The sequence below is a fragment of the Nuphar pumila genome, chromosome 15 (genome assembly GCF_984573655.1).
Source record: "Nuphar pumila chromosome 15, dmNupPumi1.hap1.1, whole genome shotgun sequence".
Lineage (NCBI taxonomy): Eukaryota > Viridiplantae > Streptophyta > Magnoliopsida > Nymphaeales > Nymphaeaceae > Nuphar > Nuphar pumila.
This window is the reverse complement of record NC_143263.1, coordinates 82,807,490-82,951,668: the sequence shown is the minus strand read 5'-3', so window position 1 is coordinate 82,951,668 and position 144,179 is coordinate 82,807,490. Positions and strand designations below refer to the sequence as shown.

At 37.8% G+C, this 144,179-nt stretch overlaps 4 protein-coding genes, 1 long non-coding RNA gene and 1 pseudogene across 6 annotated transcripts; 1 reads left to right on the top strand and 5 right to left on the bottom strand.

Moving 5' to 3' along the window:
* Window positions 1-8,842: 8,842 nt before the first annotated feature.
* Window positions 8,843-10,424, bottom strand: LOC149815804 (UPF0496 protein At3g19330-like). The gene has a single exon (XM_089988915.1). It carries the CDS (start codon window positions 10,320-10,322, stop codon window positions 9,093-9,095), a length of 1,230 nt encoding a protein of 409 aa, XP_089845041.1. The 5' UTR covers window positions 10,323-10,424; the 3' UTR covers window positions 8,843-9,092.
* Window positions 10,425-11,601: 1,177 nt separating this feature from the next.
* Window positions 11,602-12,957, bottom strand: LOC149815803 (uncharacterized). The gene is made up of 3 exons (XR_016427827.1): window positions 12,559-12,957; window positions 12,179-12,454; window positions 11,602-12,087 (listed from the first exon to the last, which is right to left on the bottom strand). It is a non-coding gene; the product is annotated as an uncharacterized LOC149815803 (long non-coding RNA).
* Window positions 12,958-39,952: 26,995 nt separating this feature from the next.
* On the bottom strand, window positions 39,953-44,332 carry LOC149815802 (biotin carboxyl carrier protein of acetyl-CoA carboxylase 1, chloroplastic-like; annotated as a pseudogene).
* A 6,130-nt stretch (window positions 44,333-50,462) lies between these two features.
* On the top strand, window positions 50,463-51,991 carry LOC149815801 (putative F-box protein At1g32420). The gene has a single exon (XM_089988836.1). The coding sequence runs from the start codon at window positions 50,500-50,502 to the stop codon at window positions 51,775-51,777; it is 1,278 nt and encodes a 425-aa protein (XP_089844962.1). The 5' UTR covers window positions 50,463-50,499; the 3' UTR covers window positions 51,778-51,991.
* An 8,014-nt stretch (window positions 51,992-60,005) lies between these two features.
* On the bottom strand, window positions 60,006-95,740 carry LOC149815800 (Golgi transport complex protein-like protein). 2 transcript variants are annotated; one of them, XR_016428055.1, is made up of 4 exons: window positions 94,490-95,740; window positions 93,677-94,150; window positions 60,447-61,556; window positions 60,006-60,328 (listed from the first exon to the last, which is right to left on the bottom strand). XR_016428055.1 is itself a non-coding variant. In XM_089989977.1 (4 exons), exons 1-4 carry the CDS (start codon window positions 95,558-95,560, stop codon window positions 60,318-60,320), a joined length of 2,343 nt encoding a protein of 780 aa, XP_089846103.1. In that variant the 5' UTR covers window positions 95,561-95,635; the 3' UTR covers window positions 60,006-60,317. The 2 variants fall into 2 exon arrangements, 1 of the variants encoding a protein (XP_089846103.1); XM_089989977.1 differs by having other exon boundaries at window positions 60,770-61,556; window positions 94,490-95,635.
* A 28,798-nt stretch (window positions 95,741-124,538) lies between these two features.
* LOC149815799 (squamosa promoter-binding-like protein 1) lies at window positions 124,539-134,591 on the bottom strand. The gene is made up of 10 exons (XM_089988451.1): window positions 133,377-134,591; window positions 132,122-132,303; window positions 128,689-129,380; window positions 126,888-126,962; window positions 126,658-126,765; window positions 126,411-126,528; window positions 126,186-126,327; window positions 125,916-126,081; window positions 125,207-125,809; window positions 124,539-125,111 (listed from the first exon to the last, which is right to left on the bottom strand). The coding sequence occupies exons 1-10, from the start codon at window positions 133,949-133,951 to the stop codon at window positions 124,656-124,658; spliced, it is 3,117 nt and encodes a 1,038-aa protein (XP_089844577.1). The 5' UTR covers window positions 133,952-134,591; the 3' UTR covers window positions 124,539-124,655.
* Window positions 134,592-144,179: the final 9,588 nt, after the last annotated feature.

Genomic DNA, 144,179 nt, shown 5'->3' with positions numbered 1-144,179 from the left:
AAATGACATGTTATTGCATAAATAATTTATGATTTTATGTTATTTTTATGTGTCTTGTGATTCTTGCATAGATAAAATCGTATTTGAGATATTCCATGAAGGTTTTGTGATTTTTGGATTATGTTTGTTAATGTTTTAGCAAGATTAGCCTAAATATGATAAAAAATGTGAGTATAATGTTGTAAATGTGTTTAGAGCATAAAAAAGTCATGATTGTATAAGTTTTACCATATTTTTTGTTCTTGCTTAATAGATCTTTCATGAGTTTGGATTTTGATTATTTTGTCCCCATTTTTTGTTCTGACCAGTCTAAGAAAAAATTGATATCTCTATGAAAACAAAGTCAATAAATAAAAATAAAAATATTAAAGTGTTCTAAACATCCAAGGCTTGAATTTAGAATCTTGTTTTGTCCCGTTTGGTTTTGTTTTGAGGCCAAAATATTTATTTCAATAGAGTATATATTTTCTGCCCTATTAACAGAATTGTTTTGACCAAAGATTTTGAAAGCTCAAAAACCTTAATAAAACTTATCAAAATAAAATTTAAAATTTTAGGTGAAAAATAACATGTAGAACAAGATTCTGCAAAAAATATTTTGTTAAAAGATGTTTTTGTACAACAACAACAACAACTATGCCTTCATCCCAAAACAATTGGGGTCGGCGATATGAACTAAAAAAGAAAATCATTCTGGGTCCTCCACATGAATCCTTCTCCTCCAATCATTTTTATCCAATGTCATGTCCTCGGTGAGGTTCAAAGCATTCATATCCTTTCTTATCATCTCTATCCAAGTCTTCTTAGGCCTACCTCGACCTCTTTTGACTAATATATTTTTCCATTTGTCCATCCTTCTAACTGGAGCATCATTAGGCATTCGCCGAATATGTCCAAACCACCGTAAACGATTTCCTCTCATCTTATTTTCAATGGATGCAACACCTGCCTTCTTACGTATCTCCTCTTTTCAAACTTATCTTTTATTGTATTTCCACACATCCATCAAAGCATACGCATCTCAGCTACACTCATTTTTTGAATATGATGTCTCTTGGCCGCCCAGCATTCTGTATCATATAATAAAGCGGGCCTAATTGTTGTCCTATAAAACTTTCCATTCAACCACAATGGCATTCTACGATCGCACAACACTCTAGTTGTACTTTTTCATTTCATTCACCCAACCTTTATCCTATGGTTTACATCTCCATCAATTTCTCCATCATTTCGAATGATAGATCCCAAATATTTGAAACAGTCATCCACCAATATTTCTTGCTCGCCAAGCTTCACTACACTCTCATCACTACTGCGTTGCTTACTAAACCGACATTCCATATATTATGTCTTACTCTTACTCAACGTAAAACCTCTTTCTTCCAATGTTTGTCTCCATAATTCTAACTTAGCATTAACCCCAACTCTAGACTAATCAATCAAAACAATATCATCAGCAAACAACATACACCACGGAACATTTTCTTGAATTGATTTCGTAAGCTCATCCATCACTATAGCAAATAGGAAAGGGCTTAATGTAGATCCTTGATGTAACCCAATTGTTATAGGAAAATTGTTTGTCACCTTTCCACAAGTGCAGACATTGTTTACTACTCCTGCGTACATATCTTTAATTATACTAATGTACTTGAGAAAAACACCTTTCTTCATCATTGTCCACCAGAGAACATCCCTAGGTACTCTATTGTATGCCTTCTCTAAGTCAATAAAAACCATATGCAAATCTTTGTTTCTCTCTCTATATCTCTCAATAATTTGTCTAAGATGTATAGCTTTCATAGTTGATCTTTCAGGCATAAAACCAAATTGATTCTCCGATATCATGACAATCTTCCTCAACCTATGCTCAATCACCCTCTCCCAAAGTTTCATAGTATGACTCATGAGTTTTATACCACGATAGTTTGTGCAATCTTGTATGTCACCCTTATTCTTATATAGAGGCACCAAAATACTCTTTCTCCACTCCTTAGGCATCTTATTTGTCTGCCAAATCTTGTTAAAAAGATTTGTCAACCATTCTAAACCATTCTCACTCAAGAATTTTCAAGCCTCAATAGGTATTCCATCTAGTCCAACTGACTTTCTTGATTTCATTTTCTTTAAAGCCTCTGTAATTTCTTTCTTTTGAATCTTGCGCATGAAGTCACGATTCATCTCATGAGAAGGAATGGAAAAGTCTCCAAGATCCTAAGCATGACTTCCATTAAATAGCTTATCAAAATAATCTTTCCATCTCTCCTTAATCTCCTCATTTTTGACTAAAACCCTTTGAGTTTCATCTTTGATGCATCTAACCATACACAGATCCCTCGATTTCCTATCTCTCATCTTTGCAAGCCTATAAATATCTTTCTCTCCCTCTTTGGTATCCAAGTTGTCATAAACCTCCTTATATACCTTATCCATCGCGTTTCGAACTACTTTCTTAGCTTCCTTCTTTGCTATCATATACTTTTCCAAATTCTCATTATCACGACTCTTACTTAGATTTCTATAACACTCTTTTTTAACCTTAATAGCTAATTTGACATCCTCGTTTTACCATGATGTATCCTTACCTAGCGGTGCGCCGCCTTTAGACTCACCCAATACCTCCTTAGCCACCTTTCTCATGCAACCCGCTATCTTATTTCACATTGATTCTGAATCCTCCTCGAGACACCAATCAGCTTCCTTAACTACCTACTCTACAAACAATCCTTGTTTAGCTCCTTTCAGTGCCTACCACTTAATTCTAGGATCTATCTTATGTCTATCTCTTTTGTGACATTTTCTAATTCTAAGATCTAAAATTAAGACTCTATGTTGTGTAGCTACACTTTCTCCTGGTATAACCTTGCAATCGATGCAACAACCCCTATCTCTCTTTTTAAGTAGGAAAAAATCTATCTGACTCGTATTAACCCCACTTTTAAATGTTACTAGGTGAGACTCCCTCTTCCTAAACCAAGATGTTTTTGTAAATCTTGAGAAAATCCTCAAACCGAGATAATTTTTTGCAGTTGATAGAAATTATCTCATATTTATTTTGAACATGGTTCAGTCCCAATTTTTTTTTGATTTTTTTACAAGTTTTGCAATTCTATTTCTTGGACTGTGTTCCTAAGATGATGGGGCAATCCCAATAAACTTTTGAAAGTTAAATTTAGTTTTTATGATTTTTGATGGGTTTTTCAAATTCAGGTTAACAGGGATCTAAACGGCACCATATGGAATATGTTAACGCCAGGTTGTATTTTATTTTGTGCAGTATGTTTATTGATATTTAAATGAGATATTGGACTGATATGCATGTTAACTAAATGCATTTCATTATTGATTGTATTGGGCATGTCTAAATATCAATGATTAGCCTACCTTAGTTGTGTACATGCATATTGATTGCATTGTTGTATTGATTTTATGGTAGAGGCTAATCAAAAGCATACATTGAGTGCCATGAATATTGTTGCATATGAACCTTGAAGGTGATTGCATGTTTGTATTAACACAATTAACAAGGAAGTTAATTAAGAAATTAAAAATAAAATTAATTCTCTTGTAGCTTATTGAGAGAGTAAGCTTACTATTGACATTTCTGTGGAATATTGGCTTAACACAAAAGGTTGCTTTTGTGCCTCATCCACAAGACCCATAACCAGGGAAACTACCATGATTTGTTCACGGTGTGGTAAATAAAACTCAAAGAAAATATGATATATTGGGTTGTAGGAGTTGAAAACTCTCTCTATAAAATTATATTCCCTCTCTAGAGTAGTCACAGTTGGGGCGTCACGTAGGTTAATAAGACATGATTGTTTGAAAATACAAACCTGTGTCGTACCTCCATTTGGGCAAGTCTGTACTGTACCCATAGACAAATATTAGCAAGTGAAATAAGATTATAAATTACATATAAATAGAACATGGCATGCATCATTTAAACAAGAAAACAATAAGTGAAGATAAGAAGCTATTCATGCATGAAGGACTCACAACACTAGAATGGTAAGTTCATGCATATTGTATATATTCATGCATTTTGTAAATGTTCATGCATTTTGTAAATGTTCATGAATATTGTATATGTTTATGCACGTTGTATTCATGCATATGAATAATTTATTGTATTGATGTGAATCTTAGCATGAGTGGATGTGCATTAAATTGACCTATTATTTTAATTATGAGCATGATTTTTATATTATAGCCTCCTAAGATATGTATTGCATAATTGATATATCTAAGGTTATGCTTGGATGTATTCTGATATTGTACATTATGCAAGTATGTTATTGCCCACTCAGACTTGGGTTGTCTGACCCTTTTACTTGAATAATTTTTAGGTTCTAAGGTGGTCGAGTGATCCTATGTTGTTCAGCCATTCACGGACTTTGCACACTGCCTGTCGAGGTGGTGGTTTTGGTTTCTTGTGTTTTGAGGGTTTGATTGGCTTGAACATTGGATTTCAAGAATGGTTTCGTAACTAGACAAATGAATAATATGAACTTTATTTTAATTCAATTCAATTAATATAGATGTACTCTGATTTCTGCAATTTAGTTAAGTGTATAGTTTGATGCAGCAATTGTGACAATCCTAATTTATATATTCTGTTGTTTTAAAAAAAATATGAGAAAAAATGACTTATATATCAGGGTTGTTACAGATCCAGCTTAAGAAATTTCTCGTATATAATGTCTCTTGGGTTACCATTAGCATTTTTGGGCACCTCTTAAGGGTTTTCATAACGAACCCTCATTGCTCTTCCCATTAGTTATGTGGTTCGCTCCTCCTTTGTCAAGACATGTTTAAGTCCACAAATTTGCAATAAAAAAGCATAAATCATGTTATGACTCATTGCATCAGGGCTATAAGTGATCACAAATTGAGAAAAGTGACATATACATATTCACATATATACAAAAAGTCTTCAGCATCACTGGTAGAATAAGAAGTCAGCAGAAAACTTGTTTAAACCCTAGGTTTCTTCCATGGGATGACTGAGAACTATTTTAGATAATTTTCTTATATTCCCCATGCACCTTGGTTTGCGCAAAGTATGGTTAGATGGAGGTGAGTTATCAGCATGCAAAGCTTGAGTATGAGTTAGTGAAGTTGGGGTGTAGATGGATGATGTCGAGGTATAGATCGATAAAACACTAGTTAGGTGATACCAGAGTGGGATCTCCATTGTCTGACATGTCTATTGATGATTTAGAAGAAAAGATTTCAATAGGTGATTCTTCGAGATTGTTGAAGTGTGAGTCTGCATCGACAAGGGTTTGTGTTGCTTGTTGCCTTCAGTCATATCCTTCCCTTAGATGACACTCATAGAGGGTATGCCCTACTTCTCCACAAAACTTGCAGTCTATTTGCTCCAAAAGGCAAATATGCTTAGGATGCATTATTTGGCATCAATAACATTCACCCGATCGCTTGAGGATGGTGGTTCTGTGAACCAATCATTGGACATGATGTTCCATGTTATACAGGTTGTTGGATGCCGCTTGAAGAACCGCTTGACTTCTTCGATCAGAGCATTCAGAGTCTCAATCATGTCAATATAAGACATCTACTCAACAAAGTTATTATTATGTCTAGATTATATTAAGTCAAACACTATCAGTATAAACAATAATAATAATTTATAAAATACTTACAATGTGATGTCAGAGGCAAGGCAGATCTTGAACCAAAGCTTCTAGATCTAGGCTTGGATACCATGACTATGATGCCTCTGAATTTCTAACCCAAAATTTTATCAAAAAAATTGATTTTTTTTTAAACCTTTAAACAACAGAAAATGATATTTTAATCTTGGGGTTAAACAAACTCCGGGTGGGTCAAAAGTGAGAATCATCCATGAAAAATTGATGAGTCTAAAAGCCAAAATACTTGTAATTATATGAGAGTTCACGATACAAAATTTTAGGGTCAAAACAATGTATAAACAAAACACTCTAAGTTAACCCCTGATCTATGGAACTCGGGTTCAAGATGATGTTACTGTCTCATGCCATCCACTATTAGTAAGCTAATCACCTAAAATCCCCTTTAAATGGTCAGACTTATGAAAGCCTGATATGTCATTATACCAATTCCAGGTAAATGCACGATAACAGACAACATAATTACATAACTCATAGGTAAGCTTGATTATACAAAACCAGATATTTTAATTATAGCATGAATGTACAAGACTAGATGTCACAGTTAAACTATGAATCTGCAATTTAGGTTTCATAGTTCATCAAGTAGAAAATCATAAATTATTCAGTAGAAAATACATGCTTCCATATATAAAAAGATTATATGGTGTTATTAGGGCATCTCTTCATACAATCAATGTGAGCAAGAAGATCTTTGTTTCGATATTTAATCACGTTATGGGTACTTACAGGGGCAACTTCGAGATAGGACTGAATTGTACGAGGTTTATTATTCTATGTATTTAGCCTATATGACTATCCTACCACAAAAGCCATCAAACGATGGTTTAATGACCGTGAGAGTTTTCCCCAGGGCATTTTTAGTAAGGATGCACCTTCTCTTTCTGCAGAAGTGTGAAAACTGCCAACCTAGGATAAATTTGTGATAGATTCGGTCTCCTACCTTCGATGACCATAGACATCGAGTTATTGCTACTTGATGAGGATGTTTCATCAACAATAATATTCATCGAAGGTGTACCACTTACCCTCTCCAAAGTAAGCATAGTTCTAAATGGATAACATGGATTTTCTTTATTAAGGAGGATTTATCATTATATGTTCCTCTTGTAGGCATTCAGGGCTCGATTGCCCATGTACCCCCCTTCTGGGTAGCCAAAAGTTCCATGATATATATACCCACCCATTCAGTAATTACTTTGGCACTTACAAGCACTTTGTTTGTGTAACCGAATTCCTTTAAGTGTGTGTGTATACATGCATTGTTCATCATTCAGAATTGCTCTAGCCTTATTAACCTTTACGAGTGCTTTGCATATGAAGGTGGATTCAAGTATCACATATGTCATGCATACGAGTGAATATCATAAAATATCGATCACATGCTACACACAATATGATATTCAATTTACATCATTGTGGTTCCTTGAACCTTGGCACTATCTTGAGGTGAACTTATGCATGCACATCCAAATTCTTGGGCTTTACATGTTTACTATCCATATGGCCCTAACTTTATGGTTGATCTAATCATTCATGCGAGCATGAAATAATACTTGTGAAAAATGATTGCCTGCAAGCATAAGATATTATATATGAATTCATGATTTTATGTAAGCTATTGCATGCATGCATGAAATAAGGCATACTAGCCATTATACTTGATTTTTAGAAAAAGAACATGTATTAACATTTTATTCACATAGCTTTTTTTAGAAATGAGGTCAAATAGGTATGGGTCGACTCTTATAAGACATGAGTTGGCCCTTACTAAACAAAATCACTTACCTCAGGTAGGAGTCGACTCTTGCAGCATAGGAGTCAACTTTAAGGCCACCACACAAGTCAAGAGTCATCTCTAGCATGACAAGAGTCAACCCTATCCATAATCCAAACTCAACCATATGAGCAGGGGTCGACTCAACTAACCAAGGGTCTACCCTTGCTATGCATAAAAAATAAAAAGAGTAGACTCTTTTTTCCAAGAGTCAACCCTTACAACAAACTGAATAAGCTAGGAATCAATAAAGCTTCAAAAGCACAAGAGTCAACTCAAGTATAGCATGAATCGACCTTTATGAAAACATGAGTGGACTCATTGCAAAGTATGAGTTGAACTCTAATGGATCAGAAATTTATGGTAGGGGTCGACTCTTGCAAGTGTGCAAGTCAACGACTATTTATTCAAATCGCAAATATAAATTAGAAACACTTCGTAAAATAACATGAGAATTTATGAGCATTTGATATAAAATTCTACCTTAGATTTTTGTGTAGTGTATACGAGATAAGCAAGGAGTTGTGAACGCCCCGGGTCTCCCACTAACGTGTGGCTCGTGAACCGAGGAAGTGTGGAGTGGTATGGGCAGTGGTGAAATGCAACAAGGTGTGGGCTAGTGGCATAGAGTTCAACAAGGAGGAAGGGTGACAGGTTGGGCAACACCACCCGCAGTAGTAGCGGTGGTGGAGCTGGGCTGAAAGAGCAAGAGGGACTTGGCTGGGGTCCTTGTGAACATGGGGTAAGAAAATGTGAGGGTCTTACCATGAAAAAGTGAATCAATGCGAGGAGAGAGAGGTAAAAGCCATGAGTGAGAGCAAGGAGGAAAGGGGGAGTATTTATAGTGTACATAGGTAATTAAGAAGGTGACAAATGTGGGTTGTTATTCAACAAATGGTTAAGGAGGAAGAATACATGCGAGGGCTTATGTGACAAATGGTGAGTTTAAAGGCAAGTGAAGGGTTAGGTTATAAGTGTAATGTTTAAAGAAAAAATGGGTTTTGAATCTGATTTGAATTATGTGTGATCCAATTCAGATTCAAATTAGGGCTTTAGTTAATGTAACTAAGTTCAATTTACCTCTTTTGTTTAATTAAAATTCTACCAAAATAAAAAAAATACCAATATGCCCATAAATAAAAAAGGTAATAACATGCATGACCCTAAGTTGGTAAATTCAGATTGGGTGACTATGACCCTCAGGTCATAATTGTTCTCGTAACCTTTCTTAAAATGAATATTTTACCCCTAAAACATGTTAGGCATGCTCAAAGATAGATTTAACTCTGTTTTTTATGAAATAAAGACTGTTTTCGAAATTTCGATTTGAATGTAATTGAGAATCTTAAAAATAGACCTTGAAATTATTATTTTGCCCTTAACCATCTTTTTATCATCGTAAGAGATTATTGTTTTCAAAAAATCACAATAAATATTCTCATACATAAAAATTTAACTAGGGTGTCCACATTATTTTGAAAAAGATAAAATTATTATGATTGTTATGTTGTAGAGCGTTAGCACTGCAACATTTCATAGAGTAGGTTCAGATAACACTAAACCTGATAGAAAAAAAAATCTCTGTTTTTTCTCCATTCCTCCTCCGCAGAGCATCCGAACAGTAGTTTTGAAAAACTTTATGCGAAGAGGTTAGAGGATGTGGCGGTTGGTCGTCTCTGTTGTTGATGGATCTTCCGGAGCAGATCAGACCTGGTTCTGTTGAGGGATGCTAAACAGATGCAGACGTGTTGTTCCAAGTCGTTGAGTTGCTCTAGGAGCCTCGAGTGGTTTTTGCTCATCATTTTCACCACTTCCTGGATGAGGCTGAGATAGTACTTGACGTCACTGGCGGTCTTGTCCAGAGCCCCCCTGATGAGATCCTTGTCGCTCTGGAACATGGCGCTCAGGCGGATGACCAGGCGGTCTATGGTGATGAGGTAGTTGTTGAGCACGAACGTGCCCTTTGCAGCTGTATCGAGCTGAGCGATCCGGGGGGTTAGCAGCCTCATCGATTCCAGCTGGTTCCTGGCGAAATTGAAGGGAGGCAGGGACGGGAGCAGCAGCAGAGGGGCCGCAACAATGGCAACGAGGGCGTGCGTCGCCACCACCACAGCTGAGGCGGCAACCGCAGTAGTCGCCCCTATCAGGCAAACGCCGGATCCTTTCTTGAGCAGCTTCAGCAAGCGTCGCTTCCGCTGGGTTCGCCTGAGGCCGAGTTCCAGTTGCCTCCCGAGTCGGGAGAAACAGCGGCGCATCCCTTGGAAGCTGTCGGATTGCGGCGGAGAGGGGAAGGGGTTCTGGTTCTCGACGAAGGTGAGGAGGCTTCCGGTGATGTAGTCGCACTGCTGCGGGGCGGTGAGCTCGGAATCCCAATCGCTGGGGAAGAGATCGAGGACGTCGAAGAGGGAGGCGTAAATGGCTCTGGCGTTGTTGACGCTGTCGAGTAGGAGGATGCAGAGATGGGAGGCCTGCTCGCTGCTGTCGAAGAAGGAGGAGATGAGTGAGAGCGTGGTGGTGGTCGCGGCCGTGGAGTTGTGGGCTGCGCGTAAGGCCTCGTCGATGGCGTCTCCGTCGGGTTCGAGGATGTGGGCGGCGGAGATCCTGGTGGAGTCGGCTTGGTGTCGATGCTGCTGGAACTTGGACCAGATCTCGTTGTAGGACTCGGTCTGGAGCGCCTGTACGTACTCTCGGCCGAGGTTGAGAGTGGGAGAGATGACGCTCTGGGCCCCGCTCGTTGAGGTTGATCTTGGCGTCTGGTCTTCGCCGGAGTTCGCAGGTGAAGCTTCTGCCGGTGCCGACCCTGATGGGTGGTGTCGCCGGTGGTCCTCCTGCCGGGGAAACAAGCCTTTGAGCTTTAAGAAGCTCATCAGCTGCTGCTGCCGTCGCCGATGGTTCTCTCTCTCTCTCTCTCTCTCTCTCTCTCTCTCTCTCTCTCTTCTCGAGTGTTCTCGCCTTCACTTATGAGGTGGTATTTCTGGAAGGAGGGAGAGGAAGCATCATCCTTTGTAAAGGTTGACTTGGTTTGGGATCTTGTTGGTTTTGTTTTGATTCCTGCACAAGAAAGAAGCTAAACAGAACCACAGGATAAAAGAACATGTGCAAAAGAAACAAGCGTTACAAAGGCTAAAACGCCTCTTACAACCCCAAGGGTTAGATTAGAAAAAGCAAGGGAAGATAAGGACAGGACAAAACGTTTGTGGGTTTTTTTTTTTTTAAAGTCTAACTGGGTTAAGCGGACCCCTACCAGAACAACAGCCGCCCCATGTGGCAGAGGGATTCCATCCTGGGCCTTCAGCTTGACACAGGACGCTTACAACGTTCGTCTTATTCATACACAATATGATCCTAACAGCATCATTCAGTAAGCCTAGATTGCTCAACCACAAAGTCCTTAATCCTAAATCTTTGATGATGGTTCATCAGATGACATGGAGTATGATCGAAGCAGAACCACTCCCCCGCCTGGAAAAGGACCACCTAACTGCAGTGTATCTCCTGCTGTTCATAACCAGGACAATCACCGAATAGAAGATGTGCAGTATCAAAAGACAGTCATAGGCTGATATTGTTGAAGATTCCACCTAAGACTTTTGAAGGGCTTTTGAAACCATTGGAAGTGCTTGTTATCGACAATGAGCGTTGTTATGGTTCCAAACCAGAGGTATCAAGAGTTGTTGAAACCTCTTTATTGGATTCTTTTGCTGCCCTTATGGGTGGTAATCATCATAAACGAATGGAATTTCAGTTTATTTATGATCACCTTCAAAAATTATGATCTAATGTGCACCATTTACGATTTTGTTCCTGTAAGAATGGTTTTCTTCTCATGTCTGTTGGGTGTGCAGAGGACATGCAAATGATTATGACGCCAGGCGCATGGAAGGTCACTAGAAGGACCTCAGTGGTTAACAAGTGTAGCCCAGAGATGGCTTGGTGGTTACAGCTTCCGCAGATGATTCTAATATGGATCCATTTACTGAATCTTTCCCCTGAGCCATGGTCTATGGATGTATTTCGTGGTATAGCCGAGTATTTAAAAGCCAAACTTATGGAGATTGATCATTGTACAAAGAGTAAAAGCAGAGTTCTCCCAAGTTGCAATCTGTTCAGATTCAAACTGAAGCAGAAGAATTTCCCAACAAGTTATTTATGAATCTACCTTCACTTTTTGTGATACGTATGGTTTTACGTACCATCAAGGAGTTTGCCTATACATGCATGTTTCTAGAACTAATCATCACAAGCCATTCAAAGCTTAAAAACAGTTAATTATACCAGCAATTGAACATAATTATCGGTAGGATTCTGACTGTCAAAGTCAGGTACATCAAGCATCGACCACAGAAGGTCCTGCAGAATGTCACCACAACCTTGGTCTTCAGGAGAGACGCCATTTGATGAATTTTGTTGTCTTGCTACAGGGCACAAATTTTCAGCACCACAACCACGACCACCAGCAGCAGTAACAATAGGAGAATTGTACTCAAGCACGCCCAATTGCTCAACAGTGTCATTGATGTTGTCACCCGACTCTTCTGGCCATTCTTCCTCTTTGAACGGCGGCCCATATTATTCCCCATTTTTAGGTCCAGGACCGCTCTTCCTCTAAATCTTATAGAGAGCAAAAGAATGCTGCAACAGTTAAGGAGAAGGCACTAGTCAGATTCACATTGAGATGCTAAAGAACACTGCCAGGTGAATCCCAAGCAAAGAAAGAAACTACCTGCACGTCCTTGCAGTGATTGAGCTCCTCCTCGTCCATGGTGTACTCATGCATTACCCAGTCGGTGTGCTCGCCCTTGGGAGCACGACCAATGTAGTAAATCAGTCTTCTTCATACCCACCGTTCGAGAGTTGACAGAGATGACCCGATCTTTCCCTGTGGCCTTCCAGTAGCCAGATTTTGTGGCCCGGTTTGATCTCGCACCATTCGGGTGCTTCCTATCCCTAGGGCTAAAGAAATAACACTGCCTGTCGCCATTCTTTATCAGAGATTTATCTATGTGATCGAGAAGCGGGAAACGATTCACAACAAAGAAACAATAGCATTCAAAACAAAGGGCATATGGAAGGAAGAAGGGGACAGTTGGTGGGAGATGTTACCAGGCAGGTCCCAAGGTTCAGATTTGTAGACATCGATCTCGGCGATGACGTCGAGCTTGAGTCTCCGGTTGCAGATCTTTCTCTTGAGGTAGTACTGGACGATTCAGATAACCGATGGAAGCAAAACAGCAACCAACCACGACTTACAGAGGGATAAAGGCAACTCTGTTCCCTCCATCCACTTTCCCCGAGAAGATCAATCAAGTGAGAAAGGTGATCGATGTCGAGCGTTGCTCCAAATCGGAAGATTAAACCTGGCTGATTGCTCTACCCCAGAGAGAAGATCGCCTCCGCTTTAAAAATTCCTCCCTATTTTTCCTTCGCCAGTTCCCCTCCCCCCCCCCCAACAACAAGAAAGGTGTGGGGAAGGAAATAGAAACCAACCAAGTAACCCAACCCCTGCACACAAAACACCAAAGAACAACTCCAATCAGGCGACAACTTATTTGCTGTAATCAAAGAAGAAAAAGAGAACATACGACTTATTTGCTGTAACCAAAGCGGAAAAAGAGAACCATGCTCTGTCTGACTCCCGATTACAAAGACAACCCAAAGAAAAAAAAACAAAGGATGAAGGAGACATATGCACCTTTCCTGACGGCCCGAGCGGTCGGGAGAACGCTTTCCCCGTCCCACCCTATGCAAAACCCAACAGCCACAGCGACGGCCACCAGCAGCAGCACCTCGCTCGGGCCCCCTCATGTTCTCTGCATGGCTGTGCCTCCCTCCCATTATGCCCTTCCTTGAGGACCAAGCCGTCTCTTAACCATGGTTAACAGGACAAAGGCTCAAAGTGTAAGGCCCCTAGACCCTAACCCCAAGTCTCACCAAACCTCCACAAGAAGTTTTGAGGTAGCTTCTCTGACTTTCCCTTCGTGGTTGTTGAGCTGATTTCTTTTTTACTTTTTATGAGAGGAACCTCACCGAGAACAGGGCTGCTTAATGGGCCCGCCGCCGCATGCGAGGTAGGGTCACCAACACCCAAACCCTTACCAAGCTAGTTAGTTGAGCTGCCTTAATTTTTATTTACTTAGGTCATTTTTGATGTCCCACAGTGTGGATGAACTTTCGCATTAGGTCAGTTTTGGGTTATGTCACATGGGTGCGGGTGCGACATAGGTGCAACTGAATTTTAAATTTTTGGACACGGGGACACGGATATATATATATAATGTTCAGTCTTTAGCGGTAAAGACTCTGCACAGTCTTTCTCTCTAAAGATAGAAGTATACAAAAATATATGAAAGATATATTTTTTTTAGTTTTTATACATTTTTTGTCCTAAAAAATGAACAAAATAGACTCGGTCAACGTTGACCGAGTCCAAAACAAGGACGGACTCGGCCTCGACTTGTTGACCGAGTCTGACTCGACGTTGACCGAGTCTGGGCCATGTTTGAAGCCGCACTTGTGTCGACTCGGGTGCGGCGCCTCCTTAGCCGAGTTCGTGTGACATAGGTTTTGGGATGACAGTTTAAAAGTTCAGAAGTTGTTTGAAAAGGACTTTTAAACATTAATAGTGTGTTTGGCACATTAGTTAAGAAAGCCTTATAAAATATTGTTTTTGTAGTAAAGGACCAACTTACCCTCAGCCTTCTAAACTGGGCACAATTTGGGTTGGGTATAAGTTAAATCCACCTAGCCCAACCTGAACTCAACTCAAGGTGGGTCGGGTTTAGTCATGGGTCAGGACAACCTGAACCCAACTCGAGGTGGGTCTGGTCTAGGTCCATTTTACATCCATAAAATTGTGCCAATCTTATTCATATGTTAAAAAATATTAAAGTTATTAGCAAAACACATGACATGAATACAAGAGCATGCATGCATTGGTTACATAATTGTACCTTCTAAAAATAAACTATATGCCCTCTTTGTACACTTTCCTGTACCACCCACTAAGATTTTAACATCCCTTGTTTTCCATAAAAAGTGAACTATGAGGAGAAAATAAGTGTTTGAGTGGATTTTTGAAAGTTATAGGCCTAAAAGCACTTAATTATATCACTTCTCACCTATGTCACACGGACTCGGCTAAGGAGGCGCCGCACCCGAGTTGACACGCTCCGACACGGGTGCGGACACAGACACGGACACGGCCCGGACTCGATCAATGCCGAGTCAAACTCGGTCAACGAGTCGAGGCCGAGTTCGTCCTTGTTTTGGACTCGGTCAACGTTGACCGAGTCTATTTTTGTCCATTTTTTAGGACAAAAAATGTATAAAAACTAAAAATATATATCTTTTATATATTTTTTATATACTTCTATCTTTATAGAGAAAGACTGTGCTGAGCACAGTCTTTACCGCTAAAGCTTGTGCATTAGATATAAATTTTTAAATATATATATATATATATATATATATATATATATATATATATGCGTGTCCCCGTGTCCAAAAATTTTGAAATTCAGTCGCACCCATGTGATATAGCTTCTCACTGAGACAATCCAACCAAAAAAGCAACCCCAGTAGATGGAATACAGGATGACCCATAAATGAATTGTGCTACTGTGAACTCGCTCGCTTCTTCTAAATTTGTGATAACCTTGTGTCCTGGCCATTGCATCCTTTTCCCAACAGCAGCCCCATTAAGGATAACGAGAAAAATTGATAAGCAAGATCTGTTACAGTGATTCAGGGAGAAAAATAACGAGTATGCACTATGAAGTAATAAGAAGACCATCAAGTGGGATATAAAAAAAGGGTCTTGATTTGCATGTGAAATATAAGAGTATTCAATTGGATGTTTGATGGCTGTAACAGAATAAAGTGGACCGCAAATCCAAATGAGAAATGTTGCAAAAATTTAAGCATATGAAGTGGGTGCATTATTCGAGCATTTCTACAGTGATGGACAATGAAATCTAGATGAGAACAGCATATACTATGACTGCAATAAGAACATCAGAATGTACTATGATATAACATGTACTATGAGTGCAGTAAGAACATTCCTGTAGCAGTGAAGATATCACAAATGATACAACATATACTATCTACTTTTCATAATAGTTAGCAGAAAAATTTCATAGATATCCAAGAGAAAAAATATATTCTTGCTTCCTATAAATGAGAAGAACCTTCTTCGGTCCTAAAAGGAGCCAGTGAGAGCCTAATCCTAGTGTAACATACATGATCTTTACAAACTACATCAGAAGTGAACATATTATGCAAGCTACTATAATAGCTAATGGCTTTTTGTGTGAAGGAATAAATAGCTCATGAATTTATTAAAGTAAGCATTGGTAGTTTTTGTTAATTGTGGTTATAGATCACAAAAAGGAGAAACTCAGAGTCTACCTGGCCAGGAACAAAATCAATGTAACAATACAACTTGTACACCCAAACTTGCTAGCATAATAATACACTTGGGAAAGAAGCCAAAGGCTTGTTGGAAACCTCAATTAATTTATGAAAAATAATCAGAAGAAAATATGGAGGCAACCCCAGCTTGACTCTTCCAAGTATATGCTAATAGAGTGGACAGATATGGCATGCATAATCATATGGTCAATAGTTTCCCCTCCTTTTTATACGCTGGGGGACTAACATTGGTCGATATGCCAATGGCAAGTTAAAAACTTCTTTTTTATAATTTTATAGCAGTTCATAATAAGATATGAAATGAAAAGTGATCAACTAATACAAATGCAATCCTACAAATACAAATGCTTCAATGATGCAAAACGAGTATGAAATACATTCACTAATGAGAAGCATTGTACAAAAAGTGACAAATTTTCAGATCTGGCATAGTTTGAAAAACATAACAAAATATGTAGCAGGGTTTGATAATAGAGCCAAGAAAGAAAAAAAGGATACATTCATTAGAAGCATTTCCCCTTAAAAGTGACAAATTACCACCACAACATTAAGCACTGCACTTAGTAAGTTAGATAAGCTCGTGTGGCACTAGGCTAGATAGGCTTATGTTAACAAATCCCTAAAATACCAAGATGTACAACTTCAAATAAGACCATGTTTTTCCTTCAACAGGTTTCATGTCTAAAAAGGAAAAGAAAAATACCACAGGTGTAAAATCAGGTCATTTCTTAGTTTCTTCTTCACCTAAATCAAGGTAGTATGCATGAAAGCATTTTTAATGCTCTTGAACTCTAATAGAAAGAATCATGCAGAAAACAGTACATAACATTCACTTCTCAATTGTCCATGACTTTCACCAACTTGGCATTCTTAAAATTAAGATCAAGAAAAAAAGTCACAAATATGTACCATAAATACAGAATACTGGAGATACTTTGATATCCATGTCACATGAGTGAAGTTGTTGCATTACCTACTATCTCTTTGCAGTAATTAGCCCGAACTCTTGTCTCCTCAAAAGATAACTATGCATCTCAGGCCATGGTCCAAGATTAAAACTTGAGTAGATTCACACCAATAATGTGCCCCAAATGTAGTCCCAACTTATGTTCCTACAGTGCAACTGAAGAGCCCCTTAAACCAATGATGATGCATTCTATATGTCAGCCAAAATTGTAGCTTGAAAAATTGAAATTAAGCAAAAGGTTATAGGGATCAAATACCAAAACAATCCAAGCACTAGGTCGAGAAAGGATTTTATCTGGGCTTCCATATTAGACTTTCCCTAGAATCTTCTACGAATACACCCCAATTTATAGCAGAACAAAGAAGATCGATGGTCACCACTCAAACCAACAACCTGTTTGATCGTTGCCAAAATAACCTAGCATAAAACGCAAGCAAAACACAATCGAGAATAAATGGAAAACCTTAAAATAACTCAACATAAAAAGCAAGCAAAACACAATCTAGAATGAATGGAAAACCCTAAAATAACTCGACATAAAACACAACATAACATAAAAATTTTCATATAAAATACAAGCAAAACTAGGCATTTGTTATTTTCTACAATGAATAATTCAAATACAACATCAACAAGCAAATCACATATAAAACCTCAATTTTTTTCACATAAAATTCAAGTAATCAGTCAAAACACGATGTATCCACATCTGAAACCCTAAAAAAACATAAATAATCTCAAATAAATGGAAAACCCTAAAATAACTCCATTCTTGTGCAAATTTTTTTTTGAGAAAAACATCAACCACAACCGTGAATTACACCATCAGTCAAAATAGAGAGAGAGAGAGAGAGAGAGCCTGAGCATCTGCACCAGCAGCCAATGATAAATCGGTCGAGAGAGTACCTGAGTGTCTGGCACTCTGAATTGAAATCGAGAGAGAGAGGGAGATGACCTACGTTGTGTTTTTATAGTGATGGCATACCGAATTTTTTAGGTATTGCAGGGCTATTGATGATGATGGCATAGCGTAATCTCCTTCCCGCTCTTTCCCACACGTGAAGAACTGTTCCTTGCCATGGGAAGGAGCCCTAACAAGGGGTCTTTCTGGAATATAATGGGACCCACGCCTGGAAGGGCTTCAGCCTTAATAAGGGGCGCCAAACGCGGCCTTAATCAATGGGATAATTACAAAAAGTGTCGCCAACTTATCGAAAGTGTGCTCAATTTTTTCGTTTTTATATTCAATTTCTTTTCTTTTGTTTAAAGCATTTCAAAAATTAAAAGCCTATAAAAAAACACTTGTAATTTTTTTTATTTCAAAGAAAATTTTATTGAAGGGTCTAGTTAATTTCTTTTGGCTAAATAGTGGGCCAATGATTTATTTTAGGACCAAGCATGTAATTAAGGAAGTGCCAAGTAACATGTTTAGGTAAACAACTTAAAAGTTATGGGCCTTTAGCAATTTACTCTTAATCAATTTATTTATTCATTCCAAGGGTGAGTGGGTTGAGGGTTGAGAAGTCTAAAATATGTCAAACAGGGCTTGGGAGAAAATTTGGTTCTCCCCAATGGTGAAACAAAAAATTCTAAAATTTTGTGGGTTGGTTCTAGACACCTAAAGGTAAGGTTGGTTCAAATTCCAGGGTTAGGGGATATGAAAATAAGAAATTACAAATTTTTTAAGTGGTTGGATTATTCAGGTAAGGACAGGGGTAAGCAGGTACAGTTCAGAATGTCAAAATTAGTTATGTGCACCGAAGACTCGGTTAGCTTTGAAATTTGGAAGGTTGGCTAAAGACACTCTAAAGTACCTTAGGTTAAAGAATCAGGAGCAAGATTTTTTTCAAGTCTGGTGGGTTTTATAGAGACTGCAAGATTTAGGTAAACTTAACTGTGTTACCACAGGTTCAAACTAGGTTGGGTGATAAGGGAAAGGGATTCAGACCTATTTAGACTACATAGACCAAGAGATCAAACTAGGTTGGGTGATGAGGTTAACTTTACCATAAGAGGCTTGGGACATCTGGATCACACTAGCACTATGAGTTTGGCCATGCATAGACTTGGTTGGACCTTGAGCAGTACCCGAAGACCCAGTCAAGGCTTCACACAACTTATGAAAGGTCAAAAAAACAAAGAGGAAAATAGAGAAGGTGAGAATTAGAGAGCTAGAGAGAGAACTTCAAATTTTTAATCATGCTAAAACAGAGAATTACATGGCCTTTATATAGGCATAGACCTCATGAGTTTTTTACACAAGTTTAATAAAATATTAGAATTCTTTTAAATTTGGTTAAACCTCTTTGGACTCCAAGTTGACTAAGCTATTTCTAGAATCATGACCTCCAAAAATAGCCCAGCTCTATATCACCACTTTCTCTTTCTTAGTACCCTCATAATCATCCTTCAAGAGGGTTTCATGGCCCTCTAACTTGGCTTAAAATAGGGGGATGTCCCTTGGGTGGGTTCTACAAAGCCCAATTGTCCTAGGCAGCTAGAATTTTAGATTCAGGTCTACCTGATCTGTAACTTTTCCTCTCCCTTGGGTTTTGCCTAGTCCACTATGCAAGAATTTGGGATAATGCTTTCGAAGGTTATAGTTGAACTCTTAAGTTGGTACTCCTTTATGACAAGTTACAACAGAAAGAACATTCAATTTTGCTTCCTCTATTCACTAAGATAAGGCATCAGTGACACAAATTTTTGAACCCTTCTTATATTAGAGTTCAAAACCGTACCCCATCATTTTGGTGACCCATTTTTATTGAAGCAAGGTTGAGACACGTTGTTTCATGAGATACTTAAGACTCTTACGGTCAGTGTGGTATGGTTTTCATTTCAAAAACACCAATATGATGGTAAGCATTTTCTTCTCGTACGTCGACAAGGTCTTGACATGGTTGGTGAGGCTTTTACTTATGAAAGCCAATGGGTGGCCTTCTTGGATTAAGATTACACCAATTCCGTTGGAAAATTCTGTTAAGGCCAACATGAGGGCCTTGCACATGATTTGCTTGAGCTTCTTAAAAGCAAGTTCGGACCCTTCTGACCATGTAAATACATTCTTTTTAACATTACTGTTAAGGGGGAGCAATAATGCCATAATTTCGTATAAACCTTTGATAATACCTGGTGAGTCCAAGGAATCTTCTCAATACTTTGATGAATGCAGGCTTAGGCCAAGAGTGCATGGCCTCGATCTTTTCAGGATCTGAGCTTATATTTTGTTCGTCCACAATATGGTCCCAGTAGAAGAATCTAGGGTGTCCAAAGTTAAATTTGGACCTCTTGGCTATAATTTGGGCTCTCTTAAGATGTCTAGAACCGCCCTCACATGCTCTAAGTGATCTTCCCAAGTTCGGCTATAAATCAAGATGACATCGAAAAATATGAGAACAAACTTATAGAGCATTGGCTGAAATACATCATTTATGACTATTTGGAATATAGCTGAGACATTTGTTAATCCAAAGGACATTACTATACACTCAATTTATCCAACATGAGTCCTAAATATCATCTTGTATAGTGAATATAAAATCATCATATATGGTCCTTCTTTCGCACCAATAACACTGGTAAAGAATAGAGGTTCAAACTTGGCCAGATCACCCTACTAACAAGCATCTCCCAGATAAGTCTTTCGATTTTATCTTTTTGGAAATGCACGTATCTGTATGGTCTAACACCCATTTGTCAAACACTCAAAATAAGGGCAATGTGATGGTCCTAAAATCTTTGGGGAGGTAGGGAGGTTGGTTCAATAAACACATACTCAAATTTGACAAGAAACCTCTTCATTTCGGGAAAAACCTCCTTCACTTCTTCATCACCCATTTGATCCTTCACATTAATCCTATAAGGACATCTTAAGTAGCTCTATATATTTTGAGAGCTTTATCCAAGCATATTTTATCTCCTCCCTTAGGTCTATGGACCTTTAGACATATCATTTTTTTGACCTTGCCAACATATATTTTCATCTTGCTAAAATTTCACTTAACTTTTTCAATGTTACAAAGCCAATTCATTCCTAACACTACATCGACACCTTTCATGCGAAATACATAAATATCCAATTTGACTTGGATGTTTGAAGATCCAACTCTACATTGGGGCTCACACTAGCACATTTGAGATGATTGTCATCCCCAACCATAAAATCGAAAAGTGATTGCTCCTTAGAATGGCCACCCATAGCTTGCATGAGGTCTTCCCGCACAAAGTTATGGGTTGATCCGGTGTCGATGAGCGCTTCTACAATTTATCCTGACACTGTTTTGCCATCATGGGTTTGGGATATATACACCAGCAAATGCATGGTAAGATCTTTCATGTCCTTATTAAAAATCCTTGCATGTTTCATGATTGTTACACACTTGTTCTTCGCTTTTGCCCTCGCTTTCACACACAATGTACATTCTTGTGATCGTTGCAAAAAAATTTTTTTCCTTTTTTTCTCTCTTTCTTTTTTTTTCTGTTATTTTTCCCTTTTTGAAGGGAAAAAAGAAAGAAAGAAGAGAGAAGAGAAAGAAAGAAAGAAAGAAAAGAAACTCATTTGCAAGGTCTCACTTGACCTTTATTTGAAAAAAAGAATTGAAAATTTACTCACCTCCATTTTTGAAAATTTGTGGGAAAAATGGAGAGATAGGATTCGCTCATCGGTACGAGGTTCAACCGTTCCTGGCATCTTTACCAGGGGTAATTGAACCATGGATCGAATTAATGCCTTTTGCTTTGCCTAAATTTGTCTAAATGATTATTCTGAAATCCTAAAATGCATATCGAATCATGCTTGTGTTTATGAGAATGCAAAAATGTATGCACTTGAGAAATGCTTCAGAAATCTTGGGTTTTTCCCAAGTGATTTTGAAATTGAATTTAAACTTGGAAATGAATTTGGAAATTAGAAATAGAATTTGAAATCAGAATGGAATTTCAAAGTTGAATTAAACTTTGAAATTGGGATATTGAATTAATTTTGAAATTGAATTTTAAACTTGGAAATGAATTTGGAAATTGAAATTGAATTTAGACTTCGAAATTAAGATTGAAATTGGATTGAGAATAGAATTTTGAATTTGAAATTAGGAGTGAATTTGAAAGTTGGAATTTGAAATAAGTGGTAATTTGAGAATAAAAGGATAAATCTGAATTTTCAGATGAAAGTTGAAAATGTTTTTGAATTTAGAAAATAACAACTGAGTTTTTGAAAGTTTGTTTCAAAATCACTTGAATTTTTGGAATATTTGAAATAATATGAAAAAGAATGCAATTCTATCCTAAATGATGAATGCTTTGAAATTTATTTGAAGATTGAAATTTAAAAACATATTTTATTCTTTAGAAGAATTGAAATAAGATTAGAATTATAATATATTCATGACTATAGTCACAAATATATTATAATACAATCTATATTTAAATTCTAATAAAGAATAAAATAAATTTTGATGCCTTTATAGGATTTAAAATGAAATTAACTTTTAATATATCCATGACTATAGCTACAAATATATCTCAAATTAATTCACATGTTAAATTCTGATAAAGGAAAGAATATTTCAGAAAAATATAATGATTTTCAAAAGAGACCCAAGTGAAGGTCAAATGTTATTCCATAAAAGATAAAAATCCTAAGTATTGTTCACATTTTGACTATGGTCATAAATGTGAATCCTTTACTTAGAATTATTTATCTCTTATTAGAAAGGTGCATGTGTCATTCATGTTTCACCATTGTGGATTTTTTAAATAAAAATGAGATAGAACAGGTAATTATGAGAATTATATGTTCATACATTCTATTCTAAGTTGAAGATGTAAATTCTCATTAATGTCTAACTATTACAATCTTGAATTGAATTTGAAATCATGAAACTCCTTTAAAAAAAAGAAATTGACATTTCTACATCTTTCCTGCAAAACAGAGTTAGCACAAAGCAAGATTGCAAAATATGGAGGATGATGGAGTATATTAGACAAAGTCTAAATGTTATGCTTATACTAAATGAAAAATGCATATATGAATGCATTCATCTAAATGCATACTGAAATGTGTTTATCTAAATGGAAATGCATTTTATCTCAATGCATATGAGGGTGTAACAGTGAAAGTAAAGGGGTTATGCAAATGATACATGCAATGAAGGTGTAACAGTAGATAAAGACCAATGAGAGGGTGTGGTTGTGAAGGAGTGATAGGCAACAATGTGTGATGAAGTGTATACAAGTGCAGGTGATTAGTGCAGGGGATAGGTATAAATGTAGTGAGGATGCTACTGTGTTGCAGGAGGTAAGTATGAATGCTATGTAATGTTGTGCACAGGTGCTGCTGTGGAGATCACAGTAGGTGGTGTACTTGTGATAAGGGGTGCAAGTGTACAACAGGTGAGAAATGTGCTAAAGATGAGTGCAGGGGATATATTAGTGATATGGTAGTGATGGTACACAATTGTAGCAGATGTAGGTATGTGGAAAGGTGACAGGTGCTAATCTGCTACAAGGAGTAAGTGGGTGCAGCAGGCATGTGATAACAAGGGGTGCAGTTGAGTTGAGTGGAGGTTACACAGGGTGCCGCAGGTGGAGCATAATGGAGGTATAGCTGGAATGTGGTGATAGCTATGAGTACTATGGTTGTGGGTGTTATGTGAGTGAAGTATAAGTGATGGGAAAATACTGACAGCAAATATGTTGTGTTGTGAAAGTGGTGTAAATAAGTGTGGTAAGTAGCAGTAAGTGATGGGCAGCGAGGAAGGCAGGTAAGTTGAGAGGCAATTGAGACAAATGACATAGAAGGTGTAACAGGAAAAAATTCAGCAAGTGGTGGTGTGAGGTGTTGTAAAAAGTGAGTGTAAATGTAGTGATGCAACAGGTAATACAGGAAGTTAGTGTATGTACGTGATTAGTGAAGGTGTACAGGGGGGTTGTAATAGTGTGGAGATGGGTATTGGAATGTGAAGGCGTGTTGTAGCAGCAATATGTAACAAAGGGCCTGCCACCTCTAGCCTTGACCTGATATACATGCTTGTTGGTAACACCACAATTACATTAATATATGCACACAAAAAGAAAATCCAACTGATCTGAGACACTTTTCGTGCCACTTTTTCTCAAGGGAACTTTGATCCATCTTTCCTTATGCAGAGGGAAACCAAAGTCAGTTTGTAACTTGTAAGGCTTCTTTACAAATTTTGGAGGTTGTCACACATGCACCAACAATGCTCCCAACACAAGAGTCCATGAAATCGTTAACGTGATAGAAGATGAAGTTGGAGATGGTGAAGAAGAAAAATTTGATGACAAGACCGAATAGGCACCATCTCGAGTAGCTACAGGTGCAGAACCTTCAACACTCTTGTCTGGAGCTATTGCAGACTTTCTTGGAGGACGAATATGAGCAAAATAACCAACCTGCAAAGCTGATCCTGCAGGCAAGCCGAATAATGGGGCAGGAGGATCCTCTGGCAGCTGCTTCGATGTAGAGGGAGAAATTCTTGGGGCCACATGGGCATTTGTTTTATGACCCAAAGTAGATCCAGTATGGCACTAGGATGGAGGTGGTGCCCGGTGGAATTGGTGGTGAACAAAATTAATTGTGGGGTGTTGATTATCTCATGAATGCAACTGATGAACATGGAATGCAGGAATATAATGAATGAAGATAATGCTACGGTGTAAATGCTATTAAATACAATGCTGCACTGGAAAAAAAACATTCAAAATGCAGAGAATCCAATTGCTGCAATGCCTATCAAAATAAAGAGGATATAGAAAATACAAGTCGATGAATATGCAGTCAAAGAAGAACAAAAATAAAACGATATAGCTTGAAAAATATGATGGAATACGAAATGTGATGATCAACAAGAAAAAGAAAAAGGGAAAAACGTGTGTAATGCAGAAGATTAGATGGACATGAGGTTGATGTTGTGAACCCAACAATAATGCGACATGAATGGGAAAAATAAATCGACACCAATGTTCATGAAAAACATGAAATGCAAGGGATACTACAAGGACGAACCCAATGATCATGTACACAGTGCGTGTGTGCATACTATGGGATGCGAGAGATAAGGATGGTGCCACAGTATGAATATAAATTAACATTCAGAAACACTATCAACGAAGACAGGAAATGGGATATAACATGAACAAATACAATCATAGATGAGGATGATATGCTGTAAGGGGTTGGGCTTAAGAAACAAAATCAGGGGAATGAACGCTCTTCTTTGATCAGCTAGAGCAAATATGCTAACAACTTTCCAAAATGACAGAAAACAAGAAATGAAATTTTGCAGGTTCAAAACGTGAAATCACTAATGCCAATAAAATTTGATGAGTAATAATACAATGGGATTTTTGAATATCATGCGGGGATTTGAGATGCAGATGAACCACACGACAATATGATGTGGATTTATTGGTCCATTATGCAGAATACACATATGATGGTTGAGAGCAAGAGGATAATGTGTCAGTACAATGAAATTGCAATAACAATGCAAGAAAAGGAACAAGATGATGCATGGCACGATGAATGTGAAACGGAAAGTATCAAGTGAGTGGATGGTGCTAATCGCAATTGATCAGTAAACACAGATGGGAATCTGATTATGCATACGGTGTTGAGAATAAACACTGCAGTGCTGCTTCAAACAAAATAAAAAGTAAAAAGAAAAAGGAAAGGGAAGAACATATAGATCGTTGAATGAGATGTTGGATGATAGCATGATTAGATCAAACACAGGGGAGATTAATGTTGTTGTACAAGAGAATGAACAGAAATGCAAGTCTCGAACTGAATTAAGAATGCAAAAAAAAAAATTTGAAAAATCAAAGTATGGAAATCATATAAAATTGCAAAGATAATAGAAAATATCGGAATCTGAGGATTCCATTGATGTTGCACAGAGGTAGATCAATGTTGCTATAAGCAACTCAATGCTACCAAAGGTGCTTTAGTGGAGTAGGGGCAAGGAACAGGAAAAGAATAAAAAAAAAAGATAAAAGAGAGAAGAAAGGGGGGGGGGGCTTACCATAATTATGTTGGAGCTCTGGAGGTTGAAGATGAATCCGACTTCTTCAGTCGACCAGAAGGAAAAAACTAGAAAAAAAGAGAAGAAGAAACAGGGGAAAGAGGAAGAAGGTAGAGAAAAAAAATGGGGAAGAAGAAGAGGGATCGATAGGGAGAAGAGGCAATGCCTTGATCGAAGGTGGAGGGGTGAAGAAGCGATCGATCGAGAGGAAGAAGAAGGCAATGGGGAGGTGAAGAGGCGATCATCGAGAGGGAGAGGTGAGAAACGGATTTACAGTGGAGAGGTGAAAGGCGAATCCAGAATGCGCAAAAGAGGGAGGGGTGAAGACGATGGAGATCATCGACTCCTTCGACTTTGTTTTATAACAGAAGGTCGTTAGGCTTATTTCAAAAATGGTCCTTTAGGTTTTTAATTTTTTTTGAAAAGAGGGTCCTTTTACAAGAATTTTCAGAAAAAGAGGCTTAGGCCAATTTTTGAAATTCTTTTTTTCTTTTTATATATTTTTTTTAAAGGAAAAACCTAGAAGGACACACGAGGAAAATATGAGGATTTTTAGGAAATGGGATTCTAACGAGTTTTTTAGAAGTTTTTATAAAATATTTGTTTTAAAAATTGAGGTTTTTGCAAAAGAAGATTTTATGAAAATATAGGGTTAAATTTCAGAATTTGGGTTTCAAAACAAGCCTGGATCTGAGATTTTGAGAGAAAATTGAGATTGGATCCAGATAAATTATCTGAGAAAATACAAAGAATTTGATTTTTTTTTATTCTTTTTTGAAAAATAAAAGATTCAGAATCAGAATCGGATTCAGATATCAGATCTGGATCCGAGATTGGGTCAAATATGGAATTTGAGCTTGAATTTCGGATCTTCAATCAGTGAAACCGAGAAATGAATGGAATTTTAATCAGAAGTTGACTCGATTATTCAAAAGATGGAGGTCAGGGGATTTTTTGAAAAAATTGGGGTGTTCACAATTCTAAATGATTTACATTTGTACTTAAGATCCTATTTTTTATCACAATTATAGCACAAACCCTTATTGTTCTTATCTGCCATTTGAGTCTTACAAATGAATTTGGTCTTCACCTTATAACCAAATTTTATTTTGGCTACCTCTTCCTTACTTGGTTTGTGGTTTTTAGACCAGTCGAAGGGTCGACTAGGCCTTTTTATAAAGGTTGACTTTCTTAATCTCACATTCACCACCATAGCTTTTATGAAATATTATTCGAGGATCTGGAAGTTCAGAGCCATGAGCTTGACCAATATGTCATCCCTAAGTTCTCCCACAAATGCGCCTATCAAGGCAGTTTCAGACAAATTCTTACACATGATACATAGATCTTTAAATTCTGCTTGATATTCTTGGACAAACGTCTTGTGATTGATGTCTTTCATTTCAACATTATAGTTCGCATAGGATGAGGGTCTAGTTCTCTTTCAAACTCGAACTAGATAGGCATCCCATGGCATTGCTCACGCTATCAGAATCTTCTTAAAGCTTCACCATCGAGATGAGTCATGACACATCCTAATTGTTTTTCAAGCGAAATTGTTTGGCTTATAAAGTATTGTTTGGCCTTATGCATCCAGTCTTGTGGGTTTTTTTTTGTGAAAGCGAAAAACATAATTTTTATTGGATGCGAAAGAGAAACACCAAAAAATTGCATTCTAAGGATCGTTCTCCACTTTCCTAGATGTGCATCCTCATCTTTCGAATCGACATGCTCATTGCAGAACCCGCTACCATGTTTATCTGATAAAAATTATTATTGAGCAACTTGAAAGCTCTCTTGGAGTTGTTACATCATGTTCGTTATTTGTTGGAGGTTAGCTTCAAGACCGATCATGCGATTTTCAACACCACCAAACTTGGTGTTGATCTCTTTAGTGAATTTGTTGATAAACTCAAGATTTTTATCTCCAGTGTTTAGTCCTGAGTTTTCTTAGGTGGCATGGGGGATTTTCTCTTATACCAGTTGACATGTGTATGGGTTGAGGGTTTGGATATGGGAATGGGCAAGTCTAAAATGAGTTAACTCATGTGGACAAGATGGCTGGGTTCATATAGGGTTGGGAAGAAAATTTGATTATTATCAATGGTATAATAAAAAAATTTGAAAATTTGTGGGTTGGTTCTAGACACCTTAAGTTAGGTTTAGTTCAAATTTCATGGTCATAGGATGCAAAAATAAAGAGTTACTATTTTTTTAAGTGGTCGGATTATTCGGGTCAAGATAAGGGTAAGCATGTTATGGGTCAGGCAGTCTGGATTGTAAAAATTAGTTTTTTGCATTAGAGACTCAATTAACTCTAAAACTTGGAGGGTTGACTAAGAACACTTTAAAGTACCTTAAGTCCAAAAAACAGAACCACTCTTCATAATTTGGGCTAGGGGATTTTTTGAAGTCTGATAGGTTTTATAGGGACTACAGGATTTAGGTAAACTTAACTAGGTTACTACAGGTTCAAACTAAGTTGAGTGACAAGGGAAAGGGATTCAAGCCTAATCAGACCACAAACCAAGTGAGGAATGTTTCAAGAAGGTTGAATCTGCCGGATTAGGTCAACTTTCTCAAAGGAGGCTTCGGATGGCTGGATCACACTGTCACTATGAGCTTTGCGGCAGGTAGACTTGGCTGGACCTTAGGAAGCACCTGAATACCCTTCACATGACCTACAGAAAGTCAAGTAACCAAAGAGAGAATGATGTGATTGAGAGAGAGAGAGGAACATGTGAGACAGAGAGAGCTTTAAATTTTCATTCATGCTGGAAAAAAAATTACACGGCCTTTATATAGGCATTCTTTACCCAAGTTTCATGAAATATTAAACTTCTCTTAAATTTGGTTAAGCCTCTTTGAACTCCAAGTTTACTCAAGAAATAACTCAACTTCTTATCATCACTTTCCTATTCTTAGTACCCTCCTAACCATCCTTCAAGAGGGATTCCTGCCCCTCTAGCTGGCTAAAAATAGGACGACGCCTCCTGTGTGAGCCTCACCATGTCCAGATGCCCTAACCGTAGATTTCGAATCAGGGTCTACCTGAAGACAGACGCCACCATCCCGCAGTCTGCTCCTTTAGTGATTCTGCAACACCCGCAGGCACTGAAGCATCCACACTGCCCATGTCCTGCTAAGCTAACGGCCCTAAGGAGATGTGGGGAACTACCAACTCTACATAGATAGGGGAGGACGTCTGACCAGTGAAGAGCGCCGGTCTCCACGCATCTAACAAACGGTGGGACCAGTTTCCTCAAAGTTACAAGCGTGATAACCCCTTGTCTGGCAGGAACAGTTAGTTTGCAACTTCGAATTCCATACGGTACGTGGTTGTATAACTAGTAGGGGTCTGCCTAACCCCAGCCTGGTTTTCCTCTTTGGTCAAGAAGTCGGAGCCCTCCAACGATATGGGTAGAAACACAGAGAGCAAGGCTGGGGAGTTGCAGAGTAGGAGGAATAAGACGAAGAAGAAGAGAAAGGCTGGTGAAGCAGCTGAAGTGACAGCAGAGGACACGCCCAGAGAAATAGACGGCAGCATCCTCATCATAAATACGCAGCAGCAGGAGGAGCATACGCACCCAGACCATGCTCTTCCGATCCTTCCTCGCGAGATCGTGGACGACATCCTTTCTCGCCTTAGGCCGAGGCCACTGCTGAGGTTCAGGTCGGCCTGCAAGTCCTGGCACGCCCTGATCGACGGCCACGACTTCACCTTCCGCCTCCACCTCCCTCGCTCCAGGACGACGTCTCCCACCCGCTTCATCTTTGAAGAGAAAAACATGTTCTTCTATTTCCACTACAAGGCCTCCTGGGATATTGTAGAGGAGATACACATCCCTTTGCCCACCTTCAAAAAGGGGGGATACATCAGGTTAGAAACCTCCCGCAACGGCTTGCTCTGTTTCGTGAAACAAAACGCAAAGAACAATACGCTCTGCTTCTACGTCGTCAATCCTGCCACCAGGGAAACCATCTGCTTTCCTCGCCTGCCCTGCCGTGCTCACATGATCCACTTCTGCCAGCTCCTTTGGGACCCTGCAGGCCGCAGAGGAGGAGGAGGAGAGCGAGAGGGAGACGGAGATGGAGTGCATAAGTTGCTTTTCATCTACACGAACGACTGGACCACCCACTCTCTCATATTCACGCTCGGGATCGACGACTCATGGAGAACCCTTGCGAATCCTTACAGTTACTGCAGGACGAGTTGGCAGCACATGATGGAGCTTCCCTGTGTCAATGGAGCCATCCACTATATATACGACGATTGCCCGAATCATGATCTCAGGAGAAGCAACTGTGCACCGACGCGCTTCGTGGTTGCCTTTCACGTAACTGACGAACGATTCAGAGCTATAGAATTTCCCCCTGGTTGTTGCTTCCCCGATAAGGGCTGCGAGAGCAGCCATTCTCCACACGTTTTGGAGCTCAGAGGGCTTCTTTCCTTGCTCCACCTCAATGGCTCCAAGTCCCTCATCGAAACGTGGTTGTTGAAGGATTATTCCAAGGTGGTGTGGATCAAAGATCATGCCATCAGCCTTGATTTCATATATAAGGAACTTGGTATCGATGTCAATTATTGTGAACCGTCGTACGATTTTCACACCATCTATCCCATTGTCAAGGTCAGTGACGATGAGATTATAATGAAGATGAGCATTTGCTTAACAAGATTTTCCGGCCTCAGTGTCTTTTTTCTTTCCTATAATCCCAAACTGAGAACGATTCGAAGGGTAAAGTTGCTACCGGAAGCAAAAGATTACCTGGGATATGCCGTCTGTTGTGCTTACGTGGAGAGCTTGGCTTCTATTTAAACACCAATGGACGTGCATGGGAGCAAAACGGTACATCTTTTTCTCTTACTAGCAACATGCAATATAAAACCTGTAGGTTTTGGAACTGAGCACAAAAAGACCCAGTTTCTAGGCTCCTATTGGACTAAGCTCAAGTTAATTAATGCTTCAGGCTTAGACTGAGTTTGGCATAAATGAGGGACTCATCCTTAATCCCTCATATGATGGATTTGCAGGGTTATAATATAGATTGCTTCATTGTTCTGCATATAAACTAGCTAGTTGTTCATTCTGTATATTCCTTTTTGTTGATAATAACTATGGAAGAAACAAGTCTAAAGAGATAAACAAATAATGGCACTCAAAAAGAAATAAAAGAGGTCTATCATAGTGTGGGTTTAGGATCATGGTCACAGAATATATACCACAAAATTTTCCTTCAACTTTTCTTTATCAAGTATTTGCTGTGAACTACTAATTAGTTCGTTTTCAATCTACTTCATCTGAAATAAATTCTTGTCTGAACTGGCTTCCAGATCTTCATCTTCTGGTGTTTTGGTTATTTGCGTCAATGCCTTTTTCTGCATTTTTAGTTAGAATTGATTTCTAGAGTGTCTTTCAAATTTTTTTTTTTTAAATTGTTTTCGATTGACCTATTCAAGCAGATTCGGTTCAATTTGATTCAGACCAATTCGGGCTTTTATGTGAATTGTTGATATGCTTCAAAGCCCGATTCTGACAACATTGGCCCTGATTTTCTTTAAATGAAATTGATTGTCTTAGGCATGTCTGTAGAATTTTGGAACCCATCTATCAAGATTCCTTGAAATTGATATGCGTCAAATCTAGTGATTGGACTGACTACCTTTCAAGATAGTTTGTTAGCCTCTCTCAGTTATCAGTTGACCTAGCTTCATCTATTTTGAATTTGCTTCCTGTATTATTTGTGACCATTATATATGTTTATCATGCAGGATTTTATTACCGACAGCTCCTGCAGCAACACCTTCTCATATAGTTGCAACTTAATTTTTTACCAAGACTGTATTGGTTGGAGATCCATTGCCATATGATTTTTATTAAGATTCTTTTCTAATTAACTTTGCAATTTTTTGAATATAGAGGGAGGGTTTCCATTTTAAAACTGACTATATTTTTTAAAGTGAAGTGAGAATTAAGCAAGGAAGCGGAGGAGATGAATATGGAGTAGTAGTAGGTTTTAAGAGAATCCGTGAAGAATTCAATTGATTGAGATAGAATAGGAAGCGACCCTCAACCCTAAAAAGTATGCCCTTCTAGCAGGCACCTCTAGGGTTTGCTCAGTTTTGGGTCTTGCAATTCATAACTCTAATCAAGTGGTTAATAAGTCCTAGTTTCCTTGCTTAAGTCGATGATTTGATTCCAATCCACATCCCAAGTTTCTCATCCACAATTAGAGTTTTTTTTTTTAATTGGAGAAACCACCTCAGGATCATAAACCTAGTCGCGCTGGCTCTACCTGCCGTACTTATGATCGCCGTGGCTTACACCCTCGCACCTCGGGAATCGCCACAATTAGAGTTTTCATCTAGTCTATTAAAACATTAAAAGAAAACTAAAATTTAATGTGGGCATGGTACACTAAAAGGCAAACATCCCCCACAAATTAGGTTTTATTAGGATAATTAGCTAAAAATAAAGGTTTTGATTATGGTGTTAAAAGAAAATCAACTGTCTAAATTTTTACAACAACAACAACAACAACTACGCCTTCATCCCAAAACAATTGGGGTCAGCGATATGGACCAAAAAAGAAATTCATTTTGGGTCTTCCACATGAATCCTTTTCCTCCAATCATTTCTATCCAACGCCATGTCCTCGGTGAGGTTCAAAGCATTCATATCCTTTCCTATCATCTCCATCCAAGTCTTCCTAGGCCTACCCCGACCTCTTTTAACTAATATATTTTCCCATTTCTCCAACCTTCTAACTGGAGCATCATTAGATTCAATAGCTAAATTTTTATTGAATTTAAATTTAGAATAGCTAAATGATGTGCCATAACATATTAGATTCAATAGATATTTCTTTAATTAAGGAACTCTTTGTATTTATTTTAAATGTACATTGACTTTTGAGGTCGTTTTAAAATTTCCTATTAAGCAACACCTGCATCAACTTTTGATACATGTGCTTGTGCCGACCTGGATGGCCGATTCAGCCTGTTGTGGGCAAATCGATTTGACTAAGACAGGATTGGGTGTAACCTTCTAAAGGGTAATATGGTAAGTTTAGTACGAGAGAAAAAGAAATAAATCTTACTCTGAACAAATTGCAGTATTTAATGTTTAATCTGCTTTTGGAATTTAAATAAAGTAAACGGCAAGTTTCTTACACGGGAAATTTTCCTTTCCAATTGGTAAAAAGAAAGCTTCAGGTGGAATGTTAAGCTCCGATGTCATGACTAAGAACCCTTGTCGGGCCCCCACCATAGTGACAAATATCGCGAGATTTATGAAAATCTCGCGATAATATCATGAGAAATTGCCTGAAAGTTTAAAACAGCAATTTCTCTCAAGATTTTCAAAATATCGTGAGATTTATGAAAAAACATAAATATCATGATTTAAATGTGAATATTTACGTTTTAAATGGATATTTATCATGAAAAAAATGTATTTTTATTTTTAAATAATTTTTATTAATATTTTCTTATAAAAAATAAAATTTATTTTTTTATTGCTGAAAAAAATGCAAGATTTTTGAAAAAATTTCAATTTCTCTTGAGTTTTTGAAAAACGAAAAATTGCTTTGTCACTATGGCCCCCACGACCACTCGGCCCACCTCTGAAAGCTAAGACATACCCTTGCACCAGTAGAGTTTGATCCGGTGCTTTCATCTTAGCATCCTCACTACAAGGGGATCAACGTGTCAGGACCCGACCCGTACCAAACCCTATAGGGTCCGGATATGGATATGGTGATAAATAAGAAGACCCAATTAGCCCGAATAATACATGAATCCGGGTATAGTTTATGAAATTTTATACCAGACTAGAGCTCGATGAGTTCCGATCAAGATCCGCAATTTTTCAATGTAAAAATGATAAAAGTATTATTTTACTGGGTATGGCCTGGGTCTAGATCGTGTAGTTCTTATTGGTTCCGGGTATGATTTCTCTTATGATGGGTTTGATTAGACCCTGCTCTAGATCTGATACCGTACTCGAAAATCAGGGCCAGGTATGGTACCACCTGGGTCCAAACCAAACCCGACCTATTTTCACCCCTACTCACAACCACCCCGATGGCCACATGAATGACCCCGGCTGCGCTGACATGATGCGCCTGCCAGCTCCTTTGGGAACCTCGTAGAGGAGGAGAGGGAGAGGAAGTATAAAAGGTACTTTCATCTACACGAACGAGGAGACAATTCACTCTCTCATATTCATGCTCTGGCTCGATGTCTCATGGAGAACCCTGGCAAACCCTAACAGTTACTGGACAGGCTGGTCGCACATGATGGAGCTTCCATGTCTCGATGGAGCCATCTACTATATATATATATATATATATATATATATATATATATATATATATATATATATTATCGCATGTGCACCGATGTGCTTCGCCACTGCCTTCATGTGATCGGCGGCGAGCGATTTCGAGTTATGGAATTTGAAAATGGATCTCATCATTTGAAATAGGATGGGTTTCGTCATACATTCAATCTGACCATTGATTGGATGGCTAGGATTTAATGTATGATGAAACTCATCCTATTTCAAATGATGAGATCCCTGTTCATGAAAATCCCGCCTGGTTGTTGCTCCTCTGAATCTCTGATAATTGTTCTGTCAGAGCAATGACTAGAGCCATTATTCACAAGTGGTGAAGCTTAGAGGGCTTGGTCTACCTCAATGGCTCCAAGACGGGCATCGAAACATGGTTGTTGACGGATTATTCCAATGTGGTGTGGATCAAAGATCATGCCATCAGCCTTGATTTCATATATAAGGAACTTCACATCGAACATAAATTGTCGAGTGATTTTCACACCATCCTTCCCATTGTCAAGGTCAGTGACGAAGAGATCATAATGAACACTACATGAAAACATGTCATTGCCTCCCTTATATATGATTTATGGTAGTTAATAATATAAACAATAATAAATATTATCACCCAATGGGACATTTTTTTACGGTTGTTTATAATAATATTTTCGATAATATTTATATATCATTGTTTTAAAAAAAATAAATTTGCCGATAAATATCATCAACTTTATTTAACATAAACGATAATATTTATCATTGGTTTTAGATTAAACATGATCATAATTAACATTGGTGATAGTAATTAAATTTGATGATAAATATCATCGACTTTTATTTAACATTAGTGACGATATTTATAGTTGGTTCTTTATTAAAGGTGATGATAATTATCTTCATAATGATATTGAAAATCATATATGTTGAAATAGCTGCCGACAAATATCAGTCGGCTATGTTAGTTGAAACCGACGGTAAATATCATTGGCTTTATTATTTTAAGCCGACAATAAATATAGTTTGTTATATATTAAAGTTGACAATAATTATCATAGTATAAATATTAAAAAAGCATATGTTTGAATAGCCGACCATAAATATCATCAGTTATGTTAAAAAAATGACGATATATATAGTCGCCATTGACTGTTTTTTTTTTAATAGCCGATGACAAATATCGTTGGCAAAAGTTCCTTTTTTAAAATATATATTTTTACTGGTGCAGTTTTTGTGCTAGTAAAAACATTATTATTTTTTAAATATATTTTTACTACCTAGATAAGATTCCATATATGCACCAAAAATCCATACTACAATCAAAGGGAACTAAAGTGCAACAAAATCTAACATTTCAGAAGAATATCCAAGAGTTATTTTTATTTATAATGCCATTAGCGTGTTGGTATGTCACTATCCACAGATAGCCAATACATAGAATAGGCATGTGTAAGTAGCACCATTACCCCTTCATGCGTATGAGATTCAGAAAAGCAATACAAAGTGCTTGAAATTGATAATTACTGTGTACCTGATGTAATATAAGGGTATGTTTGATGCACTGTTCTCAGTGTTATTCGGACGAAAATTACTCTAAAAATGGCGATTTTCAACAAACATTGGACGCAGCGGACGACGTTCTGCACGTCCGCCGCGTTCTTATATGCATGTTATTTTCGTTCCACCCTCCCCCCTGTTACAAAAATAACAGGAACGAAAAGAACGAAATTTTCTCGATGGGCGTGTCGAATAGTCTCGCACGCCCGACACTCTCTCTCGGAGCTCTCTCCCTCTTCTGTGTAGCGGCCAGAGGGGCAACGGTGGAGGGCGGCAGTGATGTTTTGGGCGGATATCGGTCGGCCCCGGTGATGGTGCCGATCGCCGATTCGTCCAGCACCGCTCTCTGCCATCCCACTGCTCGCAGGCCGGCCCTCCGCCGATTGTCGAGAGATCCACTGTGGAGCCCCAATCGCCCTCCCCGATCCCGCCTGCCACCGACACCCTCCCCCACTGGAAACCCTGGGGCAGAAGATCGAAAAGTCCGTCCGACGGCCCGACGCCACTTCCAAAGCTAGGGTTTACGCTTGAGACACCCCTTTTGGAAAGGGGTTGCTATTGTCTTGGCTATTGCTGTTCGAGAATCCTCCCCTGTGTCGAAGCCAATGAGAAAGCATTGGAAGCTGGAAGGAGACACCTTCTCCCTCTCTCTCCTTGGTGCCTTGTGTGGTCGCGGCATCCTTCATGGATGCCACCGTTAGGAAGACGACCAAACATGTTCCCTGTTGAACCGTCTGAGTGTTGTGTTGGTGCTGTCGAAGTAGGCTAACTATTGGGCGAACACTGACCAACGTTGTAACACCAGAGCTAAGAACATTTCTCCCTTTTCCTATGCTTCTGGAAATTTAATTACGTGTGACTGATTTTGTTTTTTGGATAACTTTTGTGTTTGTTCTTTGTTTAGACGTTTAATTAGGATCTATTGTTTTGGACATATGTTCTTATTTCGTATTGAACTTGATTAAGCATTGAATCTGATATATATTTGTTGTTGTTAAGAAACCCCCTTTTCTGATTTTTTATGGTTTTGCTGTTCACAAATGTATAGCTGAATGAACCAATTGCGTATTCTGTTTGGGTTGAATCAACCCATTTATTTTATGCATGAAATTCAGCTTCTTAGCAATTCCTGTCTAGGAAAGAACTACATTCAGTTTTGATTTGTATTGCTGAGGCATATGCTAATAAACTGAATTTTTTGATGATTTAAATATGAAATTTTGGCTTGCTCAATGTTCTTTAAGAAGGATAGAGGTGGACTATGGGATGCTCAGAATACTATAATTCACCAATAGGCATGATAGGTGATACAACGAACCCTTTGTTTTTAAGGGTGTAACAACTAACAAGTATCAATTTGCATCGGATACTATGTACATGAAATTGATTTGCCTCAAATTACATCTCCATGTCAGTCGAGCATCAGTTCCTTCTGTGAATCAGCTTTTCTACTTTGTTTTCTTCTACAAGTGTTAAGTTTTATCAAGCACGCCAAATACCGTTGTTGTTCATATATTTTATGGCCTTGCTATGATTCTTTTTGTTACTTTTTTTTTACTTAGCATTTTCTCATATCTCTCTGGTTAATCTTGTGGATGCAGATAAAGAGGGAGATAAAGATTTTGCAGAACCTTTGTGGTATATTGTTAGAGTTCATCACTCAAAGAACCCCAGTCTAATATTTGAATATGTCAACAATGCTGACTTCAAAGTTCTTTATCCAACATTATCTGACTATGATACACGATATTGTATTTTTGAGCTGTTGAAGGCAAGTCTATGTTTTTCCGTATATTTGTTGCAGTGTTTATGAGAAAATGTCAATTGATAATTTCTTTTTTTGTTCCTGTGCTTCGCATGGGGATATTCTTCAAAAAATGCACGTTCCTTTGATCATGACAATCAAGTTTTGAGTTACTGCAATTCAGCCACTGAATAAACACCACGCGTACATCTGTTTTTCATAAAGCTCTGCAATCGTTCTTGGTGACGACACTACGATCCAGATGAAGTATCCTCTTGTGTATCTACCTTATGTAGATTAACATTTGCCAAATTTTTGAACAAGTTTTTACCTTTTCAACGAGCAGGAGCCTCAGTGTCAATATGAATGTGCCTGCAATGATCATGTCTGCTTCAAATGCATTTGCAGGTTACTTCACTCCTTACCAGTCAAGGTGACTTGGAAAACGCGATACCAAGAGAACTTAATGCTTGCTTATTTGTCTCAAATTTTGAAAGTATCTCATATTCACTTAGCTTAATCTGCTGCAGCTTTTGATTAGAGAGCTCATTGAACAGTTCTAAGGTTAGAGTTAAGGTTCTGGTTTGTGCGACATGTTGATAGTTCTCTAGAAATAAAAAGTTTACTTGTTCATTATCAATTGTTAAAATGTACCAAGCTTTTGATAGAGATAATTTTCATTTGACTGATTTTCAGCTTATCTGATGATTAATAAAACTTATTATTTCTAGCCTTGGGGGGCAAAAGGTTCAATTTGAGATTCATATTCGAGGCAAAAATATATATTTAGGGCAAATATCCAATTCGAAAACCATATTCGAGGCAAAAATCCATATGTGGGGCAAAATTCTAATTCAAGATCCATATTCGGGGCAAAAATTCAATTTGAGATCCCTATTTGGAGCAAAAATCCCATTCAAGATCCATATTTTGGGGCAAAAATTCAATTTTAAATCCATATTCAGTGCAAAAATTTATGATTTTAGATATAATTTCATAATTGGATACATATCTCGGCAAAAAATCATAATAAACTTGTTAAAACATGTAAAATAGTGGACGGATCGGGTCATACAATCCAAAATGAAGTAATTCGACCCATTATCCATGACTGTCCAAGTTGTTCGCATATCGTCATCAAACAACGGACATTTGAAACAGAGCATTTGAGTACAGTCCAAACAAACGTTGGACTTGGAACAATTGTTACAGAACGAACAGAACCAATGTTATGTTCTGTTCTTTTTGTTCATTTCGTCCAACCCTGAACAATCCTTCAAACATACCCAAATGACTGGCCATCAACATCAGTTGTTATCCCCAGCAATATCTGAAAAGATCCTGCATTTAAGTGTCAAATTTTTTAAACTGCAGGATGTTCTTCCGGTAATTAAGAAATGAATAGACCATATATAACAGTGTAACAAAGTGAAACTGTGTAACCTTACAAATTAGAATGAGTTAAAGCACATGCAAGTTTCTGCTGGACAATCTACTACCATTACCAGTTTATACCAGTTTGTGCTTAACATAACCAGATGAAGTTAAATCTTTCAGGTTACAGCTTAGCAGAGAATAATGCAAGAGCAACAGCTCCATTTGACTCATAGGACCAGCAGGCCATTTAAAACAGATCTATCGACTTACTAATTAGTTGATCATCAAATCCGCACCCACATAAGTTGACAAGGAGATGAATGAAGGCTATGTCAACGTGTGCATGAAAGCAACACAAGTCTTGCTATTTGATCTTATTTTATTGGCATCCACAATACAAGTGAATGAATTTTACCCCAAGTTCATGTCTTATGGAATCTCATCGACATGTATTCTGGTTTCACACACCTACTTCTTATCTGAAGCCATCCAACAGGAAGAGGAAGTTGGGGTTCCAAAAGGAAAAGGGGGTTAAAATACCTCATCCTACCCCCACCCCTCAACCCAACAGATGCATGCACTCGAAAAAAATAGAAGAAAAAAAAACTCACTCAATTTCCTAACTGACCTCATTCAGCTCTCTTTGTCTGAGAACATTGTTATTGTTCTATGAAGGCTTAGCTCCTCTCTTAAGAGTTGTAAGTTTCACCACACAAAAACCACAGTCAATTATATACAGTAAACAATGTGTGTTTTCCCCAGTTGGATTGTACCTTTTACCACATTTTCATAATTTATGCTATTACAATGGCTTGATTTGGTTCATACATGCAAGTCATAACTCAAATATAATGGTGAAGTCAATAAGGCTCATTCTAAAAATTGTCTACTCAATATGGAATAAATTCATTCATACAAACCAAATTATGATAAACTTACACTGAAGATTCCAAAAGGCATAATGGATATTACACCTATCTCTGGAAAACAACTTAGGACTTCAAATGAATATTTTGTTTGATGAAGAATGAAATCTAAAACTAAAATGCAATTATGAAGTGCAGTGGATTTAGGCTATAGAGCTTACTTCAATCTCATTCATCAGTTTCATTGCTTCAATGATGCATTGAACCTGTCCTTTCTTAACCTTATCTCCAACCTACAGAAAACAAATACCTCCATAATCACAGATAAAGTTACACGCAAACATAAACAAACTTATAAAAAGAAGTCAGATGAAGCCACCTTCAGAAATGGTGGCTCCCCAGGTCCTGGGCTAGGGTAAAATGTTCCAGCCATTGGGCATTTCAGTGGTGGATGAGATGAGTGGCTTGACTTGGCAGCAAGAGGTGGAAGGGCAGGTGCTGAGGGGACAGGAGCTGGGGCAGCCACCGGTACAGGAGGTAACTGCAATGGAGCCACAGACTGCGAGGATGGTGGCTGCATCATAACCACTGGAGCTGGAGATGGTGGCTGAGGCAAAGCTTGCTTTTTTCTGATAATAAGCTCAGTCAAGTTGCTTCAACTGCAGCTCCACAATATCTCTGGAGTCAACCAGCCTAAAAACATGGCATTGCCTCCTTAGTTGAGTTTTCAACCATCCTAGAGATTCTTCGGAAGTAAAGGAAGAAAAAATAGAAAATACAGATGCTTGTACTTTATTAAAAAATTCACATATAATATCAAAAGAAGTGATTGACATAAAACATCAAAAAAGTGCAGTGTTGCTCTTAGTTCATCTTCCTCCCCATCAACAATCTAACAGTAGGGGAAGATGATTACCGCAAGAAGAGGATTTTGGAGCCACATCGTCTTTTTTTCTTTCCTATGATCCCAAACTGAAAACGATTCACAGGAGGGTACATCTTCTGTTAATAGGATTATGCAGTACAAAATTAACCTGTAGGCTTTGCAACTGAGCAGAAAATTCCCACTTTCTATGTTTGTATGGACTAAGCTCAAGTTATAATGTAGATTGGTTCAATATTGTTCAGTATATAAACTTCTAGCTGTTCATCCTGTATATTCCTTTTTGTTGATAATAACTATGGAAGAAACAAGTCTAAAGCGACTACAAATAATAGTACTGAGAAGAAATAATAATTCCGTTTCGATTCGATTTAATGATCAGACAGATTCGGGGTTCGTTTGCAAATCGATTCGGTTCAAAACCCAATTGCAAATAATAATTCCACCCCAACCGGTCAGCTTGGTTCCTGGTGGGTCTGGGCTGACCCAACTGAACCAGGTCTGCACCGGCCTGCTGGTTCAGAGCTGACCAGTCTGTGGCATGGTCCAAACCTGGTCTGGACTGTAACTGGGTCCGGACTGGGTCTGTCCAGCCAAATACATTTTTTTTGTTCTTTCATTCAATAAGACATGTATCGTGGTGGTATTTGACACTTGAGAATAATTTGGTGTGTCAAACTTTGAAAAGAGTTAAGTCTCAAGAATTTAAGAAAAATAGCAAGATTATGCTATATATATATATATGCAATTTTCCTTTTTGAAATAAAACCTTGTTTCACTATTATGTGAAACCAATTTTTCTTTCTTTCTTTGTAAGCTTATTCCTAAAAATTCAAATATGACATATGAGATACCTTAGGATTATGGATGGGTTTGCAAAATAGCTATTAATTGAGGTGTTTTATGATTTTTACCCATAAGTCATTTTGAACAATATGATCTAACCATGAAGATTGTTTTTTTCTCTTTGTGAAATACACCTCTTAATTGTGACTCTCTCATGTTCACACGTGAGGATTTCATAAGTATGTGTTAAAAGAAAGAAACATATTACTTCAAGAATGATAAATAACTCAATCATAAAAATGTAAATCACTATTTTTTATTGAAACATGGTTTTGAAGTCATGAAACACCATTAGAGTTGGTGAACATTATTTTCTATTATGGTTTTTGTCAAAATCGTGTGAGTCAAGAGAGTATATACATAAGTGCAAGATCATGGTTCAAACCATGAGAATTCCTTCTCTATAGATAGAGAGAGAAGAGTTTTAACAAAATCAAAATGCATAAAATGTAAATCAACTTACCTTTCTTGAAAGAAGCTTGAACCGATTCACTTCCTTGATGTTCAACCTATAAGTAGTTTAGGATAGAGTTCCTCAAGGGCACCCTACACTACACTCAAATGAAAGAAGATAGAAAAACCCTAAAATCATGGGAGAGGCAGAGAGAGAAAGATCTTGGATGCCTCTCTTCTTCTTTTTGAGTGGTATTTATAAGCAAAAACTCATGATTATAATGAGATGTGTGATTTATATCACATGTGAGAAGATGGAGGGTTGAGATTGGTGTAACCCTCTTCTCAAAAATAAATTCTCAAATATGACCCTTGACTTTCATAATCATGTGAAGACTTTTACCAATTTGGAAATCTACAAAAATGTTATGGTTTCTAGCCTTTCCACTTTTGTTTTTCCTAAAATTTGTAGAGATTCTATTTTGGGATCCTTGTAGAATTTTATTGGCTATAAGTACTAAAGTAGTAACTAGGCCAAAATCGCCCCCTGGTTAACTTCTAGTTGGTTTCATTCCAACTATTTCTATCTACTTAGTTACCTTTTTGACATATTTTATTATTTTTTAGTTTCACTATTTATTGATATTACTTTTAAGAACTTCAATTTATGAAATTTTCATATTGGTCCTTATTTTATTTTTATAAATTCTAATTCATAAAATTTTTACTTTGGATATCTTAGTTGGATCCAGTCCAAATCCAAATTAGATCCAAAATCTACAATAACACTTTAGATTTTTTCTTAATTTAAATTCATAGTTTATGAAATAATTAAAAAATATTTTTACACTTAAGGTTAATTAGATATAGTTTCTAATTAATTATAATTAATTAATAGTTAAACACTAGTTTAATTATTTTGGCAAATTAATACTTTAATTTCTAGTTCTAAAAACATGAATAATCTTAATTAGCTAAGATAAACATTAAATTAATATTTTCATAACCTAGATTTTTCACATTAAAATTCTTCTTTATTTTGATTGAAATATCAAAAAAAATGTGGGTCTTACATTTATAGCCCCTCACCTCCTTTCTCCTAATTGAATTGGGCTCTCTCCCTCCCAAAACCGTGTGGGTGGGGGAGAGAGTCCCATATATTTCAATTTTTTTTTGTTTATCTCATTTTTAGCTTCTTTTCTTATTTAATAATCTTACTTGTTTTAAAACTCTTAAAATTTTGACTTTTCTTAATTGCCTAACCAACTAACTTAGTTAAACAAAAGGGCTAGAGAGGTGGGGACGTCCCACCCTCTTTCCATATTTAATTAATTAATTAGTTCCAAATGGGTGCCACCTAGGGTTGTCCCACCCTATGAATCTGATCTATTTGAGATTGGATAAAATGACCAAATTAAGTTCAGTCCAAACTTCTTAATTAAGAGTCCAAACCCACAAAGTTAATCAAAACTCACATTAGATCCAATTAATAAGGTCTAGATCCATATCCAATATATCTAAAATTCATTATTAAAATATTTAGAATTTGATTTTAAATTAAATTTAAACTTTGCACACATAAATTAGACATAAAATGCATCTTTATTTATTTTAATATTAGGGAAAGATTGTAAGTGTTATATAATGTGTATATAGAGAATGAACATGTGTTTGCAATTGGTGACTTTTTGCACCAGAAAAAAATTTTGCACGTACCTTGCGAAATTTCTTTCTGATTTAAAAAGAATAAACAAAAATTCTCATGTACCTTAAAAAATTCTTTTTTGATTTAAAAAAAATGAAGAAAAGTTTGCGTGTACCTTGTTGGAGGTGATCATTCTTTTGTTGGAAATTCACAGATACCTTGTGAAATCCAACCATGATTGGGTTACAATATTATTTATTGCATGGATGAATGGCATGAAATCCAACCATGATTGGGTTATAATGTCGTTCATTGTATGGATGAATAACATTAGAGTGACCCCTAAAAATAATCCATCAGTACCCTTGACCTTAACTGGTACATGGCTGACAAACAATAAAATTAAATTAAAAAGCCCTAACCAACTACAAAAACACAAAAAAGATAGTCATTGACGCATTGATTCATTATATATACAATTCATTCTCATAAACAAATCAATCACCTATTACAAATAGGTAAATACATAATACCTTGTCTACATTCATAGTTAATACATAGTATCATGTTCACATTAATAATCTAAAATATGCATAGACACCCACAAGGTTCTTATTATATAGACAATCATCAACAAACAATACCCATGATTGCCTAGAGCTTTTGTAATCTCTCATCGCTATCTAGCACCTCATTGTCTGATGTTATCTCTACATCATCAAGCGTAAGGGCATCCTCCGACTTAGACTCTTTATCAGCTTTTATTGTCCTAAGTTCAACCATCTTTTAGTTTCACTCCTTGTGAACGATCTTCCTTTCACGTTTATAGACCTTTATCAATCGATGCCTAACTGCAGTTACATTAGCCTGAAAAACTATCACTCGGTAAACGTGCGATAAATATCATAGAGAAAACAAAATAAAACATGAGCATAGTATACCTATGTGAAATTTAATGGTTCGCCTAATCTTAAGTATTGCATATACAAAAGGATATATATTCCACAACCATAAATGTTACATTCATATACCAAGTGAACAAACATATACAAAAGAATTATCAAACATGTATAAAAGTAATTACCACTTTGATTGCACTTTGATTGCTTAGGCAATACATCCATTAAAAAAATGAACATGTGACACAACATTAAATCGAATGAGTACTTGAATAAAAGAAGCACAATATCAAATAGGTAATAGCATTACATACCATATCTACAGTGTTACTATTAGCAAGTTCTGTATTCCTCATCGAATTGTACAACCTTAACTCATTTGCTTCCATATTTATTTTTTAAAGAACCCAATGATAATTGCCTCAGTTGACAAGAATCAAGATCTAGAACATAAATCACTTTTAAGGTAGTTGTGTAGTTCAAATTTTATACTATGTAAGTGTATACCTTGTCACATTTATAGAATGGATACGACACACAGTCAAGATCTAAGTATGCACGTGCCCTGCCTCAATATAGGATATTCTCGAGCATTTATTGTGAATTTTAATGTTTACTTATTAGTTTTTATTAGAATGAAGAAAAAAAGGTAAACATTGCTTTATAGGCTCATAGAGAAGTATGAGGTTATGTAAATGGTCTTCGACAGATCGCGTCCTACGAAATTACTAAGTCTAAGTGTGAATCTTTCTAGGTGTTGCATCAAATAGGCAAATACACACATCTTATTTTAAAAAAAATCCATATATGATTAAAACAAACAAACACACCCAAAAAAACTTATAATATACTTCATTGACCAAAAAAGTTTCTTCAAAAAATAGTAGCACTTCACTATATTTTGGCTTCATCGAATCCTCTTCAGTCTCAACTACCACAATTGTGTCAGGTGACTGGTCATTTACTCCTTTGCTTGCACTGCATTTAGACATCGCGAGCTACCTATGATTTAAATAGTAGACATTATACTTTGCAGACAATAGAAAAATGAAACATTTAATTAAAAAAATATTATATAAACTATAAAGGTTTTCTCGGGTAACCAATATTTGAAAAATAAAATTCAATAAATGCATTCGGCAGATAAAAAGTTCAACCTTTCCATGAAAATTTGTAAAATGAACAACAAAATAAACTTATATACAACTAGCTTTGTGTGAAAGCAAAAAGTAAGTTGATCAAATACATATATTCTAATGGACTTTGTATTTCATTAGGCACATAAATATTAAGATCATTTTTCTCTTTGCTAGAGAGAAGTCAATTCTCCCATGAACTTTGTATTCCATTATATAATCACAATTTGATCAAATGCATGTGTTCTAATGACTAGAAGACTTACATGTTCTTTAGAAATGATGTACTAACTGAAGAAAGGATCACATAATCATGCAATATTTCATTCATAAGAAAGTTTCATGGTCAAACCTTAAACAATAAATCGGATGATAAATATTACATGTTTATATAGAGTAATATCTATAATAGTGAAACATACATAATAAGTCAACAATAATGACCAAACAAAATGAAGAGGAAACTATGTTGTAAAGGAAAAAAATAACAAAATATTAGATATATTGTATGGAACTCACCTTAATAGCTAACTGGAGATGTGAAGGAGAAGGATACCACAAACTTACATAAGGTGAAGCGAACAACTTTCAAGGGAATCACCAAAAGGGTTGAGGTTTTATAGGGAAGAGGAGGAGGATTGGGGTTACCACTCTTTTCATATACAAGCAAGAAAAAAATGAAAAACTTAAACGTGCATTTATATGTGATGGAATTCTCAATATAGGTGCGATGTAAATAAGAAATTTTGCAAAATCTAACTTTCACAATTTTTTGGAATTTCACAATACTTCATGTGATACTTGTCCGCAATTTTGCAATTATTGAACTTCCACAAAATTTATGATTTTTGCAAGTGATTGTGCGAAACACATCACGAGTTTCACAAATTCTTTTTAAAATTTTGCAATCTTTTTTGAAAATTCACAACCTCATGTGATTTTGTTAAAGAGTTCCATGGGTGTATTATTTTACTGTTATGACATACGAAAATTGAAAATTCACACATACAAGAGGTAAAAGCATTTTAAAAAATTATAAACCTACAGAATTGGCCATTTGGTGAATTTTGTAACTTGCAGGGCATTTTTGAAAACACATCATTTTGTCGTACAATACGATCATTTTTTAAATTTAAATAGTATTGCAACACTATGAAGTCATGCATATGGTGTAGGGGATAAGAAGACATGTTGCAACCTATTGCCTCAAGTACCCCATGCGAGTCAATCTCCAAGAATGCTCTAGCTATCCATGAACAACCCAATATATCTACAAACCTTTTATCCCATATACACAACACTATGCTAATTTCTTTCACCTAGGTGGTGTTTACAATGACTTTGTAATTAGAAAATCATTTTTGGATTTGCATAACATGATCCTTTGTGAGCATACTATCTAGCACAAAGGTGATAGTTGGCTTGAATGCCGACAATAAGTCTTTAAGATCCCTTTGCCAAATCTCTCTCACCAATTCTCTCACATTCCAATACAACACTTTCATTTTCTAGGCATGGAAGTAGCACCATTATATGCAACTCGCCCAATAACTGCTCTTGTTTAACTTTGAAAGCAACTTCTTTAACTTTGCGAGCAACTAAATAACATTGATTATACACCATCATCATTCATGACATCTATCTATATATGTTTGCCATCTAATTTTGGAGAACAACTATAGCGAAGTATCATTGACTCTTCTGTATATCCAGTTTTACGAGACATCAAAACTATAAATTTCTTATAGTTATTATTTTTGAAAACCACTATAGATCTCCGAGTAGGGTGATCAATGTTTTGTTAATATATTTTAACTCTTTTAAAGGTCATCATTAATTGTCTACATCAATCACACAATTTCATATATATATATATATAAAAAGGTCATCCATATATACTTCATACATTCAATTAACATAACTACTTATAATAACCAATCTAAACACCAACTACCGATAATAACCTTTTAACCCTTATTTAATACTTGTATTATGCACGGTCAACCATAGCCTCATTACACAAACACAAAATATTGAATATTAATTAAAGAACAAGCAAACAAATATAAATCATCTACAACACAAACAAATATATATTTACGAAAAAAGCACCAAACATAGTAAATCCAGACAAAAAATTCGGTGACTATTAAATAAAACACATGAAAATAGAGAAACATACAAAAAACATTCATGACAACAACAGCCAAACATAAATATGCATGATGCTCATATCTAAAAGATAAATAAATAAGTTCAGAATAAAACAAAACAATATACATATATAGTATTTATATGAAACTCACATTTTGACCTAACCGATGAAGTTGACGCGAAGGATACTGCAACCTCATCGAAATACAGCAAAAAAAATCACAAGAATCACTGCAAGAAGAGAGGGAAAATGTTGAGAGTTCAAGAGGAAAAATGGTTAGGGTTCTTTTTAGAAACAAATAAAAAAATGAATAAGAAAGACTATATATGATTCAACAAAAATATGAATATATAAAAATTTGGCAAAAACCAGGTTTACAAGGAAACCAAGTTTTTAAAGAACTTATTTTTTGCTTCTTGTCATCCAAACGAGATGAGATCAGAGTGTTGCAATGTGTGTTTGTTCTTCTTCTTGAAATTGACAATGAGCCAGACTTGGAAGAGACCTAGGTGGATTTGCACCCACTTTGAGGTGTTGGTACCGGATGTGGGCCCTAGTCCAAATGGACCTTGAAGCAGAACAAGAACCCAGTCCTTGGCATGATGAAGACCCACTGAGATATTATTTATATCTTTTATTTTTAAAAAAATGGATCTTGATCAGAACTCAGATCTAGGTCGCTCTGTAATGAAATTCTACAAGTATTGCTAGGGTTCATATGTGAACTTGACCTGGTGGATCCAACCACAATAACCTAGGTAGTATAGGATCCAATTCGTGTCTGAATCGAGTCCCATCCAACCACTTGCAAGTCTAGTTGTGATCTTTCTTCAAGTCTAGTTGTGATCTTTGGACCAAATCTGTCAATGGGTCGGGTTCATATCAAGTACCCAACCATCTCGAACCTGCATACCATGATATGGGCATAAAAAATGTTGACTTGAAATGTCGACACAAAGGTCGAGCTTAGGACATGGTTTTCATCAGATATGAGACCTTACTTGATTTGAGTCGAATTATATATATATATATATATATATATATATATATATATATATATATATATATATATATATATATATATATATATAAGAGAGAGAGATGTGTAGCAGCTCACTTGTTAGGTGCTCAAATGAAGGTCACTCATGTTGATTACGCAAAAAAAACTTTTATTGGAGCTATTTTAGCACTAATAAAAGTCAAAAAGTATCCGCTAAGACTTTTACTGAAGCTAAAATAGTGTTAGTAAACATTTTTTTTAGCAAAATGATGTTGAGTGTCCATCACGCCATGTGATGGATGCTCAACGCGAGTGACCTCTGTTTGAGCACCTAACGAGTGAGCAACTATCATTTTTTGTATATATAAATATATGGAAATGAAAACCTTTCCAATGGAAAACCCTCCCAATGGACATTTTATTGGATTTGTGGTGTTTTTTTCAAAATTTTGATCATACATCAATGTGCATGTTTTTATAGGAATCAATTCTTGGAGCATTTGATTTCGATGCAATGCATGAATAGGTTTTTATAAGTTTCAAAATCAATGGTGTACAATTTTCATAAATTTTTGAGGCTTTAAATACCAATTTTTTTATCCAAAATTCATGATCCAAGTGTCGATTTATATTAAATCAATCATGTTGAACACATCTATATGGTCAGAATTTTGAAAAAAAAAATCATTGAGAGGTTTGAAATGGTTTCAATTGGGGAGGTTTTCATTCTCTTATATATATATATATATATATATATATATATATATATATATATATATATATATATATATATATATATAAGAGAGAGAGAGAAATGGGTAGGTGAGAAATTGATATGTGCTAAATGAGTTTTTCTGCCCTTCCAGTGTTTTTCTCGGAGTTTTGACCCTATAAATGTATTGGGCATGGTTGATTTAAAAAAAATCCACTCCTGGATCATGTGTTTTTTATGAAAAAAATGATAGTTGGAGCCTCAAAAATTTACAAAGATTTTGAACCATTGATTTTTCAAACCTTATAAAAAACCACCAATGTGTCGGAATCACACACCTCAAGAGTTGATCCCTATAAAATCAAGTACATAGATCACATCTATACGGTCAAAATTTAAAAATAAAATGAAAAACCCTGAAAAAATCATTTAGCACCTATCATTTTGCACCTACCCACTATTATATATATATATATATATATATATATATATATATATATATATATATATATATAGTAAAGGCATATGCTCTTTAAATTTTATGGATTTGGGTTTGAAATTTCATTTTCTTGACCTGACAAACTCCAAGAGCCTCCATCTTATCTGTTGATAGAAGGAAAGTAGGGCTGTAAACTGATTGATATTATACTTTCTGATATGGGTCCTTTAACTAGAATCCAAATGTGCATTTTCATCAGATTCAGATTCGTATTTTAAGTGGGATCTGGAGCTGATCTGAATCAAAGTCCTATCGGATTGATTTTTCTTTGTTTTATTCTATTTTTTGGAGATCCAGTATTACCATATGCATTTCCGATTGGAACTCAACCTTGCCTCTTTGGATCTGATTTGCATCCGAATTCGACCCGTTTGCGCCCTAGTAAAAAGTAGAGACAAAAGCACGTCCTGTCCTGTCTCTGTTTGGGGGGAGGCAGAGACGAGGTGGGGACGGCTTCTTAACAAGAGAGTAAGTAAATAGATGAGAAAGCTGGACGATGGAGGGTCTATTTAGCAGAAAAGGAATCAGAAGAAGGGAAAGCAGAAGAAGATGAAGAACGAAGGGCAGGGGGAGGCCGGCGTCGAACCCTCAACGATGGATAGGGAGCAGAAGGACGAGGAGCTTGTGATCCTTCCTTTTGACATCGTAACAGAGATCCTATCTCGCCTGCGGCCGAAGCAACTGTTGAGGTTCAGGTGCGTTTGCAAGTCATGGCGCAACCTGATCGACAGCCACCACTTCGTCCTCCGAACGCACCTCCCTCGCTCCAAGACGTCTCATACCCGCATCATGTTCCAAGAAGAGAACAGGTTCTTCCATTTCGACCGCGAGTCCCCTTGCGATACCGTGGAGGAGATACACCTCCCCTTCCCCACCTTCCGAGGGGAATACACCAGCTTGTTCTCCTTCTGCAACGGCTTGCTCTGTTTCGTGCAACGCCAACGAAAGAAGAAGGCGTTCGCCTTCCACATCGTCAATGCTTCCACGAGGGAAACCATCAGCCTCCCTCGCGTCCGCTGCGACGGCCCCAGGGACACCATCGACATATGCCAGCTCCTTTGGGACCCTCTCAGGGGAGTGTACAAGGTGCTTCTTATCTACCGCAACGACGGAACTACTCAATCTCTCATCTTTACTATCGATCTCGATGTCTCGTGGCGAACTGTTGCCAACCCTTACCCTTACTTGATGGGTAGCTGGGACTTGATGGAGCGTCCCTGCGTCAATGGAGCCGTGCACTATGTGTATGATGACGGGCTGGATTATAGGCGGCGGTTTATGGTGTCTGCGCCGATGCTCTTCGTAGCGGCCTTTCACGTAATTGATGAACAATTCAAGGCTATAGAATTTCCTCTTGGTTGTTGCTCCCCTCAGAATTGCTGCGAAGGCGATTACAAGGCCTACCATGTTGCAAAAGTGGTGGAGCTCAGAGGGCTTCTTTCCTTGCTCCACATCAATGCCTCCAAGACGGTCATGGAGATGTGGTTGTTGATTGATTATTTCAATGAAGTGTGGATTAAAGAACATACCATCAGTCTTGATTTAATACATAGGGAACTTCTGATTGGCATCCAACCGGTCAATTATCTCATCCTCTTTCCTGTTATCAAGGTCAATGACAGGGAGATCCTAATGAAGATGCGTTACTTAGCAACGGGATTTCCGCTTGATTACTCTGTTGTCTTGTTTTTTTCCTATGATCCCCAACAGAAAAAGATTAAAAGGATAAAGTTGCTAGAGGGAGCAAACGATGAACTGGAATGCAGGGTTGGTCGTGCACAGTGTGGTGCTTATGTGGAGAGCTTGGTTTCTCTTGAACACCATTAAATGTGGGAAGGAAAAGGTACTCAATGCGTTTTCATATTAGTACAATAGGAACGACTTTCAGTGCAAACCTTTAGGTATAGCCTTTGCTTAGTATTAGAATTGGCAATTGAAGCCTCTAAGGTTGCATTAACTGTTGAGAGCATTATGTGTGGTCATTGCAAAAGTCTTGTTTATTTATATATCTAAGAGAACTGGATTTTCCGACTTTCTTGCTTCATTCTTCTTTTCGTGGTAACAATGAAAATTTAATTATCTTGCTAGCTTATTATTTTCTCTGTTTTTTGAGTGTGGCTGTATCTCATTTACTTTATCATTGACAGTACTTGTAAATCTATTGTTGCTTAATGGTTTGTTTTCCTGTACATTTATGAAATCGTTGTTGAGCTTGGTGGTATCTGAATCGGCTGCCTCACTTTTGATGGGCATATTTGGATTGCAGTATTACCTCTGAGCGATGGTACCTTTTCTTGAAATTCTTGGTCCCAAAGATGTCAGAGAAATCAGGTTCTAAGGCAAGGTTTCATGTTACTTACCTGAACCTCATATTCTTCAGCTCTTTCAAGAGTTTGAAATATTTGGTGTAAGTAGCGTACTTTCCTATGAACTTGGAGATCTTTACAAAGACAATTAACAATATAAGAGGTTCTTCTAGCGGGAGCGGTTCTGTCTTGTCTCCTTCGATCCAAAGAAAACAAATTAGAGATCCATCTACTAATGCTTCCGTCTTGGTTTCTACCGCAGAGCCAGGAATGACGAAAGTGAGTGGAGACCCACCACAATCCAACCTAACATACTGATTTGAATCCTGTCCAAATCTTCCAAATCCATAAATAACATGTCAAGTTTGGATTGAATATCCGGTTACATCCAATCCATTTGCATCAAACCACAAGCCTCTTGATAGCAAATTCTCATTAATAACAAGCTTTCAACCGGACTAAACATAGTGGGCAGCCTACGGGATGGGGCCATAGGGTTTAGCGCGCAACCTAGTCCTACCTGTTGGAAAAACTGGCTTTCTCACAAGTGTGAATCGATGGAGGCAATACAACAATGACAGTGAAAGAAAATACAAAAATAAAAACCAACAGCGGAAACAAAAATACACAAAGATTTACGTGGTTCCCTCAAAATGAGGCACGTCCACGACGATCGATAGGTCAACACCTTTCACTATCTTCAAACAAAGATTACAAAGTGGCCAAAAGACATAAGCCTTACAAACACATAAAGGTGTATTGAAATGAACAAAGAGGATATACCTCACTGAAGAACAAAGAACGAATGATATGAAGAACCAACTCTACGAAGCTATCCTGAAAGAAGTGCAGTAACACTTCTTGCTTTGTTCTCTTCACACCCTTTCGGTGCCCTAAAAGAGTTTTTCTCTCTCTTTTACTTTTTGCTCTGTTGCGCTACTCTGATCTATCTCTCATCCATCTCTTAAATAAAGGACGAGACCCACATTTAATGCAGAAGACTAAACATCTTGCACAACTTATGATATGCCTGAAAAGCCTTATCACAAATCGCTATCCAACGATAACCATAAATCGCTATCCAACAATACCACAAATCGCTATTCGGCTGAAGCACATAATGCTAACCACAAATCGCTATGCAGCTAAAGGCACTCACCACAAATCGTCATTGGCAAATCGCTGAACCTCAAACTCTGAACAACTGAATCGTCATTCAGCTGAGAGGACTTCTACAAATCGTTATCCACGGAATACTACAAATCGTTCTCGAGAAGTTCAAGCGGCGTGCTTGGAATTCTGCAACGATACTGAATGTACATCGAACCAATGGAACCCACAAAAGAGGGAAACCCAACAATTCTCCCCCTTCTCGACTTATGTGGAAGCTTCTTCCATTCCTGCTAGGAATCAACACTTCTCATACTTGTCCTTGGGAAATGACTTGGTCAACATATCTGATGTATTGTCATCAGTATGCACTTTCTTCAGTTGCAACAATTTTTCATTCAAGACATCCCGAATCCAATGATATCGAACATCGATATGTTTTGATCTTGAATGAAACGAGAAATTCTTACTCAAGTGAATCACACTCTGGCTATCACAGTGAAGAACATACTCTTCTTGCTTCAAGCCCAACTCTTGCAAGAATTTCTTCACCCACAACAATTTCTTATTGGCTTCTGTAATGGCTATGAACTCGGTTTCTGTAGTAGAGAGAGCTATATATTTCTGTAATTTTGACTGCCATGCAACTGCTCCCCCTGCAAAAGTAATCAAATACTCAGAAGTAGACTTTTTGCTGTCTACATCACCAGCCATATTAGAATCTGTGAACCCATCAAGAATAGGTTCACCCTTTCCAAAGCACAAACTCAATTTCGAAGTGCCTTGAAGATACCTCATAATCCATTTCATTGCTGCTCAGTGTTCCTTTCCTGGATTTGACAGAAATCGACTAACAACTCCAACAGCATGAGCTATGTCTGGTCGAGTACAGACCATAGCATAGGGAATTTTTTGCATCTTGATTTCTTCTTCATCATTTGCAGAACATTGACTTGAGCTAAGTTTGAGATGACCTGCAAGTGAACAATTAGCATGCTTTGCTTTGTCCATGTTGAACCTCTCAAGAACCTTTCTGATATACTTCTCTTGAGATAATCAGATCAGCCCATGTGATATGTCACAAACGATTTTCATCCCAAGAATCTGTTTTGTTGGACCTAAATCCTTCATGGCAAAGGTCTCACTTAGCTTCAACTTTAACTTGATTATTATGCTGATGTCTTGGCTCACAATCAGCATATCATCCACATAAAACAAGAGAATGGTGAAATTATCATCTGAAAATTTCTTCACAAATACACAATGGTTTGTGAAAGTTCTTGAATATCCATGTTCAGTCATGAAAGAATCAAACTTCTTGTACCACTGCCTTGGTGCTTGCTTCAATCCATACAAGCTCTTATTCAGCTTGCAAACTAGGTGCTCTTTACCCTTGTCAATGAAGCCCTTAGGTTGCTCCATATAAATTTCTTCTTCCAAGTCACCATGCAGAAATGTAGTTTTTACATCAAGTTGCTCAACTTTCAAATTCATACTTGCAGCTATACCGAGTACAGTTCGGATGGAAGACATCTTCACAACTGGTGAGAAGATCTCATCAAAGTCAACTCCCTTCTTTTGAGCAAAACCTTTCACTACAAGTCGTGTCTTGTATCTAAGTTGAGAGTTGTTCCCATCAGTCTTTTGCTTGAAGACCCACTTGTTCTTCAACACCTTCTTCCCTTTAGGTGTCTTTACTAGATCAAAGGTGTGATTTTCATGCAATAAATCAATTTCCTCTTTCATTGTTTTAAACCACTCAGACTTGTTTTCATCCTCCAAAACTTCTTTAAAAGTTTATGGCTCACCTTGATTTGTAATCATCACATACTCATTTGATGAGTATTTTTTGGATAATTGTTTCTCACTAGTGGATCTCCTTATCGGAGTATGAGGAAGTGGCTCTTGGGGTGTGTGCTCCCTCTCAATTTTTGACTCAGCACTTCCTTCCTCTGCATCATTATGAGGAGGTGGCATCTCCTCCACGAAATCCTGAATAGCCGGTGCATCAAAAGGATCTATGTCAACAAGATCACCTTTACTGAACTCTAATAGCTCTGACTCACCAATATCTTCAATGGTCTGATCTTCCAAGAAGACATCTCGACTTTTAACCACCTTCTTATCAACAGGGTCATACAGTCTGTAGCCAAATTCTTCATGTTCATAGCCAAGGAATATGCATTGCTTGGTTTTTGAATCAAACTTGAACCTCTTTTCCTTCAGAATATGAATAAATGTTCTACAGTCGAACACTCTTAAGTATCCATAGGAAGGTTCTTTCTTTGTCCAAACTTTCTCTAGAACATCTCCCTTTAAGGGAATAGAAGGAGACTAGTTGATAAGATCAACTGTTGTCCTCATTGCCTCACCCCAAAAAGATCTTGGCAATTTTGAGTGTGACAGCAAACATCTGACTCTCTCAAGAATGATGTGATTCATTCTCTCTGCAACCCCATTCTGTTGAGGTGTCATCCTCACAGTTCTTTCATGCTTGATGCCATGATTGGTGCAATACTGATCAAATGACCCAATGTATTCACCACCATTATCCGAACGAACACAATTCAACTGTCTGCCAGTTTCTCTTCCAGCTATGGTCTGAAAATGCTTGAATACATCTAGAACTTGGTCTTTAATTCTCAGTGTATAAGCTCAAACTTTTCTAGAGTGATCATCTATGAAAGTCACAAAATACAATGCACTACCAAGTGTCTTAACCTTCAAAGGTCCACACACATCAGAATGTACAAGATCTAGAACATGAGATTTTCTAGATGCAATGCTTTTATGGAAGAAAACTTTGTTTTGTTTACCATGGAAGCAATGAACACAAGGTTCCAAAGATGTACCTGCTATACCCGCCAAGAGCTCTTTCTTAACTAGGACTTGCAGTCCCTTCTCGCTTATATGTCCGAGCCTTCTATGCCATAACTCTGTGGATGAGTCATTCTCCACAGTATTCACAACACTCTTGTAGATCTTCACTTGCAAAGTATAAATGGAACATGTCTTTGTTCCTCTAGCTACCACCAAGGAGCATTTAACTAACTTCCACCTTCCATCATTAAAGGTGTTGTTGTAGCCCTCTTTGTCCAACTTTCCGGCAGAGATCAGATTCAGTCGGATGTCTGGTACATGCCTCACATCTTTCAGCAACAATTTGCAGCCAACGCTTGTTTCCAAACAAATATCGCCTATGCCAACAATTTTTGACACATCTTCATTTTTTATTCGGATATTACCGAAATCACTTTGCGAGTAGGAAGTGAAGAAATCAGCCCGTGAGGTAACATGAAATGAAGCTCCAGAGTCAATTATGTAATCAGACTCTTGACCGATCAAATTGATGCTAGTGTCATCATAGATAACCATGAGCTCTTCATCTGTGATTGCAGTTGTGGCACTCTGCTTTTCTTCTGAGCTTTTCTCTTTGCCTTGCTCCTTGAACTTGAGCTTTCTGCACTCCCGCTTTATATGCCCCTTCTTGTGGCAATAATAACACTCGACGTCTTTCTTTGAGCTCGAGTGTGAGTGACTTCTGGATTTGCCACAATAGTGTAGTTTTGTTCTTACTTCTGCTTCTCCCCCTGCTTTCAATCACAAGCGCCTCAGAGGTAGAAGGACCTGATGACTTTCTCCTGATCTCTTCATTCAACAGACTGTTGGTAACTTGGCTCATCATTACTGTTTCATCAGGTGCGAAGTTACTGACTGTGACCACCAAGGTTTCCCAACTCTTAGGAAGGGAACTAAGGAGCAACAAGGCTTGCAACTCATCATCAAAAGCGATTTTTATTGTGGCCAACTTATTCATAATGCTTTTGATCTCATTTAAATGCTCTGCGATAGAGCTGCCCTCTTTATACTTGAGGTTTACAAGCTTTTGAAATAAAAAAGCCTTATTCACTGTCATTTTTTTGTCGTAAAGGCTTTCTAGTTTGGTCAAAAGACCATGCACCGAAGTTTCTGTGGTTACATGATGAAAGATGACAAATGAAGAAAGCAGATGTTGAAAAAACTGACTTTCCCACAAGTGTGAATCGATGGAGGCAATACAACGATGACAGTGAAAGAAAATACAAAAACAAAAACCAACAACGGAAATAAAAACACACAAAGGTTTACGTGGTTCCTTCAAGATGAGGTACGTCCACGACGACCGATAGGTCAGCACCTTTCACTATCTTCAAACAAAGATTACAAAGTGGTCAAAAGGCATAAGTTTTACAAACACACAAAGGTGTAACAAAACGAACAAAGAGGATATACCTCACTAAAGAACAAAGAACAAAAAGTGAATGATCTGAAGAATCAGTTCCACGAAGCTGTCTTGAAAGAAGTGCAGCAACACTTCTTGCTTTGTTCTCTCCACACCCTTTCGCTGCTCTAAAAGAGTTTTTCTCTCTTTTCTACTTTTTGCTCTGTTGCGCTATTCTGATCTGTCTTTCATTCATCTCTTAAATAGAGGACGAGACCCGCATTTAATGCAAAAAACCGAGCTTGAGCGCCTTATCACAAATCGCTATCCAACGATATCCAACTTATGATAACTTATGATGCACTTAAAGCGCCTTATCACAAATCGCTATCCAACGATACCACAAATCGCTATCCAATAATACCACAAATCGCTATGCAGAGATACTACAAATCGCTATCCGGCTGAAGCACATAATGCTAACCAAAATTCGCTATGCAACTGAAGGCACTCACCACAAATCGTCATCGACAAATCGTTGAACCTCAAACTCTGAACAGCTGAATCGTCATTCAGCTGAGAGGACTTCTACAAATCGCTATCCACGGAATACTCCAAATCATCCTCGAGAAGTTCAAGCGTCGTGCTTGAAATTCTGCAGCAATACTGAATGTGCATCGAACCAATGGAACCCACAAAGGAGGAAAACCCAACACTACCTAGTGGGTGTTTTCTATGATCTAAAACATGGAAAAATGTAATTTAAAGTTTGCTTGTGCAATTTAAGACACTGATCTCTCTAAACACTTCTGAAACTATGACAAACACGTCTACAGCTTACATCCGCAACTATGATTTTTTTTCTAATGGACTTCACTAGTCCCAAGGAAAACACTTCTCCCATACCTCATAATTTTATTGATGTCTATCACAGTTTTGGTGAAAATAAATGGGCAAATGAACTGGTTGAAGTTCAGCTCCGCAATCTCTTACATGAAGGCGAAAATAATAACCATGAAAGTCTTGGCAAAAAACACCACCGCAGTGGTTACCCATGTGGCCAGCGGGGTCCAGTGTTGAGCTGAAGGCCCAGGATTGAATCCCTCTGGCGCATGGGGGTTCCATTACTTTATCACAGTTGGAGCACTAAGGCTGGGTGGTCGTGTACTCAACCCGGAGTTTTAACTCACAGGTAGGCAGGCCCATTAAATGACCATGTTGCTCGGTGAGGGTTCCTTCGTCATTAAAAAAAGGACTTGGCAAAAACCTCAAAAAAAATGCAACCAATAACATTAATATCTGGTAATCCTGACAGTATGTTCAACATTGCAGATAAGCCTACGTATCAGTACAGATATCGCCTGTGCAAATTGGACAGAGTATCAGTTTACCTCCGCTCCACACAAGCCAAAGCCTGTAACAGCTTCCCATTAATCACATCTTACAACCAGTAATAGGTCCTTCACTGATTGCGATATCACAATGGACATAATAACTCTTACAAGCGGGTAGCTATAATTGAGAACTTATCCTGAAACACAGGTAGAGCTGCAAGACAAGTCAAGCCTGTTGTGACATGCTCGCTCTATTAGGCGCAGCTTGGGCTTGATCATTCAGGTAAACAAACCGAGCTTGAGCCTAATACCAGACCTAACTAAACAAGCAGAGCCCAATGAGCCGAACTCAAGTACAATCTGTTTAAGCTTGAACAGGTTTGGCTAGTTAGTTTATACTAAACTATATAATGCATCATATGCATTATATAAAGAATAAAAATTGGACCATTAATTCCAGAAAATTGATTGTCTACAATTAGGTTGCTGTCAATGCAAAAGAAAACAGTATCAGGCAGTTTGAGTGTCTAGGGCTATGAATGAGAGACAAAAAGAGTAGGTACCATACCTCTTGCCTGGTGGTATGTTCTTTGTCTACCAAAACAATTAGAAGAGGTGCCAATTTTGTGTGACTATTGATCTTTGATGGCGAGGGGCAGTTTCTGACAAGAGTTTTCAGCAGCAAAAGGTACCTTCGATTTCCTCATCTTTGCCCTTCTCCCATTGCTTCCTGTTCTTTTTCTCTCTTTTCTTTTTCTACTTCCTTTTCAGTCTTGGATGTTTGATGAACAATAGTTGAAACTCTCTTATTACTGCTTTTTACTTTTGAAGATTGATATCTATACGTAAGATGGATGATTATTCTTATATTCATGCTCCAGCTTGAGCTCAGCTTCTTTAAGTTGAGCAAGCTGAGCCAACCCAAGTTTGAGCTTGGATTTTAATCCACAAGCAGAGCTTGAACAAAACCTCTTATGCTTGAGTTGAGCACGAACAGGCCCCTATCTAATTAAGCCGAGCTCAAACAGCCCAGACTCGCCATGCAACCCTAAACATAGGATAGTCATAACAAATAGATTTTCCCGAGGGATTAACATAGGCAACTGTTTTATCAGCAGCATCAGTCGATCTCAAAATCAGTGACAAGGAAACAAAGTTGATACAGGCGTGTTAGTTTAATGTTTGTTCACAATAACAATGATTTACCCAAGCACAAAGGTGGCACACAAGGAACTCTTATTCCAAACAAAAACTCAAGCTGAGGCAAAACCAGTCAAAAAGCTATTGATTGCTATGGAGATTAAGAATACAAAAATGTATTGGGTACCACAAGACAGAAATTGTGCTAAAAATGGAATATTATCATGCAAATTCAACAAGCCCCATGACTCCATGCATTTTGCAACAGTGACCAATCTAATCCAGACCTGAAACACAACAAAAGCGCATCATTAGGATGCTCTTCAATATACAAAGTTGTATTCAGCAAGAGAAAGAAGCGACTATAAAAGAAAAAAGGAAAAAGAAAAGGAGTAACATACAAACCTATCGAAGATTACAAGCCATGCGAGATTGATAGGGCCCATTAACAAACATGTGCCTAATCCATGATATCATGGTTGCCTAATGACACAAATCACACCCATGATATCACTTATCGAAGTACGCCAAAAATTGATACTTTTAAGTGTCGTAGTTTACAAGATAATGCTCTCATGTTTCGTGTGGTGGAGCAGTTCCAGCCAAGGATGAGCCTATTTGGAGCATAAGAGAGTAGACAGGACTGAATTCTTTATCCCCCCTACTCCTAACATTAGCAGCATAATCATCGAGAGTGGCTCTGATTCCTTTCCATATCTGATCCTCACCTTGGGAATCCAACCATAGTGAGTACTGTGAAGGGGTAAGCTTGTTTCTCTGCATTGGTGACTGCAAATCATCTGGACCTCGAGAATAAAGGTGATGAAGAATTACACTAGGAGGTAGATCTTGCACAAGTGGCGATGCAACCAACTGGGATGTTTCCAGAAATATAACAGGCCGTAGAGCTCGAAGAGCACGATATGGTGCACCTAGCTGTTCAACTGGAAATAAATTTTGCTCCACCACCAGTTCCAGCTCTGCCATATCCTTTGCCATTCTAAGTTTTCTCGATTCTGAAAGAGGCCTCACAAGTGCGGCATGTCTGACAAAGAATACAAGAACTCTAGAAGCCATTCTCCTGATAAGCCTAGTACAGATCGTCTCCGTAGTTGTGCCAACAGCATTTGACAGTGATGAAGGTAGCAATCTAGATAGGAACTCAGTTCTGAAGTGAATTATGGCTTTTTGCAATTCATCCATGTAACTGGATGTCACATTATCCACTGCAGAATTGATACCCTGTTCCCCAAAATTCTGATCATGAATCTGCAAGATGCAGCTCTCAAGACGATCTACCATGGCTTGAAATAATGCTGTTAAAGAATCACAAGCAACTCCATATATAGCACCCAAAGATGGAGATAGAACCTCAGCAGCAACGGTGGGCAGGCTCAACACCATGGATGTGACACGTGAGTGAACTTCTTGCAAATGCTGACAGAGTGTGAAGTTTTTAATTTGTGATGGGCTTGCTGGTCCCGTAACTTGGCGGGATTCAGGACCAGTGGATATCTGTTTCAAGGGAAATGAAAGATTAGGACATAATCGGACAGTCTTAGGAACTAAACCTATCAATGGAACAAATAACAAATACAAGTATTTGCAGTACAAGGATGCAAGAATTAGAAGTTAGACGTGCTGGCCATATTTACTTATCATTTGAAATAAACATTATTCATAATGAGTCTGAGAATCCCAAAACTGGCAAGCACCAAAGAAGATTCAGCAAGGCTTCTAAATCGCTGCATAATGAACATCAGAGCAGCAAAATGGGAACAGGGAGGGCAATAGTGTGCATATTAACTTAGAGTGCATTACATGTTACACAATGGGAAGGGAGATAGATGAATTTGTACGGAGAAAGTAAATTTGTCAAAGCAAATTCAAGAAATTTAAAAATATAATGTCCCATGAGATCTTATTAATGGTGCACACCATGAAGCTTAAAAGATGCCATTATGCCACTTTTGGAAAGGACATGTTGAGGATTATAACCGCACAAGCTTCTAACATGTACATGGCTCTAAGTCACTGAGGTATAATCTGTCACATAGGTGCGGGTATGGGGTACGGGTGCAGGTGCGGCGATGCAGCACTTTAAAAAACCTTGGATGCGAGAGGGTGCATATATATATATATAATTTTTAACAGTTTAGGACTTGGAATCGGATCTGCGCCCAGATCTAGATCTGAATTAGTTGAAATCAGATCAGGACCTAGATTCAGATCTGATTTACTCGAATCAGACCTGAACCCAAACCCAGATCATTGAATGAGACATGGGTTCATCGTTTCATTCAGCCAGAGATATGAATAAGACCAGATCTTATTCATGTCAAACCAAACCGACACCTGACCCTGCAGAGCCACGTGTTTATGTTAAGTCAAACCAAAGAGACACCTGGCCCTGAGAGAGAGAAAACCTAGGTGAGTTCGACCGAGCCCCAGCCCAGGCCACTAGGGTTCCTTCAAACCCAGATGCAAAAGGGAGGAGGAGAAAGAAGAGGGGGGGGGGGGGGGGGGTACCTTTGTGGGATGTAGCCGTCACCACCGTCAGAAGAGGAGGAGGATGGTTTTGTGCCCTAAACCCCCCGCCCCTTCTTAATTTTTTTTAAGTCCAAAATGGACTCTAGTTGACCAAGTTCAGATAGGACAAATATAACCCTGGGTACGGTTGACTGTGCCGGGTGCCGTACCCACATCGCGTCGATGTGGGTGCGGCACCCTGTTAGCCAAATCCCTGTGACATAGGGTATAATCCTCTATGAGTGCATATATATATATATATATATATATATATATATATATATATATATACTGCAACAATGAAACTTGACCATTGCTTTTCACCTACTCAAAATACTTTGCATATGCATGCATGTGCATCTCTCTCTCCATCAGTGTTGTGAAAAGCGTTGAGGCGTAGCGAGGCGTTCCACCAAAAACCGAGGCGAGGCATAAGCCTCGAGGCGTAAAGCGTAAGCCTCAAAAAAAAATTTGAAAACTTTAAAAAAAATTATAAAAAAAATATCTGATTTTTAATCGGATAGTAAAATTTGGCTACCAAATCTAACTTATTGGATTTGGATTTGTGTCAGATTACATCCTACTTGTTGAATCCTTAATTTGAGCTTAATATTGAAGTAGGATCCAATTAGATCCAACCCAAGATTCAATTAAAGTCCTGTCAATTCATAAGCATTTTGTTTTTGTTTTTGTTTTTTTCAAAAAGAGTAGTTTTACCTGACTAGCTTGGGTTTGGTTCTAGCCATGTGGACCTGGACATGATACAGGCGTTTCAAAGTCAGGCGCGGGTCTGGACATATCATGCTGACTTGGTTCTTCACGATAGGAACCCAAATAAGTACTTAACCTTCAATCGGTTGCCATCAACTCAACTGGACCGAGCCTTGGAGAGGTCCACAAAATACTAATTGAGTTGGCCCAAAAAAGGCAGTTCAGTTATGTATCCTCTTCAAGTCTAGCTAAGTTAGCCATAAAGTCCACAACACCGAACCCAGCCACACCCACCCAAGCTTAGGGCAAGCCACCTGGAACCCGAGTAAGTCAACAGTCACTAGAACAGTCAACATGTAGTAATATTTTCAAAATCACGATATTATCCTTTAGATGAAAATATCATGATTTTATTACGATATTTACGGTCATATCAGCACAACATGATTAAACTATCAGTTGTTTTACCTTGTATTTAACGTTTCATTTTTTGTAGTTTAAACTTTTATTTAACATTTTGTTCTTTGGAACCAAGGAGAGAGAGAGAGAGAGCATCCCTTAAGTTTCGGGAGGAGCAGAAGCCTCTCCTGAGGGCGAAGGTCCCCTGAGAGTCCTCGGCCTCCCCTTCCTCTTCGGCGTATCAGCCGGAGATGCCGCCAGAGAGCACTGCATGAGCCTCGCCACCGTCTTCGATGTTGGCCCCTCCGTCCACCTCTCCTACTGGCCCAACAACCCCGCCAACGCCTTCTGCCTCGTCGTCAAGTCCGGCATCGGCCCCTTCGGCTCCCCTGTCGTCTCCACGCTTTCCATGAGTGTCGGGTTCGACCTCCTCCACCACGGTGGCCGCGACTCCAAGTTCATCGTCTGGTTCATCCCCTCGGCAGGCAATTTCTCCGTCAAGAAGATGGCTGGATCGCCGCCGATCGGATTGTCCGATGATCCTGCCTCAGGCTTTAGTAAAAAAAAAATTGTGTCTCACGCCTCAGGCTTGCGCCTTGAGGCACAGAGGGCCGCGCCTCAAGGCACGTTTTTTATAACACTGCTCTCCATATATAGATCTTTCAGGAGATAAAATTCAAGAAAGAAGGAATACTCACATTTTTTTCATCCATTTCATGAAAGGATCAGCAAATTCTTTTTTACTTCTCTATTGTTCTTTTACAATTTCTTTCTCATCCAACTGTATCTACTACAATCATAAACAACGTACATAATGTTAAAAATGTAAATATATATATATAACTAAGTTAGTAACTAGTTAGTTTAGTTAGGATTATTTTTTGGTTTTTCGTTTGAGATAGGACTAGTCAACATCATAGAGAGTTGTTGGAGGCCCAACGGCTCTATTTAGAGCCGTTGGACCCCTAAAGACTCTCTTGAATCTCATCCCTTGTGTATAAATATGGGGCAAAACCCTACCATTTGTAATGCTTCTTGCATGTATTGAAATCAATAAAATATTATTTTTATCTCTTGTGCTTGCCCCTTTAGTGGTTGTTTGTGAGTGAACCTACTTTTAGTTCTCTGTGTGTTCATTTTGGTATTTTAGTGGAACTGCTTTTAACGTTCACTTTTGGTGATTTAGTGAACATCTTCGGAGGATCTCATTTCCTTACATGGTATCAGAGCATGGTGATCAAGTTGAAATTGTTTTTGGTGTAATGGGAAGCATGTCACTCCAAATTTGAAAATGTTGAAGCTCTCTTGCAATCTCTATTCAAGTGCTAGTAAAATCGTGATTGTGTTTCAAGTAATAGATTGGTGATACTTGTTTGGTGAAGGAGTGTCCATGCTCTTGGTCGGCTTAATGGTAGAGTGTGTAATGAAACTAGCGGAAACCCAACAATGCAAAGCACTCTTTAGACGAGGAGCCAAGAACACAAGCACTTAAAGCGCATACGTAACCCACTAAGAGGTAAAATGCCTAAATGGCAAAAGCAAATATTATTGAAGAAGAAGAGAAGTGGGTTGAAAAACCCATAACATTACAAGAGGGAAAGCCCTCTATTTATAGAGGATCAAATGCAAGAGAGAGGGACCACAAGGGGGCTCCCTCTAGCCGTTGGGAGCCCCAACGGTCATACCGTTGGGGCCCCAACGACTAGATGGGTGGGGCCCCTTGTGGTCCTACATTAATGAAAAATAAAAAAGATAAAAAAGATAAAAAGAAATAAAGATGAAAAACCTAAAAAGTACATGGATTTTACCAAAATACCCCTATCAGGTTTTTTAGTGTACAGAAAAAAGAAAACATGTGTATATATATATATATATATATATATATATATATATATATATATATATATATATATATATATATATATATATATACACACACAGATTTTAACACGCCTCCTCAAACTTTACGGGGAGAAGACCGAGAGTTGGATAAGAAAAAACAAAAAACGCGGAGTTGGAAGCGCTTTGGTGAAGAAATCAGTCAGTTGATATTCTGAAGTAACATATGGTACTGTGATAGTTCCTCTGAGATATTCGTCTCGAACATAATGGCAATCTATTTTAATATACTTGGTTTGCTCGTAAAATGTATGATTGCTTATAATGTAAATCGCGCTTTTGTTATCACAACACATCTTGGTAGAAGATGTAATGAGAACACCCATGTCACAGAGGAGACTTCTAAGCTATACGATTTTCATAGTTGTCATTGTCATGGCCCGATATTCAGCTTCAGTGGATGATAGTAAAACCTTTTGATGCTTTTTACATCTCTACAAAATGAGAGATTCACCTAGAAAAATGCAAAACCCAATAGCTGAGATTCGATCATTAGGATTTTCTCCCCAGTCAGCATCATTAAAAGCAATTAATTCAAGAGATGAAAAGGAGGATAAGAAAAGCCCTTTGGAGATGGTATTCTTGATGTATCGCACAATTCGCATCACGGCCGCCATGTGAACTGTAGTAGGCGCATGCTGAAATTGGCTTGAAGCATGAACTACATGAGTTATATCAGGACGGGTGATGGATAATTAAGGGATCCAATCAATTGACGATAGGGGGTGAGATCCTCAAGTAGAACGCCATCCTCAAGTCTCAACTTTGCATTAATAACTTCAGAAGTTTCAACTTTCTTTTCATCAGATACTCCTGACTTGGTACAGATGTCTGCTGCTAATTTCATTTGAGATAGAATATATCCTCGCGGAGAGTATGTCACTTCAATACCTAAAAAATATCTCAAAAATCCAATGTCAGAGATATCAAAAGTTTTCTTTAATATGGATTTAACATCATTTACTCTCTTTTTGTCACTTTCAGTGATAATCATATCATCAACATACAGAAGTAGAATAACAATGGAGTCGCCTATTTTCTTAACAAAAAGAGTAGTGTTAGTATAACAAGAAATAAATTCCAAATTGATTAATACATTACTAAACTTGTTATACCGAGCTTTAGGAGCTTGCTTAAGACCATATAAAGCCTTTTTTAATTTCAAAATTTTACCATTTAAATTCACGTTAGGAGGTGGTTCCATATAAACTTCTTCACTCAAATTTTCATTTAAAAAGGCATTCTTAACGTCAAGTTGAAAAATAAACCATTTTTTAATAGAAGCTATTGCAACAAGGGCTCAAACACTAGTCATTCGAGCAACAGGGGCAAAAGTCTCATCATAATCCACCCCATATTCTTGGGCATATCCTTTGGCTACTAATCGAGCCTTAAATCTTTTTAAAGAACCATCACTCTTAGTTTTTACTTTAAAAACCCATCTACATCCAATGGGTTTCTTGTCATTAGGAGGATCAATGATTTCCTAAGTTTGTGTCATTTTAAGTGCATTAAGTTCAAGTTTCATTGCTTCATTCTAATGAGCATATTGTTTAGCATCGCTATAATGAGATGGTTCATGGAAAGAGTGAAGAGGTAACAAACAGGCTCGAAAATTTGGAGAAAAAGAATCATAAGATACAAATCTATTAGGTATTTTAGAAATACGATTTGATCTTCTTTGAGAGGATTCTTCTATTGACTCATTTTGAGAGAATTTCTCAAGGGCACAAGGAGGATTACTTTCATTCTAAGCAACAAAGACTCGACAAAGCAGGTACCAGACCCACGTCGACGCGATGCGGGTGCGTGTGCAGGTGCGGCACCGGGTGCGATCAACACAACCCTAGGTGCGGTCAATGCACCCAGGGTCATTTTTGTCCACATTTCAGACGTTAAAACAAAACCAATGAAAAGGAGTGATTAGGGCAAAAAAAATTTGCCCAAATCTCTCCTCTCCTCTCCCGCACAGCTCGAGCCCTCTCCTCCCAATGCCCCGACGCCACCTCCTAAGCTCCTCCTCTCCCTCGTCGCAGGTACATCCCTCTCGCTCTCTGCTTGTGTCGGCAGGGGAGGGGGCGAGCCCTCCCTCTCGCTCTCTTGTTGGGTCGGCAAGGGAGGGGTCGAGCCCCCCCTCTCGCTCTCTTGTTGGGTCGGCAGGGGAGGGGCTGAGCCCCCCCTGCTCCCTTTGTTTTCGGCAGGGGAGGGGCCGAGCCCCCCCTCTCGCTCTCTTGTTAGGTTGGCAGGGGAGGGGGCGAGCCCCCCCTGCTCCCTCTGATTTCGGTAGGGGAGATGTCGAGCCCCCCCTGCTCCCTCTGATTTTGGCAGGGGAGGGGCCGAGCCCCCCCTCTCGCTCTCTTGTTGGGTCGACAAGGGAGGGGTCGAGCCCCCCTGCTCCCTTTGTTTTCGGCAGGGGAGGGGCCGAGCGCCCCCCCCCCCCCCCTCTCGCTCTCTTGTTGGGTCGATAGATAATGTCAGTCTGTATAATTGATTTAAAATTTTGAATATATTTTTTTTGTATTTTCAGGATAAAAATGACGAATAAAAGGAAAGGACTTGCGTCATCCTCATTCCAACATGTGAGTTCTGCTGCTAGTTTTGTTGATAGTTGCGGTGGAATTGATGATGTGGGGCCACTATGGGTACATGTAGATAAACTTATAAAAACTGGAGAAGGAGGTGGTGTAAACAAGAGATTTCGATGCAAGCTCTGCGAAAGAGATTGTGTTGGGTCTTACACAAGAGTGAAGGCTCATTTGTTGAAGATACCAGGACATGGCATTTCAGCTTGCAGAAAAGTTGACGAGACAATGCGAAGACAATACAAGAAAATACAAGAAGAATATGAGAAAAGAAAGGCAATGGCCGATTCTTGTGCAGTTAGTGTGTCATTTGTAAGCCACCAAGAAGATGCGGAAAAAAAAAAGTCAATGTAGGAGGTAGATGAATGATATAAGCATCATTCAATACATATAAAAGAAAAGAATTGGATAGAAAAGTTGGGAGGTATTTTTATTCTGGGTCACTCACATTTAATGCGGCTAGAAATCCTTATTGGAAGGATTTAGTAACATCCTTGGCAAATTGTAATTTGAGTGGTTATGTGCCTCCAAGTTCAGAAAAAATACGAACCACACTTTTTGCAGAAGAGAGGGCAAATGTGAAGAGGTTGCTCAAGATTAAAAAATATTCATGAGAGCAAAATGGAGTTTCTATTGTGTCTGATGGATGGACAGATATTCAAAGGCATCCATTAATCAATTTCATTGCTTGTTCGCTTAGTGGCCCAATATTCTTGAAAGCAGTTGATGCATCTGGGAAATATAAGAATGCAAAGTACTTGAAGGGATTGTTTATAGAAGTGATAAAAAAAATGGATGATCAGAAACTGGTACAAATCATTACAGACAACCTATGTCACATGGGTGTGGGTGTGACACGGGTGCAGCGCAATTTTAAAAATTTTGGACACGGTGACTCGGCTATATATATATATATATATATATATATATATATATATATATATATATATATATATATATATATATATATATATATATATATATATATATATATATATATATATATATATATATATATATATATATCTTGTGTGGATATTGTCCTCTAAAGTTTGGCACCAGCATGAGTGTTTTTATAAACTTTGCAAATTGTACTTTTGCCCTTGCAGAAATGGGGGTCCGGGGGGTCCCCCCGGCACGCCCCCCGAATTTTTTTCCCTGGGGCTTATGTTTGAGACTCATGCTATATATATATATATATATATATATATATAAAGATCATTTTTTTTGTTTTTTACCTTAAAAATGGACAATTTTTTGACTCAATCAACGTTGACCAAGTCCAAAAAAGGATGGATTCGGCCTCGACTCATTGACCGAGTCCGACTCGACGTTTACAGAGTCTGGGCCGTGTCCGAAGCCGCACCCGTGTCGGGGCGTGTCGACTCGGGTGCGGCGCCTCCCTAGCCGAGTCTGTGTGACATAGTAGACAACGCTCCAGTTTGTAAAAGTGCAGCGATGAGTTTAGAGAGTGAGTACCCTCATATTTTTTGGACTCCCTGTGTAGCACATAGCTTAAATCTAGCCCTAAAGAGCATCTGCAACCCCAAAAAAGAAGAAAATTCACAAGCATATGTTTTATGTTCATGGATTGAAGATTTAGAAAGAAATGTCAAAAGCATTAGGAATTTTGTTGTTAACCACCATCGTGCTAATGCTATATTTAATAGGCATTCTGACTTGAAATTGTTGAAGGTCACTGAAACATGTTTTGTGTCCATTATTGTAACGATGAAGAGGATTAAAAGAGTGAAGAATGATTTGATTAACATGGTGACTGATGAAAATTGGACATTCTATCGTGCTGATGATAATATCAAGGCTCAAGAAATTAAAAAATTCATTATTGATGATGAGTTTTAGGACAGAGTAGTATACTTCCTTCAATTCACGCAACTTATTTGGGAAATGTTAAGAGAAGTTGATAAGGATGAGCTTATGCTTCACAGAGTTTATGAAATGTGAGATAATATGATTGAAAAAACATAAATTATAGTTTTCAAGCATGAAGAAAAAAATCATGCATTGGATGATTCAGATTTTTTTAATCATATTCATTCAATTTTAGTCAGAAGATGGGATAAGAGCAACACTCATTTGCATTGCAATGCACATTCCCTTAATCCAAAATATTGTGCAAATGAGTGGCGTGTTGGTGGTATTGGTCGTGTCCCTCCAAATTTAGACCCAGAGCTATCAAGACATAGAAATATGTGTATGACAAGACTTTTTCCAGAAGCATATCTTCTACATGAAGTCACACAAGAATTTGGAAAAATTTTATCTTCGAGATTATATAGACCGGCATTATTCGCGAGAAAAAAAGATAATATAGATCCTATCACATGGTGGTCTGTAATGAAAAGAGGCAGAAGCACCAATAGGGCAAAAAGTCACTCTTTAAGAGTGACTACAAGAGCCAAGAACACAAACACCAAATGTGCACACACCAAAACTCACAAATATAGAAAATGACTTAAAGTCATAAGTTGGATTTATTGAAGAAAGGAAGAGAAGGGTGTAAAAACCCATGCTTACAAGAGAGGAACACCTCCTCTATTTATAGAGGAGGGCACAAGAAGGGACCACAAGGGGGCTCCCTTGTAGTCGTTGGGAGCCCCCAACGGTCAGAAATCTGACCGTTGGGGCCCCAACGACTACAAGAGTGGGGCCCCTTGTGGTTCAAACAAAAGGAAAAATAAAAAAAGAAAAAGGTAAAAAAGAAAAAGGAAAAAAGAAAAAGTGAAAAAATAAAAAGTACATTTGCAGTTTTACAAGAATACCCCTATCGGGTATTTCACTAAAAAGAACATGTATATATATACATATATGTATATATATACATATATGTATATATATACTTATATATATATGAATGTATATATATATAAGTATATGTATATATATATATATATTTTTTAACACGCCCCCTCAAACTTTACGGGGAGAAGACCGAAAGTTTACTAAGGAGAAACATAAATCGTGGAGTCGGGAGCGCTTTGGTGAAGAAGTCAGCTAGTTGATACTCTAAAGTAACATATGGTAATGAAATAGTCCCTCTGAGGTATTCGTCTCGAACATAATGGCAATTCATTTCGATATGCTTTGTCCGCTCATGAAAGGTGTGATTGCTGGCAATGTATATCGCACTTTTGTTATCACAGCAGAGCTTGGTAGGAGTGGAAGTGAGGACGCCCATGTCAGCAAGGAGACTTCTGAGCCATACGATTTCCATAGTTGCCATCGCCATAGCCCGATATTCAGCTTCAGTAGATGATAAGGAGACCTTCTGCTGCTTCTTGCATCTCCACGAGATAAGAGATTCACCTAAAAAAATACTACCCGTAATTGAGATACGATCATTGGGATTTCCTCCCCAGTCAGCATCAGTAAAAGCAGTCAATTCAAGAGATGAGGAAGAGGATAAGAAGAGTCCCTTGGAGATGGTATTCTTGATATATCGCACAATTCTCATTACGGCCGTCATATGAACTGTGGTAGGTGCGTGCTGAAACTGGCTCGCTGCATGAACCGCATGAGCTATGTCAGGACGGGTGATGGATAGATAGGTGAGGGATCCAATTAATTGACGGTAGGGAGTTGGATCTTCAAGAAGAACACCATTCTTCAAGTCTTAGTTTCGCATTGATAACTTCGGGAGTGTCAACTTTTTTTTCATCAGATATTCCTGATTTGGTACAAATTTTTGCAGCTAACTTCATTTGAGATAAGATGTATCCTCGTGCGGAATAAGCCACTTTAATTCCTAAAAAATATCTCAAATAACCAAGGTCAGACATATCAAAAGTATCTTTTAGCATAGATTTAACATCATTTACACCCTTTTTGTCATTCTCAGTGATGATCATATCATCAACATACAGCAGTAGCATAATAATGGAGTCACCTGTCCTTTTAACAAAAAGAGCAGTATCAGTATAGCAAGAGGAAAAACCTAAATTGATTAATACATTACTAAACATGTCATACCAAGCTTTAGGAGCTTGCTTAAGTTCATATAAAGCCTTTTTTAATTTTAAAACTTTTCCATTTAAATTCATACCTGGAGGTGGTTCTATATAAACTTCTTCATTTAAATTACCATTCAAGAAAGCATTTTTAACATCAAGTTGAAAGATTGGCCATTTTTTAACAGAAGCTATAGCAATAAGGGCTCGAACACTAGTCATTCGAGCAACTGGGGCAAAAGTTTAATCATAGTCTACCCCATACTCTTGGGCATATCCTTTGGCTACCAACCTAGCCTTATATCTTTCTAATGAACCATCACTCTTAGTTTTTACTTTAAACACCCATCTAAATCCAATGAGTTTCTTGCCATTGGGAGGATCAATGATTTCCCAAGTTTGCGCCTTTTTAAGGGCATTAAGTTCAAGTTCCATAGCTTCATTCCAATGAGCATATTGTTTAGCATCATTGTAATGAGATGGTTCATGAAAGGAGTGAAGAGCAAGTAGACATGCTCGATAATTAGGAGAAAAAGAGTCATAAGAAACAAATCTATTTGGTATCTTGGGAATGCGATTTGATCTTCTTTGAGAGGTTTCTTCTATTGACTCATTTTGAGAAAATCTTTCAAGGGCACAAGGAGGATTTCTTTCATTCCTTCTAGAGTAGACTTGTATTTGTCTTGAAGCATTTTCTTCTAAGTTTGGATCATTATTTGGATGTTCAACAAGATCTTCATTAAGAGGTTCACTAGGATCAACATGATCATCTATGATGTTTTCTTGAGGTAACAAGTCAAATAAAAAGGAATAGTCAATATTTTCATTTGGTTGATGCGAAAAACCATTTTCTTCTTCGAGAAATGTGACATCTTTTGAGATATAAAGTTTATTCTTAAGTATGTCAAAACACCGATATCCTTTTTGTTTTTCGCCATATCCTAAGAAAATACATTCAATAGCCCTAGGAGAAAGTTTATCATTTTTGCGAGTTAAAACAAAGCATTTACATCCAAAAATTCTTAATCTTTTATAATCGGGAGACATATTGTAAAGTTTTTCAAATGGAGAAAGATTTTTCAAAGAGGATGCAGGGATTCTATTGATGAGATATGTTGAGGTTAGAACCGCTTCGGCCCAAAAGGATTTTGGGATATTTTTTGAAATCAATAATGTTCTTGTAGTTTCTATTATGTGCCTATGCTTTCTTTCCGCAAGACCATTTTGTTGCGGAGTGTTGGGACAAGAACGTTGATGACAAATTCCATTTTCTTTTAAATAACTTTGAAAATCATTAAACATATATTCGCCTCCCGAATCAGACCTAAGAATAGATAGATTTCTCAAAAATTGATTTTTAACCATTGCATGAAATTCTTTAAAGAAGGAGAAGACTTCGGATTTGCGACTTAAGAAGTATATCCACGTAAATCTAGTGAAGTCATCAATAAAGACCACATAATACGAAAAACCTCCTTTAGATAAGATTGGAGAGGGTCCCCACACATCGAAATGAACAAGTTCAAATGGCCGAGTGGTAAAGTAACTTCTTTGAGGAAACGGAGTAGCTTTAGATTTCCCAAAAATGCAATCTTTACAAGTCATGTGATTATCTTTACAAGTATTGTCCAAAAACGGGAAAAGAGACATTTTTACAAAATTTGGATGACCAAGTCTCTCATGCCAAATTCCAATACTTTTGTCTTTAACAAGATTGCAAGATGATTTAGATGGAAGCGTCAAAAAGTCCATAAAATAGAGATCACCCCTTCTATGGCCTTGCCCAATCAGCTTCCCTGACTGGAGATCCTGCACGGTGCAATCTTTAGGTGAGAAAGAGACTTGGCATCCATGGACTGTGATTTGGGAAACGGAAAAAAGATTTAAATTAATTTTTGGAACGACTCTTACTTTAGGAACAAAAAAAAATTGAGAATTTTTGAAGTCAAGTGTTCCAATACTTTCAATTCTCAATGACGTTCCATCGGCCGTTGAAACATAGGAGGACATGGGTTCGGAAAAGACATTTGAAAGAGAGTTTTTATGAGATGTCATATGAAAAGAAGCACCAGAGTCTAGTATCCACATACCTGGAGGTGATGAAGAGTAGGCGATGGCGGCTCCGGATGTTGAAGGAGAAGACTTGAGAAGGTGTTGGAGAACTTCGGAGATATGATTAAGAGTTTCTTTGATATCTCCTTCTTTGGTACTTTCTTCCTTCTTTGGAGAACTTTCTCCAACCGCGGCAACCTTTCCTTTAAGCTTTGGACAAACCGGTCTAATGTGCCCCGGTTCATTACAATAGTGGCATATAATTCCCTTTTTAGGCCCATTGCTATTTTTGTTAAAGTGGGGAGGTCTATATGCTTTAACATTCGATCCGGGCCTATTAACGGCCAAAACTTCATCACTCCTAATGCTCAAGCCAAGTCGAGTTTCTTCTTGACATATCTCGACAAGGGCATCTTCAATAGGTAGGGCTTTGCTTCTATGGAGAAGAGATGCCCTCACTTGTTCAAATTTCGGGCGAAGACCATGGAGGAATTGAAAAAAGTGCTCCTTTTCAATTTGTTTCCTTCTTAGCTCAATATCTTGTGGAGCAACCCATTTAGGCTCAAGGAGGGCAAGCTCATCCCAAAGAGGGGTTAGAGAGCTAAAATAGTCCCGGACACTCATATCCATTTGTTTGGTGGAACTGATTTTTTCTTGACAAAAGAATTGTCGAGCAAGATCCTTTTGGGTATACATACCCTTAAGGAAAAACCAAGCCTCATTGGCCCTTCTAAATTTGGCAATATTAGCACAATTTTTAAGGTCTACATTGTTCATAAACCATGCCAAAATTTTGGCATGGTTACTTTCCCAATCCTCAATTTTGGATTGATATTCATTAATGGCTTTGATGCGCTCATCGCCATCTAAAGCTTTTTCAACTTCATTTTCAATTTTTGTAAGAACAAGAGAGGGTTCGGGAGTAGTTCCCATAACAAAGCCCCAAAGTTTCTTACCTCTTAGATGATTTTCCATAGCGGAGGCCCACATGAGATAGTTGGACCCATTTAGCTTAAAAGAAAACTCCACTTTAGAGTCGCGTTCCATCGGCACCAAATATGCTTCCTTTCTTCAAAACTTTGAGAGGCACGCGTTCCAAGGTGACAAAAGAAAAGCCCAATCACCAACCGAGCTTTGATACCATGTAATGAAAAGAGGCGGAAGCACCAATAGGGCAAAAAGTCACTCTTTAAGAGTGACTACAAGAGCCAAGAACACAAACACCAAATGTGCACACACCAAAACTCATAAATATAGAAAATGACTTAAAGTCATAAGTTGGATTTATTGAAGAAAGGAAGAGAAGGGTGTAAAAACCCATGCTTACAAGAGAGGAACACCTCCTCTATTTATAGAGGAGGAGGGCACAAGAAGGGACCACAAGGGGGCTCCCTTGTAGTCGTTGGGAGCCCCCAACGGTCAGAAATCTGACCGTTGGGGCCCCAACGACTACAAGAGTGGGGCCCCTTGTGGTTCAAACAAAAGAAAAAATAAAAAAAGAAAAAGGTAAAAAAGAAAAAGGAAAAAAGAAAAAGTGAAAAAATAAAAAGTACATTTGCAATTTTACAAGAATACCCCTATCGGGTATTTCACTAAAAAGAATATGTATATATATACATATATGTATATATATACTTATATATATACGAATGTATATATATATAAGTATATGTATATATATATATATTTTAACATGGTCAACATTTGGATCAGAAACACCTTTTCTCCAACGTCTTGCATTAAGATTGTTATCGCAACCTGCTAGTTCATCTTATTGTGAAAGAAATTGGAGCACATATTCTCAAATCCACAACATGAAGAGAAACAAACTCACCAGCAAGCGTGCAGATGATTTAGTATATGTTCATTCAAATCTTCAATTAATTTCGCGAACTAATGATGAATGCAGGTACTAATTTGCTCTCTTAGTTATTTGATTATTTCTTAGTTTTTCATTTAAATATACTTGTATTGTATTTAACATTTTCAAATTGGGTTTATAACGCGGACAAGGAACATCCAAATTTTGGGATGTAAACCCAGAAGAGTGTGACTTCGAGTAAGAGCATGATTTCAACATAACAAACATGGATTTAGCTAAGCCCAGTATTCCTTCTAATGATACATTTGGTGATGAAGAAGAAAATTATTAGCATCCATTATTTCATCAGGATATACTTTGGTATGTAATTTAGTTCTTTTATGCTTTACTTATTTGATTGATATTTAGGTTGATTTAAGTAATTGCTTTACTTATTTGATTGATACTTTGATATTTAGGTTGATATACTGCATGCATGATGAATGATATTATGACAATGTTAATTGTTAAATGTTAAACTGTTAAAACTTCAAAATTATATATATATATATATTACATTTTTGCCCCTACCGCACCCCCGCACCCGAGTTTTTTGGAAGTGCCACATCCCCGCACCCGCACCCATGTGACATAGCTTTTATTCCTTCTATAATAAACTTGTGTGACTTGGTATATTTTCTTCTAAGTTTTCATATAGGTTATGTTGCCCATCATTTGAAGGTTCAAAATGATCCTCGATGAGAGTTTCACAAGGTTCAAAATTTCAACATGATCATCTATAATTTTTTCATGAGGTAACAAGTCAAACAAAAAGGAATAATCAATATTTTCATTTAGGTTATGCGAAAAACCATTTTCTTATTTTAAGAAAGTGACATTTTTTGAGATATAAAGTTTGTTATTGAATAGGTCAAAACATTGGTAGCCATTTTGTTTTTCGCCATATCCTAAAAAAATACATTCAATTGCCCTTGAAGAAAGTTTATCGTTTTTGTGAGTTAGGACAAAACATTTACATCAAAAAATTCTTAGTCTTTTATAATCGGGAGACATATTGTAAAGTTTTTCAAATAGAGAAAGATTTTTCAAAGAGGATGAGGGGGTTCTATTGATTAGATATGTTGAGGTTAGAACCACTTCGACCCAAAAAGATTTTAGAATGTTCTTTGAAACTAATAAAGTTTTTGTGGTCTCTATTATGTGTCTATGCTTTCTTTCCGCAAGACCATTTTGTTGCGGAGTGTTTGGACAAGAACGTTGATGACAAATTCCGTTTTCTTTTAAATAGCTTTGAAAGTTATTAGACATATATTCGCCTCCCGAATCGGATCTAAAAATGGATAGGTTTCCTAAAAATTGATTTTTAACCATTGCATGAAATTCTTTATAAAAAAAAAGAGAAAAACTCAGATTTGTGATTTAGAAAGTAAATTCACGTAAATCGAGTGAAGTCGTCAACAAAAACTACGTAATATGAAAAACCTCATTTGGATACAACAGGGGAGGGTCCCCATACATCAGAATGAACAAGCTCAAACGACTGAGTGGGAACATAATTTCTTTGAGGAAATGGAATAGCTTTAGATTTCCCAAAAATGCAATATTTACAAGTCATGTGTTTGTCTTTACAAGTATTGTCCAAAAAAGGAAAAAGAGACATCTTTAAAAAATTCGGATGGCAAGTCTCTTATGCCAAACTTCAATACTTTTGTCATTTACAAGATTACAAAATGACTTTGATGAAAGAGTCAAAAAAATCCATAAAATAAAGATTGTCCCTCTTATGGCCTTGCCCAATCAGCTTCCCTGACTGGAGATCTTGCACAGTGCAATCTTTAGGTGAGAAAGAGACTTGCATCCATGATCGGTAATTTGAAAAACAGAAAAAAGGTTTAGGTTAACTTTTGGAACAACTCCTACTTTGGGAATAAAAAAATTTTGAGAAAATTTTAAATCAAGTGTTTCAATACTTTCAGTGTTTAAAGATGTCCCATCGACCGTTGAAACATAAGATATGGGTTCGGAAAAAACATTAGAAAGAGAATTTTCATGAGATGTCATATGAAAAGAAGCATCGGAGTCTAGTATCCACATACCTGGAGGTGATGAAGAATAGGCTATGGCAACTCCCGATGTTAATGGTGAAGAAGTCTTGAGAAGATGTTAAGAATTTCAGAAATATGGCCAAGAGTTTTTTTGATATCTCCTTCATTGGCATTTTCTTTTTCCTTCTTTGGAGAATTTTCTCCAACCGCAGCCACCTTTCCTTTGAGCTTTGGACAAACCGACTTAATATGTCCTGGTTCATTACAACAACAACAACAACAACAACAACTACGCCTTCATCCCAAAACAATTGGGGTCAGCGATATGAACCAAAAAAGAAATTCATTTTGGGTCTTCCACATGAATCCTTTTCCTCCAATCATTTCTATCCAACGCCATGTCCTCGGTGAGGTTCAAAGCATTCATATCCTTTCCTATCATCTCCATCCAAGTCTTCCTAGGCCTACCCCGACCTCTTTTAACTAATATATTTTCCCATTTCTCCAACCTTCTAACTGGAGCATCATTAGGCCTTCGCCGAATATGTCCAAACCACCGTAAACGATTCTCTCGCATCTTATTTTCAATGGGTGCAACACCTACCTTCTTACGTATCTCTTCGTTCCGAATCTTATCTTTTATTGTATTTCCACACATCCATCTAAGCATCCGCATCTCAGCTACACTCATTTTTTGAATATGATGTCTCTTGGCAGCCCAACATTCCGTACCATATAGTAAAGCGGGTCTAATAGTCGTCCTATAAAACTTTCCCTTCAACCGCAATGGCATTCTACGATCGCACAACACTCCAGTAGCACTTTTCCATTTCATCCACCCAACCTTTATCCTATGATTTACATCTCCATCAATTTCTCCATACTTTTGAATGATGGATCCCAAATATTTGAAATAATCATTCACCGGTATATCTTGCTCAGCAAGCTTCACTACACTCCCATCACTACTTCGTTGCTTACTAAACCGACATTCCATATATTCAGTCTTACTCTTACTCAACTTAAAACCTCTAGCTTCCAATGTCTGTCTCCATAATTCTAACTTAGCATTAACCCCAGCTCTAGACTCATCAATCAAAACAATATCATCAGCAAACAACATACACCACGGTACATTTTCTTGAATTGATCTCGTAAGCTCATCCATCACTATCGCAAATAGGAAAGGGCTTAAAGCAGATCCTTGATGTAACCCAACCGTTATCGGAAAATTGGTTGTCACCCCTCCACAAGTGCGGACATTGGTTACTACTCCTTCATACATATCTTTAATTATACTAATGTACTTGAGAGAAACACCTTTCTTCATCATTGTCCACCAGAGAACGTCCCTAGGTACTCTATCGTATGCCTTCTCTAAATCAATAAAAACCATATGCAAATCTTTGTTCCTCTCTCTATATCTTTCAATAAGTTGTCTAAGAAGATGTATAGCTTCCATAGTTGATCTTCCAGGCATAAAACCAAATTGATTCTCCGATATCATGACAACCTTCCTCAACCTAGACTCAATCACCCTCTCCCAAAGTTTCATAGTATGACTCATGAGTTTTATACCACGATAGTTTGTGCAATCTTGTATATCACCCTTATTCTTATATAAAGGCACCAAAGTACTCTTCCTCCACTCATTAGGCATCTTATTTGTTCGCCAAATCAAGTTAAAAAGATTTGTCAACCATTCTAAACCTTTCTCTCCCAAGCATTTCCAAGCCTCGATAGGTATACCATCTGGGCCAACTGCCCTTCTTGATTTCATTTTCTTCAAAGCCTCTGCAATTTCTTTCTTTTGAATCTTGCGCATGAAGTCACGATTTATCTCATGAAAAGGAATGGGGAAGTCTCCAAGATCTTGAGCATGACTATCATTAAATAGCTTATCAAAATAATCTTTCCATCTCTCCTTAATCTCCTCATCTTTGACTAAAACCCTTTGCGTTTCATCTTTGATACATCTAACCATACCCAAATCCTTCGATTTCCTATCTCTCATCTTTGCAAGCCTATAAATATCCTTCTCGCCTTCTTTGGTATCCAACTTGTCATAAACCTCCTTATATACTTTAGCCCTCGCGTTTCGAACAACTTTTTTAGCTTCCTTCTTTGCTATCATATACTTCTCCAAATTCTCATTATCACGACTCTTACTTAGATTTCTATAACACTCTCTTTTAACCTTAATAGCTAATTTGACATCCTCGTTCCACCATGATGTATCCTTACCTAGTGGTGCACCGCCTTTAGACTCACCCAATACCTCCTTAGCTACTTTTCTCATACCACCCGCTATCTTATTCCACATTGATTCTGAATCCTCCTCGAGACACCAATCAACTTCCTTAACTACCTGCGCTACAAACATTCCTTGTTTAGCTCCTTTCAGTGCCCACCACTTAATTCTAGGATCTATCCTATGTCTATCCCTTTTGCGGCATTGTCTAATTCTAAGATCTAAAATTAAGACTCTATGTTGTGTAGCTACACTTTCTCCTGGTATAACCTTACAATCGATGCAACAACCCCTATCTCTCTTTCTAAGTAGGAAAAAATCTATCTGACTCGTATTAACCCCACTTTTAAATGTTACTAGGTGAGACTCCCTCTTCCTAAACCAAGTGTTTGCTAAGATCATATCATAGGACAAACAAAAATCTAAAATCCTTTCTCCACTTTCATTTCTTTCTCCTATACCATAGCCTCCATGGATATTCTCAAATCCATCCCTACTAATGCCTACATGTCCATTAAGGTCACCGCCGATGAAAAGCTTTTCTCCATAAGATGTCTCTTGTACTACTCCATCTAAATCTTCCCAAAATTGATGCTTAATGGAATCATCTAAACCTACTTGAGGTGCATAAACACTAATAATATTAATAATATCCGTACCTAATACTAATTTAATAAGTAAAATTCTATCACCCTTCCTACGGACCTCAACTACATTATCTATAAACTGACGACTCATAGCAATCCCTACTCCATTCCTATTCCTATTTATTCCTGTATACCAAATCTTATATCCCCAAGGTTCTATCACTTTAGCTTTCTCACCTACCCATTTGGTCTCTTGAAGACATAAAATATCAATCTTTCTCCTACACATAACATCTACTAACTCTACCAACTTACCAGTTAAAGACCCTATGTTCCAAGTGGCTAACCTAATTTTATGGTCTTGGACTAACTTCTTTACCCCCACCCGTCCAACAAAGTGAGGGAACCCTTGCCTATTTGACACCACACCCGGGCGCCGGTGTGACGCGTCGCTTCTGGGCGACGACCTAGCAACCCTTGCACATTTATCACTGCCTCCGGGCCTAGAGAGTACAGCGCGTCGCTCAGTAGGGAACGCCCCAACGAAATTCTCATATTGGTTCATTTTCATAGGATATGACAAAGTTTTTATGCTGGTTGTCACAGGCCTACCGCAACCCTCCTCCTTTATCCGGGCTTGGGACCGGCAGTGTATAACTACACAGGCGGAGTTTAAAAAAATAAAATGAAGTGTAAATTGTATTTTTATCCTGGTTCATTACAATATTGACAAATCACTCCCTTTCTATACCCATTATTTTTGGAAAAATGGGGAGGTCTATATGTTTTTACAGTTGATCCGGGCCTAGTAACGGCCAAAATTTTATCACTCTTAATACTTAAGCCAATACGAGTTTCCTCTTGGCATACTTCGGCAAAAACATCTTCAATAGGTAAGGTTTTACTTCTATGAAGAAGAGATGCTCTAACTTGTTCAAATTTTGGTCGAAGCCCATGAAGAAATTGAAAGAAATGCTCTTTTTCAATTTGTTCTCTTCTTAGCTCAATATCTTTCGGAGCCACCCACTTGGGCTCAAGAAGAGCATGTTCATCCCAAAGAGGGGTTAAAGTAATAAAGTAATCGCGGACACTCATATCCGCTTGTCTAGTAGACCTAATTTTTTCTTGACAAAAAAATTGTCTAGCTAGATCTTTTTGGGTATACATACCCTTAAGAAAGAACCATGCCTCATTGACTTTTCTAAACTTAGCAATGTTGGCACAATTCTTGAGGTCAGCATTGTTCATGAACCATACCAAGATTTTGGCATGGTTACTTTCCAAATCCTCTACTTTGGATTGGTGATCATTGATAGCTTTGATGCGCTCATCATCATCTAAAGCTTTTTCAACCCCACTTTCAATTTTAGTGAACACAAGAGAAGGTTCGGGAGTAGTTCTCATAACAAAACCCCAAAGTTTATTACTTCTTAGGTGGTTTTCCATAACGGAGGCCCACATAAGATAATTGGATCCATTGAGCTTAAAAAAGAGCTCCACTTTTGATTTGTGCTCCATAGATGCCAAGAATAACCTTTGGTATCTTCAAAGGATAGAGAGGCACGCTTCCCAAAGCACCTACTGGAAGGGAGACAAGATCACCAACCTCGCTCTTATACCATGCAATGAAACTAGCGGAAGCCCAACAATGCAAAGCACTCTTTAGACGAAGAGCCAAGAACACAAGCACTTAAAGTGCATACGCAACCCACTAAGGGGTAAAGTGCCTAAACGGCAAAAGCAAATATTATTGAAGAAGAAAAGAAGTGGGTTGAAAAAACCATAACATTCCAAGAGGGAAAGCCCTCTATTTATAGAGGATCAAATGCAAGAGAGGGATCACAAGGAGGCTCTCTTCTAGTCATTGGGAGCCCCAACGACTAGATGGGTGGGGTCCCTTGCGGTCCTACATTAATGAAAAATAAAAAAGATAAAAAGAAAAGATAAAAAGAAAGAAAAATAAAAAACCTAAAAAGTAAAAAGTACATGGATTTTACCAAAATACCCCTATTGGGTTTTTTAGTGTATAGAAAAAAGAAAATACATATATATATACATATATGTATATATATATACTTATATATATACATATGTATATATATAAGTATATGTATAGATATATATTTATATGTACATATTTTAAGAGAGTGCTCGTAATCTCCACTTTTGCTCTTGTTTTTTTCTCTCTTCTATCTCTCCTCCCTATTCTTTTTCTTCGCCTTTAACTTTTAAAAATGGATGACAATGAAAATGTCACCATAAAACCCATTCAAACTATGTAACATGGGCTTCAATTATGAAGCACCTCATATGGGAAAAAGGGTTGTGGGGACCGGTAGATGGGACCGTTCTGGAACCCAAGCTAATCCTTACCAAAGTAACAAGTGAGAAAAAAGTGACTCTTACGGAGGATGAGAAAAATAAGACAATGACCACATATAAAAAGTAGAAAAAATGGAGAATAGGGCATGCCAAGATTATGTCTTGGCTCATTAGTAATGTTGACATTAATAAGTGTTCTAGTCTTGCTAAATTAGAACATTCAAACAATGCATAGGATTATCTCAAGAGAATGTATTCTCTTAATGATATTGTACACGTCTGCAATTTGCAAAACAATATACGAAATAGGACTCAAGGGGCCAAGAGTATTAGAGAATACTATAAAGGATTGTCCGAACTATAGGAAAAGTTGTCTCTTCCTGAACCAAAGTGGCATTATCTCGAAAACATAGAACTCTGCCAAAATCAAATAAACGCGGAGCATTTTTACCAATTCAATAATGGTTTGAGATCGAATTTTGAATCCACCAAATATACTCTTCTTTATCTAGGAAAAGTTCTCTCAATAGAAGACATTATAGAAGAATTAAGTATAAAAGAAAATAGACTTAAAAAGTGAATCTCTAAGAGTGATGATAACTCAGTTCTACCGGTATCTAGACCGGAAAACTATGTTTGTACCACACTATGGGAGGTCAAATGAACATTATAGAAAGCAAGGCAATGGGTAGTGGTACAAACATAGACCGGAAAACTATGTTTGTACCACACTATGGGAGGTCAAATGAACATTATAGAAAGCAAGGCAATGGGTAGTAGAGAAAGAAAATTATTTGTAATATTGTCGTGAACTGACATGTAAAAACATATTGTCCTAAATTGAAGAAACCTTATAAGAAAAAAGTTGCCTTTGTTGGACCTCCACAAGAGTCTAAGTGATGTAAAAATCACACAAGATCTATCCATTAGAAACATGTCCTTGACACAACTAGTGAAAGCTATTCAACCTCTACGCAAAGGAGCATTCTCATCAACTTGAGTCGTAGTTTCTTTCTTTATCTTCTTTAATCTTGGTAAATCTCTTTAGCTTCTTGACTATGGTGCAACTTTTCCTATAACACCAAATAGTGATATGTTATCTGAATGTCATAACTCAAGTGAATCAAATGTGTTTACTGCCGATGGAACATCTGTTGAGATAAAAGGAATAAAAAAAATTGAAAACATTTGTCAAAATTCAAAAAGATTTTCTATTACAAAAATTAGATATATTCTTAAATTAAATTTAAATATTTTATCTGTTTCTCAATTATCTAACCATGGGTGTAATATTTTATTCTTCTCTCGTGATTGTTGAGTGCAGAATCGTCAGTCAGGGAAGCTGATTGAGGAAGACCATAGAGAAAGAGATTGTACAACATGGACTTTTTTGAAATACCTAAGAATACATTTTATTGCAATGTTCAGAAATTAGATTTTGATTTATGGCATAAAAAACTTAGCCATCTTAGTATATCCAAGATTCAGTATTTTCCAAAGATGAAAAAAAATTGTAATTCTTAAAATTTTACAATGTGAAAATTGTATTCTTGTCAAAATGAAGAGATTACTATTTCAAGAAAGAACTTTTGTTTCTTTCTGACCACTTGAGTTAATATGTTCCGACGTTTGGGGCCCAACACATGTTATATCTAAGAGTGGTTTTGTGTATTATGTAATTTTACACACTTATTTCCTTAAACACAAATTTGAAGTTTTCTCACATTTTTAAATATTTCACAATTTTGTCAAAAACCAATTCAAGAATGATATTTTCATCTTTTGTACAGATTCAGAGAGAGTTTTTATCAAAAGAATTTAAAGAATGTCTAGATTTAAATGGTATCATACATCAAAAAACTTATCTTTATACCTTTCAACAAAATGGTTTAGCTGAAAGAAAGCATAGGCATATTATAGAAACAACAAGAACTTTACTTATTACAAATCCAGTACCTACAGAATTTTGTGTCGAAACCACGTTAATTGTGGTTTATCTTATTAACAGAATGGCATCTTCTTCTTTGAAAAATGTATTTCCTATTGAAAAACTTTTCAAATAAGTCTCAGGTTACTCTAGATTGAGAGTTTTTTAGTGTAAATGTTTGCTTTCTTCCGATAAAAGTGACAAACTCTTTTCCCGTGTTATTCATTGTGTCTTTTTAGGGTATGCAAATAATAAAAAAGGTTATAAATGCTTTGACGTTAAAAATAAAAAGCTATATGTTTCAAGAAATGTGTCTTTTTTAGAAAAAGAAAGTTTTCTTGAAATTGAAAAAACTAAGGAAAAAATTGAGTATTATTTTATGTTGGATCTAATTCCAAAGATTGTTGATGGTGATATTGATCTTGCTGAAGATCAAGAAGTTAGAAATGATATATTAAGTGAAAAAAAAATCTCATGATAATAAGATGAGTGAAGAACAAACTCGTAAGCAGGATCAAGATTGTATCCAATATTCTAGGCATAGTAATTAAGAACATCCATGTGCTCTTGAAAAATATATCAATGATGAAAATCATGTAGAAATACAAACTAGAAGGTCATCTAAAGTATCAAAAACCCTTGAAAATTTTGTCTTATAAGTCTTTTTCACCTAAATATCAAGTCTACATTGTGATAATCAGTGTTGTGAGAGGTGTACGCCTCAGTACTTGAAGCGTACGCCTCACAGGCGAGGCGCACACTCAAGGTACTGAGGCGCACCCTCAGTACCTGAAGCGTTCTGAAATTGCTTTGAATACATAATTATCTAAAATAATTTCAAATATAACACTGTTTGGATTACCCTCACTATGATTTCAGCTAAATGTTAAGTTTCAATAGCATTAATAACTCTCGATTAATGGCGTGGTGGTAAACCACTAAAAATCTTTTATTAATATAACTAACTTAAATTTACATATACCTGTATATAAGTAAAAGATCGTGCGCAAAAGTGCATTGCTGAAAAACTATAGTTTCATGATAGTTCTATTGCATGTATGCATTTGATATGTCCAAGAAAAAAATATTTATATGCATCACTAAGATTTTTTTTTGTTTAGGCCGTTTTTGATGGAAACAAATTCAAGGTTATAATTTAAAAAAATTGGGAGCTATTTATTTTCACGTCCTTCAAAAACCTTATATTTACTAAATCAACCATCAAACAAACTCATATATGTATATAACAAGCTCATATATGTATATTTATATTAAAAAACCCATTTACCAGTGCTATTTTATTAATATTATATATTTTATTATTTTGATCATGAAGCTTACGCTTCAACGCCTCGAGGCTTACTCCTCGCTTCATAACATGCTCAACGCCTCGCTTCGCCTCATCGCATTTAACAACCTTGGCGATAATTAATTCCTTTATAGAACCCTCCAACTATGCTAAAGCAAAGTAACATCTTGAATGAGTAGAAGCCATGAGAGTAGAATTAGATGCCTTAGAAAAGGTAAATACTTGAACTGTCCAAGATATTCCCCCAAGAAAGAAACCTATAGGTTGTCGATAGGTATATAAAGTTAAAACCAAGAGTGATGAAACTCTTGAAAGGTACAAAGTCAGATTAGTTGCCAAGGGATATTCTCAAGAGTATGAAATAGATTATGAAAAAATCTTTGCATCAGTTGCTAGGATGACCACAATTAGGACCTTAAAAGCCCTTGACTCTGTGAAGGGATGGCCTATATACCAAATGGATGTTAAAAATGCATTTCTTAATGAAAACTTAGTTGAAGAAGTGTATATGGAAGCATCGCCTGGTATAATTATTCCTAATGAAAAGGTTTTTCGTTTATATAAACCTTATATGACATTAAACAACCACAGGTTTGGTATGATAGGTTTAGACAAGTTATGCTTGATGTTGGATTAAAATCTTGTCTTACTAACACAGCTTTGTTTGTTAAGATTTTTTATGCAAATATTATTATTATTATTCTCCTTTACGTGGATGACTGATCATCACAGAAGGTGACAAACAGGGAGCCGAACACATTAAGAAGCTTCTCAAAACACATTTTGAAATGACTGATTTGAAATTTTTAAGATATTTTCTTGGTATATAAGTTGCTTATTGCTCTAGAGGCTATTTGCTGACTCAATCTAAATTTGCTCTAGATATTGTCGTCAAATCAGATGTCTCAAATGATAAAAAAGTTGACACTCCCGAAATTGTAAATATCAAAATGAAGCTTGATGATAGAGAACCATTTGACAATCCAACATCGTACTGACAACTTATCAGGGCACTATCATATCTCTTAATTACGAGACCTAACATAGCACATGCAGTCCACACAGCAAGCCAGTTTTAGCATGCTCTCACATTTATTCGTATGGGAGCAGTTTTACGTATTATTAGATATATTAAAAAATTTATTTTTCGAGGATTTTTCTTGTTTGCTTCTTCATTATTAGATTTAACTGCTTATATTGATGCTAACTGGGGAGGTGATCCCAATAACCGGCACTCAACCACTAGTTTTAGTGTGTTTTTAGATAACTCGTTGATCTCATGGAAGTGTAAGAAGCAACAAAAAATCTCTCTTTCTTCAACTGAAGCAGAATACCTAATATATAGGTGGTCTGGTTAAGAAGATTGCTGGCTCACATGGGCGTTTAGATTAAACGAGCATCACAATTGTGTTATGACAACAAAAGCTTCATCTACATTGTCAGCAATCGAACCTTCCACGAACGAACCAAACACATTAAGATGAACTGCCACTATGTACGAGAGAAATATCTACATGACACTTGATCTTCCTTATGTTACATGATAATATCAATTAGCGGATTTCTTCACCAAACCTCTCTGCTCCTAGATTTCAGTTTCTCTTGGACAAACTTTTGGTTATCCAACTGTAAATTTGAGCGAGGTGTTAAAATTGTAAATATATATATATATATAGTTAGGATTATTTTTTAGTTTTTTGTTTGAGATAGGACTAGTCAACTTCATAACGAGTCGTTGGAGGCCCAACGGCTCTATTTAGAGTTGTTGGACCCCAATGACTCTCTCTTGAGTCTCATCCCATGTGTATAAATATGGGGTAAAACCCCACCATTTGTAATGCTTCTTGTATGTATTGAAATCAATAAAATATTATTTTTATCTCTTGTGCTTGCCCCCTTTAGTGGGTGTTTGTGAGCGAACCTATTTGTGGTTCTTTGTGTGTTCATTTTTGTATTTTGGTGAAACGCTTTTGAGTATTCACTTTTGGTGATTTAGTGAACATCTTGGTGAAAAACTTTGAAGGAACTCATTTCCTTACAAATAATACTTATAACAAAGCTTTTGAGGCTAGTCCCTACCTATGCATGAAGTGAGACAAGTTTAAATAGAAAGGAAGTTCTTTTATCATAAACAAGAAGCCTAAGTTCATGTCTCATATTGTTTTGACAACGATATCGTGTGACCTATGTAACATGGACACTTCTGAGAGCACCAATGCAAATGCAACACTTGAACATGGCTCCGTTTGTGTCAGGTCAAGTCAACCGCAATGAGGTCCACTTCTATTCGAAAGTGGATTCAGTTAACCCTAACCGAGTTTAGTTTTATCTACATTGTATACATAACTACATAAATGTACGCACACACACACACACAAGTTTTTTGAATCAGCTGTGTCGCACCCTTCGCACCTGCACCCATATCCACATCTGCACCTGCACCTATGTGACATAACTTGTGACTTGATTTTCTTAACATTAGGAAAAATCCCATCAAAACACCAGTTTTCCACCAAACTTAAGCTATTGTCACAACTCTTATGCATGATTATTAGACTGATTGACACTTAACACCAGTGTTATAAACATCCTATCATATTGTATCGTAGTATTGCTAGCCCATACAATATGATATACCCCCCTGAAACAGAAAATGAAGTGTATCAAATCGTATCACACCATATCGTAAGATAATGGCTACTTTTTCACTTTTTTCTTGAAATTTTTCAGGTAATTCATTTTGGATCCCTTTTCAATTTTAGAGATAATTCTTACATAAATAAGATTCAAGTAAAGTCCTAAGTTATGTGAACAAAAAAATAGATGTTTATTATTAATTTATTGTGATTAGTAATATTATTATGGAAGAGCACACATTATTCAACACTTGTGCTTATGTAATTAATGAAAGACATTATGAAACTTCTTTTTTTAATGTTTACTACTTAGAAATGACATATAATTTTTTTCTTTTTAATGTTTAATTTCAGTCTCTTTTGATATATGTAATGGATACGTTGTTATAATATCATAATTATAGCTTTTATATTTGATAATTGTTACATATTTATTCATGATCAACTTATTTCATAATTTACTTAATATTGTAGTTTGACTACTTAAATGCGTTTTATTTCTCTTTAGGGGCCATAATTTTAATTTTTTATAGTTATTTTAGAATTTATTTTATTTTTATATGATGTTGTTACATGGTTTTAAAACTCGCCGAGTCAACTCGTTGACTCGGCTCGGCTCGGCTCAGCCCTCCAACGAGTCAACCCGGCAAGGCAAACTCGGCTTGACTCGGGCGAGTTCTGAGATATTTGAAATTTGATTTTTTATTTGAGTTGAAACCTATGTCACAGGGACTCGGCAAAACAGATGCCGCACCCGCGTCGACGCGACGCGACGCGGGATCGCGTGCGGGTGCGGCACCGGGTGCGGTCAACACGACCCTGGGTGCGGTCAACGCACCCAGGGTCATTTTTGTCCACAATTTTGGGCGAAAAAAAAAATTCCCCCCGATGAAAAGGAGGAGGATTAGGGCAAAAAAAAAATTTGCCCTAATCTCTCCTCTCTCTCCCCCTGAGCTCGAGCTCTCCCATCGCAGCCCCAGCTCCGCCGCCCCAACTCCGCCGCCCCCAGCGCCGCCGCCCCCAGGCTCCTCCTCTCCTTTCGCAGGTATGTCTCTCACTCTCTTCTTGGGTTGGCTGGGGAGGCATCGAGCACCCCCCCCCCCTCTCTCGGTCTCTTGTTGGGTCGGCAGGGGAGGGGCTGAGCCTCCCCTGCTCTCTCGTTTTTCGGCACAGGAGGGGAGGAGAGTTCTGGTTCACTGAATGAAAGAGGGCCTTTCAAACACTCTTTCGTAATTCGGGGTCAAAAAGGATTCGATGACGGGATCCAAATGGAATGAAATTCGCTTACTTGCTTTTGATTGAACTTCTCATTCTTGGAGTTTAGGGATTTCTCGACCAATGCGTTTGTTGTTTCGGAGAAAGATAAATGTGAATGAGGAGATAGCCACTTCGATCCTCGATCCTTTCTCACCCCGGAGTTCTGTGGCTGGGTCGTCCATCCATTCCAATAAGAGCTAAGACCTCTCATCCGGGTGGAAGAAAGGTAAATAAAGACTCTGCTATGGATTAGGAAGAAGATCGGTGCCGCCTTTTCCGTTTGTCCCTCACCCCCTGTCTCCCGCCACTGCTCATTCTCCCTTGTTTCCCGTTTGTGCCCACGAAAATACTAGAAAGAATGCTTTACTAATCCCACTCGTGTATAACCGAGGGGATTTTCTTACCATCCGAATATAACAGATTATTTATTCCTCACGAGGTGTGAAAAAATTTGATTGATATTTAGGTCGATTTATGTAATTGCTTTACTTATTTGATTGATAATTTGATATTTAGGTTGATATACTGCATGCATGATGAATCATATTATGAGTTTATGACAATGTTTACTGTTAAATGTTAAACTGTTAAAACTTCAAAATTATATATATATATATATATATATAATTTTTTTTTTACATTTTTGCCCCTGCCGCACCCCCGCACCCGGGTTTTTTGGAAGTGCCGAATCCCCGCACCCGCACCCGCACCCACACCCGCTCCCGCACCCGCACCCATGTGACATAGGTTGAAACAAACATGGGACGAAGTTCGGTTGTTACAGACAGAACATATGTTTTGTCTGTTATGTTCTAAGGGTCTGTCCAATCTTGGACAAGCAATCAGACAGACCCTTAGGATCTCTTGTGAGTGTGTCCTTAGTGGTCCTTGTGTTGGCTGATTTGGTGGACTGATGTGCTCATTGGATTTGTGGTATGTGTGCTCTTGGATCTTCCCTGTGTGTGTGTGTTAACTTCGTAACAGGTACTAGGTATCACTATCATAGCATAATCAATAATATTCATCATGTATTATCAGAAGCATAAAATTAAGGAACTAAGTATATGTTGGAAACTGGTAATTGGCCTTGTGGTAGCCAGTAGCTAGAAGTCACTCAAAGAGAAGATTCGTAACGTTTCCATAAATTTCTACCAATAAGACAAATGTCAACAGAGCTTCACATAAGTTCTTGATTGCTTGACAATGCACAGAACCATCAAAATACAAAAATCCCGCTAATTCATAAGAAACAACATTAGGAGCCAGTGTTCATAGGGAAAAGAGTTTTAGCTCTGTTTGGGAGTGAACAACCAGGATTTTATATGTTGCATCTCTTTCGAGAATTTTTGTCATGCCACTTAATTTCATACTTTTCAACTTACACCATAGTTATTCTTCAACTTACTCCATAGTCCTTTGTCTAAAAAAGAAATTTGAAGGCTATTTAGCAGGCTATCCTAGAGTTTTTTGCTCCAGCATTAGTTGCTTTTAATGACCTTTGTTCATTTGTCAAGGATGTACATTTATATATGGTCACATGGACAACAAAAAGGACACATGGCATGCCATTGTTGTTCAATTTTTCATTAAGAATATTGTATAAGGGGGCATGACACAAGGGTAACTGGTATTCCTGTGAGATAGTCTAGCAGAGATCAGCCTATGCATTTTTCAATGCTACTGCTCTCTATGAATGGTTTAACTAGAAAATGACAAACCCAGGAAGTAATACAAGCAAAAACCAAGCTAATTTAGTTGATGCCAATTGTTATCAGTTCAAAAGCAACCTAAGAAAGAGACATCTCTCTCCCAGTTTCAGTGATTACATGCCTTAACACAACCCAAGGATCTCTTGTTTACTGAAAAACATGGTTTGAGACAAATTATAAATTGTTTTTTTTTTAAAATCAAAACTTAACGAAACCCGATCCGAGTCACCGAGTTGACCCGCCGAGTCACGAGTCAATAAAGAACGAGTCAAGTCCCGAGTCACGGGTTTTAAAACCTTGCATTGTTATAGTTTGTTTACTCAAAATTGTTTTCTTTTGTTTGTTATCTAATGTGACTCATTCATTAATAGTAAACATTTTGTTTTGTTAGTTGTTAGTTAGTTACAATATTGTTTCACATGTTATAATAGAATATGTATATGTTTAATTGTTCATAATGCTTAAATTTGATTTTTTTTCTATTTTATTCTAAGATTTTTTTCTAAATTTTTCTGATTTTTTGGAAAACTTTCTGCTTTTTGCATTTTTTTTGTCACTTTAAAATGGGGGTTTTTCATATCTTATGATACAATACGATTGGGTACAATACACCCATATCGCCAGCCCTTCTGATACGGGTTCTGATAATGATGATTACAACATTACTTGACACTAATGTGCAGCTTGGTTGAGGAGCTTCTTCAAAAGCATATAGATTCCCATGTCTTAATCTCCCAACAAACATCAGGTGAGAATGCACTAGTAGAACCAACATAGGTGAGAAGATTGTCTGAGATTTGTCTACTTTACAAGCTGAAGAATTAAAAGAAGATTATATTTAAACTTTAAAGTAAGGAACAAGAAGAGTACCAGGCAAAGACAATCAATCAAAGGGACTAAAGATGCATAAGTTTCTGAAATGTGTGATCTGATATGGCTTGCCTTCTTCATTTTCTGTCTTTGATAAGGAATTAAGCTAATGACCTTGCCTACATCATTGTCACACGACTGGCTGCTCCTAAGTCCATGTAACAACAACCAATTTTGCTTCCTAGAAAACTCGGTTCTAAAAAGGCTTAAAAGCAGCATGAGATGCGGAAGACAAAACGCCAGCAGCAGACAGTATTAGGACACCCTTTTCCTCAAGCACGATATGTAGTCTCAAACTTGTGCCAGCAAGCATCAGAAGCATGATTTCTCAAACCATGGATGCTGCATGACAATCTTGACAAATTAAACCTATGAACATTAGGTGCACCCTGCATCACATAGACAAAGACATGGATACAGGACATGACATGAACACACTTGACACAACATGAGAGTTTCTTAAAACTAGGATATTGTAACGGATTAGGTGTGGAAGCATATGCACAAAGAAAAAAAGCACAAATGTGCACGGACTTTTAGTGCAGATGCAACCTCATTAAATGTGCCTAAAAATCAATGCCTAGAATAATTTGGCACTGCAAGAAACTAATGTACAAATAAATAAGCAATGGATAACCAGATCACACTCAGGAGGAAAAAAGTAAAAAGAAATAAGGAAAATGAAACATCAGAAATATCACCTCATGCCATCATCACAGTTCTATCAACATACAGTTTGTCTTTCCAATAGCAACAGTACCTGATATTCAGCTCTTTCTGCTAATAGTAGCAACACTTTGCCAATTTCACGCAAGACCAAAAGAGTCAAGTGGCCATCCAGTTTAACTGCTTCAATTTGCTCCTGTATACGTGATATAATTTTAGACATTTGATCCTTAGAGGGAAGACTCCCACGAGTGGACATTGGGAACACATTATTGACAAGATCTGACAGGCGGCTCAAGCAGAGAGCTAAGAAGGCTGTCTGGAATGGCTCAATGGCAGTAATCATCTGAACTTTCCCATCAGAACCAATAGCTGGTAGAACACCTTTCACACCTGTGTCGCGTGAAATTCTTTCAAGCAGATTCTCTATCATAGAATAAAGTTTTGGGTAACCTGTCGTAAATATTTCTTTAACAAAACTTGATGTTGTAAAAGCAGACTTCATTTGGGTTGCAAATGATTTCACAAGTGCTTCCCAAATTCTATTTGTTAACGTTGGCTCGTCTTCCTACATGTAAGAATAAGTTCAATTAAACATTAAGCAAGTCCAACATAATTCCAGTTGCTCGATCAACATAAAGGCTGAAGTTAAGCAAATAATTGAGGAACATGCATAATTCAATGGTACCTCCACCATTTCAACTAATTGCAACATAATATTTGACCTATTGGCTAGATCAAATCTAGTGCCATTGAAATGTAAATCAATCGTCAAAGCCAGGTTACGGCCACCAAATTGAACAAGAAATTTGTCAAAAATGCATCGAAAAGTATCAAAGCATCCGAAATTAGCACAAATCGCAGGAAGATTTGATTCCTTCCTTTTGAGGCGAATGCAGTTGCTTACCTTCAAGATCTCATCGAGGAACAAGACATGAGTAAACGGATCTCGTTTCTTCGACAGCACCCTCTGCAAATGCCACACCGCGACTACGACCGAGTGCAACTGGTCCATACAGTTCCCCATCCTCAGCCACAATCCTTCCCTAGCCTTTCCCCCTCCTCCCACCTGGGGTGTCCCACTCCTCTGAACCCCTCCAGGCCCAAACCCCCGGCCACCGCCACCCGATCCCGATACGGCCTTCATATCCAGAGCCATGCTGATGCTCTTGATCCCCATGTTCTTGTACTTGTTCACCATCGCTTCCACAGTGGCCTTGAGCTCCCCCATGTTGTAGAATACCTGCAACCCGCTGCCCACCTCGGCCTGGTTCAGGCCGTCCATGCCCCTCTCGAGGACCTTAATCCCTTCCGCCCTTAGCCCATTGGCGGCCTCGGTCAGGAACCCGAGCTCGCTGTCGACGACGGCGATCCCGGAGAGATCTCCTTCACGGCGAAGCATCTGGATATCGTTGTAGAGCTGGGCGGCCTTGGAGACGTCGAAATCGGGGGTCTGGATGAGGGATCTGAGCTTCTGGGTCTGGCGGATGAGGCGGACGGTGGACTGGAGGAGCTCGATAGTGGCGTGGAGGTTGGAGAGCTGGAGGGTCTGGAGGCGGATGAGGCGGAAGGGGCCGGAGACGTCGGTTCGGAGGCGGGTGAGCGACGACTGGAGGCTGGAGAGGGAGGAGCGGATGAGGGTGAGGGAGGAGTTGCAGTCGGAGATGGAGGAGAGCTGGCGGAGGAGATGGTGGTGGCGGTGGAGGATCTGCGAGCGGAGGTGCTGATGGAGGAGGCGGATGGCGTTCTGGAGGTGCTCGGAGCTGGAGGCGGCGGAGCCGGCTGAGAGGGCGGAGGCGGAAAAGGCGGCGGGGTTGAACTCCGAAGAGAGGAAGGGGGAGAAGATGGGGTCAGATTTGAAGGCCTCCAGAGGGGAGGCAGCGGGAGAGAGGGGAGAGGCGGTAGCGGAGAAGGGGGTGGGGAGGGGTGATGAGGGCGTGGAAACCGTCGTCCTGATGGTTGCTAGCGCAGGGGCCATGGTATTGGTGCTGCTCTCTCTCTCTCTCTCTCTCTCTCTCTCTCTCTCTCTCTCTCTCTCTCTCTCACGGCATCCTGAATTGGGTTTCTCAGCTTCTGCGCTCACCTCTTATGCTATGTGTTCGTTACGAAGTTACAGGTCTCGGATTCTCACCCCCCTTTGATTCCTTCGGTGCCTCCCGTTTGAAGGCCATGTGATTCTTGGATTTTCTCGAGAATCTATGATTTGTCACAATACTTTCTCAAGCTTAGGGTTCCTTTGTTTCCTTCTCAAAAGCCATTCATGAGAATGAGCATATTTCTAAAAAATCTTGCCAGCTAAGCCTTGCCATTTTACGAGAATGCTTTCAAGAGTATCGATCCAGTCCTTTGACATAGGATGGCCACCTTGCATTAAATCCCCCATTCGTTCAATCAATGGCTAGGATTGGTCTACATTTTCACTTGGATATGAACTAATTTTAGCTGTGCAGGTGCTGGGCAAGGATGTCAAAGAATGAATTTTTTTTGTGCTATCAAAGGGGAAAGGTATGAAAAGATTTGCACATGAAAATTAGTAAGTGGTCAAAACTTTTGGAGCCTACTTGTGACAGCACGATACTTTCTTACCATGATGATTTGATGTTTGTTTCACTCGTGATGGAAAAAAAAAGAATTCAGTGATTTCTCATAAAGGTTGCATGAAATGAGCATGCCCTTAATAAAACATGAGAAAGTGCATGTTGTGATCTTGATCTTCATCAAAGAATGCTCCTCCCTTTAATCCTGTGATTCTTGGTCACAAGGCTGACATTGTGACCAACAATCACAACTTTCACTTTCTCAGCTCATCCCACCCCAACTTTAACGTTTTGGGTTTAAGAATTTGTTTTCAATGAATTTGATTTTAAAATCTATTTTTGTCTTATTAAAATTTTTTGAGAAGTGATGATGGGAGAACATGTGCCTTAGGACTTGTTCAAATTTACTCCACTTATGAAATAAATATACACAAATATAGGCTAGGACTCAATGCAAGTACAATACAAACAAGCAATTTTTTGTGAAAACTAGATGCCTCTCTTGCATTAGAACTACCCCAATTCTAATGTCACAAGCATCGATCTCAAGCATGAATACCTTATTAAAATTGGGAAGGCTGAGGACGGATGCTTCTACCATAGATCTTTTGAGTTTTTAAAAGGCTTGTTCGACACCTTCATTCCACCCCCATGCATTCTTCTTTAACAATAAAGTGAGTCATTGAGCGATGATTTTGTAATTCTGAATGAATCTTTTATAATACCCTGTAAGACCAAAAAAACCTCTCAAAGCTTTGATGGATCAAGGAGTAGGCCAATTAGTCATGGACTCAATTTTATCCGAGTAGGCACTAACCCCTTGACTATCAACAATGTGTCCAAGGTATGACACACTTCCTTGCCCAAAATTTTATTTGCTTTTCTTTGCGAATAGAGTGTGTTCCCTTAGAACTTTCATGACTTGTCGCAAGTGCTCTAAGTGATTCTCCCATGAAGAATTGTAGGCCAAAATATTGCCGAAGAATACAAGAACAAACTTCCTCAACATCGGTCTAAAAATGTCATTCATTGTGCGTTGGAAGGTAGCTGGAGCATTTGTCAACCCGAATGGCATCACTAGAAACTCATTGTGGCCATCATGAGTACAAAAAGTTGTCTTGTCTATGTCATCCTTAGCCATTTTGATTTGGTGGTAGTTGGCTCTTAAATCCAGTTTTAAAAAATACTTTGCCCCAAACAATTCATCCAATAACTCATCAATTACTGATATTGGATGTTTGTCTTTAAGGGTTACTTCATTCAATGCCCTATAGTCAATACAAAACCACCATGAGTTATCTTTCTTGTGTACAAGAAGGACCGATGAATAAGCAATAGAACTCGGTTGGATGATGTCACTCTCAAGCATCGCTTGCACTAATTTTTTAATTTCAGCCTTTTATGCAAAAGCATACTGGTATGGTATTACACTAATCGAACCTTACCCTGACAATAGAGGAATGTGGTGATCTTGTGTTCGTGTTAGAGGTAGCCCCTTCAGTTTCTTGAAACATCTTTATATGTGTCTAATAGAGTGCTCAAATTCGAAGGTAGTTCACTCAAGGATTTGGGTTTCTCACTTGAAGTCACCGCATGTGCCACACATATCATGGCCATGTGAGTAGCTCTATATTTTGAGAGCTTTTGCACCATCTATAACTTTTCCACCTTGAGTGTTATTGACTTTCAAAACCATGAACTGTCTCACCTTGATGACTGTCATTTCCATGTTCAAGAAATCTTCCTAAGGATCTCAACCAACACATTCACAAAATAATGTATGTCCCATACATTGAAAGAACAAATAAGTCAAGAATGAATTGAGACCCTTGCAAATTTAGCTCCACATCTGTGCAAACCTGCCTACACTTGAGATGGTTCACATCTCCTACCATGACATCGAATTAAGGATGCGAATGCGGTTTGTATTTGAGTCTTGGCACTAGGTCTTCTCACACAAAATTGTGAGTAGATCTCGTATCAATTAGGACCTCTACTTTTTTCCCCTTAGGAGTGCCAAACACTCTCATAGAATTTGATGTGCCTTTGCTTCCCAATGTGTAGCATTGCCCACTTGCCTCTTGGATGAATTTGGTTTCTTCCAAGCTTAACTCTTTCTCTTCTTCCAAGTTTTCATCCAACTCATCCTCTAAGAACATTAAACACTTAAGTGATTTTAACTTGAACTTGTGACCTATTTCATTCCTCTTTACACGCAAAACAAAGCCCCTTCCATTTTAACTCATCAATTTAGGCTTGAGAGAGACGTTTGATTCTAGTATTTGCACCTTCTCAAAATTTCACTCTCTTGTTCGGCATTGGCTTTGAATTTGGTTTTGTACCAGAATTCATATTTGAAAAACTCTTGCAAATTCCTCACATTCGTCTTTGCTTATCTTCAATAACCTTTGTTTCCATGTAACACTCCTTGAGTACATGAAGATTTTAAGTGAGTAGTTCATTCTAGATCTCTTCTTTCAATCCTCCAAGAAATGCACTCAATAGAACATCATCGTTCCAAGCATCACATAAGGAACAAAGATCCTCAAATTGAGCTTGATATCCTTGGATCATTTTCGTTTGTCTAATTTATTTATTTTTCACACCATAGTTCGTATAAAGAGTTGGTCCAAAGCGCTTGAGCAACTCTCACTCTAGCACATCCCAAGTTGGTTGACATGTCTTTGATCATACCAATGAAATCACCTTAGAGCTTTTCCTTCTAAATTCATGATTGTGCACTTCACCTTGTGCTATTGTCTTGCATTATGGCTTATAAAATATTGTCTAAACTTGTAAATCCAATCAAATGGCTCCTTACAAAAAAAGATTGGAAATGGCACTTTGACCGCGGCATGAGTTGTGCATACTCATGGCATTCATTTCGCATGTGTGGATAATCTAGTGTATGTGGTGCATCATACAATGAGTGAACATGATTTGTGCCCAGACCTATATCAGCATATGCCCCATACGGTTGAGCATTGGGCTCAAATGCACGCCCTTCTGGATGCCAACTCGGTTGGACCGATCCTGGCCTACTTTTGTTATGTTGGTCATTCTCATTAAATTCATCAGGTGCATGTATGGGCACACCGTGTGATTGGGTGTTGTGCGTGTGCACGCCCTGTTGAAGCTCATACTGATTAGATCTGAATTGTGTATATGTGTGTGACGCATAGGTCTACTGCACAAATTGCCCTTGTGCATTGTTGCCTTGTACATGTGCACGAGGCACGTAAACACCAGGTTGATAGCCTGCCGGTGCCTCGTAACTATGCACATCCATGCACGGTGTGTAGGCGCTCTGCGCTTGCATGTCGTGTATATAGAAGTTGTGCATAGGCACGGGCGCATCATAGGTACCATGGGCATAAGCGTCGAGCATGTGTGTGTGCGTATCTCGCATAATAATGCCATGTGTGTGCACACTCTACATGTGCGTGCCATACCCATGCATGCCAAGAGTGTGCACATCATGCGCTTGCTCTACCTGCACATAGGACCTATGTAGTTATGCTCAGTGTGCTGGCTCACTGCCTGTCTGCACACCCTATGCAAGTGCATCTGAATCCTACATTTGTTGCTTGTCGTTGACCTTGAGTTCACTCAACAGCAATACCAACTGTTGTTGCACTCTAATCAGTTGGTTCTCGATCCCGCTCATCCTGTTGTCCACTGCAGTCACCTTGTCTTCCAATGTGTTGATGCAAATAGAGGCTCCTATATTCTCCTCGAACTGCTGATGCAACTACTCTTGTGTTGCATCCTTCAATGGAGTAGCCTTCGGCGACATGGTGCTCTGATATCACTTGTACCTCGCTGATGAGGCTTCATAGGATCACATGCTATAGAACCTACATAGGTGCAGTGGTTAAACTAATAGCCAATGCATGCAAACACGTGTTATGTCACTACAAATACTTGTGTGTAGGCACAATGTACACTATCTTTGGATCTGGCACACACAGGCGCTAAGGCATATGATCCAGCGCATGCAGGCGTGCACAACAAGCTCATGTGCTTGCTATGAAACTGCACATGTAGGCACTCAGTATGAAGCCACGCATGCAAGCATGCACAAGAGGAATGTGATGCACGCAAGCACACACAGTCTGGATAGCGCACACGCAGGTGCAAACTGATTGTAGAATCAACGCCTGAGTTCTACAGACGCCTTTAGTCTTGCGCACAGCTGCAGATGACGTCGTGCGGTAGTGCACAGACATTCGATAAGGCACAATGGGTGCTCTACGGTTCTAAGATGCAAATCACCTCAATTTTGCAGAAAAGATACATGCACTTGGCAATTAACGTGAGCAGTAGAGAAAAAAGACCGATCAAGAGCAAATAGCTCTTAGATGCGTCGAGACAATGTCAAATGAGTCGATCAGCTAGAGGCGTCCATGATCCGCATGCGATCAGACTAAAGAAGAAGCTGCAACTGAAATCTGAATGATCAATGCACTACTTGAACTCTTCAGAATCATGAATTGTCTAACTATAGTAATCTAATCTATACGGTCTTACTTCTAAAACCTAAGAACTACACTAAAGACTAAAGACTAGAGAGAAATGACAATTTCATTCAAATTTTCAATCTACTCATTTTTACACAAGAGAACACTATTTATAGTGCTTACAACATAATGTGCCCTGTTGGGATGGGTGACCCACACATCAAACCCTGATGGACACAATCTTATGCGTGAACTTGAGATTGTGCCCTTTCTTCCCTACTCACTGCTGATCGATATGTGCGCAATCGGCTCAATCAGGTGGCTATGGGTGCGCACATCCCTATTTTGTCTGCGTGTGCGTAGTCAAGTGTGCATCACTTTTGGCCTCTTCTTAAGGTTCCTCGTACCGCTCTACATGACAACTCTACCCTCTTGATGCCTCAGACTCTCATTCTCCTCTTTGTAATGAACATAGCCTAAATTCAATGTCACCAACTTTATTGGACATCACTTTGAAACCATGGAAGCATCCCTTGCTGCAAGGTCCAAGTTGCGTGCTCTTGGATAGGCAAGGAAGACCTCACTGGTTTACCCAATGTTATCAGAACTGGTATAGCAGATAAATATATTTTCAAAACAATTTAGAGAATCAGCTGATTCAGACTCTAAACCGAATCTAGCTAAATCGGCCAATTTTTAACCAATTGTCAATAAAATTATTAAAGTAATATTATTAACCTTTTAAAAAAATTGATACATAATTCTGAATCTTTCACCGCCGATACTATACAAATCGGCCAATTACAACGATACTGACAACAACGACAATGGTTTTACCAATCGTAAGTCTGCTAATGTGCAACCCGCGAGGGCGGATTCCCTCTTGCAAAGAACAAAAAAACAAAGATAACCATTTTTTACTGCGACGTTTAAAATTCACCCTACTTTAAATGATAAGATAAATAAACAAGTAAACCTCAACCTCACCGGGAAGACCAATAGGACAAACAGTCTCGTAAAAATGTCAGTTTTTTACCATTAGTTTACCCAACAAATTCTAACATTAAATTCCACAGCCGAAACTAAATTAAAATATAAGGAAAAAAAGCAAGAGGAAGCAAGAGGGCCATCCGAAGCAGGTTATATGCCCCCCCCCCCCGAAGATGCATTGTTTGCTACAGTGCGTGTTTGGGGGTCCGAATGAATGCCACATATATAAGCATGTGGGGCTCGTATCCCCGTGTGTGTCAATATCACTTAGCGTCAGAGTCCGGTGCGGTTGCAAAGACTTAAGTACCCTTTCTCACCATGAAACGATGGTTCGACAAAAGGATAAAAATGTCCTTCATCCAAAAAAGGGAAATGACAGTTCGAGAAAAGGACAAAAATATCCTCCATCCATAAAGTCAAGGATGATGTTAACTCTTCAAAGTCCAAACGTTCCATTTTTGCCTTAAGCAGTAAACTTTTGCACCATCTATTGTAATAGGAGTTTCCTTTGATGATGCACCTTTTGTCGTTGTCTGCTACCACCGGAGCACCCTTTGTCGTCATCTATTGCACCCGAAGCACCCTTTGCCTTTATTTGTTGTCGTCAGAGTACCCTTTGTCGTCGTCTGCTGACGTCAGAGCATCATTTTCCATCGTCTGCGCAGTGACAGCATCGTTGCCACCATCGACTGTGTCTACCTTCTGGATGTTTCTCCTTCATTCTCGGATTACCAAAACTCGTATCGCTTCGGTGAGTTTCGTGTAAGGTTTCGTTATGCAAACAAATCAATTTGTAAATTTGAATGCTAAATATTACAACTGGTTATACTATTCATGCTAAATAATACCTATTTTCATACCAAAACAAATCAATTTGTACCTATCCACCTTCTTGGCATCGAAAAATAGTTAGCACGATTTGTTCTTATTAAGGCCAAACATTTCAACGATATATACTTATGAAGCCTAAATTTCTACAACAATTTGTACGCTGGAATACAACAATGATTTATACATTTAATGCAGTAGCGATTTGTACGTTTGATGCAGCAACGATTTATACGTTTGAAGCAGTAACAATTTAATAAAATTACCACGATTTATACTTAAGTTTGATAAATCGTACAACAATGTTTATGTATGAAGCCCAAATATTACAACGATATGTACTTATGAAGGTTACAATTTCTACAACAATTTATAAGTTTGAAGCAGCAATGATTTATACATTTAAAGTAGTAGCGATGTGTATTTATGAAGTTACCTCGATTTGTACTTAAGTTTGTTAAATCTTATAACGATGTTTACTTATGAAGCCAAATATTGCGACGATTTATAATGTTGGTGATTGTTTAACGAATGGGATAATTTATATTATTATATACTTGGGGAGGTGGTTGTCACATATAATGATGTGGTTAAATTTATGTGTTATGCAGGTTAGCAATGTCTAAAGCTCGTCAGTCAAGAAATCCCTCGTCGTTCGATGGGATGACTATTAGAAAAATTATCTGTCAGTCTCATCTATATGAGCATTATGAAAGGTACCAAAATATAATAAAGATTGAGAATGATAAAGATAAGGACAAAGCATTGGAAATATATAATGCAAAGCAGTATCCATCAGATATTGAGGTTGAAGAGCAAAGGAAGCATGAGAAATAACTAAATATGAAGAAGAAGAAGGATGATGAAGAGAAGGAAAAACAAAAGAAGAAGAAGGAAGAGAATGAAAAGCAAAGAAAGAAAAGGCAAATGAAGGAGGAAGAGGAGAGGAAAAGGCAAAGGAAGAAGGCGGAGGAGAGGGAAAGGCAAAGGAAGGAGGAGGAGGAGAATGACAAGCAAAGAAAAGGCAAATGAAGGAGGAAAAAGAGAGAGAAAGACAAAGAAAGAATAAGGCGGAGGAGGAAGAGAAGGAAAGGCAATTGAAGAAGGAAGAAGAGAAGGAAAGGCAAATAATGAAGATGGAAGAGGAAAGGCAAAGGAAGAAACATCAAGATGAGGAAGAGAAGGAAAGGCAAAGGAAGGAGAAGGAGAAGGAGGACGAGGAAGAGAAGGAAAGGCAAAGAAAGGAGAAGGAGGATGAGGAAGAGAAGGAAAGGCGAAGGAAGGAGAAAGAGGATGAGGAAGATAAGGAAAGAGAAAGGAAGAAGCAAAAGGAGGAGGAGGAAAAGAAGGAAAGGGAAAGAAAAAAGCAGGAGGAAGAAGAGAAGAAAAGGGAAAGAAAAAAACAGGAGGAGAAAGAGAAGGAAAGAAAAAGAAAAAAGCAAGAGGAGGAAGAAAAGGAAATAGAAAAGAAGGAAGAAATTGAAAAGCAGATGAGGGAGGCGAAGGAGCGAAGGAAGGAAGAATAAAGGCAGAGGATGGAGGGAGGGGATGAAGAGGAGAAAAGTGTGACTAAGGTACGTAAATCGATCTTGTTTGTCATGATTTACTGTGATAGGTATTATTATATATAATGATTATTGTGATAGCGATTACTATGTATAACGATTAATGTGATAGTGATTACTTTGTATAGCGATTACTGTGAACGATTTACTGTGATAAGTATTATTATATATAGCAATTATTGTGATAGCAATTACTATGTATAGTGATTATTGTGAACGATTTACTGTTATAGGTATGATTATGTATAGTGATTACTGTGATAGCGATTACTATATATAGCGATTACTGTGATAGCGAGTGTGCAACGATTATTATTTATAGTAATTATTGTGTACAACGATGTGTGGAAGTACAAATAAGACTAATTTTGATTTGATATAAATAATATGTTATTTTGTGTTATAGGGAGGTCAGAAGAGAAGTAGAGCACCAGGTAAAAAGCTCAGAGGGTGATGTCAATGACCTATAGTTCTGTTGTGGTATGGACAACTGAGTGAATGTCAGAAGGATCGATTATGAAATATGCACTTCAGCAGCCTTCTGGACCAGCATTGTTTTGAAACATGCTAGAACACCATGACCCACCTGGTAAATAAGTGGAATCATAAGACGAACACATTCCAGTTTGATTCTTTTGAGATCACCATGACCCTAGAAGATGTGGCACGAATTACGGGCCTTAAGTGCCATAAAAGTGTTGTCTTATTACAGGATTCAAACTATAACACAAGGGAAAAGTGCACGACCTTCTATGAATGTCGATGGAGGACTGGAGTCAATGTATTTCTGGTGAAAGCAATTCTACATCGATGAAAGTTTATTCTTTCTGTAATAAATGAGAAGGTCGGTTTGCTACATATGCATTTGAAAGAGCTGACTAAGAGTTGTGTGACTTCCTTCTTTATTTTTTTGGAATTACTTTATTTCTGATTTGTCTGGTTCGAGGATAAATTACCTATGGCTGCAATTCTTGGAAGACTTAGATAAAGTTGATAACTATGCATGGGGTGCTGCTATGCTCGCATACATGTACAATCAACTTTACAGTGTGAGTAAGGGTACAAAAATCGTTGCAGGGTTTTGGCCATTTGTCCAGGTAATTGTTTATTACATATTTTGTAGTTGTAGACTAAGATCATTGAAGGTTTTAGTCTTACTAATATATTAATTTTGTAGGCCTAGTTATGGAAGCATATTGTCGCCTTGCGTCCTTAGTGTGGTCATGCGATTTATGGTTTTCCAAAGATCAACCGGTGGGCTAGAATAAATATCAAGGAAGATAATGTTAAGTTTATTTTAGATGGTCTGCAATTAAATGAGGTAAATGGTTTAAAATCATTTACAATCGTTTCAACATTTATCATTCATTAGTATAAATCATTGAAATGTTTAGCATTCTTTAATAATCATCGTTGCAGAATTTTATCTTCATTAGTATAAATTGTTCTAATGTTTAACATTCTTAAGTAATGATCATTACAGGATTTTGTATTCCTTAGTACAAATCATTATCGCTTTAGCATTTAACTTTCATTAGTGTAAATCATTGTAATCGTTATCATTGTTAAATAATGATCGTTGCAGGATTTTGTATTTCTTAGTACAAATCGTTATTGCTTGAGCGTTTAACTTTCATTAGTGTAAATTATTGTAATCGTTAGCATTCTTAAGTAATGATTGTTGTAGGATTTTTTCTTCGTTAGTATAAAGCATTATCATTTTAGCATTTATCATTCATTATTATAAATTATTATAATATGTAGCATTCATTAGTGTAAATCATTTTAATACAAAGCTCTGATTAGTAATAGTCGTTGTAGTATATTTAGCACTCATTATTATAAATTATTTTAATATTTAGCATTCATTAGCATGAATAATTATGTCTATACCTAAACCATAATCTCCAATGTATAGGTTGTGTGGAGACCGTATGGAGATGGGGAGGACGAAGACCAAGAGGTTGTTGCTCAGGTTGCGAGACTGCCTGGCTGCGATATTTGGTTGTTTAATAATTATAAAGCTGAGTTGCAGCATGGTAGTCGAGTTCTCTTACAAGCTGACTTGGGATAGTCTACCCCAAAGTAGCCTGTGGAAGTGAGAAGGAAGATGAATAGTAGTGGGGCCAGGAACGTGAATTCGCACAAACGCTTCAGATAATAATTGGATAGCTGAAACAAAGGAGGTGTTTGTGCCATAGCATATGATTATAAAGAATGACAATATGACCCCAACTATTTCAAAAAATATTGGGAACCCATGCGTCAAAATCTGGAGATTGAAAATAAGCAACATGAAAATGTTAGGAACCCATGTGTCCCTCCTGTCCCTCATCATGTCGTCTCCCAACATAGAAAATATGTGTGTCGTGTCCCTTCAGTTACAACAACGATTCCCTCAGTTGTAGTACACGATGAGGAGCAAACACAGCTCACAAAAAAGAAGGTGCTCTTCGCCACAAGGTTAGAGATGTTGGAGAGGGAGAATAAAGAGTTACGAAAGCAGGTGAGGAATTTGGGGGAGACAAATGTGATCACAATAAGATATACTGGTAGAGATGATGACCAGTGTTTATAATAAGATCGAGGGAACTAAGAGGCTACCGAGGAAAGAGAGTCCGTCAAGAAAAAGAAAGAGACAATTTGTATGTCATAGTCCATCTGAGCTGTCAAGTGCCACTGAATAAATATTATATGAATTTTTTATCCTTATATTTATTTAATGTAATTCTATAACTCTTTGTTGTAATTTTATAATTCTTTTTTGTAACATGACATTCTATAAATGTATAATTCTTTTTTTAATAAGCGTAGCACATAAGTGTCACTGAACAAATCGTTGTAATGTTTGGTCTTCATAAAAAAAAAATCGAAGAAGCGTTTAGCGTTGTGTACTGCACAAATTATGAATTGCTTTTATGAGTTGTCTTCATATCGTGATTTACACAAATATTGATAAAAGGCTAAAATGATTTGTATGTATAAAGACTGCATACTATAGCGATTTGCTTGATTCTGATTGCCTTGCAACCAGTTCTATAAGAGATGGCGATTTGTTTTTTATAGAAGGTGTTCTATCATGATCTGTACAATCATCCCACCAAAACCCATCAAAGAATTGAACCAAATCCATTTGAATATCTTATTGTGATTTGCCTTTACAAGTTTTGTCTAAGCGAACGATACGTTCCATCGCGATTTACACAATGACCGATTCATAAATGGCAGAAAGGAAAAATAAACAAATCGACACGATATTTAGACTTAGTAAAGAATAAATCGAGTTAACTTCAACGATACAACCGTCATTTATAAATTACTCTAGGATAATATCTGGTATAACGATTCAGATACAGTATATGTACAACGATTTGTCTTATCATGATTTACACAATGACTGATAAAAGGCGAAAAGTAGAAAGAAAAAATAAATCGACATGATGTTTATTGGTGAAGTACAAATTTAGGTAACTTGATAAATACAAATCGACTCAGAACCACAATTCTTTAAGTTTTATAAGATAATAATATTTTTCCTATTATGATTTGTTTTTACAAGCTATGTTTATGTGAATGATATGCCCTATCGCGATTTACATAATGACTGATTCATGAAAGGCGGAAAAGAAAAACAATAAACAAATTGACACGATGTTTAGACTTAGTAAACTACAAATCGTGACTTAGTTGCAAATCGATTTCACTGTAACGATACATGCTATCGTGATTTGCTTGAAACCGATTGTCCTATCAAGAATTAAAGTTACAAGCTTTGTATATGTGAACAATGTGTCTTATCGTGATTTACATAATGACTAGTTCATAAAAAGTGGAAAGGAAAAACAATAAACAAATTGACACGATGTTTAGACTTAGTAAAGTACAAATTAAGGTAACTTCAATGATACATCACGACCAATGGTTTGGCTTAGATACAATACATGACCATCATCATCAAAGAAAACAGACATCATCATCAGCATCACCCCCACGTCCAAATAGTGATGTGCTTCAAATTCAATTCATATGTGCATGAAATCTAGCTTGCTAGTGCAGAACGATTCGAGGCAGAGATGACGAAGCTGCATATGGTATACATTCCAACAAGCATGAATATATCGATGCAGAATATCTGTACTTGCTTCGGTATGGTGGCAATGATTGAGGATGATTATGGTTGTTATATTCTGTGTAAGCTTCGATATACTTCATGATAAATACGCCAGAGTCGTATGTGTCATGAATATATCGATGTATACACAGAAGATAACCACCATAATCTTCATCAAAGATTATACATATATTTCCTCACGGCATGAAACAACTACATTATCAACATCAAACCCCATCTATCAAGCACAAGTAAAAGGAACACATAAGAACAAAGAAGAAAGAAAAATGCAGGAAAGAAGAAGAAGGAAAGGAAGAAGAAGAAGAAGACGAAGGCGAAGGAGAAAAAAGAAGAAGAAGAAGTTGCACTACCGCAAAAAAGTGGAAGAGAGGTTAAATATATTAGGATTTTAGACCTGAACAACGGGTCGGGTCGGGTTTTGCATAGAATAGGATTTTACACATATCTATATTAGGGTTTTACAAATATATTGATATCGTTCATAAAGACAAACAAAGTCATATCATTGTCGCGGTAACTTCATAAATACAAATCGATGTCCTGATAATTATTTATTGGGCTTCTATAATTCTTTGTTGTAATTTTATAATTCTTTTTTGTAATGTGACATTCTATAAGTGTATAAATCTATTTTAATAAGTGTAGCACACAAATGCCACTAAAACGATTTGCACAAACATTGATAAAAGGCTGAAACGATTTATACGTATAAAGGCTACGTGCTATCGTGATTTATTTGATACAGTTTGGCTTGCAACCAGTTCTATAAGAGATCTCGATTTGTTTTTTATAGAAGGTGTTCTATCACGATTTGTGCACCTATTTTTTATAGAATTTAGGGTTTTAGAATTTAGGGTTTAGGGCTTAGGGTTTTAGGTTTAAAGTTTTTGGGTTTTATGGGTTTAGGGTTTAGGGATTTAGAATTTAGGGTTTAGGACGTAGGTTTTGGTGTTTAGGTTTTAGGGGTTTAGGATTTAGGATTTAGGATTTAGGATTTAGGATTTAGGATTTAGGATTTAGGATTTAGGATTTAGGATTTAGGATTTAGGATTTAAGGTTTTATGTTGTAGGGTTTAGGGTTTAGGTTTTGGGGTTTGGGGTTTGGGGTTTAGGTTTTTGGTTTAAGGTTTTTGGGTTTAGAGTTTAGAGATTTAGAATTTAGGGTTTAGGGTTTAGGATTTTCGGGTTTAGGATGTAGGTTTTGGTGTTTAGGGTTTAGGATGTAGGTTTTGGTGTTTAGGGTTTAGGGTTTAGGGTTTTAGGGTTTAGGAAGTAGGTTTTGGTGTTACGGGTTTAGGGTTTTAGGGATTTGGAATTTAGGGTTTAGGGTTTAGGGTTTACGGTTTTAGGGTTTAGGATGTAGGTTTTGGTGTTTAGGGTTTTAGGGGATTAGGGTTTAGGATTTAGGGTTTTATGTTGTAGGATTTAGGGTTTAGGGTTTAGGTTTTGGGGTTTAGGCTTTAGGTTTTAGGTTTAAGGTTTTTGGGTTTTACGGGTTTAGGGTTTAGGGTTTAGGATTTAGGGTTTTATGTTGTAGGGTTTAGGGTTTTAGGGTTTGGGGTTTAGGTTTTAAGTTTTGGATCTATCTAAATTCTAAATGGATCCTCTTAAATAAATAGAATTTGGGTTCATTTGATAATCAAATAAATTTAATTAAAAATATATATAGACATATAGCTCTCTCTCTCTCTCTCTCTCTCTCTATATATATATATATATATATATATATACATAATAGTTTAGATTGGGTTTGGATTTCATGAGAGCTAAATGGGTCTCACAACCAACCCAATCCAATCACTCCCCCACCTAAACTCATCACACAATCGAATACATCCCATCCCACCAAATCCATTTGAATATCCTATTACAATTTATCTTTACAGGCTTTGTCTAAGTGAACGATACGTCATATCATGATTTACACAATGATTGATTCATAAAAGGCGAAAAAGAAAAATAATAAACAAATCAAGATGATGTTTAGACTAGATAAAGTAAAAATCAAGGCAACTTCATAAATACAAATCAATTTACAACTTGATACCGATTTAAGTAACAATTGCAAATTGATTTCACTGTAACAATTTGTACAGTCACAGATATAAAGCAGAAAAGATTTATCCTATCGTGATTTACGTTGACGAGCTTTGTCTATAGGAACAATATGTCCTATCGCGATTTACACAATAACTGATAAAAGGCAAAAAAAATATAGAAAAAATAAATTGACATGATGTTTATTGGTAAACTACAAATCTAGGTATCTTGATAAATACAAATCAACTTACAACCAAAATTCTTTAAGTTTCATGGAATAACAGTTTTTGTCCTATCACGATTTACTTTTATCAGCTTTGTCTATGTGAACGATATGTCATATCGCGATTTACACAATGACTGATAAAAGATGAAAAAATATAGAAAAAATAAATTGACATGATGTTTATTGGTAAACTACAAATATGGATATCTTGATAAATACAAATTGACTTACAACCAAAATTCTTTAAGTTTCATAGAATAACAGTTTTTGTCCTATCACGATTTGCTTTTATGAGCTCTGTCTATATGAACGATATGTCCTATCGTGATTTACACAATGACTGATAAAAGATAAAAAAAAATATAGAAAAAACAAATCGACACGATATTTATTAGTAAACTACAAATCTAGGTATCTTGATAAATACAAATCGACTTACAATCAAAATTCTTTAAGTTTCATAGAATAATAGTTTTTGTCCTATCGCGATTTGCTTTTACGAGCTTTGTCTATGTGATCAAATCATTGTAATGTTCGCCCTTCGTAAATGAAAATCGAGACTTAGTTGTCGAGTTTTGTAAAAGGCCGATGGAACGATGTTTTTTAATTTAATTAATATGCAATACAATTTATTTATGCATAATTTTTTAAAATGAGCTATATGTGAAATGACATTTTCTTTATAAATAAATGACACGTTGCACAAGTTCAGGAGGGTGTCGCTTCGCTTTGCTTCGTGAGTAAGAAATAGATGAACTGACGTTTTTTTTTATAAACAACGTGTTCGTGGGTCGAACATATAACTTGCTTCATCGCAAAGGGGGTATCAATGATGAGGAAGGAGGCGACAATAGTTACACGACCATCGATGGCAAATCAGGCATATATTGTCTAAACCTCATGACGAGTTTCTTCAAATTTTGTCTCTTTTATGGCGTATATTCGATTTATATTATGTACTGTAGAAAGAAATTTAAATATCATTTATTGAATATTCTGCTAATGTCAGTGAAACATCCACAAAAAAAGGTATCCAAAAACTCAGCAAAAAGCTCGAAGATAACATCAATCGGCTGCAAGATGAATTTGCAAAAGGAAACACTATCAGTAATTTTGTACGTATAAAACCACTATCAGTTATATATTTATGTATGCCATAGGTATGTATGTTAACACATGCGCATTTGTTGCAAACAAACTATATCCAATTTTGTCATGTATATTTAAAGCAATGTAACAACCAATACTAGATGTGTTGTCACCCCTTATTTCATGGTATATCAGCTCTTATATATATATATATATATATATATATATTATTTACTCTTATTGCTTCATGTTTTAATCTTACTATTATCATTGTTTCGTTCAACAGAGTTTCGTCCGCCGAATGTCATAATCCATTGGATTTCAAGATGGACTACCATGTTGGGGTAACGGTGATCACTATGGAGACTTTTGATCAAATAAAAAGGTAAGTGAAGAAACCTCTTGTCCAAGGTTTAGGCATAACAGTCCTAACACGATTTGTACTATCGATTTGTAAGATATTGTATCGATTTGTAGATACTGATTCTTACACTCTAGCAGACTTCTGAGCATTGGATCTTATACGTGATGGATTTATGGGAAAAACAACTATGGTGCTACAACTCATTGGACTTTCACACTGGTGTACAATGTGACATTATGCATTTGGTAAGTTCTATCTATAAGTGTATTGTATCTTGTAAGGTGGCTTAGAATTTACTTACTTCTGCATTAACCACAAAAGGGATTCGTCAAAGATGTTTTGGGTGTCGACATTGGCGAGTGGAGGTTTCGCTCAGCACACGATGCTCCTTTACAAAATAATAACGTCAATTGTGGCATATTTGTAATAAAGTATATTGAAGCAATATACAATGGACGAGAACCTGATTTTGGCGTTGTATGCTCTACACTTAAACATGTTTTATTATCCTCTATTATTGAGGACTTAATTTATATATTGATATCACATTACATTTTTGTTGCAAGATGATATACCTAGATTCCACACAGAACTATACGAAAAATTGATGGAGTTTCTAATTGCGAAAGAGAAAAAAACTCAACCGACAAGAATACCTAGAAGGCAATGAACGACGCGACCCCCCCAGGAGTAATATGATGTACAGAGATTTCTAACAGACTTTGTAGACTGTATATACAAATTTTGTATACAAATTTTGTAAGACCGTGTATACAAATTATGTAAATCTCTCTAGGTTGAAATAAAATTTCAATTTTACTAAATACGCTAATAAGTTGGATTGTTATTTGTAGCAAAGAAAAATCGTTGTCTCCGACATAAACGTTATTTTGTAAATCATTATAGGACACTGACTTGTATAACGATTCAAATATAGTATATGTACAAGGATTTGTCTTATCGTGATTTACACAATGACTGATAAAAGGCAAAAAAGATAAAGAAAATCTAATCGACACGATGTTTATTAGTGAACTACAAATCTAGGTAACTTGATAAATACAAATTGACTTACAACCAATATTCTTTAAGTTTCATAGAATAACAATATTTGTCCTATCGCGATTTGCTTTTACGAGCTTTGTCTGTGTGAATAAATCGTTGTTATGTTCGCCCTTCGTAAATGAAAAGTGATTAGCGTTGTGTATTGTGAAAATTATGATTTGATTTTACGGTCTTCCTGTAGCAATTTGTATAAAAATTGATAAAAGGCTGAAATGATTTGTACGTATGAAGGCTACGTGCTATAGCAATTTTTACGATATGTTCTATAGTGATTTACATAATGACTTATTCAACGGTACAAATCGATGTCCTGTTTAGAATTAGTAAAGTACAAATTGAGATAACTTCAACGATACAAATCGAGTTAACTTCTTAAATACAAATCAATTTTTTTTACAAAGACATATCGTTGTTGTGATAACTTCATAACTACAAATCCACATGATTTACAACCACATTCATTTATAAAAAATATTAGTATTTAGTTACAATACATCATGACCAATGGTTTGGCTTAGATACAATACATGACCAGCATCATCAAAGAAGACAGATATAATCACCAGTATGAAACACACGTTCAAATAGTGATGTGCTTCTAATGCAATCCAGGTGTGAAAAGTTATTTACGGGAGGACATTTCCATCAAACACATATCTATCGTTTAGAGACTCTCATTTTTACAAAAGAGATCACCAAAACGTCCATATCGTTCATCGTCAAGTTCATTTCCTGCTACAAAGTGATTCTATGTGTAGCTAAGGATAAATTCTCTCCAAGCAAACGAGCTCATTAGTAATGGTAGCCCACTGCACCATTTGGCAAATATTTTTCCAACTGCGAACTATGGTTTGTGAATGATGGAGTATATCAAAAATTGTTGTGCACTACTTTAGAGATAAGTATTGAGCTCTGACCACTGTAGCATACTTGTCTTGAAGTATATCAAAGATTAGGCTGTAGGAATAGATCAAATAGATGGTCATCAACATCATTCCCTGTCTATCATGCAGAATATTTGTGCTTGCTCTGGTATGTCGGCAACGATTGAGAATGATTATGGTCGTTATATTTTGCGTAAGCTTTGAACCCCATCTATCAAGCACAAGTAGAAGGAACACAGAAGAACAAAAGAAGAAAGAAAAATACAAGGAAGAAGAAAAAGACGAAGACGGAGGAGAAAAAAGAAGAAGAAAAAGTTGTGTTGTCGCAGAGGTTAAATAGATTAGGGTTTTAGACCAGGACAACGAGTCAGGTAGGGTTTTACATAGAATAAGGTTTTACACAGATCTATATTAGGGCTTTACAAACATATTGATATCGTTGTCACAGTAACTTCATAAATATAAATCGACGTCCTGATAATTATTTGTAGGGATTCTATAATTCTTTGTTGTAATTCTATAATTCTTTTCTGTAACATAATGTTTTATAAGTGTATAAATCTATTTTAATAAGTGTAGCATACAAATTCCACTGAACAAATCATTGTAATGGTCGGCCTTCATAAATAAAAATCAAACAAGCGTTTAGCGTTGTGTACTGTGAAAATTATGATTTGCTTTTACGAGTTGTCTTCCTATCGTGATTTACACAATGATTAATAAATGGCTAAAATGATTTGCACAAACATTGATAAAAGGCATAAATGATTTATACGTATAAGGACTACGTGCTATCGCGGTTTGCTTTTACGGGATTTTACTAAACCTCATGACGAGTTTCTTTAAAATTTGGCTCTTTTATAGCATATATTTGATTTATGTTGTGTACTGTAGAAAAGAATTGTAGTATCGGTTATTGAATATTCTGCTAATGTCAGTGAAACATTCACAAAAAAAGGTGCCTGAAAACTCTGTAAAGGGTTCCAAGATAACATCAACCGGTTGCAAGATGAATTTGCAGAAGGAAACACTATCAGTAATTTTGTACGTATGAAACCACTATCAGTTGTATATTTACTTATGTCATGGGTATGTATGTTAACACGTATATATTTGTTTCAAACAGACTATATATGATTTCGTCATGTATATTCAAAGCAACACAATAACCAATACTATACACATCGTCACTCCTTATTTCATGGTATATTAGTTCTCTTATAAAAAATTTGTTGTAATGTTCGGCCTTCGTTAATGAAAATTATAAAAGAAATTAGCATTGTATACAGTGGAAATTATGATTTGCTTTTATGGTATTCCTATCGCGATTTACACAATGATTTACACTGGAAATTATGATTTGTACGTATGAAGGTTATGTGCTATCGTGATTTGCTTGACACCGATTGGCTTGCAACCAATTATAATTTATTATGTAATATAACATTCTATTATTATATAATTCTTTCTATAATAGATCGTAAATTATTTTTCATAGAGGAAGTATCCGATCACGACATGTACAATCACAGACATAAAGCGGAAGCGATTTGTCCTATCACGATTTGCTTTTACGGGCTTTGTCTATGTCAACGATATGTTCTATAGCGATTTACAAATCAATTTAAATAACAGTTGCAAACCAATATGAGTAAATTGTGATATTACATATCGATATCGTTCACAAAGTCAAACAAAGACATATCGTTGTCGCGGTTACCTCTATTTGTATCATTGAATTATTCTTGATTTATACTTTGCTAAGTCTAAACATCGTGTCACTTTGTTTATTGTTTTTCTTTTCGGTCATTTATTAATCAATCATTGTTTATCGTTATCGCATACTCATATTTTTGGTAAATGAATGTGGTTGTAAATAACATTGATTTGTATTTAAGAAGCTACCACGACAATGATATATCTTTGTTTGTCTTTGTGAACGATATCGATATGTAATATCGCGATTTACTCATATCGATTTGCAACTAATACTAAAATATTATTTATGTATAAAACGTAAAAAGTATCATGCTGTAAATCGATATGTATCGTTGAATTTACCTTAATTTTTATCATTGAATTTCACGTCGATTTGTATTTATGGGTTTAGGTGGGGGAGTGATTGGATTGGGTTGGTTGTGAGACATATATATAATTTAATTAAATTTATTTGGTACTTTTAATAGTGTTTATTTATAGAACAACTTTTTGCGCAATGATTCAACTACAGTATATGTATGTACAACAATATGTATATGTGAAGGCTAGATGAGACAACGATTTGTCCATGCACTTTTACCGTGATTTATACTCATGCACAATGTGATTTTCATCCAGTTGTGGCCAACATAGATGCCATTGTGTAAATCGCGATAGGACAGTACATGGTATAACAATTTATATACCAAATAAATTACCATAGACACGATTTATTAATGGTGTAAAAATTAAGCTACAGCGATGTAACAACTTTTTACTTTTAAGATAGTTTAATTACAGAACAACTTTTGCGCAACGATTCAACTACAATATATGTATACCGATTTATATATATGAAGGCTAGATGAAATAATAATTTTTACTAATGGTATAAGCACTGAACAACAGCAATTTACCTATGGTATCAAAATTATAGCTCTGTAGGCTAGATGATATAACGATTTATACATGTGAAGGATACATATTACAATGATTTATACATGTGAAGGATACATTATTAAATAGAATTCACACGCGATTCTTGTGTTTCATAGCTCACTTTCAAATTGAACTGAGTCTGTCATGAAACAGAACAATATAAGACACTACATTAAGTTTCACAAGAAATGCAAACATCCTCCCAACATTGATTACATACCAAAAGACTTATAAAACTGAAATTATTGTTCCAGAACAACTGGTCGGGAGGATTGAAGGTGTCAACGTTGTAGTGCACGTCTATAGGGTATTGCTGCATGTTAGAAATTACACAACTTAGATATTAATAAGCTGCACGTAATGCAATTTACATGAGAAGCAATATAATGTATTACATACATGTTCATACGAAGGGCTTGGTTGCTTTTGCTTAGAGGTTGGTTATTTCTTAGACTTTTTCTTGCCAACCAATTCTAGTGCACCCTTTGTCATCCAACGACTGCGATCAAAGACAGGTTTCCTTTTGATACCCTTCGCTAGGTGATTTTTTCCATCATAATCTATAACGTTGACTCCTGACTTGTTGAGGATGATGTTTACGCTTCGACGCAACTTCTCATGTGGGTCAAGAGAAGCATGATTTTTATCTCTGTTGTTCGCTCTCATTTTCTTGGATTGATTTTCATGAGCTGCAACGGACTAATGGTGAATTAACTGAACATTTTCAAGTAACTCCCTTGACACTTTTCTCATCCATACATAGGCTTCTTCACTTTTCGATGTCAAATATGCAACATGCATAAGTGACCTACATAGTTGTTGGTAACGGGAGGCTATGTCGCACTTCTCATCAACACCAGATTGACTGACATTATCTGTATCCAGCAGTTCAATTTTTGCTTGTCTCGTTCATCTTCACATTAAATATGACTCAGGTATTTCTTGTGTCTTCTCTTGATTAAGTGTCTTTATTGCATGATGACATAAAATACCTTTGAATTCATACATTTTGCACGTACATTCAGTTATTTTGTTGTCAACATTATACGTAACATGTACTTCTTGCCTTTTCGGATGCGCTTCGCCCTCTCATACAATATGGTATTTGTGCATATTCTCGGTTTGCATGTGTTTTTTTATATTGCAATTCATGACTTGTATAACATCTTTCTTAATCTATTCAAATACAGTTAGTGTATACAGATCTGCAGATCGCATCAATATTTTTATGCCCAAAGTTACAGGGCGTATATTGAAGCATTTCACATCTTATTCAAGCGCATTCTTTCTAAGACTGTCTACAAATAATTCATATTGTTTCATGAAGCGAAACATTGTTAAACATGAATACAAGGTTTTCTTTAGTGTGGTATGCATAGATTCAGCTCTTTGTATGCTCATCATACCTGCACAAAAGTATTGTCTTTCATATGCTAATGGCCACTTCTTTTTTTCTGCATATAAATTTTATAACCCCACACAGTCTTCAAGGTCGTACATCTGAATTAATTTCTCCCAATCAGACATAAAGGTGACCTCATCTACTCTCTCAAGTACACATCTTATAAACTTTTTGTCAAACCCTATCTTCTGATTAAATATGTGTCTTATGTTCTTTGCTGCATTTTGAAATATATGCCACAAACATAGGCGATGATGTGCATCTGGCCATACATGAGACACTGCAGCCGCAATTGCGTGATCTTCATCTGTAAGTACAGCTTCATGTTGCTTCTCATTATTTGCCTGTGTAAATACTCTGAACAACCACTCAAAGCTTTCCTTAGTCTGGTTATACAAAAAAGCGTCGCCTAATATACAACTCTCTGAGTGATGGTTCACTTCGACAAACTGCACAAATGGCCACTGTTCAGTATTAATCTTCATTGTCATATAAAAAATAAGCACATCATTGAAGCATTCACAATCTACTATTGACTTTAAATCTGCCCAAAACATATTCACAGTATATCCATCTTCATTCAGTTGCATTGCACTAAAGAAATCAGGGTCAATGCTTGATTTTTTTTATAAGTAATCAACCAAAGAACATATTTCTCCATTCTTCATGTTATTCATCACCTTCCTTCTCAAGTGGTTTCTTAGATCCATAGGTGTGAATGGCACATTCTCACGACCACCATCTATGTGCGCACACAAATTGTATGTCTTCCTTAGTGCAATGTCGGCGTTATAAGTTAGTTCAACAATTACAACATGCGCTTCAATTACTTTACAATGTGACCTTAACATAGGAGTCATAAATGAAGCTACTAATTCATGGTTATGATCACTGATTAAAGTACAAACTACATATTTCCCATTCGGAAGTCTTCTTAACACCATTCTAGTTGAACATCCACATCTTGAATCTGACTTGCTCCTTGTTGAATTTTCACTTTCCAACCTTCCTTAGAACAAACATATGTCTTTCTCACCATGACACCCTGTGCATTTTTTGACCAAGAATATCTTCTAACACTGAAGCTAAGTTTTAAGGCATAATCGTTGTAAAATTTATATGCAGCTTCTTCATTATTAAGTTGCATTCCTTCTATGATAATAAAGTCAAGTGTACTATCATGTACATTCCCAGTGCCTGTACCTTTATCAAGTATACTGTCATGATTGTCTACCTCATTATCGATTGCATTTCTTCTACTGGAACATTCAAGTCAAGAGTAAATCCAATAACTGCACCCTTCTTATCATGTGCATCATTAGTGCACATGTTCACTTCTTCAGGCGCGTTATTAGTACAGATGTTCACTTCTCCATAACTTTCCAATGATTAAGATAGATCATCTTCATTGTAACCAGATGATAAGCTCACCACTGTCATAAGCAATATATCAATTTGTGTTAGCCAACGCATATGTTTACTATAATTTATTCAAGATGCATATAAAACTGAATACCGATAAGGTTAAACAAGTCAAAGAAACGATTGAATGAATCACAGTATAAAAGCAATAGCGATTTGTTATTTGCTTATACTATGCATCAAGTTGTTATTTACCATGCCAATAAAAGAAACAATTTGTCGTATATGTGTGTTGATGATAGCGATTTACGTGACAAATATTTAATTATATCTACAACGTTGTGAAGCGATTTTAATAGAAATCACTAAATGACTAGCGATTTGAATACGAAAATCACCACCACAAGCGCGCAATAATGTATTTTCGCACACACACATTTTAAAATTCTTTCTACAATTATCTTATAAATCGATACTAGAAAACACAATATCTTACAAATTGATATACATATCGCATAATATATTACAAATCGATACGGCAATTTAGCACAGTAACTTACAAATCGATACTACAAAACACATAATATCTTACAAATCGATATACATATCGTATAATATATTACAAATCAATACAAAAATTCAACATAATAGCTTACAAATTGATATTAGCAAACAAAACAATATCTCACAAATTGGTAGTATGTTACTGCAACCACGATTTGTGATACATTGCATATACTGAGTGAATGAATGATACCGGATGAGGTAGAGGCCCTTTCACGCATCTGTAACCAAGCATTCTTGTCAACAGGTCCCAGCGTCTTACAAATATCTTTAATTTTTCAACCGTCGAAAAGACAACATCCACATGCAATAACAAAACAATGCCTTAATGGCACTCACAATGGCATATGTTCTTCAACAATAGCATGATGACATGGAAAGGTACTCACGACGCCTTAATGGCACTTGTTAGAATGTTTGTGCGTCATTGCTTTTTTTCATACCGCCTAACGAAAATGAAGAAGAAGAGAAGACTGTAAAAAGAGATGGCCGACAAATGCCCCTATGACGCCCACCAATGATCGAACCAGTCGATTGATTTATAGTTATCTCCACGAGGTAGGAACGAACTCGGGAATGTTTTGTAACACAAGGCAGGAACGAGAAGGTGGCGATGTATTGTAATACAAGCTAAAAACAAAGGCGGGAATCTGAACTCGAGACGACGACAAAGGGTGCATCGTCAAAGGGAGCTCCTGTTACAGCAGATGGTGCATCGTCAAAGGGTGATCCACTGACAGCATAGGAGTTTACTGCTTAGGGCGAAAATGGAACGTTTGGACTTTTTCAAAACTTAAGATCATCCTCCTTTTTCTGGATAGAGGACATTTTTGTCCTTTTCTCGAACCGTCGTTTCATGGCGAGAATGACGGGAAAGGGTATTTAAGTCTTTGCAACCGTACCAGACTCCTATGCTAAGTGATGCCAACATGCACGGGGATACGAGCCCCATGTGCTTATATATGTGACGCTTATTCGCACTCCTGAACACGCAAGGTAGCAAACCCTGCATTTTCGAGGGAGAACACACAACACCCTCTCAGGGGCCATCACGCACGTTACAGTTTTTTACCATTCTCTTACCACCGTGACAAAGCCACATGGTAGAACACAAATTAACAGGAGAAGAAAAAAAACGCTTATCAAATATGACCGTTGGTTGTCCTCCTATTTAAACAGCCTCTCCTTCACCACCATCTGAGACATCACTCTCACCGAGCTCAAGGAAATACCATTCAAGTTTGTGATCACTTCTCTTTGGTAATGGCAACTAGAGCAGCAGCCCTGCAGCCTCCCTTCACCTTTTGTCTTGTGCTACTCCTAGCCTTTGTGCTAGGTAGGTAATCCCTACTCTTCTACTAGTTTGTAATCCTGGGTTTTGGATCTCTTTGAGTTCCCAAGCATATGGGATTGATCTATTGGCGCTATATCTGACTATGGTGGTAATGCTTTCTTTCTCTTTTCTGCTTTTTGCCTTTGGATTTTGCAGAAGTTGGGGTGAGCGTGGCGTATAGTCAGGTACTCCCTCGGGCCCTTTCATAGATTTCATGAACTTTATGAAATTTTTACGTGTTTTCTTGATTTTAATTTCTTCCATGCTTCCTCTATGAAGGTTATTTTATTCCCATAGCGGCGAACTTTTCACGAAAAAATCATTTTTTGTTGCACATTTTTATCAACAAAATATTGATAGAAATAAATAACTTAGAAGTCCGAAAATACTAAAAAAGAAAACCCCATAGTGGCAAATTTTCCACGAAATTATTATGTAAAAAAATTTGCTTATCTCGTTTTTGTGTTGGCAAAATCTTGGTAGACAGATCAGTTTGAAAAATATGAAAGATACAATATAAAGAATGAGGGCTTTTAAAAACATGAAAAATGGAAAACAAGATTACCGATATTTTACTGATATTATGTCAATCTGAATGTAAATATGGTGAAAGTACTTGTTATTATTATCTAAATGGCATTTCAGAAAATATCTTAATATATTCATATTTTTTAATTGGAGACTAAAATACTGTATTCTCTTTTTCGATATGTTCAAAATATCACCTGATATTTTGTCACACAGATGTTTTTTTTTTAAAGGCAAGCTGGGGTTAGGCATAACCTTACCTGTTTTACAACGATACCATTGGGATTAAAAAAATAATAATGTAGGGATCTAAGACCTTGTTGTTAGGTTAAAAAAAACAAAATAGTGTAGGGCTCGCTTGTCTGGCAGGAGCAGTTAGTGTACGTCACCTTGTGTTGGGACGTTGCAAGTTCGAACCCTAAATGGTATGATTGTTTAACTGTCAGGGGTCTGACTAACCCCACCTTTCTCTCGAAAAATAAAAAACACACGGGAGAACACACACAATGCAATGATTCACAGAAGGCTCGCTGCTGAACAACATCCACTTCTCATGCTCACAGCCTGGAGTGGATTGCGGGGTGCTGCAGAAGGGCTGCCCCTGCAGCCTACCCGAGACCCTCATCAACCACGCCTCGGTCGCCATGAACCTCTACTACCAGGTCTACGGCCGCAACTCATGGAACTGCCACTTCGGCAACTCCGGCCTCCTCGTGCTCTCCGACCCAAGTGCGCAATCCCAATCCACATTGTTCATTTTTTTTCGCTTCTCACTATTTGCAAACGACTGTCAACGCGCCGGGTAACCAATCCATCAGGGTGCACCTAAGCCCGCCCAAATAACTAGTAATTGAGATCAAGATCCAGTTCAAGTTTTGGTTTATGTCAGTGAGAAAATAGAAGCCTGAATCAGACCATATATGAATGACACCTAAAACCTGGTTAAAAATCAAGTTTTGAGTGTCAAACCAAGTTTTAAGATAAGACCTGGTTTTTTGGATGACAAGAAAACCAGTGTTATAAAACTAGTTTTTGCCTGATCATTCAATTAAAAAGAACCAAGTTATTGGCAAACTGAGTTAGCCAAAAACCTGATATGGGCTTTCATATGGCAATATTTTTCCTAATGACAATATATTTGGACAATGTGTAGCCTATGGAAGCTGCATTTACGCTTAGAGGAGCAAGATCTATGGGAAGGTTATCCGTACATCTCTTTGAAGCCAATTCTGCAGCTAGTAAACCCCCCCCCCCCCCCCCCTTGTACTTTTTACTAGCACTAATAGCTCTCATCATTTGCCATGCAACGAACTTGCACTATGGAATTATGACAACTTTCCTATGTAATCAAATATCATTGTATTGTGCACGATGGAATATGACCGATCAATATCACAAATCTCGTTCTGGGGAAGATCTATGGAAGGGAAAATCCGGTGACATTATATGAGTTTTTTGCTTTTTAACATGGAAAACTCTGAAAAATATCAGCATATGTAAGATATAGAGTATATGGGTAGGTGCTTGGGTTTGGTTTTTCTGCTCTTCTGGTATTTTTTTTGCAGTTCCGACCTCATAAATGTGTTGGGCATGGTCGATTTATCAGGAATCCACACTTGGATCATGTGTTTTTGATGAAAAAAATGATAATTTGAGCCTCAAAAATTTATAAAGATTTTGGACGGTTGATTTTCCAAACCTTATAAAAACCCACCCATGTATGGGAATCAAACACTTATGAGCTGCTGATCCCTATAAAATCAAGTACATAGATCACATCTATACCGTCAGAATTTAAAAAAAAAAACAAAAAAAAACTGAAAAGCTCATGTAACACTTATCATTTAGCATATTTCATTTAGCACCTACCCATTATTATATATATATATAGAAAGTAGAGAGTAGGTACTTGAACATTAGATGCTTGTGATAAGTGCTTGATGGATTTTTTTGCACTACTGATGTTTTTCACAGTTCCAACCTAATAAATGTCTTGAGCATGGTCAATTTACAAGGAATCCACACCGGAATCATGTGTTTTCGATGAAAAAAATGATATTTGGAGCCTCAAAATTTTACAAAGATTTTGGACCATTAATTTTTTGAACCTTATAAAAACTCATGTGTGGGAAACTGGGAATGGGAAACTGGGAATGGAACACTTCAAGAGCTGATCACTATAAAATCAAGAAGATAGATCACATCTATATGGTTAGAATTTAAAAAAAAAACAAAAAAAACTGAAACCCATCAACCTCTCTCTCTCTCTCTCTCTCTCTCTCTCTATATATATATATATATATATATATATATATATATATATATATATATATATATATAAACCTATGAGAACTAAATATATTAGGCCCACTTTTCTCATTTTGCTCCGTAGTTTGAAGTATTTTATGATACATCTGAACCCCCATAGTTTGAAGTGTTTTATGATAGATATGAACCGTTAGATGTGTTCAACATGCTCAATTTAGTGGGAATTGCCTGTGATCCAAAAGCAGGTTCCCACTAAACAAAACCTATAGATCACATCTACAGTGTTAGATGTGAGAAATAATACCAAAAAACTACGATTTTGAGGGGGCCAGAACGAGAAAGTGGGCAGAACCAGCGCATTACTATATATATATAACTGTTTTCATTGCATTGATATTGCAATGAAAGCGTGATGTTTTTTCCTGTTGAAAAAAAAAGGTGTGGCGTTTTCAAAATACATATTGGCTGTTTAAGAATATTTCAATTTCATAAATATCAGTGAGTTTTGCGATATAGAGGTATAGCATATTGACAGCATAGCCTGAAAAATGCATGCAGGTGCAAGCACGGGCACACACACACACACCAAAAAGAATTTTGAAGGAAAAAAAGAGCCCTTGACAGAACAGCTTAACTGATAGCAACAGTTTGCAAGGTAAGAACAAAAATAAAACCTAGGGTCGACTTCAATAGCTTTTCATATTATTATACATATGGTTATTAACAATATATATGAATACAACTTCACTAGGGTACGCTTCAAAAAAAAAGAAAATGTAATGCACACATTATACGTATATCATCTGGTTCCATAATCAAGTGAATCCCATCTGAAAGGAGGCGCAATGAATACAACTTCAGGAGGGCTTTTAAAGAGAATACCGACACAGACGCAAACAGCAGCAATGGCCACCATTGAGAGGATGGCAGGCCTGTAGTTTAGCGTGTGGTACCGCCCCAATCGGTAAAGATATTGGTGGTCACAAAGCTTGCACTGAACTGCAGCTGTTCTGCTCGTGTCAATCTCAAAACCATAAGACCTCTGCTTGTGCTCATTAAACAAAAACTCAGGAGCTATTTTGGATGGGGTAGTAGAAGCACTTGACATGTCAACTATTATGTGCCCAACAGTAGATTTCTTGTTTCTCTTCTGCAAAATTAGCTGAACATAGTGATCATGGCCTCTCTGCAATGCATAGCCTTCTGGAGTGAATCCAGCTTCATCCTGGTCACTCTCCCAGGTACGTAACCAAAGCTGTAAAAGGAAAGAAAAAAGACGTTACCAATTACAAAGATATGAAAAAAAAAAAATGAATGATCATGCATTTCATGTTAGGAAACCAGGAGTACCTCTTCAGGGCCACTAGTCAAGATATCTAACACTGCTTCTGCACTTTCAATAGAAGCTGCAAGATGAAGAGGAGTAATACCAGATGGTCCTCTCTTATCCACTCTAAATATAGGTGAAGCGAAGGACTGCAGTGTATTCGCCTGAGGCAGTTCATTCTGTCCAGGGACATAATTCAAAAGGAATTCCACCATTTGTCCACAGTTTCGCCCAACTGCCCTATGAAGGAGACCAACTTCGTCTAAAATCTGTTCCCTGTAAGAATTGGCAAATCTGATTTTCGTATCAAATAGAATATCAAGAAGCTTCTTTATAACAGCACACCACTCATGTTCAACAGAGAATTCCAGGAGACACATGATATTGAAATTGGATGGATCTGAGCTTTGATGGTTTGGAAAGTTTAGGTCATATGCCAGTCGAAACCACTCCAAAAGCCACCCAAAATCATGTAAAAACTCCAAAGCCTTGTCTCTTTCTTTTGTGCTAACAGAAACACCACCACCATCTTCCATCAAACTCTCCAACGTACAGATTTCGGAACAAACATCTTGCTCCGCGACTATGAAAGGCAGGAACCCAGTACTGAGCTCCTGGTCTTCAATCTAAAGCAAGCATAGTAAAAGGGTCTATTATCTGGCTTTATGGAATTAGATGTAGATATGACCAAAATTACTTGCTTGAAAAGTAAGTCATCTCAACATTACAAACCTCGATAAATCCTCTGCCACTAATCTTTGGGAAAGAGCAAGTGAAACTGAAGCATTGGATCTCATCATGGCATTCAAAGTTATCAACTGATAGATCCTCCTCTTCACAGCAAAAAGCAGAATCACTTTCATGGATTAACTGCTTTCCTTGGTATGCACAATATAACCTACAATTACCATAGTAAAAAATGCCAAAGTACAACTTTCAATCAAGCGTAAATACACGATCACTCAAATTAATGTGACAAGAAGAAATGTTCATTTGACACACCTTTTGCTGCTACTTGTGAGGTTTGTGCCTTTCACAGTAAAAGTTGTTCCTTCAGAAAAGGAAACAGCAATAGGTCTAACACTCAAGATCATTGGAGCATGTTCATGACTTAAAAAGAATGACCTGTCTAACAACACTTGACCTGCACTATCATCATGTTGAGTATTGGTTAGTCAAGTAATATGCGCTGTAGCATTTATATTGTTGCCCAAGAATGATTCATACCATTATATAGGAATGCAAGCTGATAACCAACTTTGGCACATATCCATCCAGTTGTCCAGAATATGTCATTAGAGTCTTCTAGAAGCCTTTTCAATCTGGGGACGAGATTCCTTGAAAGCTGGATAAGAAAAAAAAGAGATGCTCATATCCTTTCAGAATATGTTGAAATATTGATGATGAATTATAAGCTACCAACTTGGATAAGAGAAAAAAAAGGGTCCTTAGTCTTCTTCACATCTAAAAATACCTCTTCCCATGTTTTCCGTGGTAAGCGAGCATATATGGTTAGAACTATACAACCCGGACGGATGTAACTCTCAATGTCAGTTGGGCTCTGAGACAGCCAGCTAAGAATCTAAAAACAAAAAATGCATGATTTAATTAAACAAACTTTGCAAAGGGACTGCTATATAAAATCGTCAAATATATGTCATGTGAATTCTAAACAAATGAAACCACATTATACCACAAAAGTACCTGACTCCGTAAATCGTAAGGAAGATCACTTGGGTCTTTACCAAACAATTTGAAGACAATCCGCTCTGTACAGCACTGGAAATTAAAAAAGAACAGACAGTGATTGTGGGTCTAGCTGTGTGAAAAAGAATGACAACAATATCTGGTATAACATTTAAATTTTGGACTGCAGGAACTAAACAAGTAGCTACCAGGAAGCACACAAAGGTCAAAACATATTCTTGATATCCATCAAGAAGATGTTCTTAAACAAACTAGGAGCTGCAAGCTCAAAAGGAGTTTAACATGCCAAAAAATCAATTATTAGAACACATGATACAGGACATCAATTAATCGATCATACAACATTTGCTGCTCCTTTTTTAACATGCCTGTACTTTGATTTTTCACAAGGCACTACTTGAGTTATAAATCAATTAGAAAAAGAAATGAAGGTATCTAAACAAGACGGGTCTAAACTTTTTTCTAAAAGTATCTAAACAAGGACCTATATTTATAATTCATAACTATAAAATAACTGGCTTTTATGAATGTTTAATGAACAACAAACATAATGTAATTTTTTTTTTTTTTGGTAAAAAATTGTTTTAGACATTTTCAGCCATAATGCTTTTGAAGGCCTACAAGGGAACTGTTTTCTCCTCCTAAAGCATCCATACAAGTGAAAGAGAAGGCGTACAATCACCTACAACAACAAAATACATCTGTAAATGGTAGAAACGGTTGGCTTAGGCTACTGATGTCAACAGCCATTGCAGATAGGGCTACTAACCAAGCCGATTGAACCAAACATGGGCTGTTCAGGCTCAGATAGTTTGCAGCCAAGAATTGCTCCAGGCTCAGCTCATCTTGCTCGAGCGAGCTGAGCAGGTTCGAGCTCGTATGAGACTGAGGGAAACAGACTGAGGTTGAACTGGCTCATTTAGGTAAAAAAAACCTTTTCATTTAAGGGGTCCATGGTGAGAGCAGAACCCTGAGACTTGTTGCGTACAAGCAAAGTTACCATATCCTTGTGGACATTATATGACACAAATACTACCAAACACCCATCGTTTGTGCTCGGCTCACGTTCACTACACAAGCTGCTCACAGCTTGGCTGGCTGAGCTCATTTGACGAGTCTGAATGAGCTTTATATGAGCCAAACTGCAACCAACTTGGTTCATTTACCAGCCCTAATTGTAGATGGCATGATGCTCGTGTGGGAATTGTTACGAGGAAGAAAAGGAGCCAGTGCTGCACAGAAAATACTGATGTTGGATGAAAGATGGAGGCAATGCTTTTGAGTGAGCAGCACTGAGTAAATCAAAGAGATGATGGGTGTGACAGTGGACCAGAAAACAGCAGATAAGAAGGGGAGGATTAGGTGGTGAGTACAAGATACCAGTACTAGGTGGATGATAAGAAAATGAGTTTAGGCTACTAATGCCAAATGGATCATGTAAGATGTTGGGTGAGAGAGACTGGTGGAAAGAAGAGAAGGGAGGAGATACAATAAGCATCCAATAAAAAGAAACAAGTACGAGAAACAAAAACCAAAAGGAAAAGGGAAACACCCATCCCCTATTAAAAAAAATATGACTGACTATTGTGTGTGTGTTAACTAATAAAATCTATCCACTAAGGGCTCTCATGCATCAACAGTTATATAATATGTTCATTCAACTAAAGGCACCAAGACAAATTCAGTAAAATTGAAATCACTCCTCTCTGACCACCAAAATGAGAAGTATCAATAGCCGTTGCTATAGAAGTGGATTATTATATATTAATATTAGAAAAGGCCTCAGAAAACATCGTACCAGAACTTCCCCACTGGAACTGGATGGTGACTTATCCGATGCTGAATCTGAGTTCACACTCATTTGTGGACTTACTTGGCCATTGTTCTGGGCTGAAAACAGAGGACCACCAGAAGAACCAGAATGGATCCTTGCGTTCAACCTTTCTGAACTTGTAGCTGGTGACAACTTGTCTGATTCTTCTCTTTCATCCTCGGGCTCAATATATATGCTATTCAGGTCAAAATCATTAAACTTGATATGGGTCCTTTCCCACATACTGTTGTCCTCAATATCTGGTAAAACATCTGGCTGTTTTTGTTTGTCAAGAATTATTGGAAGACATTCAGGTTTATCATGAGAAACACCAATATGAATTTTACGTGAGTCCCCTGCTGCTCTTAGATTGAAATGTCCTGATTGACCACCCCTCATTCCAGCAGAATCTTGAATAGCAGTAGGTGCAGGTACTGCTTTTGCAGAGTCCAAAAGCTCAGATGAACCAGGAGCAGTAACACATCTAAGAGAGTTGGAAAGAAGGCCAGGTAACCCTTGAGAAGATATCCCATTAGAGGGTTCAGCACTTTGCGTGGATTGGAGTGACCGAACAAGTTCAGGCAAGTCTACTTGTGAAGAATTACCCGGAGAACCAGTAAGCATCCTCAGAAGTTGAAACACAACGTCTTCATCATTTTTCTGGTCTGACTTGTTTGCTACAATTCCAGAAAGACTGCATCAATACCTTCATTATATAAGAAAAATACAAGAACACAAGGAATTGAAAAGATAACTATATCAAATTAACAACATTGTGAAAGAAAGTGCAATAATGAGATAGAAAGGCTAATCAAATAGCATGAGCTACACCACGAAAACCACAAGCTCTGGCATCCTATGAATATCAAACTATAATTTCATAGTCAGCAATTCTTGCACTTGGTCTACCATGAAATGTAACATTCAGGAGGGTCCTAGTGAGGACAAATACCGCATGGAATTTGGCATGAAAAAGTGAATTTATTGAGAATATATATAGTTTACAGAAGCATCTGTGTCAGTGCTTTAAGGAGAAAAACAATAACAAATGGATATAGCTCCTGTCAGAAGGAAAATATCTAACTGATTGGCTGGTTTTCATAAATGTACAGGCATGACCCATCCTCTTCAATGCATTCCAAGAAGTATATTACCATTGGGAGTTATTACTATTTATACTGCAGACCATGAAATCCCATGCATATGTCAGCTGCTCCTAGCTGACGCAGATGACAAGTAATTATAATGAGGTGGAGTGCAGGGTGATCCTATGGCAGGAATCTAACACATCCACAATGGCCTAATTCATTAAGCAGATCCAACCAAGTTGGTTTTCATTCAGAAGAACATAGATTGATTTCTATCGAGACTTTATCGCCCCAAGAAGTCTATGCAAAGGCACACCACCAAGATTATGAAGTCTGCTCGTCAAGGGCTCCTACAAGCTATGTCACATGGGTGCGGGGGTACGGGTGCGGAGCAATTTCAAAAAATTTGGACACGGGGACACGGCTATATATGTATATATATTTTTAAAAAAATATATATATATAACAATAATAAGACTCGGTCAAAGTTGTGCCCATTAGGGGGACACAGCTATATATATAACAATAATAAGACTCGGCTATATATATTTTTTAAAATATATATATAAAAAGATCGATTTTTTTTAGTTTTTATACGTCTTTTGCCCTAAAATGGACAAAAATAGACTCGGTCAAAGTTGACCGAGTCCAAAATGTGGACGGACTCAGCCCCGGTGCGTTGACCGTGTCCACCCCGTGTCGGGTACAGGCGACACGGGTGCGTCGACCTTTTAGCCGAGTCCATGTGACTTAGCCTACAAGCATGCTTCCTCATTTAGACTGTACTGTGCTCCCCTCCCATCACTCTTGGCCACACCCCTAATTACCAACCCATCTATAGGGTGGATAAGCCAATTGGGTTTGGACCTCTCTCCATAGGATCCATGAGCATTATGCAGAAGTCTTGTGGGTTTGGATATGTAGTTTTCATTTTTTGCATTTGATCTCACATGTACAAGCTTGTATTGGGTTGGATCTAACTATATTGCTTGTATGGTTTGGATCATTCTTGCATCGTGTCCAAGGCCACATACGTTGGTATAGGGGTAAAGTGAGTGATTGTAAATAAAGGGTATTTTGTAGATAATAGGTAGTTTCTTAAGGAAGCCATTGAGGTAGCTTGGGGAGAAAGCAAGCCCACTCCATAGATGTGGGCCCCGTATACTCATTTTCATATCTTTGGAATCATAATCCTTTGAGAGTTCTCTCTTGGGTTCTTCTCTAGGTCTTCTCTAGTCTCTAGTAAAGGATTTGGTCTTAGTTTCTAGGAAAGCCTTCTAACTAAGGATTGGCTATAGTAATTAAAGAAATCCAAGTATTAGACATTACCTTGATTCATTCCCATCTAAGCCAAAACTGTTCCCTAGATCCATTTCTTACTTACCTGATCCACTTGATCTACCTGTAAATCCCTCATCTTCTCTCCAATCCTCAATTAAAGCTCACCAAGACTAGTGCAGTTTGTATCATCCCTTAGTTCCTATCCACAGACACATAAGATTCTGCCCTCAGCAACAAACCCAACACCAATTCCTTGTCAATCCAGACTATGGCCAGCCTAGACTCTCTAGTGATCACCTCATAATAAATCAAGTAGAAGTCTATGCCACACAAGTCAGAGAATCAGAAGGCACAATAAGCAAAAAAGAAAAAAATTTAACAGAAAAAGTAATAGAAAATAAGAATTCAGGATAACATAAGACATGCACCACACCATTCTCAATATCACAAGTTGAATGTCGTGATACAGAAAGCAGTGCAAACCATTTTAGTAAATTAGAATAGCAGAATAACAGCAGCAGTGGATAATGGTTTAAAAAGTCATGGAGGAAAAACCAATAAACTAGAATCCCTGAAATACTGTATAAGCATGAAAATTGAACATGTAATAGAACCAAAGCCATTGTTAAGCAAACACAAAGACTAACAATTACTCATGCACCTTGACTTTTCATATTTTTCATTTAGGATAGAACGACTATCTACCAAGTTGGTCGCATGTAGTTCACATAAGGATTAATGATGATGATGACGATATTAGCATGGCAAGATGAAAATATTAGGCACAAGCACAACTGTAAATAACTCATTCAGGGAAAAATAAAGGATGTGATAATCTATCTCAAAAAACTAGGGAGTCACAAAAGGTATTAAAAAGCAATTGCATGACGGAGACATACTTCAAACACCATTCAAAGTGAGTTGATTAAATAATTTACATACAGCAAGTTTACATATCTTATTAAGGCAAGATGTCAATACAATTATAAATCTACATCTGCATAACAAAATATGAGCACAGAGATCACATGGAATTTCCTAAAACTCACTGTGCAAAGCTGAGAGGATCCTTAGAATGCTAATTAAAACGTATTTGCTAATATGTTCATCATTTAAGGGATTGGCACCAGCAACAGACTGAATATTAATCTTCCTTCTTCGCTTGTTGTGACCTGCCAAGCGTCTCCTACAGCTTCTCCTCCCTTCATCAAATTCTTGCAGCATGTGAAACCTACATGCATTAATAATTCAGGGTTACTAAAGTAGTAGATAATTCCACGAAAATAGCTTTTTCATTTTTCAAGAATGATAAATGACCTGCATTTCATCTGACTTATTTCATTACAATACATCAAAGGAATAGGACTCACAAAGAATTCTGCGTATTTTTGAAATTTTTATTAAAAGGAAAAGAATAAGTAGCATTCAGTAGCTCAAGGCCTATCACCAATATGTGGCTCCATTAGTAAGTAGTAGAAACTAGAAAGACATGCTGATCCTTATCCACCTGTAACTGATTGAACTTAGCAGGCATGCATAAAGAGGAATAAGCAGCAGAAGTGCCATGTTCACATTGTTGAAGTGCACATATATTACAATGCTCTCATGTATCACACGGAAAGGCTGTAAATAGTTTATGTCCATAATGTAACTTTCGGACTACCAATTTCTCCATTCAAGCATAGATGACCACCAAATTGATGTTCCCTAGCAAAATTTGGACGTTGTTACATTTAAAAATGGTAAATTTAAGATCAATCCCACCTCTGCAAATATAAAATTGATAAGTCGCTACTACAAAGTTTATATATGCTGTATGAAGCAAAAGTACGAAGATGCATATTAACATGACAAAAATAAACTGAGAACTATACAAATGAAATTATTGTGCAATTCAATTAGATTACAACCACCAAGAAGTTCTACGCAAGGCTAGCAAGAGGGGGGGAACGTAAACAGAATAATAGTGGAAAAGCATAAAGGTATACGGTTTAAAATCACTGATTCATTCACTCGCCTATGTTCTTACTTCGCTTAAAATGAGTCTTCTGTTCAATAAACAAAATGAACGGAGAACAATTTTCACTCTTAGTGATTGCTTCAGATTGTGGGAAGTCTTTGCGAACAAGAGGATTATGAAGAATGAACTTCAAAATCAGGAGCATGAAATTGCAGTTTTTACATCAAACATTCAAGAGACTCCAAGTATGCTAAAAGACTAATAATAATCATCTTTGAACTGATTGGGTGTTAAAAGAGAATATGAAGATCAGTACGAGAACAGGAAAAGTCTTGGGCCACAACCTGCTGCACTGTTGACAGAACCTCTGTATGACACCTCCAAGGCTAACAGTTGTGGACTTGGCATGCATCTCGCACACCTTATGCCGTCTATGATAGTCCTTGGCATCGCGAAGATCAGCATTACAATCATCGACCTGGCAAGTAGGATGATTCGATACGGGCAACGGTGGCTTGGACCTCTTCCCATCTTTCCCTTCGCATTTCCCATTCTCCATCCCAGGAACCGAATGGCCATTCCCCGCTCCAAGTTTCAAAGACAGGGAAGCATCCGCTATCGCGAATTCACCATCCAGTGAAATTTTCCTGCGCTTCTCCAGTGCCGCCGTCCCGTTCCCAACCTCATTCGATGCGCCATTCATACCGGATGGATGACTGATTCTATAATTACTCGTTGTGGCATTGGAATTGGAGGGCTTAGCAATGAACAGATTCCCATTCCATCGCCAATCATTCGAATCCCATCCGTGATTTCGCTCGACACCCATCAGCTGCTTTCCCTTCAGCATGAATTTCTGAGTGGATACGGCCCGAATTCTGCAAGGTTCGCCTTCCATCCCCGCCTCCGATTCCGCCATAAAGAGCAATAATAGGGCAAGCAATCAACCCATGCTGGACAACCTAAAACCCAACAAACACCAACATTTCCTGCACACTAAATTGCAGCACCACCATCATCTGAAAACCCCTCTCTGCACCCCAACTGATTCAGTGCACCCACAAAAAATCCAAAAACGTTAACCCCACATAACCTTGAACCCAGACAAGGGTGCAACCCTTTTACCAACCTCCTACCTTCCTTCCTTGATCACCTTAATCAACAGATCCAGCACTCCATCATTAAAAATCAACCAATAAACTGAAAATAGAAAAAGAAGAATGCAGTTTCCTTCCAATCTTAAGCAGCAGAAAAACCCATTTTTGCTGCCAAAAAAACATAGAAGACAGAAGGGGAGACCAGACTCAAACAGACACTCTGAACAGAAAAAGGGGACAAGAAAACCGAGAGGAAACAAGTTGACCTGTTTGGGATTCTTTAATTGGTTGAAAATCAAATGCTCAAAAGAAATTACCAAATCAAATTAACCCACCAAAAAAAAGGGAAAAGGAAAAAATGAGATCACCTGCTCTGAAAGTTTTAAGAGAGAGAAAGAGGAAAGTAGAAGCAGGCCAGCACTCGTGGGGGCTGGAGAGGAAACCAGTGGGCAACCGAAGTCCCTGTTCAACCACCAGCAATTTTTTTGGTTTTTTTTTTTCAAATGTTTTAGGTTGGGGGAGAGTGAATTGAGCAAATCTAGACTAAAAGAGGGTTAAAAGAACAAGAAAAAGAAGACGTGTTTTCCCTGGCCCCCATCCGTCCACTGACTTTGTCCCCACCTTCTCTCTCTCTCTCTCTCTCTTCCATTACTGCCAATCCTCGCTTCCCAACAACACTGTAAAAATTCCAACGACTCTAAAATGGTGCACCCACGACTCAGAATTTCTACAGAACTTTGCCTGAAACTGAACAAAGTGAATTCCTTTCTAAATACCACAATTCCCCTGATTAGTGATGGCAATGGACCGGGGCGGGGGCGAGGGACAAGATCTCCACCCCCACCCCGTCTCAAAATATGAACCTCCATCCGGGTACGGGGATGGATTTTAACCTCCATCCCCGTTTGTCAGGCCCGGTGGGGTCCCATTTTCCCTCGGTCTAGTGTCATCTCTTAGAAGGATTGGGGATGGGATTGGGGCAGGACAAGGCGGGAATGGGGCGGGATAGGGAAAGCATAAGTTCATCCTGCACTGGGATGGATTTTAACCTTCACCCGCCTCCATCCCCATTTCATGCCCTTCATCCCCAGTCCAAACGGGGCGAGGCTCCGCTTTCCCCCAGTCCACTGCCATTCCTATTCCTGATGGCTCTTTTGTGATGCCTATGGGTGGGGTCCCATTTCCCCTCGGTCTAGTGTCATCTCTTAGAAGGATTGGGGATGAGATGGGGCAGGACAAGGCGGGATAGGGAAAGCATAAGTTCATCCTGCACTGGGATGGATTTTAACCTTCATCCCCGCCTCCATCCCCATTTCATGCCCTTCATCCTCAGTCCAAACTGGGCGAGGCTCCGCTTTCCCCCAGTCCACTGCCATTCCTACTCCTGATGGCTCTTTTGTGATGCCTATGGGTGGGCAACCGGCCGGTCGGGCCTGCCAATGGACCGGGCCATTGACGAAAACAGCCCAGTCAAAGCCTGACCCATCAATTGACGGGCTGGAACAAAGATCAAGTTCGGGCTGGCCCATTAGAAAAACCCTAGCCTAGACTTTTATATATATATATATATATATATATATATATATATATATATATATATATATATATATATAGCCAGAGGCGAGCCAGGGCCAAATTTACTGGTCGAAGCCCGGCTCATGGTGGGATGAGCCAGGCTGGCCCGCGGGCTGCCCGGCCCAGTGTGAGGCCATCAACATCAAAGCTTTGAAGACTTGTTTTGACTCGTTGGTTGTGTTTTTTTGTTTTTCGGCTAGGCCAAGATCCACTCATCACTGACCCCGGATTGGTGATCTCTTGCTTGGTAAAACTCTTGAAGGTTACCCACAAGAGCTCTCTGACGCGGCCTCACAAGTTCAAAACCTGCTGGTGGCATCCCTTATCGGTCGAAGATGAACTTACTTTACGGCGAGCAAGGAAGACCTCAAGGGTTTTACCAACCAGAGGCAATCCAATGTGCAGTCAATGATTGAAAGGGTTTTTCCTTTGAAGTATCCAAAAAGAAAATCTTTTAAAGATTCATCATGTGTTGGCAAGCTCGAAATTTGGTAAAAAAGCCTTGAAGTCTTCCCTGTAAGGGACCCCTCTTGTGAGTTTTGAACCGTGATCGTTCAATGTAAGTGACAAACTACAGTTACCCTTCATAAGAAGACTGAACTGTCCATCTTTTTTACTTTTTTTTTTCTTAACGAATATTTCCTCCATAAGTTGGGGACATAGTTGCCTTGAAGCTTTTAAGAACTTCCGAAATTCTCTTTGGAAGCATGAAACGTTCATTTATTTTAATAGTTTGGAAACTTTATAAAAAGTTAGATTCTTTCATTATGAAATTGAACTTTCACAAATATTGGAAATGCAATTTTTTATGTTAAAAGATTTTATTATTTTTAAAATATTTTCTATTCAAACTTCAATAAAATATATTATCTATTATAAAAACAACATATAATAAGTATTTTTCAACAAAAAGACTTATTTTTTTTATCTTTTTTATATGTTAATTCTTGCTCGTTCTTGTTATGATTGATGATGCATCGTGCTTGTGTGACCCACATCTATAACACAAGAAATCCAGCCATGGTGGTTGGAAGCCGTTCATCTAGATGAACAGTGTGGGCAACCCTGACCTAACCCAAATGGTGAGCAAGGCTAGAAGCATCAGGATGGTTATCTCTGGTCATTCTCTGCCCATGATTGGCATTTAGAAGCCTTTTTGTAACTGAACCCTGCCCATTGTCATACTTGGCCAGAAATGCTGTTGAGCTGCTAACAAGGGCTCTGCTGATTTGGTAGGGGTGACTCACTAACTTTACCAAGTTGACAAGACATTGTGAGTTCGAAACCTGCAGGTGTGTGAGGGTAAAGCTGGGTGTACTTCTACTGGATAAGGAGGACCTAGGTTTTTTTATACCAATGAGCTCATTGAGCAGGGTGGTTTTTTCCAATTATCCCCAGAAAACAATTATTGGACCTCGTTATTTCACTCATCCCACCATGAATGGATGCTATCAAACTAAGGATGAGGACAGGTCCCTTGTTGGGCCACTTCATGGTCCATGTGATCATATAAGCCTACCAAATAAGGCAATGTGGAATTGCTGGAGTGGGGGGCCCATATCTCATGTTTCCTAGTATATAATACAGCTACCTAACTAGGGATGGCAGTGGACCGGGGGAAAACGGGCCCCGCCTCACCCCATTTGGACCAGGGATGAAGGGCATGAAACGGGGATGGAGGCAGGGATGAAGGTTAAAATCCATCCCCGTGCGGGGATGGACTTATGCTTTCCCCCACACCGCCCTGCCCCATCCCCAATCTTTCTAAGGGATGACAATAGAATGAGGAAAAATGGGGCCCCACCTTGCCCCGTTTGGATCGGGGATGGAGGACATGAAACGGGGATGGAGGTGGGGGTGGAGGTTAAAATTCATTCCCGTGCGGGGATGGAGGCCGGGATAGAGGTTTAGGTTTTGAGACAGGGCGGGGATGGAGACCTTGCGCCCCCCCCCCGGTCCATTGTCATCCCTCTACCTAACTAATCTCTTTACTTTTATTCTTATACTAAGACAACATTTCATTTAGAGACCCTATATTCCTAAAACAGATAAAAAGGATATTTCAGCACCCAACTTGTCACTGTAACTACAAAAATAAGAAACCCAGTTTCTAAAACAGATAAAGGAAGTTGGGAGGTGTGTGTGTGTGAGAGAGAGAGAGAGAGAGAGAGAGAGAGAGAGAGAGAGATCAGTGTGAGTCGTCCACAGGTAGGGAAGAAAGTATAGAGGGTCACTGGGTCAGTGTCAGTCAACGTGAACAAGAGAGAGCCAATGCCAGGAAAAAGAGCAGGGTACGTAGGGCATTTGCTTGACTAGCTAATCATGGTCAGCATTTAACCATGATTAAACCAATGGCCCTTTGACAGAAGGACCACTTTGCAACAACAAGAAACAAATGAAGGACGAATTTGCAAGATGGTATGAGGCAATGATGATTTTGCAAAAATAATCAAAAGGCAAGAATTAATTTGCCAAAAACCCAAAACTTTATCATGGTAATTAAAATGATTTTGATAAACCCATTATAGAATGGGTTGTTTTCTATAATGGTAGAGAATGAAAAATCTAATGACTATGAGCCATACATGGTCTAAATGTTTGGTATGTCAACATTTGGTTCATTGCTCTATCTTCCCATTGTTGAAGAATTAACCATTGTCACTTCTGCAAATGCCATTAGCTCATTATCAAGCTTGATCCTTACACATGTACCATCAACCATCATGAGTTGGGGGGTAAATAGGTGGTGTCAAGTTGGGTTCAGGCATGGTTTCATTAGACTCAATTTTGAACTAGGTCTGAAAATTAGATCCAACCTAGTCCAACATTAATCAGGTTCAGATTTTGGCATTTGTACTGTCTTTCAAAGCCATATGAAATTATCGGGTTAATTTGGATTTCTATTAACAACAGCCTGTTTTAGGTTTTGGAACTGACCCAACCCATGAGTTGGTTTAAAACATTAAAGTCCAACTGGTTCAGTTCCTTGATTTGGGTCGGCTTTACCTGACCCCATTGATAATATATACCTTTACTGTGGGTTCATCATTTGCTTTAATCATTGGCATGAAAGCTACAAGATCAAGAATTAGGCTGATTGAGTACTACTTGCATCATCATTGTACTCGGTTGTCGTTGCATCGAAACATCAAGATCAATTTCTAGCATCAGCAATGAAATAAGCACTTGTTCGGCTCAATACTAACTGTGGTAAAATTATTATTTTTTTCATGACCCTTTCCGAGCATAGGGACTTTCATATAATTCTACGAGAGATGGGGAACATAGAGATTGAGTTCTTTTGAAAGATGGACAGTTGGACATGTCGGCAACCTAGAGTGATTCGATTTGACACAAGGTACATTTTGTTATGGACTTATTTTTTTTAATAAGCTAATGTGGCGTGACGATACTTTTTTTACCAGCGCAAGCCTTTCTATCGCTTTATCACGGGCATAAAATGCATCACAAACCCGCAATGCATCAAGCTACTCAAGCTTGTCAGCCTAACAACCAAAGGTCACGTACCAACACCTTTTCATGTGCTGAATCATTTTTATTGGCCTTACGCACCACCCCGTACGCAGCTGCCTAGCAGAAGCTGATCAAACGCATTTCCAAATGTGCATTTCGTGTAGTTCATATCACTTAGTGCATAGTCGTCTCATTGCAACTATCACTTCCAAAAGTAGCACAAACTTTGCCTTAGCCTTGCATGCCATGAAGCGTATTGCAGCTTCATGCGCACGACATAGCAAAACATCGCCACTAAAGGAACAAGACTTTGTGACCCCTGGTTCAAAGACCAGTTGATGAATGAACATCATCGCTAAGAGCACCACTCAGACTCATTCACTGATGCATAGACATTCACTCGTCTAGCGCCGAGTCACCATACTCGGTTAGAATCACCTAATGTGATCCCTAAAAGAATTAGCCCTAACCCACACGCACATTCGTGCATCCAATTGCTACGCGTAGGAACAATCTTGCAAGCCTAGTGGTCCTTATCCAAATCTCTAAAGGCAACATATCCTCTAATCTATTGGCACTACTTAATTGAACAACGCACCACATCTGTGCCGGCACACAATGATGCACTAACAACGATACTGATGCCTATCGCATGTCGTGCTACCACCGCACGTCACCGATCAAGCGAACGCATACCATGCATTTCTATACTCGATGCATTTTCCACTCAATAGAGCTCTACATTGCACATGCCACATTCTGAAAGATCGACCTGAAACATTCTCCTCCACCCAAAACCATTGTCGTCCTCAATAATGTTGGTGCAGGTAAGAACACAATCTTCACTGATATAACAGTTTTTCTTTGTACTTATCTTTGGTTTACTATTTTTCTTCAACCTACTCAACTTGTTCTGGATTACATCCACCATTGCTGTAACCTTTAACATGTCAAGTCTCATTCATTAACTCATCTTTGACCACTTCGACAACAGTCTTCTACATTATCAACATCGAGCATTCTCTGCTCGCAAAACCCCAGTGTAGTTTAAAAAACAAACGGGTCATCCTCGCCCACACGACAAACTTGTCATCTTTATGCTCATAGCGAGGGTGCCTTCCAACCCCAACAAGGGCAAGTCCAAGCCCTTTGTTGTCCTCACAGAGAAAGACAACCACCAATGTGTACCGTAGGGATATCAACTCCCTTAAGTACCAACTTGTGATTTTTTAATGGTCAAAACTAGTCCTCAAATGGAGGACACATTTTTGCGTATCACCTCAAAGTGGTCCTTCAAAGCGTCTTTCTAGGCACTTATCCTCAAATGGGCATCTTTGGCTCAATGCTAAAACTCTCTTCCTGAAGCCAGCATGTTGTAACTCTTTCTTAGAGTCAGCAAAATGTTTTTGCATGAACCAACAAACCATGAACAATAACTTTTTTTGCACATACAATTTATTGAGGATTTGCCAACTCAAGAGACCAAAACAATGAGCATTATACTCAACGTGGGTACTCTGCTAACCCACAATCTTGAGAGAGTATCTAGAAGTTTAATTAAGTTTCACATACCCAAAGGTGTAAATCCATCCAGTTGAATCCAACGTGCATTCTCTACATGCACAAGGCAAACGTCACGTTCCACCTGTAAGCCTAACGCACAACTGGTAGGAATCTTTGGCTTATCTACGTTCCCTTAACCAACTGAACAACAACCTTTTACTTCTGCTTAACATCAACAAGGTGTCTCATACCATCCTGCCAACATCTTGCTTTTATGCTAGGTCAACAACACTTCAGCTGCAAAAATTTACGTAATCAAGATAAACCATCATTGTCCTCTACAATGTCGCACATAATGAAGAACAAGGTCTTCCTGAATCTTTCTGCTCTGATACCAATTTGTCATGGGCTTACTTTTTCCAATAAGCCAGTGTGGTGCAACGATCCTTCCTTACCGTCGCAAGCCTTTTTATCACTCTATCATGGGTATAGAATGCATCGCAAACCCGCGATGTGCCAAGCTACCCAAGCTCACCAGCATAACGACCAAAGGTCGCGTACCAACATATTTCTATGTGTTAAATCATTTTCATTGGCCCTACCCACCACCTCATGTGCAGCTGCCTAGCAGAAGCTAATCAAGCGCATTTCCAAATGCACGTTTTATGTAGTCCATGTTGTTTAGTGCATAGTCATCCTATAACAAATATCACTTCTGAAAGAGGCACAAACTTTGCCTTAGCCTTGCGTGTCATGAAGCGTATTGCAGCTTCATGCACACGACATAGCAAAACCTCACCGCTGAAGGAACAAGACCTTGTGGCCCTCAATTCAAAGACCAGTTGATGATTGAACACCATAGCGAAGAGCACCACCCATACTCATTCGTTGGTGCCTAGGCATTCACTCGCCTAACCTCGAGTCATTGTACTCAGTTGGAATCACCTAATGTGGTCCTTAAGGGAATTAGCCCTAACCCACATGCACCTCCGTGCGTCCAACCGCTACGTGTGGGATCAATCTTGCAAGTCGAGAGGTCCTTATCCAAATCTTCAAAGGCAATATCCTCTGATCTGTTGGCACTGCTTAACCGAACAATGCTCCATGTCTGTGTCGTCACACAGCGATGCACTAACGATGATAGTGATGTCTATTATGTGTCGTGCTACCACCACATGTCATTGATCAAACAAACACATACCACATGTTCCTATACTCGATGCATTTTTCACTCAGTAGAGCTCCATACTGCATATACCTCATTTTGAAAGATCAGCCTGAGACACACTTAATGATAAGCATAAGTCGAGAGGGGGTTACGTGAACGTGAATGGTTCACATTCAATAACATGCATGTAACCCAAACTTTCTTTCCACTAAAAATAAAGAGGCATGGTTGTTTGATAAGTGCAGCCAAGGAGCTCTCATTCTCATTTAGGTTCAGGGTTCTGGTCACCTTTCGACCTAATGACCTAGGCGTCGATAGGCTAAGAAGATCATCGAGCACCAGCGTCTACGCAGCCTTAGTCTGAATCGACTATGGTGGCTTTTGATATGTTTTTGTTTTTGGAGTTGTTTCCACCGACAATGAGTTATGTGCCCACGCTCCTCGCAGTCACTATGCATATTTGGGGTGTGGGTGCACCGAAGTTCAAGTAGCACTCGATGAAATTTGTATCGATGAGCTTCTCTCTCATCGGACTCCCGTTCAGTTTTTGAGAAGTTGAATGGCGATGAGGGAGGAGTTGACTGGTGCACCACAACCTGCGGGTCGGTAGTTGTTGTTGCCCTCCCTGCATGGGTTTTCCTGCAGTGTATCCCCCCCTAGCTCAGGCCACAACCAACTTCCCACTAGTTGTTTTCTGTCATCGGGGGATCGTCGAGGACGCAAAGGTTGGTGGCCTGAGGTTGGCCATCGTTGTCGACACCTGAGGCGATTCGTCGGTGGCAACTACTTATTGTTGTCGCTGACGAAAGGTCGACGTCGATGGTGGCTGGTTGTTGAAAACCGCCGCCATCAACGGTAGTGCGGTCGGTTGCTGCAAGGATGATTACAAGAATGGGGGTGAAAACCCATCTCTTACAGTCCTCCACCACCGCAATCGTCGAGGGTCGGCCCACGAAGCTGACGGCATTCGCGACCGGCCGCCGAAGGTGGAGGTTTTAATGGGACATGTAGGGAATCGAGCCATGTTAGCTCATGACTGCCCTCCATCGTTATACACATCGACAGACGATAGTGACCGACGATGGCTAGACACGATCCCAATTCAAGTTTCGATTAAGATTCAAAAAATTTTAATGTAAAAATGATAAAAAAATTATTATTTTACCCGGTATGCCCTAGGTCTAATTCATGTAATATTTGTAGGATGCAGGTATGGTTTCTCTTATGGTGAGCTCATTTAAATCTTGGTCTGAACCTGGTACCAACATCTCAATAGGTGCTAACCAAACCCAACCCATTAACACTCCTATTTGTTACCATAGTCATAAATATTGCCACATTTTTTAAAAACTCAATTTTATCATGATAAAATCACAACTAATATTGCCGAGTTTTTTAAAAACTCAAGATTTTGAAAATCTCATTCATTTTGAAAATCTCACGATATTATCGTTTTTTTTATGGCGATTTAATCGCAACCTCAAATATGCTAAACATATCAATGAATGTTTTATTAAAAACAAGGGCATTTATGGACCCCCTTTTCAAAAATTTAAAATTCAAAGTGTGCTGCATTCACGTGTTCCCACGTAGCCAGCTGCTTTGAAGTAAAACCCAATATTTATTATTATTATTATATTTATTTATAATAATTTTAAAACCCAATATTTTTCCAAGATTTTCTCAATAAAAACAAAGATTTTGAAAACCTTTTGAGATTTTTCATGACAAGAGAAATTGCTGAGAACGACATTTGACATTAAAGAGAAAACAAATCCCTCCCAAGTTGCACCCTGCTAGTTTGGTTGGATGTTTGGTGTCCAGCTAAGTTGACTATCAACTAAGTTCCAACTTAGTTAACCCACTAAGGTTGACTAAGTTTGGCTAACCCTGTTACCCTAGGCAGGGGTGGACATGGTGCAACTAGTCACTTAGCATTGTAGGTTCATCCGATTCATGCTTTGGATGAGTCTCTCATCGAATTTGTGTTGGCCAAGGAGGCTACAGTAGGGCTGCAAACAGATTGGACATGGTCCGGATCCTTCCAATCGTTACCTGCAAAACAAGCAGAAAAACAAAAGTATGATTAACGCATGTAGCAAAAGTGAGGCCCTATGGCAAGTCTAAAGAAATCCTTGATAAGTAGAGCCACATTGATCTGAATTCAGATCCAAATTTGTATAGCCAATCTGAATCTAAGTCCAGAACCAATAAGATCCATGGACCCTGTTAAATACCCATATCGCAAGATTTATAAAAATCTCGGGAGAAATTGCCTGAAAGTTTAAAATGGAAATTTCTCCCGATATTTTCAATCTGTGACAAATATC

What these genes read in the sequence shown, in the direction of transcription:
- LOC149815800 (XM_089989977.1), bottom strand. Translation starts at nt 95,560, where the DNA reads ATGGCCCCTGCGCTAGCAACCATCAGGACGACGGTTTCCACGCCCTCA. An exon ending in TCCTCGATGAGATCTTGAAG is followed by an intron (nt 94,151 to 94,489) that starts GTAAGCAACTGC and finishes TCTTACATGTAG; the next exon opens with GAAGACGAGCCAACGTTAAC. An exon ending in CAGAAAGAGCTGAATATCAG is followed by an intron (nt 61,557 to 93,676) that starts GTACTGTTGCTA and finishes CCCTTGAAACAG; the next exon opens with ATATCCACTGGTCCTGAATC.
- LOC149815804 (XM_089988915.1), bottom strand. Translation starts at nt 10,322, where the DNA reads ATGAGCTTCTTAAAGCTCAAAGGCTTGTTTCCCCGGCAGGAGGACCAC.
- LOC149815799 (XM_089988451.1), bottom strand. Translation starts at nt 133,951, where the DNA reads ATGGCGGAATCGGAGGCGGGGATGGAAGGCGAACCTTGCAGAATTCGG. An exon ending in CACGGAAAACATGGGAAGAG is followed by an intron (nt 126,529 to 126,657) that starts GTATTTTTAGAT and finishes TTTCTTATCCAG; the next exon opens with CTTTCAAGGAATCTCGTCCC. An exon ending in GTGGCAGAGGATTTATCGAG is followed by an intron (nt 125,810 to 125,915) that starts GTTTGTAATGTT and finishes TGCTTGCTTTAG; the next exon opens with ATTGAAGACCAGGAGCTCAG.
- LOC149815801 (XM_089988836.1), top strand. Translation starts at nt 50,500, where the DNA reads ATGAAGAACGAAGGGCAGGGGGAGGCCGGCGTCGAACCCTCAACGATG.